The 144,179-nt window shown below is 37.5% G+C and overlaps 1 protein-coding gene across 1 annotated transcript; it reads left to right on the plus strand.

The window, feature by feature from the left end:
* Nucleotides 1-1,054: 1,054 nt before the first annotated feature.
* On the plus strand, nucleotides 1,055-97,717 carry FRK (fyn related Src family tyrosine kinase). Its single transcript, XM_036871676.1, is given in 9 exon segments — nucleotides 1,055-1,469; nucleotides 58,903-59,024; nucleotides 79,924-80,087; nucleotides 81,792-81,822; nucleotides 81,825-81,959; nucleotides 84,502-84,660; nucleotides 93,745-93,926; nucleotides 95,321-95,486; nucleotides 95,869-97,717. Coding segments are annotated over 9 exon segments (1,539 nt in total). The 5' UTR covers nucleotides 1,055-1,098; the 3' UTR covers nucleotides 96,078-97,717.
* The last annotated feature ends 46,462 nt before the right edge of the window (nucleotides 97,718-144,179 follow it).

A 144,179-nucleotide genomic window follows, 5' to 3' on the forward strand; every position in this document is an offset into this window, starting at 1 on the left:
TGTGTGTGTGTGTGTGTGTGTGTGTGTGTGTGTGTATGTGTTTCTGAAGGATGGGAAATTACATGTCTTTGTGGGAAAATGCAGTGTTTCGGTTTCTCACCATTTTAGTCAGCTGCTCTTGTATTTTTCCAGACTGTAAATGTATTTTGAGGCTATTAAAATCTATTCACAGTGATTAAAAAAAAAGGTAGGAACTCAGTGGCTCTTTCCCAATTGCCCTTTGTCCAGTAACAAATACCTAAACACTTTAATTTTCCATTTTATTTCCCTTAGTGGTGGCAAAACTATCCTACTCGTCCTTATGGAAGAAAAATATCTCTGCCTTTAATTTCTGTGCTGGTAGCATAGCAGGACAAAATGCTCCCTGGGCTAGCCCGTCTGTCCAGGAGCATGGATTTTGACAGCTGCTCTTAAGAGTTTGGCTCCCTGGTGAGGGCGCTAGTCTCTCTTGGGTGTGGGAGAAGGGAGAGGTAGAGAGGCCGGGAATCCCATTTAGATCACAGACACAAAAGAACCAGGAAGTAAGAAGAAATTATTACAGTCTGTTCCCAGCTCAGGATGTTAAAGGCAGTAGCCTGGGCCGGTTGGTTATTCATTGGCATAAAAGAAAGAGCCGTGGGGGTCAGGACTGGTCAAACCACAGAGACAGACCTGACGCGGGAGAGAGCTGCTGGCAAAGGTAAGAGGTGGAGATCTTACCTGGAGTTCACCTCTTTCGCTTGGTAACTTTTTCTTGGGACGAGAGGCAAGAGGACTCTTTTCTGCTCTCAGACGTTTGTCTAAGTAAAGCCCTCTCAAATTTATTTTTGTGGTGGGATTCCTAAGCAGACAAGAAGAAAAGCCACTCTCCCACCGAGCAGCTGCCCAGCTCCCACCCGGTTTTGCTCTGGGGCAGCAGCTACGGCCACAGAGAGCAAGCCGGTGAGTCTCTCCAAGCAGGTCCGCCGGACTGCTGGGAACCAGGGCTTGGTACACGCTCCCCAAACCTGGAGGACTGGTGCTGATTTCAAAGTTTCCAGGTGGAGGAAGAGAAAGTGGATCTGCAGAGAGTAAGGGGAGAGGGAGAAGCCCCTCTCCCCCACTGCCCACGGGGGCGCCATGGGTAACACCTGCCTGAGGCTCCGGACGTACCTGGAGCCCTGTCTCCCCTGCCTGTCTCGGGAGGCAGACAAGTCGGTGGTGATTCAGAACCCATGGACTGTCTGCCCCCCCGATCCTCCCCGGCCGCCGTGTCCGGAGCCCGAGAGAAGCCAGGGCCAGTACTTTGTGGCTCTGTTTGATTACCAGGCTCGGACCGCAGAGGACCTGAGCTTCCGCGCGGGCGACAAGCTCCAAGTCTTGGACACGTCCCACGAGGGTTGGTGGCTCGCCAGGCACTTGGAGAAAAGGGCAGACTGCTCCGGCCAGCAGCTGCAGGGCTATATTCCTAATAACTATGTGGCTGAGGACAGGAGCCTCCAGGCAGAGCCGTGAGTAGTACACACATTTTATTTCTCAGCTCTCTGAGGGCGGGTAATGAGGTTTCCTTCTTACCTATCTGCAAACCCACTAATTTTCAAAGAACTGCCTAGAAAGTATAAGGAAGTACTGGCAAGAATCTTCTAATTGAAACACACCTCCCCTGCTAGGTGAGAGTGAAACTGGAAGGTAACTGTTGAAATGACTTCTATTACAGTTTGTATACCCACAGGCCCTGGGTGCATTTTCATCAACAAAAATGAATGGTGCATTTAATGCTCTATCTTTTCTTTGGCTGTAAAATAAGTCATGCCTCACTTTAACACAGAACTGCATTTTATTTGCAGGTATATCATAGATCTTCCTTAAACTACACTTGCAAATCTAAAGTCCAGCTCTCTCTTTTTTTAAACTTTTGGAAGCATCAACTCCAGTTCTGATAGGCACACACAAGGGTAACTAATGTAGAAGGTCACATTTAGAAGATGCTACATTTTCCCAGTGAAATCATAACTGGATATTTTTCTTTGAGTCCCAGATATGGAGTTATGCTACCCAAATTATGATATCTTTTGGGTTTTATTATGATTAGAAACTAGCCAGCTACAGATGTTTAGGAAGTTTTAACAAGAAAAATAATGACATTATTTCTCCAGAGAAGGAGATTAAGACTTTACCCTGATATTTGAATAAATCCTATGAGTTATAGTGGAACCAAGGAAGAAAATTTTATGTACTTATGCACATATCCATCCGTCCATCCATCCATCCATGTAAGTGTCAGGTGGAGTAGTGGCATGGGGGGAGAAGGGGCAAGGTTATGCTAGTGGTAGTTGAATATAAAGTAGATAAAGCAAGGTCTTGACAATGGATACTTGGGGTCTGGTGTGTTGAGAAGCAGGCGCAGACTGCTACTTGCCCTAAACTTCTTCCTGCCTGGTTCCAGTGAAACCTAAGACTGGGAATGTCTCTCAGGACTCATTTTATAGAGTGGGTCCTTAGTAGAGGAACCTCTGGGAATTCACTCGTTTTCTCATGTATTTTTTCTTTTGATGTGAGCTGCAGCATCCCTTACTGGCCCAGGGAATAAAATTGTAGGAAGAGCCATGGTGCATTGTTGCTGCTTTCCAAACTCAAAGTCAAATACAAAAGGGAGTTGGGGGGCTTTTGAGATTCTTTCCAACGCCAAGGGCCTATAAATGTTAGGAAGCGTCTTATTTTACACCTAGATAGAAATGAACTGAAATCTAGAATTTTGACAAATGGAATCGTTCAATTCTCAAATGAGAAAATCACCTGTATGAACATTTATTTCTGTGATAATCTATACGAAATATCCTTACTTATTCATTGAATGCTTAATTATGTGCATTTATGATATGATTTTCACTACTACATGATTTCCATGTAAGGTATGGTATTATGTATGTTTTATATTCAGTGTAACATATACTATTAAATTAATGCTGTAATATTAATACTAGTGCCTTGAATTCATAATCTACTAGTCTTGGATATTTTCAATTCATTTAACTGCTTAGGGCCTCCGTTTCCTCATCTGTAAGGTCTCTGGGGTCTTCTAGCGCTCTAGATTCCTTGATTATCTGGGAACATGACTTCTTATGTTTCAAGTGTAGTGGTTCAACTACATTCATACCTGACAGAACAGCAAATGCTGAAGAGAGCAAGTAAATTAATACAAGACAAGCAATTCAAAAGAGATAATGTTTTGGGTAACAGGATCAAGCACAGCACCCTTACTTATTTAGATTCTTTTTGCCTACCAAAGACAAAATAAGACAACTAAAGTATTGTGGATATTTTTTCATTCTCAGGGGCTGTCTGTAGCCAAGAATACTCTTTTCCCTCTGTATATAACTCCTGACCTTTCCTCTTGGAATTTGTTCTCAGCAGTGTTCCCCTGTGTCACTACCATCTGGTGTCTCTGTGGTGGGCTTTTCTTGGGATCGTCGCTACCATCTGGTGTCTTCTGTGGTGGACTTTTCTTGGGATCTTCGCATCCACTGGGATAAAAACTTGTTGCCCAGGTGCTGCTGTTACGCCTCCTGGTCAGCATGAGCAACTTGTTTCCTTTTAAGTGTACACCATGGCTTTCACCCGTGAACCCAGATTGCTAATGAGGTTTCTTGCCACCAAATGGCAAAATTGCTTCAATACTTTTAGTGCAGGTGGCTGTAGCCTCTAGAATTTCACCCCATTTCAAGTAGAAGCAGTTTTAACTTAGTCTTCTAAGTGAGGGTGTCCAAATGACCCATAGTGCCTTAATACCCAGGGAATTATTAAAAAAAACTTCTTTTAATAACTTTCTTATATGAGTTTTCAAACTTGTACTTCATTTTTTTCCTTATGAATACTATGAAAGTTAACGTTTATTTTACAATGAGCTCAGTATACAGTATTAAGTAAAGATTATTGTTTATATTTACATGTGTGAGATGAGAGGCAATGGGAAACCAATGAAAGTTGAGTCATCTAGTTCCTTATTAGACTAGTTTAGTGAATGTATTTTAGTGTTCATCTGTTAATGTCTTTATTCTTGACTTACATTAATAAGAAGACAGTGCAAATACTTTTGGAATTATTAGTGGCAGGGCAAATCAGATAAGTTTCAGTGTTGGTTTGTTTCTTTTTTTTTTTTTTTAAAGTTAATTTTTAATAATCTCCCAAATAGTTTTTTTTTTTAAATTTATTTTATTATTTATTTATTTTTGGCTGTGCTGGGTCTTCGTTTCCGTGCGAGGGCTTTCTCCAGTTGCGGTGAGCGGGGGCCACTCTTCATCGCGGTGCGCGGGCCTCTCACTGTCGCGGCCCTCTCCTGTTGCAGGAGCACAGGCTCCAGACGCGCAAGCTCAGCAGTTGTGGCTCACGGGCCCAGTTGCTCCGCGGCATGTGGGATCCTCCCAGACCAGGGCTCGAACCCGTGTTCCCTGCATTAGCAGGCGGACTCTCAACCACTGCGCCACCAGGGAAACCCTGGTTTGTTTCTTCTTGTTTCTTTAACACTAGGAAGTAAAGATGTTTAAAACAAAAGAACTAGACTATTATTAAAAGATAAAGCAATTTTATATTGACTATTAAATTCCACCTAGAAATGCCTTTACCTTTTCTGAATATTTACATTAAGTGATATAATAACCCATTCTTAATGATTTATTTTGTTTTCTAGGAAGATAATTGTTTTATCTTCAAATTTGAACTCCTAGATCCTTTCATAGATGAGTGGTTTGTCCTTCCACATTTCAACATGGAATCCCTCAAAAATCTTACTCTTAGGCCTTCTGATCACTCAAACTCTCTGTACACTTTTTAAATTCCATAGTGTTTTAGAGATATAAAGTTTCACCCAAAAAATAATGGTATGGAAATTACATACGAATCATAGAGCCAAGAGCAATGGCTTTAAATTGCATTGTTTTTATATTAAAAAAATTCAATTAATGCAATATGGTTGATGAAAAGCAAATGATCAAGCAGTTGTATAATTTACACAAAGCATCATTCATCTACAAAGAGTTTAAAAGGTGTTTTGTCTAATTGTTTAAGTGTGCTTTATGCTTTAAATTGCTCTAGGCTCAGAATTACTTTGTGGAAAGATTTTCCTACTCCTCTTATTGCCATGTAAAGGTAGATTATTTTCCAATTCCTCTCCTATTCACCATTTTATGGCTGCCTTTGAAAAAGATCTCAAGAATAAATATTTGTAACTTGTAGTTTGTTGTTAGTTTATGCTTACAGGATAAAAGTGTTAGAATTTTATGAAGTTTGAAGGTAATGGAATTTCTCTCCATTTGTTTAGGGAATATTTTCCTAATCGTGGGCCTCTTTAATGTGTCAGACTAGAGTGCTGTCAAGATTTTATCTAATTTAAAGTCATTGCCATTGTCTGGCTTGAAGAGAGTAGCATGGAGAAATAAAGTAGTATATGCTCAGAAAGAGAATTCTTTTATACCACCATGTAAAAATACAATTGCAACTTTACTATTTGGTGATTTGAATACTGTTGAATTTAATAATTATCTAATACAAGTTGTACACAGTGTTCCTAGTCATCTTCAGCCTAGATGTCAGTGGATTTCTTTCTCTGCTGGGATATAAAGCCTGCTTTTGAATCTTAAAGATAGAGGAACAAGGTGGTTTAAAAATCAAAATTATTATTAATAAAGAAAGAAAGAAAGAAAAAGGCATCAGAACATTCACAAACCAGTCTAACATATCTACTTGGGTAGATATGAGTAGTTTAAATCACTAGAAAATAGTGAGTAGTTTAAATCACTAGAAATCACCTATCGGCAAGCAGTCCCCATAAATATTCTTTTTTTTTTTAAGATTTTTTTTGATGTAGGACCATTTTTAAAAGTCTTTATTGAATTTGTTACAATATTGTTTCTGTTTTATGTTTGGTTTTTTTGGCCACGAGGCATGTGGGATCTTAGCTCCCCAACCAGGGATCAAACCCACCCCCCTGCACTGGAAGACGAAGTCTTAACCACTGGACCCGGGAAGTCCCTCCTATAAATATTCTTAATCCAGATCATTTATTTCTTTTTCTTTGTGCTAGTTTTCAGGGAAGACTAATGCATATAGTGTAGAAATTGAAACAATACATTTTCAGTTTCTTTCCTCTAAGACAAAGTATACTTAGATCTATAGTTTAAGAAACTAAAAAAGACGTTTATGTATATAAGTTAAATGCATTATAAAAATATATATGGCTGTTTATCAAATTAAATGTTTTGGATAATCCCAAGATAAGAATTTTAAGGCAAATAATTTAAATCAACAAAAGCATATTTTATATACCGAGATGATTAGAAAACTCTATGTTATAATGACTGCAATTATAGAATATAGATGAATTATGAATTCATCTATAGAATTATGATGTAGTCTTCTTTCTTATCCTTTGATATAAAATAACAATATGACAAATAGGTTGCTAAAATAATTTGTAAAAAATTACATTTCAGGTATAATGTTATATGATTTTTTATATTAATATAACTGTACTACATTTATGTTTATATAACTGTTTATCTCATTTAATGCATTTTTATATACATTGTCACCATTTTTTAAGAAAAAATGATAATTAACTGCTAAATAAATACACTTTATAAGAACAATGGCAAATCACAGAAGTGAGGGAAAGAGGAACCAACTGAACTTCATTAAAAGTCACAGTTAAAGTATAAGTGTAATTAATAACAGTTTAATATAGTTGATTAATAGAAGTAAAACTTGATTACCTGCATTTCAAAATACCTTTGAGAAGCAATTAAGTGCCATAGTATGGAGTCATTAAATAATCAGTCAGGAGTCATTCTTAATCTTTCTAGGAAAATTGATAATACTCTGGAAATTCAACTACGATTGCATTCAGAACCACTCCTCTCTTAATAAAAACATTGATTATATTTTTCTTTTCAGGTTTTTAACAAATTACTAGTAGTGGAAAAAATTTTGTGAGTGAAATAAACTCACATAAACTACTTTGCTTCAGTCTTAAAGATTAGAACCTAAATTCCAACTTGATTGAATTCATTCTTTGAAAAAAAAAGATAGATTCTATTGGTTTGTTTTTTCAAATTGGTTTGTTTTCGTTCAAGTGAATTTATTGAAATGTTTGGTTTGTCTCTGTAGATATATCCTAGTGTTAACTTTTTCAAGCATTTCACCAAACTGACATCTAAGTAGACACAACCTTCTATATAGTAAAGTAGGACTGTTGTTAAGCAACTAGTATGTCCTGTGTACTAGGTCTTGAGGGTCCCCAAAGAAAAACAAACAAGACTTTGCCTCAGTTAACTGTCTGGTTTTCAGCTCAGAAAACTCCCTTTGTATTTTCCAACTGCCAATACCACAGTGAGAATCTATATGGTAAATAAAAATCAAATAAATTTTTGGGTTTTTCTGGTGGATATTTTAACTAGGTCCAAACGTTAGTGGTACAGAGTTTTGACTGAGGTATAATGCTGGTTGCCCTTTTTGATCTGCCCTGTGGTGTGCTTAAAAACACAGACTATGGGCCCCAAAGATCTGAATTTGAATCTGGCTCTGTCATAACTTAGCTGTGTGACCTTGAGCAATTTATATTAAATAGGAATAAAAATGACCCCTATCTCATAGGATCGATATGTGGCATAAATGTGATTATGTGATTAGAAAGCATGCACCATAGAGAACCTGACCATAGTAAGGGTTTGAGAAATGTTATCTGTTATTTAGCTGGGCAATTCTTCCTTCACCTCTGCCTAAATATGTAATATTTTGCGCACCTCCACTCCAGCCTCAGCTCACAATATTTTCTCCCTATAACAGCACTCACATGCCGAGCGTCTTTACATCTTTCTTCCATACTTTCCTTCACCTGCGGTCTTGGGCTTCTTATAGGAGTGGGCTCTTCTCCTGCTTGCCAACTCTCCCTCCTCTTCTTTTTCTGACCAACTCTCATTCATCCTTCAGGTCTCAGTGTCTATTCCTCTCTCCCTGAAGCCTTTCCTGACATTCTAGACTACATTAGGTCTTCCTGCTCAGAGCCTTTAGCATCATTTGTCATTATTCTCATTTATTTTCTGTAAGACTTGTAAGCTCTGGATGGGGAGGGGGGAAGAGGAGCTATTGCCATGGGCTCTGGAGCTTAGTGTGGTGCCTGTGCCTAATAAACACTCACAAATGTTGGTTGAGTAAATGAATAATTAAATGATGATTGCTTATCTACCAATCTCAGGTCTTTTAAAAAGCAGCTGTCAGAGCCACCTCTTTTCTTCAACTTTTCCTCTCTGAGTTGCTTTTTTACCTACCAGGAAAATCTACTGAGTTTCCTTGTTAAAGGCATTAGGCCATTTTGCATTCTTTTCTCAGTGAATTGTTCATGCCTCAATTTCTGGTTGGACTCATAGTCATAATAGTATAATTTACAGGCTCCTAGAAATTAGTGGCTTTAATCTGTCTCTGGGGGAGAAATACTAAGGGTGTCACAGACTGATTTGTATATTCTTTGTAGTGTGGAATGAATATCAAGCCAGGAACTGATTGTGAATCTCACTGAAGTGATATCTAAAAATGACATATATACACGGTAAACTATACTGTGGTTAATTTAAAGTAAAGGAATCATTGGCCTGAGCTTTTAATGGACAGAAAACCAAAACCCAGTTTGCAAAATTATTGTTGTGGGGCCAGAGTTGTAATTTCAGTTTTTATGGTGAACAGACATAATTTCAAACTATTATGTATATGAAATATTTTTCAGTTCATGCATGCTGAAAGTTTGACTCTTTTACTGAATATTAGTAGATTTTCACTGTTACATTCTAAAACATTACCAAACAGAATAATTACATGTTCTTTTCACTAGTTTTCTTACTGATTAGCTGCTAATTTCTCTGCAGCATTCTCTGACTCCCATTTTTAATGGGAGTTCTTAGCACTGGAAAGATTGGGCCAGTTTTTCTGGGGAAGGTAGTTATGCAGATTAATAGCAGTTTGAATAACATTTCAGACCTCCTGATGGCTATTTTCTTGGGACTGCAACTTTAGCGGTTAGTTTATGTGAATGTTTCTTTGAAGATTAACATAACAGAAGAATTTTGCTAAAATGCATAGATGCAAACATAGAATGTGTGATCTGTATTACCCAACTTCTTGCTTGTTTGGCTAATTTCAGGTACTACACTAGACTATCCCTTCTGTAATATCATTTTTTTCTACAAAGGTTTTCAGTTAGATTTTTTTTTTCCTATTTAAAAATTGAATTGATTTTAGTGTTAGCTTCTTTAATTGTTTTATTCATGCTTTCTTTTTTATTGATAGGACATCTTTTATACTGCCTTTAAATCCAGACTAAATTTCTAAATTAGAGGTTTTTTTCCATTAATTTTGTGCCTTCTTAAGGGTAAAATGAGAATGTAATTCAAGAAATAGTATTACTGAGAACTTTTTTGAACATTTTACTAGGTTGCTAATTTGAAAGGCATTTAGAATCTTATTTCAAAATAAATATTGCCACGAACACAAATGTTGCATAGCACGTTGGCAGCATGATTTGGATGATTCAGAAGAATCCTATATAGTTCCAACGAAAGGCCAGTAATTCAATAGATTTAAGTCACTCTAATGCTGTTCCAATATCACATACACTTTTAGCCATTTCTGAAAATCAGTTATGACATACCAAGATTCCCATTACAGGAAGGACATTATTGCAATCCCCAGAATTGTGCTGCTTGCAAAGTCACTGCCAGGAAGTCATCTCAGGAGGGTGCCTGTGTAATTTCTGTGAAGTAGGACTCAGGACACTTTCTCCAAAATCTTTTCAGCATTTCTAGTCATTGAAGAAGATACAGTCTATGGGATTCATGTATCCATTCAATAAACTTTTTGTCTATATTTACTATGTTAAAGGCACTGTTTTTGAGCAATAGGAGACCCCAAATGAATAAGACAATTCTTTTCCTCCAGAGAATTTTATAATTTCCGGAGGTAAGACTATTAAACCAAGAATGTATGTCAATGCCTATTAGACAAAGACTACCAGGAAGACACCTGTAGTAGTTTATTGTTCATTTCAGGAGAGGAGAACACACACCACGGACAACAGTGGAGCATCTCAGTAAGAGTGTGTTAGGACACATTACAGGATTTGGGGTTGTGACTCTGGGGAGAGTTGAAGGAAGCAAGACTTTGCTCTGGATTGACTGCTGTCAGGAAGTGAGGGTAACTGTATGATTGTGTATTTTAATTAATCTTATAGAGAAAGAGGGAAGACTAGATCAAGATTAAAGCTATAATTGGGAAAGAAACAGCAGTCACTTATATTAGTTAAGATAGGGGGATGCTTGGTTATTTTTGCTGTTGGACAATGTCCAGTCTTTTGTGAGTGTTCAGATATGATTAAGAGTGATCGATCTTGATCGACCTTCAAGATGGCGGAGGAGTAAGACGTGGAGATCACCTTCCTCCCCACAAATACATCAAAAATACATCTACATGTGGAACAACTCCTACTGAACGCTGGCAGAAGACCTCAGACCTCCCAAAAGGCAAGAAACTCCCCACGTACCTGGGTAGGGCAAAAGAAAAAAGGAAAAACAGAGACAAAAGAATAGGGATGGGACATGCACCTCTAGGAGGGAGCTGTGAAGGAGGAAAGGTTTTCACACAGTAGGAAGCCCCTTCGCGGGTGGAGACTGGGTGGGTGGAGGGGGGGAGCTTCAGAGCCACGGAGGAGAGTGCAGACATGGGTGTGGAGGGCAAAGCGGAGAGATTCCCGCACAGAGGGTCGGTGCCGACCAGCACTCACCAGCCTGAGAGGCTTGTCTGTTCACCCGCCGGGACGGGCGGGGGCTGGGAGCTGAGGCTTGGGCTTCGGGTGGATCCCAGGGAGAGGACTGGGGTTGGCGGCATGAACACAGCCTGAAGGGGGCTAGTGCACCGCGGCTAGCTGGGAGAGAGTCCGGGAAAAAGTCTGGATCTGCCTAAGAGGCAAGAGACCATTGTTTCAGGGTGCGCGAGGAGAGGAGATTCAGAACACCGCCTAAACGAGCTTCAGAAATGAGCGCAAGCCGCGGCTATCAGTGCGGACACCAGAGACGGGCATGAAACACTAAGGCTGCTGCTGGAGCCACCAAGAAGCCTGTGTGCAAGCACAGGTCACTCTCCACACCTCCCCTCCTGGGAGCCTGTGCAGCCCGCCACTGCCAGATTCCCATGATCCAGGGACAACTTCCCTGGGAGAACACACGGCGTGCCTCAGGCTGCTGCAACTTCTCACCGGACTCTGCCACCTCAGGCTCACCCCGCATTCCATACCCCTCCCTCCCCCCAGCCTGAGTGAGGCAGAGCCCCCTAATCAGCCGCTCCTTTAACTGCCTCCTGTCTGGGCAAAGAACAGATGACAGAGGGTGACCTACACGCAGAGGCGGGGCCAAATCCAAAGCTGAACCCCAGGAGCTGTGCGAACAAAGAAGAGAAAGGGAAGTCTCTCCCAGCAGCCTCAGGACCAGCGGATTAAATCTCCACAGTCAACTTGATGTACCCTGCATCTGTGGAATACCTGTCTATGAATAGACAACGAATCATCCCAAAATTGAGGCGGTGGACTTTGGGAGCAACTGTAGACTTGGGGTTGCTGTATGCGACTGACTAGTTTCTGGTTTTTATGTTTATCTTAGTATAGTTTTTAGGACTTGTTATCATTGGTGGATTTGTTTATTGGTTTGATTGCTCTCGCTCTTTTTTTTTTTACTTTAAAAATTTTTTTTATTTTAATAATTAAAAAAATTTTATTTTAATAACTTTATTTATTTTATTTATTCTATTATTTTTCTTTCTTTCTTTTTTTCTCACTTTTCTTCTGAGCCATGTGGCTGACAGGGTCTTGGTGCTCCAGTCAGTTGTCAGGCCTGAGCCTCTGAGGTGGGAGAGCTGAGTTCAGGACATTGGACCACCAGAGACCTCCCAGCCCCATGTAATATCAGTTGGCAAGAGCTCTCCCAGAGATCTCCATCTCAATGCTAAGACCCAGCTCCACTCAACGACCAGCAAGCTCTGGTGCTGGATGCCTCATGCCAAACAACTAGCAAGATAGTAACACAACACAACCCATTAGCAGAGAGGCTGCCTAAAATCATACTAAGTTCACAGACACCCCAAAACACACCACCGGATGCAGCCCTGCCTGCAAGAAAGACAAGATCCAGCCCCACCCACCAGAACACAGGCACCAGTCCCCTCCACCAGGAAGCCTACACAGCCCACTGAACCAACCTTACACACTGGGGGCAGACACCAAAAACAGTGGGAACTACAAGCCTGCAGCCTGCAAAAAGGAGACCCCAAACATAGTAAGTTAAGCAAAATGAGAAGAGAGAGAAATACACAGCATATGAAGGAGCAAAGTAAAAACCCATAGACCAAACAAATGAAGAGGAAATAGGCAGTCTTGCCTGAAAAGAATTTCAGAATAATGATAGTAAAGATGATCCAAAATCTTGGAACAGAAGGGAGAAAATACAAGAAATGTTTAATAAGGACCTAGAAGAACTAAAACAGCAAGCAAACAATGATGAACAACATAATAATGAATAAAAAATTCTCTAGAAGGAATCAATAGCAGAATAACAGAGGCAGAAGACAGATAAATGACCTGGAAGACAAAATAGTTGGAATAACTACTGCAGAGCAGAATAAGAAAAAAGAATGAAAACATTGAGACAGTCTCAGAGACTTTGGGATAACATTAAACACACCAACATTCTAATTATAGGGGTCCCAGAAGAAGAAGAGATAAAGAAGGTGACTGAGAAAATTTTTGAGGAGATTATAGTTGAAAACTTCCCTAATATGGGAAAGAAATAGTCAATCAAGTCCAGGAAAACCAGAGAGTCCCATACAGGATAAATCCAAGAGAGAAACACACCAAGACACATATTAATCAAACTATCAAAAGTTAAATACAAAGAAAAACTATTAAAAGCAGCAAGGAAAAGCAACAAATAACATACAATGGAATCCAATAAGGTTAACAGCTGGATCTTTCAGCAGAAACTCTGCAAGCCAGAAGGGAGTGGCAGGACATGTTTAAAGTGATGAAAGGGAAAAACCTACAGCCACATTACAGCTAACATACTCTACCCAGCAGGATCGCATTCAGATTTGACAGAGAAATTTAAACCTTTACAGACAAGCAAAAGCTAAGAGAATTCAGTACCACCAAACCAGCTTTACAACAAATGCTAAAGGAACTCTAGGCAGGAAACACAAGAGAAGGAAAAGACCTACAAAAGCAAACCCAAAACAATTAAGAAAACGGTAATAAGAACATACATATCAATAACTACCTTAAATGTAAATGGATTAAATGCTCCAACCAAAAGACATAGACTGGCTGAATGGATACAAAAACAAGACCCATACGTATGCTGTCTACAAGAGACCCACTTCAGACCCAGGGACACATACAGACTGAAAGTGAGGGGATGGAAAAAGATATTCCATGCAAATGGAAATCAAAAGAAAGCTGGAGTAGCAAATCTCATATCAGACAAAATACACTTTAAAATAAAGACTATTACAAGAGACAAAGAGAGACACAACATAATGATCAAGGGATCAATCCAAGAAGAAGATACAACAATTGTAAATACTTATGCACCCAACCTAGGAGTACCTGAATACATAAGGCAAATGCTAACAGCCATAAAAGGGAAAATCAACAGTAACATAATAATAGTAGGGGACTTTCACACCCCACTTTCACCAATGGACAGATCATCCAAACTGAAAATAAATAAGGAAACACAAGCTTTAAATGACACATTAAACAAGATGGACTTAATTGATATTTATAGGACATTCCATCCAAAAACAACAGAATACACTTTCTTCCTAAGTGATCATGGAACATTCTCCAGAATAGATCATATCTTGGGTCACAAATCAAGCCTTGGCAAATTTGAGAAAATTGAAATTGTATCAAGTATCTTTTTGACCACAACGCTATGAGACTAGATATCAATTACAGGAAAAAAAAACTGTAAAAAATACAAACACATGGGGGCTAAACAATATGCTACTAAATAACGAAGAGATCACTGAGGAAATCAAAAAATACCTAGAAACAAATGACAATGAAAACACAACGACCCAAAACCTATGGGATGCAGCAAAAGCAGTTCTAAGAGGGAAGTTTATAGCAATACAATCCTACCTCAAGAAACAAGAAAAATCTGAAATAAACAACCTAACTTCACACCCAAAGCAATGAGAGGAAGAAGAACAATAAAAAAAATTGAAAGTTACCAGAAGGAAAGAAATCATAAAGATCAGATCAGAAATAAATGAAATAGAAATGAAGAAAATGATAGCAAAGATCAATAAAACTAAAAGCTGGTTCTTTGAGAAGATAAACAAAATTAATAAACAATTAGCCAGACTAATCAAGAAAAGAAGGGAGAAGACTCAAATCAACAGAATTAGAAATGAAAAAGGAGAAGTAAAAACTGACACTGCAGAAATACAAAGGATCATGAGGCATTACTACAAGCAACTATATGCCAATAAGATGGACCACCTGGAAGAAATGGACAAATTCTTAGAAAAGCACAAACTTCTGAGACTGAAACAGGAAGAAATAGAAAATATAAACAGACCAATAACAAGCACTGAAATTGAAACTGTGATTAAAAATCTTCCAAAAAACAAAAGCTCAGGACCAGATGGCTTCACAGGCGAATTCTATCAAACATTAAGAGAAGAGCTAACACCTATCCTTCTCAAACTCTTCCAAAATATTGCAGAGGGAGGAACACACCCAAACTCATTCTACAAGGCCACCATCACCCTGATACCAAAACCAGACAAAGGCGTCACAAAAAAAACTACAGGCCAATATCACTGATGAACATAGATGCAAAAATCCTCAACAAAATACTAGCAAACAGAATCCAACAGCTCATTAAAAGGATCATACACCATGATCAACTGGGCTTTATCCCAGGAATGCAAGGATTCTTCTATATACGCAAATCAATCAATGTGATACACCATATTAACAAATTGAAGGATAAAAACCATATGATAATCTCAATAGATGCAGAAAAAGCTTTCAACAAAATTCAACACCCGTTTATGATAAAAACCCTCCTGAAAGTAGGCATAGAGGGAATTTACCTCAACATAATAAAGGCCATATATGAGAAACCTATAAGCAACATCATTCTCAATGGTGAAAAACTGAAACCATTTCCACTAAGATCAGGAACAAGACAAGGTTGCCCACTCTCACTGCTATTATTCAACATAGTTTTGGAAGTTTTAGGCACAGCAATCAGAGAAGAAAAAGAAATAAAAGGAATCCAAATCAGAAAAGAAGAAGTAAAACTGTCACTGTTTGCAGATGACATTATGCTATACATAGACAATCCTGAAGATGCTACCAGAAAACTACTAGAGCAAATCAATGAATTTAGTAAAGTAGCAGGATACAAAATTAATGCACAGAAATCTCTTGCATTCCTATACACTAACAATGAAAAATCTGAAAGAGAAATTAAGGAAACACTCCCATTTACCATTGCAAAAAGAATAAAATACCTAGGAATAAACCTACCCAAGGAGACAAAAGACCTGTATGCAGAAAACGATAAGACACTGATGAAAGAAATTTAAGATGATACAAACAGATGGAGAGATATACCATGTTCTTGGATTGGAAGAATGAACATTGTGAAAATGACTGTACTACCCAAAGCAATCTACAGATTCAATGCAATCCCTATCAAACTACCACTGGCATTTTTCACAGAAGTAGAACAAAAAATTTCACAATTTGTATGGAAACACAAAAGACCCCGAATAGCCAAAGCAATCTTGAGAAAATAAAATGGAGCTGGAGGAATCAGGCTCCCTGACTTCAGACTATACTACAAAGCTACAGTAATCAAGACAGTATGGTACTGGCCCAAAAACAGAAATATAGATCAATGGAACAGGATAGACAGCCCAGAGATAAACCCACGCACATATGGTCATCTTATCTTTGATAAAGGAGGCAAGGATATACAATGGAGAAAAGACAGACTCTTCAATAAGTGGTGCTGCAAAAACTGGACAGCTACATGTAAAAGAATGAAATTAGAACACTCCCTAACACCATACACAGAAATAAACTCAAAATGGATTAAAGACCTAAATGTAAGGCCAGACACTATAAAACTCTTTGAGGAAAACATAGGCAGAAAACTCTATGACGTAAATCACAGCAAGATCCTTTTTGACCCACCTCCTAGAGGAATGGAAATAAAATCAAAAATAAACAAATGGGACCTAATGAAACTTAAAAGCTTTTCCACAGCAAAGGAAAACATAAACAAGACGAAAAGATAACCCTCAGAATGGGAGAAAATATTTGCAAATGAAGAAACTGACAGAGGATTGACCTTCAAAATTTACAAGCAGCTCATGCAACTCAATATCAAAATAACAAACAACCCAATCCAAAAATGGGCAGAAGACCTAAATAGACATTTCTCCTAAGAAGATATACAGATTGCCAACAAACACATGAAAGGATGCTCAACAGCACTAACCATTAGAGAAATGCAAATCAAAAGTACAGTGAGATATCACCTCACGCCAGTCAGAATGGCCATCATCAAAAAAATCTGCAAACAATAATTGCTCGAGAGAGTGTGGAGAAAAGGGAACCCTCTTGCAGTGTTGGTGGGAATGTAAATTGATACAGCCACTATGGAGAACAGTATGGAGTTTCCTTAAAAAACTAAAAGTAGAACTACCATATGACCCAGCAATCCCACTAGTGGGCCTATATCCTGAGAAAACCATAATTCAAAAAGAGTCATGTACCACAATGTTCACTGCAGCACTATTTACAATAGCCAGGACATGGAAGCAATCTAAGTGTCAATCGACAGATGAATGGATAAAGAAGATGTGGCACATATGTACAATGGAATATTAGTCAGCCATAAAAAGAAATGAAATTGAGTTATTTGTAGTGAGGTGGATGGACCTAGAGTCTGTCATACAGAGTGAAATAAGTCAGAAAGAGTAAAACAAATAACATATCCTAACACATATATATGGAATCTAAAAAAAAAAAGGCTCTGAAGAACCTAGTGGCAGGACAGGAATAAAGAGGCAGATGTAGAGAGTGGACTTGAGGACACGGGGAGGGGGAAGGGTAAGCTGGGATGAAGTGAGAGAGTGGCATTGACATATATACACTACCAAATGTAAAATAGATAGCTAGTGGGAAGCAGCCGCATAGCACAGGGAGATCAGCTCCGTGCTTTGTGACCACCTAGAGGGGTGGGATAGGGAGGATGGGAGGGAGACGCAAGAGGGAGGGGATATGGGGATACACGTATACGTATAGCTGATTCACTTTGTTATACAGCGGAAACTAACATAACATTGTAAAGCAATTATACTCCAGTAAAGATGTTAAAAAAAAAAAAAAGAATCTGATCTTGTTTTTGTCCTGATCCGTCATGGTCACAGAGTGGCCTTTTCTGATGTTGGTATTCTGTGATGTTGTTTGTGTTCAAGAGGAGAACACCCAGGCCTAGTCATAAGTGCCAGGCAAACTCCTGGATGCTAGGGTCTGCTTTCCTCTTTTTCAGCCAGCATAATACAGATGCTGAAAAATGCTGTAGAGTTACATGACTCTCTGTCATATAGCATGCACTTAAAAATAATATGTTAATGGATGAATGAGGAAACAAATACGTGGCTGAATGTATGCAGACGTAGAAGAGACAAGTCCTGGTTTGGGGAGAATCACACCTTTTTGACAAAAATAGAGATTGAAAAGGGCTTGCATGTTGGGGCTTGCTTTCTTTTTGCTCTTGGAGTTCTGCAACTACTACGAAAAAACTCAAGCAAACCTCCTGGAGGAGGGAAGACCATGTGAAGAGAAGCCCTATTTTGTCCCAGCTGACTTACCAGCTGAGTGGAGACTCATGATCAAGCCCAGCGAAGGTCAGTGGAGCCCATCCCAAATTGCTCACCTTTAGATTCCTGAGTTAACCAAACACAGTCAGCTCTTCATATCTATAGGTTTTGTATCTGTGTATTCAGCTAAATGTGATAAAAACTATTTGGACAAAAAAAATCCAGAAAGTTCCAAAAAGTGAAACTTGAATTCGCCACATGTTGGCAACAGTTTACCTAGCATTTATGTTGTATTAGGTATTATAAGTAATCCAGAGATGATTTAAAGTATCTTTAAGGGATGTGCGTAGGTTATATGCAAATAGTACACCATTTTATATAGGGGCCTTGAGCCTCCACAGATATCAGTATCCTGGAACCAATCCCCCTCAGATAAGCAGGGAATACTGTAGTTGTTATGAAGCAAAACCTAACTCATACAGGGAAGAAGAGCCCCTGAAGGAAACAATGAGCATCTTACTCAAAATAAGAAGATAAAATGTCAAGAAGGAGGTTTTGGGTCAGATGCTAAACAAAGGTCAGAGTAATGAGGAAGAGGTAGAGACCATTAGATTTGCTGGAAGATTACTGGTGACACTAAAAAGCTGTTTTATAATGTAAATACAGATGATGTCATTCAGTAAAGAGAATGAGCGAGTTATAACAAGGAACTTCGTACTCTGTCTGGGACTCTGCACTGGGAGGTTTAGGCTGGGTTGAGCCATAGAAAAAAGTATTGTATGATAAGGCTCTACACGTTGGACTTGGGTCCATCCTGAGAACCTGAGCCGAGGAAAAGCAAAATCAAAAGAAGCAGTGGAACTTAGCTGCCTTCGTCCTCTGAGCAGGAGTATGCAGGGTCCTAAGGACTATGTCTGTTTGGTTGGGATTTACCAAAAATTTCACCTTCTCTAGGGCATCAAAGTTGGTAGCTTTTAAACATCCTCTGATAAGTTTAGATACTTAGATTTAGAAGTTGGGGCAGAGTGAGGATAAGTCAAGGGTTTACCTTTAGTGCAGTTTGGCCTTCCCAAAATTGTTGGCAAAATTAAAGAATTTTTCTCTTGAGAGCTATACTCCCAAGTTTTGGGGTCATGTGGAAAGACTGAGCTTAGTTCAAGGTCTTAAAGTACAGGCAGCAAATATATGTAACTTTTAAAGAAGTTTGTCTGTGAAGGTAAGCCCTGTTGTCTTCTATGATATACCATAGTTGTAAGATATTCCTCAGTTTACTTCAGGCTATTATCATGCAGAGAATACAATGATGTTTCAGATAAAAACAATAGAAAAGTGACTCAATATCTTTTTTTTTTTTTTTTGGCTGCGTTGGGTCTTTGTTGCTGCACGCGGGCTTTCTCTAGTTGTGGCGAGCGGGGACTACTCTTCGTTGCGGTGTGCAGGCTTATTGCGGTGGCTTCTCTTGTTGCAGAGCACGGGCTCTAGACTCACGGGCTTCAGTAGTTGTGGCACGTGGGCTCAGTAGCTGTGGCCTGCAGGCTCCAGACGCGCAGGCTCAGTAGTTGTGGCTCACGGGCTTAGTTGCTCCGCGGCATGTGGGATCTTCCCAGACCAGGGCTCGAACCCGTGTCCCCTGCATTGGCAGGCGGATTCTTATCCACTGCGCCACCAGGGAAGTCCCAGTGACTCAATATCTTGTATCTGTGTTAGGCAGTAGTTTATAGGAATCAGGCACATATTGGTGTTGATGCTGAATCACTCTGAACTCTGTACTACCTCTTATTAAAAGCCTCACTTTAAAAAGCAGTAGTTTTTAAATGGAAAGTCGTGCTATTGATTTAGCAGGTCCTGGTAAAATGGTAGAAAGCAAAATAGTTACATAATAATTAATGGAGATCAAAGGATCCCAATAGATGATTTTTCTCTTATGATAATTTTGGTGCTTACTGAAACCCCTGATATCTTTTAAAGCATAATTGTACATTTTCTGAAATTTTTAATATTAGAAAATATTCTAGTTTACCAATGTTTTTTTTAAAAAAAACTTTATTTTTTAAAAAAACATGTTTGATAAATACAAAACAGTATGTGCAACTTTAAGGTAAGATTTAAAGCATGATGATTAATGAACATCCATTTAACCAGCTAGCCTATGACCTAGACTATTACTAACAATGAGCCTATGAGTTCTTCCCTTCCCCCATCTCTATAGTAAAACCTTTTCCTAGGAAATGTTGATAGCAATTCAATTTCTAATAGCGAAAGACTGGAATCAATCCAAACGTCCATTAGTAGGAGAGGGATAAATTGTGGTTTATTTATTCAATGAAATATTATACAATAGTGAAAACGATGAAGTGAGTGGCATGCAACAGCATGGGTATGTTTTTGAAATATGTTGAGTGGATAGTAAATTTCAAGAGATGGCATATAATATGATTCTAGTTTATGAAGTCTGCAAATAAAACCAAATAATATATTGTTGGGGCATGTTTATTAGTAAACTATAAAATAAAGTAGGAGAATGATAAACAGCTATTTGATTTACTTATCTGAGTATTGTAGATTCTGTGCTTCTGTTGAACATTGAAAGAAATGATTAAAAGAATGATTTTCATGATTCAGTCATGAAAAGTAAAGGTAACAAATATTCTGGCCAAAAGTTCAAATGTAGATATTGATTGATCAGATATTGTTTATGACTCTGCCCTCTTCACAATACTATTTTCACTGAATTATCCTTTAATATTATCCTCCTAATATGAGAAAGACATAAAAACTTATAGCTTTTGGGACTTCCCTGGTGGCACATTGGTTAAGAATCCACCTGCCAATGCAGGGCACACGAGTTCGAGCCCTGATCCGGGAAGATCCCACATGCCTCGGAGCAACTAAGCCCGTGAGCCACAACTACTGAGCCTGCGCTCTAGAGCCTGTGCTTTGCAACAAGAGAAGCCACTGCAATGAGAAGTCCCCGCACCTCAAAGAAGAGCAGCCCCCACTCGCCACAACTAGAAAAAGCCCACGCACAGCAACAAAGACCCAACGCAGCCAAAAATAAATAAATAAATAAATTTATTAAAAAAAAAAAACTTATAGCTTTTGCAATTACTGTTGTCATTATCCACTCTGACTTTTAAGATACTCCTTCCCCAAATTCCAGTGATAAGAATTCTTAACCTTAGACCATGAACTCCTAAAGGTTCCAGAGAGGGGCTTGAGACAGTCTATGAACCCTCTGAAATTGCATATAAAATTTGCGTGATGTATGTTTGTGCATTTTTTAGGATAAGGGGTTATAGGTTTTATGATATTCTAAAAGGAATGGTGTTTAAAAAGTGTAAGAACCTGTTGTAAAATTAGCACAGGCAAAGTTTGTTTGTTTCTCTTGAAAAATTGATTTACTTCTTTATAGCAGGTAATAAATTCTTAATTTATTATACATCACATTTTTATTCTTAGCTACGAGGAAGCTCAGAGTCCAGTTAAATGCTTGTTCACAATAAATGTATTTGACCTTAATTCTAGCTTATTTTCTTCCTTCTCTCTCTCTTTCTTTTTTTTTGAATTCTTTTTTACTTGTACTTTCTAGAACATAATATTGAGTTTTGTAGGGGTCTGTTGTTATAACCTACTTTAATACATAAATAATGATGATCAGTCTAGACGTGTCTTATGTTTTAGGATCTTAAATTATAAATAAAAATAATTTTATATCTTTATATACTAATTAAAGAGTACTTTAAACAATTGTCTTTCTGAGCTTTGTTGAGCGACTAGTTCTAAGCCAAACTGACAGGTTGTTTGATAGAATACAATTAAAAACTGTTGGCCAAAAACCTACCTCGCTACTCCCTTACTTGGCTCCCACTTTGCTTTTCTGGCTCTAACACTGTTTGGTGCTGTCTCCCCTGCCTCTTACTTGTTTGTTTCATTTCTTTTCAATTTCAACCAAGGGCACACATCTTTGTCTGCTGGAGAATTTGATACAACCTCCGTGCCATTTCTCCTTGTTTCTGGGATTGCAGTCAGCTTGTGTTTGTGCACATGTGTAGGATTCATTCTGGTTATCTCTTGATCTGCAGAGTGAGGCAGAAAAGTGCCCTCACTAGAGGCTTCAGCCCTGTGTAAGACCCACATGCATTAGAGGAGAAACACACAAGGAGCCAAGAAAAAAAAAATAGAGACAAAGGGAAGGAAGGGACATAGTAGTTTAAAATGTTGGTAAAAAAGGCAGATGAATTTTTAATAAACATCAGAAAAGGAGATGTAAGGAACAAACCGAAGATCGCATAAGCTAAAATAAAATAAAATAAAATAAAGCTAATGTTTAAGGAATACAAAGTGAGAGTATGTGAGAAATTAGAGAGGATAGGAAAGGGGATTGAGGAGCAGACAGACAATATGGCTTGGTTTGTAGTTGAGGGAAGCCTAGGTAAGGATACCTAGCATTTCCATGCTAAGAATGGAAGTATGTCAGACACATGTGTTCTGTAAGGAAGTTCATGATTCTAGGCTTATAGTATTTAACTGCATTAAAATATCCCTGGAGCTTTTGCATTTGTGTTACATAAGCATTTATACTAAGGAGACTATAGCCAATGTAACTTTTCAAAGGCAGGCTTTCTGTTGGGTCCATAGTGAAGAAAATAAAATGCTAATCATTGTCACTGAAAGTGAGTTAAACCCTTTTCTTCCCTCATTCTATACCCTCTTTCTACCACCCAAATGGTATGTTACATTTTAGGGTTCATCATCTTTCACAATGTAAAAAGAAAAGAACCCACAAAAATATGCATATTCATCATACAGAGAATGAAACCAAGTGACTTCAGGGACCTAGCAATGGATTGGCCTCCTGCCTGGACTGTGGGCAATTTGGATTAAAGCAACTTGATCGTGATATAAGAAGTCTTTTACATTCACTAATGGAAAATTGGCTGTATAGGCAAAGTGGTACAACAGAAGACTTCTGTAGGGAATGAGAGGAAGTTAACAGCCTTGCTTGCTCCCACTGGTTGAGAAGGTCTCACAAAGAAAGTACTCCATTAGGGCAAACAAGAAGGATTTATTATTTGCTGATTTAATTGTCAAAGAAATACTATGTTCATAATAGTAAAACCAACTTTTGTTCTGCTGACATGTTCACATGTAGACTATGAAATCTCTTATGAAGAAATAAAAGAATAGATAGCTGAACATTTATCAGGGAAGGTTTACATGAGCTTCTGCACAGTTCCAATGATGACTTTTCCTAGGACAGAGGTCCCTTACTTTGCTTACCTTATCTATACATTTACATTTGCAATTAAGAAGACTAATATTTATCTTGTAAAGCTATTTCATTTATTTAATGCACAAAATACTATTTTTTTCCTTTCCAAAGGAACATTTTCAGTTTGACTTTGAAATTAACTTAATAGAAGCTAATCTTCTTCAAATACAAAGAAAGAACATCTCCCAGGAATCTTTGCTTAACAGTTCTAGGAAGATAAAATATTTCAAAAAGCATTTCGTTTTAACATTCTAACTGCATTGTTGCAGCTGACAGAGATCACTGAACATGCTGAGTGGTTTAGTTTTGTACAGGGGTTGTTGTGAGAAAAATGATCCCAACTTGTTTTTCAAACCTATGTTCTTATCCATTTGACATATTTTAGTAACTTTTGGTTATTATAATTTTGTGCCATTGTAAAGAAATAGGAGTATAAATAACATACAGTTTAGTTTGATCCAGGAGAAAGTAAGTATATTTGCTAAGGGTAACCCAAGTAATTGGCAAGGTTACTGCATTCCTGGAGCTTAACCTATCTGATGGATCTCAGTCCCTGCTGAAAGAGGGGAGCAAACTATCCTTATCACTGGAGGATTTATCATGGAGAGAGGCTTTGTCCAAGCAAAGAAGGTAACTTTGTCATTTCTTCTTAAATTGCTTTTCTATTTTTAGAAACCAAGTATTTGGTCAGACAAACTTATTAAAAAAGAGCAGACAGATCTCCTACTGCATGTCCTTTTTCTGTCCAGACACTTTTCCTAGAATGGAAAATTGAAATGAAATCATGTTTAATGGAACTTAGAGGTAATGGTCATTGAGAAAGAGCCAGATGAAGAGAAAGAAAATAGATGGAACGAAGACAAGACAGAGGAGAGGAAGGAGAGGGTAAGGAAGGAGAAGGCAATTTCTATTACAAAGGAAAGTAACAAGTGTCAAACAATCACTGAGCATGTTCTTCTCTACTGTAAATAGAAACCACAGAAAGAGACATTCACCCTGCTCACTATTTATTTGTGAGAATTTGTTGCAACACAAAAATTCATTACCTGTTAGCTTAGCCACTAATATTGAAAAAAGAAAATCAGTACAGTGGAGTATTAAGGAAAACCTTTAATAATAGCTCGATTAAGAGGTCAATGAGTTGGAAAGCTTGATTTTAACGAGTGGCTACACAATTTATATGACAATTTCTCTTGCTTCTACCTTTTTTTGATTCAGTCATTTTGTTACATTTAGTTCAAATGTATTGACTATCATGCACAATACTTTACTAATCAAATACGTTAGCAGATTATAACTTTGAAACAGAATTTTTCAATCAATGTTATTAGGTGAAAAGTTTCTGGTAGTATGTTTTTGGTGGGTGCATAGGAGTGAATAACGGCTGAGGGGGCATATTGAAAAAGAATTAGCAAGTTTAGAATGTGCCTGAATCTTAAGCATTCTGTAGGTTCAACTGAAATTGAATCTATGGATATTCATTTCTTATAAAAATTCTTGACCTCTCTTAAGTTCACCACTATAATTTAAATTCCAGTTAGTAAAGAATTAAATTATTTTTCAGAACTAATTTCCTCTTGGAAAGCCATGCAGCAATAAGCAAATGAAATCAACATTCTTAACTCTTAAAAACAACCCTTAACTCCTCTCCCCCTCTGGCTATTGCACATAATCTCTTCTCTACAGCAAACCTTTGAAAAAGTTGCCTTTACTTGGGGTCTTTTTCCTTTTTTTTTCCCTCTCTCTCTCTCTCAACCACACTCCTTCTTTAAATGTTTTTACTATATAAATTTTCCAACATTTACAAAACTGTAGAAAACACTACCCCTTGTCTCATCACTCAACTTCAACAAATATCCTTATACTCCTTTTTCCCACCTCTACTCCCACCCCACCATGGGTTATTTTGAAGCAAATCCTAGACATCATATAATTCTATCTGTAAATTCATTTGTAAGTATCTCTAAAATACATGAAATACTCTTAAACAAACAAACAAACATAATTAGAGTATAATGATCACTCCTAAAAATATAAAATAACCCTAATATCATCAAATATCTGGTCAGTGTGAAACTTCCCATAATTTTATAAACGTTTTCTTAATATTTGGTTTGAATCTAAATTTTTGTGGATTTATTTTGTGATTTGTTTGTGAATCTAAATAAAGCCCATACATTACAATTGGTTTATTTGTACCTTTTAATCTCTCTTAACTTGGATTCCTCTTCTATGTCATTCTTTTTTTTTTCTAATTTGATAAGTGTTTTTTTTTTAATTTATTTATTTTATTTATTTATTTTTGGCTGTGTTGGGTCTTCGTTTCTGTGCAAGGGCTTTCTCTAGTTGTGGTGAGTGGGGGCCACTCTTCATCGCGGTGCGCGGGCCTCTCACTGTCGCTGCCTCTCTTGTTGCGGAACACAAGCTCCAGATGCGCAGGCTCAGTAGTTGTGGCTCACGGGCCTAGTTGCTCCGCGGCATGTGGGATCTTCCCAGACCAGGGCTCGAACCCGTGTCCCCTGCATTGGCAGGCAGATTCTCAACCACTGCGCCACCAGGGAAGCCCTATGTTCATTCTTGATACATTCCTTGAAATGTATTTCCTTTGCTTCCCAAGCTGGATTTTGCTGACTGATTCTCTCTTGAATTGACTGCAATTAGACTTTGTCACTCCAGGAAGCTGCTCTTATTAAAGGTCACCAAGAAACTCCACATTGCAAAATCCATTGGTCAGTTCTTAGTCCTCATCTTAGTTATCTTACCAATACTATAATATTTAACACACTTGATAACTCCACCATCCTTAATACACTTCTTTTAATTGATCTCCAGGATACCCAGTCACCTGGTTTTCTCCTGCATAACTGACTGAGACATTTGGGCTGGCACCCTCTCTTCTCCCTGACCATTAAATATCGGAGTGCACAGTCCTCTGACCTTGATCCTCTTCTCTATCTGGCCTCATTTTCTTGGTCATCTCATTCAACTTGAGACATGTATACTTGACATCACTATATCCTAATGGAAGTTTCCAAATTCCAGGCATTTCCAACACTTCCAAAACTGAGCTCCTACATTCCTCCTATGAACCTGTCCCACTGTCTTCCCCAGCTCTGTCAATAGCAACTATGCCTCCATTTGCTCAGGCCAAATATCTTGGAATCACCAACTGCCATTTTCCTTTCAGACCTCACTTCTCATCAGTCAGAACATCATTTTGCCTCTATCCTCAATAAATATCCACAAATCAGTACCTTACCAGCCCCTGCCGTTGTCTGGTCCAACTCATCTTGATCTTTCAATATGGCTTAGTGTGATAGCATCCTAACTGCCCTCTCTGATTTGACTGTTGCCTTAAATATAATCTATGCCCAACCCAGCAGGCAGAATGACTCTGTTAAAATGCCAAAAAATTAAAATTACTTCTCTGCTTGAAACTCTCCAGCAGCTTCCTATCTCACTCAGAGCTAACTCCCAAGTCTCCTTGAAGTGACCACCGCCCCCCCCCCCATTTCTACCATTACCTCTCTGACTTCACTCCTCATTTCTTTCCCTTTGGCTTCTCCCTCTGCCACCTGACTTTTCTGGGGGGAGGGGGAGTGCAGATCTAGCTGAAAATGATTTTGTAAAATTTTGTTTAGAGTCTGGAATTTGAATTATTATTGCTCATTAAAGTTGTAAGACATAGGGAGAAATAAAGAACTTTGTAGGTGTTCTCATAGATGCAATAACTTGCTCTACCCTGAACCGTTGATATACAAGGTATGGCCAAATTACTCCTAAATCATTAATTTTGATATTAAGGGAGAGGAAGTCTTTCTTGGTCCATGAATATGTATATTTATCCTAAGAATATTGGAGAACATAACCAGTTTCAGGTCTATTGATCAGGTACGAAAGACTATTATTTTCACTTAGATTTTGGAATTGAAGAGTGGCCTTTTAATTAGCTTGTGCTGATGTTTCATCTGTGTTTGGCATTTCAAACTGATTCTCTTTAATAAGGGACAGCCTATGTGCCATTGTATAGTTTTGAGAACACAGCCCTTCTTGCTCATTGATGCTGAGGGCAAAAGGGGAAAATCTGGGAGTTGAACAAATTGGTCTCTTGTACTAACATCAGCAAAAGGCTGTGTTATTACTAAACAGGTATTTAGATTTCAGTCCCAGGCATTTTAAGATCCTTGACATTGCATTTGCTTTTCTCTTATTTATGTCTTTATAGGAGAATTTTTCTTAATGAATTCAATGCAATGTATGCACATCTAAAAATAGCTCTAAACACACAAAAATAATGAGTAATTCTGTGTTGTCATCATGTAAAATTACCTTCTGCATCTCAAATATGTTTCTCCTTCCCCTAAGAAATTAAACACAAACATGAAAATATAAATAAATATGTTCTTGCTGTAATGCTACTTGACATTTTAGCTGTAATTAAAAGGACTTCGAATATTAACCAACATTAATTAACAATGTAAAGTGCCTTAAGCATGAAGTGTAATAACAATGCTGAGTAGATTAGGCACATTCATCAATACACTTCATGCTTATTAAAGATTTGTTTTTGAATGCTGCATTATTAAACAGGTTTATTCTGCCTACTATATGAATCTTGAGTTTCTGCTATATTTGTTCTGTAGATATTACTCCTTCCTGAGGCTGTTGTGGTGTTGAAGACAGGCTCCATTGTCTGAGTATGCAGAGTGAGAGGCTGATTGGAGGTGTGGTTCTGGGAGAAGCAAAGCCGCCTTCTGTTTTTGATTTTGGTTATGCTAGTATTTTATTTTTCTTAAGTCCCAAAGTGCACGGGGGAGTTGAGGGGGGAAGCAGAAAGGAGGGAGAATAATACCTCAGGAGTCCCGCAAAATGCTATTTCTTTTGGTGTGGTATGCCTGGCACTTTATGATATTGCTAACTTACTTCTAATGAATCCAAGAACTCAGCAAAAAAGCATTCCCCAGGTGGTGCTATTTGTGGATACTGTTCACTTATAATGTCTACGCCGGTAGTTTTCATTCAAGTAGCTTGTGGCTAGAATGGCTTTGTGCCTTAGCCGCCCATCCTCTCATGACATTATGTTGCACAGTCCCTGCCTTGGACACTTTTTATGAATATTATAATGATTTTCAGTTTCCCTTTCTTGTAGATACTGGCTGGCTTCTCCCTCAACCCCTGATCCTCCCTCTGAATAGTTCTTTTTGACCAGTGTCTCTAACTATCCTGACTCACTCCTGTACATTAGCATTCAACAAACAAACAAACAAAACCCTCAAAAGTTCTTGTTTCTCTTTGAAGTTTTCTTCTAATTTTTTTAAATCTTAACCTTTTTAATCATATTTTTTCTTCTTTAAGCCATTAACATTTTTTTGCTTACTGAATCTTTTGTAGACCTATAATACTGGATTAAAAATCTTCTGTTTTCCCTTTTAATTTCAACTACTTCTTGCTTTATGTTATTTTGATTTATACTACTTTATACATATTAACATATTTTAATTTTTAATTATGATTATCAATTACAATGACCTTTTTATTCTGATGCTTTCAAAAACCTCCAAACTCTACTTCTTCTAAATTGATATTGTTTTTTCAAGATTAAAAAAGTTAAGTGGATAACCATCTATCTAACATTTTACTTTTATTATTTCTGTATCTTTTTACCTTTGGTGCCCCAAATAGTAAAACATGCAGTTATATTTGGTCTTTTAAACCAGTCTTAAATTCTATGGCTTGATGGACCATTTAGGCTGCTTATATGCATTATTCATTATATAATATTCATTTGCTTACATAATATTTATTGTTATAAGTATTGTCATTTATCATCCTATTTGACACTTTAAAAATTATAGCTCCTTGTCTCTTTTCTATCGAGGGTCTTTATTTGGGACTGTTTTTATTTTGCTCTACTAATATGATGGATGGAAGTTATTTCATCTTAAAGAGTAGAAGTGTTTAAACACTACTAGATGATTTAAATATGTTTTCTCATTAGTCCTTTCATCATGTAAAGTAATTAGTAATTATTATCTTCGACACATCAGTCAGTTTAGGGTGGTCCATGGCCAACTCTTTAAGGCCTGATCCTAACCCTGTGGGAGCATATCACTCTGCATAAAGCAAACATGATGGCCGTGTCCAATACTTTTTGAGATTTGTTATGAACTCCTTATCATCTCTTCCCTACTCCATACACTTATTTCTTGCCCCATATTGACACCTTTCTCTGTTTCTTCAGGTCCCAAGTCATGGCATCCTTTACTTACAGGCTGCATTTCCCTTCTTCTGGTAAATCATTTGTGAGGATTATCTCTTTAATAACTCACTCACCTTTTGTGTTCTCAAGATCTTTCCTTTTCGATTATTCTTGTGGGAAGAGTAGCCAGTTTTCTCTAACTTGAATCCCTAAGAACTTGGCTCCTTGAAGTACCCATTATTCACATACCTGACACGTTTTCATCAGTGAAAACAAATCTTTATCTATCTATCTATCTATCTATCATCTATTATTTTCTTATGGTAACTGGTGTTTGATCTACTCTGGCCCCTTTATTGTCCGTATTATGCTTTGGCCATGAATGTGGGAACTACTTAAATGACAACAACAACAACATCAAATTTCTGGGCACTATTACTCAAGAATTACTCTAGGTGCATCTCTTCTTCAGTCACTTAGAATTTCCTTACTAACCAGTATGTCTTGTTTGTCATCTCACTGACTTCAAACATTTTACTGGAAAACTGGGGCACAGGGATTGGTGCCCTGTGGCTTTTTCTCTGTCATCTTTCTAGAAGTGGATGTTTATCTCCTCCTTGTTCTTTTTCTTTACATTTTTTTTTTAACTTTATCAATATATGTTATTTTTGCTTGCTGTTCAAATTTGGTTCCTTGAAAAGAGTAGCAACTCAATTTCAACTAATAATTTGGATACCTTTAAATATATCACACAGTTGATGTTTTGACATCTTGTGCCACAGTAATTTATAATTGCTACAACCATTAATGCCTGCAGCATAGATAAAATAAACCTCAGTTTCTTCTTTGTAGGTCTTTTATTTATTAAACAAGAAAGCATATTAAATTATAAACAAGTGGGATAACTGATTCCACTCTGAGTTTTAAGAGACTGGGCAATTTGTAAACATCAGTTTTATTTTAATTGAAGTAGAGTTGATTTACAATGCTGTGCCAGTCTCTGCTGTACAGCAAAGGGACTCAGTTATACACATAGAGACATTTTTTAAAAATATTCTTTTCCATTATGGTTTCTCCCAGAAGATTGTATATAGTTCCCTGCGCTGTATAGTAGGACCTTGTTGTTTATCCATTCTAAATGGAATAGCTGTAAACATCAGTTTTTTAAGTTAAACATTTTATTTTGAGATAATGGTAGGTTCACATGGAGTTGATAGAAATAATACAGAGAGATTCAGTATATCTTTCCCCCTCTTTTCCCTAATGGTAACATCCTTCAAAAGTATACTGCAATATCAGAACCATAATATTGATATCGATGTAGTCAAGATTCAGGCAGTTCCATCACCACAGGAATCCCTCTTCTTACTCTTTTGTAGTCAGCCACTGCCCTGCTTCTCACCACCCTACTCCTGGTCCCTCCAGCCCCTGGCCCCATCCCCTGAAAACTATTAATCTCCATTTCTTAGTTGTATTTCAAGAATGTTACATAAATGGAATTATACATTTTGAGATTGGATTTTTTTCCCACCCAGTGTAGTGCTCTGGCAATTCATGTAGGTTGTTGTGGGTATCAGTAGTTTGTTCCTTTTCATTGCTGAATAGTATTCCATGATGTGGATGCACACAGTTTGTTTAACCATTCACCCACTGAAGGGCATTTGAGTTATTTACATGTTTTGGGTATTATAAGTAAAGCTTCTATAAACATTCTTACTCAGGTTTTTGTGTGAACATAAGTTTTCATTCCTCTAGAATGAATGCCCAAGAGTACAATTGCTAAGTATATGATAGTTGCATTTCAGTTTTATAAAAATTAGCCAAACTGTTATCCAGAGTGGCCGCAGCATTTTATATTCCCGCCAGCGATGCATGAGTGATCCAGCTGCTCTGCGTCCTTACCAACATTTAGTATTGTCGTTTTTTATTTTAGCCACTCTGAGAAGTGGTAATGATATCTTTTGATTTTAATTTGCATTTCCCTAGTGGCTAATGATGTTGAAGATCTTTTTATGTGTTTATTTGCCCTTTGTATATCCTCTTCCATGAAGTGTCTCTTTATGTCTTTTGCTCATTTTCTTAAAGGATTTTTTTTTTCTACTGTTGAGTTTTAAGAATTCTTTATTTATTCTAGACACTAACCCTTTGTCATATATGTGGTTTGCATATAATATACATATTTTCTTTCAGTCTTTAGGTTGTCTTTTTATCTCCTGAATGGGATCTTTCACAGAGCAAAAGTTTTTAATTTTGCTGAGGTTCATTTTATCATGTTTCCCTATTATGTATCATACTTCTGGTGAAAAGTTTAAGATCTCTTTGCATAACCCTAGATTCTGAAGATTTTAATTTTTATTTTACATTAGTGCATTTTTATTGGAGACTTACTTGCTGCACTCTTCTGAAGTGAAATCAGTAGTCTTGATTCCAAAGTCAAAAACTATGTAAATGAATAAATGTATGAATTAGCCATAGTCTATATTGCTGGAGTCTTTAAAAAATATTTTTGATGGTTTTAGCATTATGAAGAAACACAAAGTGCCTCTACTGTAGGTACTGTCATGAAGGAAGAAGAGCATGGAATGATAGGACTCCTGCTCTCTGTGCCTTATAGAGTTATTGGTAGATTACCAGAATAAGAGGCATCCAATAGAAATGTCGAGAAGGAAGCTGAGGTCAGAGGTCATGCAGCATGTAAAACATATTCATTTCCAGAGAGTAAATGGCAGACTTTGGACTCAAGCATAAACCGAGAACTTTTAGCTTGTTCTCCTAGGTGTGTTTACTGTCCTGTATTACAGAATCAATGTAACATGACTCATAACAACAAAAGATTATAACCCATGAAAGGTTAGTAATAGGTAAGAACATTGCTGAAAAATAGACTATCAGAGAAAGATATAATCACATACCTTGGGTGTTTGGGCCTTCTAATAAGCCTGGTCTTTTAAAAAGGTCAAAATTATAAGGGTGTGGCTTCAAGCTTTATTATTTCTGAAAAGGGCTTGATTACTTTGAAAATATGTTCAGGGTTCAGGCATAAATTCACAATGCCTTCATCAGTAGTGGTAGTTTCCTTTTAGAACTGAAAATTAAAATAATTTTTTACAGTTAAATAAGCATAGAGTCCATGTATAGATTTTAAGATGAAGTTTATAGTCATTTTTCAAATAAAAGTGAAAGCAAACAATGTATTTTTGTTTACTTCTTGGTCTTAATATTTCCTTTCTAAAAAAAACTAGCTAACCAGAAGCATAGCTTTGTATGACATATTGAAGATTAGATATTTACTTTCTTGACTTCAGGCTTTGAGCACCAGTTAGTCCCCTGAAAATGTGAGTATGTCTATATTGTCATAATCAAAGAAGCAGTGGCAGCCTATGTGGTATCATTTGACAGATGTTATGAGGCTGCACTAATCCCAGCTTCTCCTTTTCATGGAGCCTGGAATTTTTGCTGTCCTTTGAGTTAAAGCCTTCTATGCAGAAGATCTTTTTTAAAAAGGTAAATATCTTACCAGGGAAGTAGATATTAATATCCTCAAGAGACTAACATTTCCATACCCATCCCTTACCTGAGAATAGAATCCTAAAGAAGCAGAAGCCAGGACAGTTATATTCATATGGGGCATCTAAAAAGGGAGGGTGGACATTTGTAGGTGCCCAAGGCAGCACAGACACATTTTATTAAAGGGAGATTTCTGAGGAGGTCAAACTTTCCAAGTGAATCTTTTTTGCAAATGCCAACCTACTTATTTTCAAGTATAACTAAGGAAATATTGGCATTATAAAAACTACATAGTGTGGTTTTTTTAAAAAGTAAGTTTATGAAGTACAGATTACACACAGCAAAATGCATGGATCCTAAACTTACATTAAGAAGAAGTTTGATAAATGTATACATACGCCCATATAAACAACACAATTAAGATGTAGAACATTCCCATTACCTCAGAAAGTTCCCTCATAGTCCTTTTCCAGACACTCCCTCTTCCCTTGCCCCTGGACCAACACTGTTGTGATTTCTTAGTTTTGCCTCTTCTGGCACTTCACATAAGTGCAGTCCTACATTTATTTTTGTGTGTCTTGCTTCTTTTGCTCAGCATAATGGTTTTGGGACTCAACCATGTTGTTGTATTACCATTAGTTTGATTTTTAGTGTTAAGTCCTAGTTCATTGTATGCTGTACCACAATTTGCCTTTTCATTTTCTCTTTGATGGATATTTGGGCTGTTTCCCATTTTTGCCATCATGAGTAAAGCTGCTATCAGTACTTTTGTGCAAGTCTATTTGTGGACATGATTTCATTTTCTTAAGTCAATACCCAAGAGTGGAATGGCTGTGTCATAGGGTCAATGTATGTTTAACTTTATAAGATATTGCCAAATAGTTTTTCAAAGTGCTGTACTATTTTACACTCTTACAACAACATATGAAGGATGCTTTGTATCTTGCTAGTGTTTGATATTCTTGGTCTTTTTCATATTAGCCCTTCTACTGGGTATAAATATCTCACTGTGGTTTAAATTTGCACTTCCTTAATGACTAATGATGTTGAGCACCATTTCCTGTGGATGTTGGCCAGTCTTATACCTCCTTTTGTGAAGTGTCTGTTCAAGTCTTTTGCCCATTTTTAAACCCAATATCTGGGCCTATTTGGAGTTAATTTCTATTGACTGCATTTTTTTCTTGAGTGTGGATCACACTTTCCTGTTTCTTTGCAATACTGCTAATTTTTGGTTGAATACAGGACATTCTTGCAGCTACTCTAGACTCTGTCACATTCTTCTGAGAATTAGTGGCATTCTATTTTAGTAGTTAGTTAAACTTACTGGGCTTTAGCTGCACACTTTGCCTCTTACAAGGTATATAACTACTTGTATCTCTATCCTGTTCTTATTTCACCATTGACTGTGATGTTAGGTTAGGTTATGTAGTTATTATTTTTAGTCCATTAACATGGTCAGTTACATTGAATTTTAAATATAAATCAACTTTCTTTATCCCCAAGTGGGGATAAGCCCCACTTGACTTGTGAGATATATATATATATATATATATATATATATATATATATATATTTGGATCTAATTTACTAATATATTTTAAAAGTTTTGCATCTGGGCTAATGAGAGATATTTATCTGTTTTCTTTTCTTGAAATGTCTGATTTTAATATCAGAGTAATTCTGGCCTTATAAAATTAATTGGAAAATATCCTTTCTTCTTGTATTTTCTGAAAGGGTTTGTGTGTAAGATTGATATTATTTCTTCCTTAAATTTTGGTAGAATTCACCTGTAAAGCCTTGGGGACATGGAGTTTCCTTTGTAGGAAGGTTTTAAATTATGAATACAATTTCTTTAATGAATGTAAGGTTATTAAGAGTTTATATTTCTCCTTGTGTTAGTTGGGTAAGATGTATTTATCAAGGGACATGTCTATTTCATCCAAGTTGTCAAATTTATTGATATATAGTTGTTAACAATATTCCTTTATTCTTATTTTAATGTCTGTGGGAATCTGTGATGGTCCGTTCTTTAACTGCAGATATTGATCATTTGATTTTGATTTTTTTCTTGAACAATATTGTTAGAGGTTTATACCTTTTATTAATCTTTGAAAAAAATCAATTTTTGTCTTGTGGATTTTTTCTGTTTTTTGTTTTTTCCACTGTTGTTTTTATTATTTCTTTCTGTCTGTCTCTTAGGTTCAATTTGTTCTTCTTTTTCTATTATTTTTAAAGGGGCTCTCTGGTACGGTTTTGAAAAAGCACTAGGAAGATATGTATACGTTTGCTTAGAAAATTTATGTTAAACAGTTTTGCAGTCTTATTTTTGTTATCAGGGATTTCTTTTAAAGTGACATGATTACTGCTGTAATTTAATTTCAGTTAATTACATACAATGGACATGAAGATTGTAGGCAGCATAGAGAAATTATAAGGCAGAAGAATCCTTATTTTTTATTTGTCAAATCAAACTCCTAAAAATAGCACTTTAATTTGAAAGTAGGAGTATAGTTATATATTTCAGGCAATATACAGCATTAGTCTTTTTTTTTTTCATAGTCTCTGCCTTATCAGCCACTATATGTGAAATTTTTTCTGCACCATTGACATATTGATCATACATGTCAATTATGAAACACTTCACAATACATTTCTTTTAAAATGTATTTCTCCAATTATCTGACATCAAAATGATATATGATATGGTTAGGTAGTGTAAATGTTTTGACCTTTTTTTCTTTTTATACTGATCTACATGTATGTTTTTCCAATTATAATTTAAATTTGTAAAAGCAAGCATAGTCTCAGAGTAGGCCTCAGTAAATGTTTATTTATTTTAACGTTTTTCCTTCTAGATATTTCTCAGCATTTAAAACATTTTAAAATTTATTTTTTTAGTTTCTAAAGAATATGAAGAATCTGATTTTAAAAGTTAGTTGATCATAAAATGTCATTTTTAAAAACTAACATAAAACCATTGAAATTTTTGTAGTTCTTTTTATTTTACTCCAATTTTCCCACCAAATATTGGAAACCCTGTGTTGAGTAAGTCTATTGGTGCCATTTTTGTATTCAGATCAATTAGATATATACAGGCATACCTTGTTTTATTTTGCTTTGCTGTATTGCACTTCTCAGATATTGCATTTTTCACAAATTGTAGGTTTGTGGAAACCCTGTGTTGAGTAAGTCTATTGGTGCCATTTTTCCAATAGCATTTGCTCACTTCATGTCTCTGTGTCACATTTTTGTAATTCATGCTGCATTTCAAACTTTATTGTTATTAATACATTTATTACAGTGATCTGTGATCAGTGATCTTTGATGTTACTATTGTAATTGTTGGGGGCTCCACGTACCACATATAAAACAGAGAACTTGATAAACTTTGTGTGTGTTCTGACTGCTCCACCAACCGGCTGTTCCCTCATTTCTCCCCTCTCCTCCAGCAGGCATCCCTATTCCTTGAGACACAGCTATATTGAAGTTAGGCCAGTTAATAACCTCTACGTGTTCAAGTGAAAGGAATAGTTGCATGTCTCTTGCTTTAAATAAAAAGCTAGAAATGATTAAGCTCAGTGAGGAAGGCATGTTGAAAGCCAAGATGGTCTGAAAGCTGGGCGTCTTGTGCCAAACAGTTAGCCAAATTGTGAACAGAGAGAAAAAGTTCTTGAAGGGAATTAAAAGTACTGCTTCAGTGAACACACAAATGATAAGAAAGCGAAACAGCCTTACTGTTCATATGGAGAAAGTTTTAGTGGTCTAGACAGAGATCAAACCAGCCACAACATTTCCTTAAACCAAAGCCTAATCCAGAGCAAAGTTCTGACTCTCTTCAGTTCTACGAAGACTGAAAGAGGTGAGGAAACTGCAGAAGAAAACTTTGAAGCTAGCACAGGTTGATTCATGAGGCTTAAAGAAAGAAGCCATCTCCATAACCTAAAAATGCAAAGTGAAGCAGCAAGTGCTGATGTAGAAGCTGTAGCAAGTTGTCCAGAAGATGTAGCGAAGATAATTAATGACGGTGGCTGCACTAAACAAGAAATTTTCAATGAAGATGAAGTAGCCTTAGGTAGGAAGAAGATGCCATCTAGGACTTTCATAGCTAGATAGGAGAATTGGTTTTAAAGGATGGGCTGACTGTCTTGTTAGGTAGGGGCTAATGTAGCTGGTGACTTTAAGTTGAAGCCAGCGCTCATTTCCCATTCCAAATATCCTAGGGCCCTTAAGAATTATGCTAAATCTACTCTGCCTGTGCTTTATAAGTGGAACAACAAAGCCTGGACGACAGCACATCTGTTTACAACATGGCCTACAGAATATTTAAAGCTCACTTTAGAGACCTGCTGCTCAGAAAAAAAGATTGTTTTCAAAATATTACTGCTCATTGACAATGCACCTGGTCACCCAAGAGCTCTGATGGAGATGTACAATGAGATTCATTTTGTTTTCATGTCTGCTAACACAACATCAATCCTGCAGCCCATGGATCAAGGAGTAATTTCTACTTTCAAGTCTTATTATTTAAGAACTACATTTCATAAGGCACTAGCTGCCATAGATAGTGGTTCCTCTGATGAATCTGGGCATAGTAAACTGAAAACCTTCTGGAAAGGATTCACCATTTTAGATGCCATCAAGAACATTTGTGATTCATGAGAAGAGATCAAGAAATCAACATTAAAGGAGTTGGAAAGAAGTTGATTCCAACCCTCATAGATGACTTTGAGGGGTTCAAGGCTTCAGTGGAGGAAGGAACTGCAGATGTGGTAGAAATAACAAGAGAACCAGAATTAGAAGTGGGGCCTGAAGATGTGATTTAATTGCTGCAATCTCATGATAAAACATTAACGGATGAGGGGTTGCTTCCTAAGGATGAGCAAAGAAAGTGGAATCTACTTCTGGTGAAGATGCTATGAAGATTGTTGAAATGACAACAAAAGATTTAGAGTATTACATAAACCTAGTTGATAAAGCAGCAGCAGAGTTTGAGAGGGTTGACTCCAAATTTGAAAGCAATTCTGTGGGTAAAATGCTATCAAACAACATTGCATGCTACAGAGAAATCGTTCTTGAAAGGAAGAATCCATCGATGCGGCAAACTTCACTGTTGTCTTATTCTAAGAAATTGCTACAACTGCCCCAACCTTCAGTAACCACCACCTGCTGTCAGCAGCAATTAACATGGGGGCAAGACTCTCCCCCAGCAAAAAGATTACAACTCACTGAAGGCTCAGATGATGGTTAGCATTTTAAAGCAATAAAGTATTTTCTAATTAAGGTATTACATTGTTTTTGTACACATAATGCTATCGCATACTTAATAGGCTACAATATGTGTAAATATAACTTTTATATGTACTGGGAAACCAAAAAATTCATGTGACTCGCTTTATTATTGTGATATTCACTTTATTTCAGTGGTCTGGAACCAAACCCTCAATATCTCCAAGGTATGCCTGTGCTACAAGAAATAAGATTTTTAAAATGTTGATAATTATTAAAGTTGACTATTGGGTAAAAATGGGTCATTAAACTATTCTCTCCACTTCGGACTGTGTTTGAAAATTACTATAATGCAAAGTTTAAAAATGTTATGAGTATGTACATGGAAACTAAAGGAGGTGGGAAACTTGTGTCTTGTCATTGAGATTTTCTGTCTAAGAAAACATTTCTGAACATGGGTGGATCTAGGTTTCATGGGCCTATAGCTTATATAGTCTGGAGGGGGAGGTTCTCTTTAAAAAAAGAATTCAAAATTATGTAGACAAAATTTGGTAAGAAGGGGAATATTTATCAAGAACAGAAGGTGAAATCACTACAAATTATTTAAAGAAGCTGACACATAATAAACATTATAACTATAGTAAGATATTAATGAACTACATTCTCTATAAATTTTTCCCCTGCTTTTTTTGACTTCATTTTCTTTGATTGGCTCTTCATGTGAAAATGATTTTGTAATATCATTTTCTATAGAAAGAATAAGTGATAATTTGGTTTTATTTTTGAGATGCTTAATCAATTTTTTGGTTGATAGTATAGAAAAGCTGCTTTAAGCTTCATAATTCATTATTTGCAATATCATCTATAATTTTAGGATTGTTTTACTTATTTAAATATGTATTTGAATCTTATTTTGCTTTCCATTTTCAAATTTTGATCCTTATGCAACCGAGCCTACCTCTGAACAACAAACAGGAATTAGTGTTTAACTTTAAAAAAGTATACTCTGTTATTCTGTGGGAACATTTTTTTAAAAGATTTTTTTGATGTGGACCATTTTTAAAGTCTTTCATTGAATTTGTTACAATATTTTTTCTGTTTTCTGTTTTGGTTTTTTGGCCGCGAGGCATGTGGGATCTTAGTTCCCTGACCAGGGATCGAACCTGCACACCCTGCATTGGAAGGCAAAGTCTCAACCCCTAGACCACCAGGGAAGTCCCTGTGGGAACATTTTTAATAAGTTGGCTCTTAGTAAGTCAAAACTATTGAAAGTGAACAATACTTTGTGTTGCATATAATATTTTTTTAGGCAGAATGTCAAAGAAAATAAAGGGTAAGTATCCTCATGTGATTTTCTTTTTTTTTTTTTTTTGGTGGGAAATCAGTGAAGTTGAAGAGAAATTTAAAAAATGAAAAATGAAAGTATATGATTTGTTACAATAGTCCAAAGCAATGGTTCGCTCTGTTTAGCATTCTCTCTGGGAGATAGCTAAAAGAACTTATCTATTCACAATGAAAGGGATGTGTCCCCAGACATCCTGTTTTTTACTAAGACCACATTGTGGGGCAGTTTTCTAAGAATTTAGGTAAAATTTTTAAAATGTCTTTTTATAATAGTTTCAACCTGATGCTCCTCTTTATGCAATTGTTTCTTTATATTTCTGACCCACTCTGTAGAGTAAAATTTTGATTTGAGGACAAGTCCACATTTCCTACACACATTTCCTGCACAGTTTTAGAGAGGTCGTACCTAACTGCTTCGGACATCTACCAACACACTGGCACTGGTTGCTCTCTGCATGACTTGATCAGGTTATGCAATTTCTTCCGGCTCTAGTTTCCCCCTCCACAAAATGGGGATATTGAAGCGCCTGCTCTGACTACCCCAAGATTTGCCATGAGAATGAGTGCCATGATATAGGTGATGACGCTGTGAATTGTAAAGTGAAATCCAAATGTTATCCTTATGGTGATTGTTGTTACTGTCACCCTTTTTATAGGACTGTGATCATCTGATTGGCTACGAGGATATTCATGACTGATAAAATCTGACTTATTCTTTTGCTCTCTGTTCCAAACCTTCAGACAATTCTCTCTATAATAATGATCTGTTTTTTGAAGTTATTTGGTCAGCTTTAACTTTGTAAGACTCACTTTAACTTGGTAAGACTCATATCCCCAAATAATAATTTGTTCATTCATTCATGGTATTTATTGAGATTATATTTAATACCAGGTGTTGTGCTAGGCTCTGAGCATTGCAGTGATGAGCAGAAAGATAGGGTTTTGCTCTCTTGGCACCTGCAAGTATTGTGCGGAGACAAGGATTTCCTAGCCCAAGAGGCTTGAGCTGCAATCCAAAGGAGGAGTAGGAGTTGAATGGGAAGGAGGTGTCTTATATAATAAATCTACCATCACTCAGCCTTGCAAAACCTGCCCCTCGTTCTTATTGAGGGTCCCAATCCTGAAGCTCTAGGGTACTCCTGTCCTGTGCTCTCATTCCAACAGCAAGTCTTTTCAAATGTGTAAGATTTAAAAATCTCTTTGCTGGGACACAACTGACAGGTCAGAGTTTAGTGTACTCTGTATTTCACTGAGTTCTTCAATTAATCCCAGGCCAAGAAGTTAGCACACTGTTATAGTAGCTGGAAAAGTCTTTGTATCACCAAAATTATGAAATGAAACCTTATTGAATTGCAATTGGCTAATTAGTAAGGTGGCCATCCACGCAGGGCATATTTCAGCTTCTTAGAACACATACTTGTGTACAAATAGTTATGTGCTATTTATAAGTAATATTTACATTGTGTATCATTAGAGTTTATCCCCTAATGAAGACACTCTGAGAGAACAAATATTTTAACCTAATTCAAGAAATTCATTATTTTAATAAAGTTGCATTATTTAAAGCATAAATTGTAACTGGACGAAACTTTGCCCCTTCACCCTTATGCTTGGGTGTGTCCTTGTCCTTGTCAGCGAGAGAATGCATATCAGAGGGCGGCATAACTGCATCGACGCCCTCTGATATGGACTATGGTGCGAGAGATGCTCTGCCTAAGGATTTGATGTGCTGAAAAAAATTCTATTTTCAAAACTCTGACTGTTGGTGCTGATGAGACTCAAGACCTGGAGTGGATGGGCCTTTATTGGACAGAATAATTTAATGTCTATTGGAGTATCCAGAAGGAGGCCCAGAACCAAACTGCCTTGCATACAAAAGCAGAGGGTATTTTGTTGTAAAAGCAGGTGGCCCTGGACCTGAGGGAAAAGAGGTGATGGGAAATTTTCTCCTCAGGGGAGACGATATAAATTTCTAAGAACAGAGACTTCTGATACATGTTTGAACTTGTTTTCTATTCTAGATTGTACTTAAATCTTTGCTCTTCACAGATTTTGCATGAAGTTTGGACTGAATTTATATCTTGTTGGATGGGTTGAAAATGAGAGAGTGAAGTCCAGTGTGGGGCAGAGTAGACCCGAGAGAACAAAGGTTTGGGGTCGATGATAAAGACATAAGAGAAAGGCTTTCCACTCAGAAAACAGGGCTGTACTTCTCAGACCATGGTACCTGGTTCCAAGCCTCTGAATTGTGTGCTGCCCTTGGGAACCTGCAGCACCCGGAGCTCCACCTCAGGCCTGGGGGCATTTGCCTTGTACACATTCTTCCTGGCTTTCTTAGGCAAACTGGGGTTGGAAACTGAGGCCCTGGAGGAAGTTAAGTGGCCCTGGTGTGTGTGGGGCAGGTGAGGGACAGTTTTGCTTTTAGCAGACAACCTTTCCTCATAACAGTTCCCAGGAGTGAAGCTTTAATATACTTGTGCAACTGCCTTTTCCTCTAACTCTAAGCAAAAACAAGCAGAAAACCAATTTTCAGGTTCAGAAAAATCCTCCAGGGTTGGCAGAGCCTTCCTTTTGTTTCCTGACAAATAGCTTGTTGACACTGAAAACAAAAGGTGTATTTTCTGGCACTGCTTCTGGCTTTCGTTTTGACAAGAACCAGCTGCTTTGTGGACGCGTTCAGCTTCTACCATTTCAAAGTCCAGTGGGTGGCATTTACATAGGTTATAAACTTTGGTTATTTATGCTAACATTATTATTAGTAATTATTAATGATGTCATCTTTAGTGGGTAGCTGGGTGCACAGGGTCAAATTATTAAAAAAGAAAAAAACTGTTTTTTCTGACCTTTAGTGAACTCTTTGTCTCACTCTTTGTCTGCCTGGGAACACCTGCTTCATTTAAACCCCTAAAAAGGCGGTAAAATTAGTGCACATCTGTGATGGTAGCTGCAGGCATACACACACACACTTACACATCCACATCCACATATATATGTGTGTCTCTGTGCCACATATGGATAAAGATTAGACAGTAGAGATTTTGTTTTTCATTGTATGTTTGCCAAATGTGAAAGACAATTTCATTTAAACATTTTGATTTTTATATGGATTTAAGAGATATCTATGAACAAATCCTACATTATTTATTCTATTATAATCAAAAATATTATTTCTATTCTGTGTATAGTTATTTTTCATAAAATGGTGCTCTTTCCTTTAAACAGATTGCTCACTTTTCTTTGGCTAAGGAGCCATTGCTTCCAAGAAGACCCTTGGAGGAAACTCGTAGCTCCTGGTGTTTTGCATTTCCATAAACATCAGTGATAGAAATGAGTGGAGTTGATGGACACTGTTTATTCCTTAATTAGAAAAAAAAACCTGCTGTTAGATCTTGGCCAAACTGCAGTTGAAAAACCTGGATATTGGCTTCAATCCTAGAGTGGATTATGATCCTCACTCATTTACTTCTCTCAAAGATTCAATTCAGTTTTTCTCCACAGCTCTATTTATTCTGATTACTTTGACTTTAGGAACACACAGGAAAACCCTCTGGAATTACTGCCGCCTACTAAGAGTGATTTTAAAAATGCACTCTCCCTCTTCCTTCTTTTGCTTCTTTTTTCTTTCTCCTTTGCACTTATCACCTTCGAACACACTATATAGTTACTCATTTATTTTGTTTATTGCTGTCTTTCCCCACTAGTACGTGAGCTCCACAGAGGCGGGGCTTCTTGTTTCTTTCATTGACTGCTGTAATTCTACCAACTAGAACTGTGCCTGGCGCAGTGTAGGTGCTTGAATGAATTGTTGTAATTGTTGAATGAAAAATGAATGAGTGAATGAATTTTATGGTGGTAGACTCTGGTTATAGCTTTGTCACCAGCTCTTGTGTGAACCTGGAAAAAACACTTAGCCTTACTGAAGAAGATGAGTATTTTCTGTCACAGGCGTCACTGAGAATTTAATGAAATGATGGATTCTTTTCCCAGAAAAATGCATGTACTCTTTAAAACACATTTACAGTGAGTTTCAAAGATTTACCCGTGAGCCCAGATAAAAATTTCTTTCCAGCTCTAAACTTCTGACCAACTCTCCTGTGTTCCTCCCACAGAAGAATTCTTCCTTGTTCCCACCCTCCATACTGTCATCTCTTAAATTTATTGTTTAAATAATTTTTAAAGAACAAGTCAAAATTTTCTATCATTTTTGCTGGTGTGTCCCAAACTTAATATTCTCTACCATGCTAAATCTTAAATGCAATATCTTATCCTCCTAATGAACTTTTTGAATTTTGCTGAAGATCTACTTCTTCCATGGAGTTAGTAGTTTCCACATGGAATTACCTATAAACATCAAAGAAATGGTTTTCTTGTTTCTTCCTTTAATGGACCCTTCTCCCCCGGTGTTGCCCACCAAACCTATCTGCTCACAGACACCTTGTTGGTTCCTTACTTGTGCACATGCCCTTGCCCTTCGTTTCTTCGGATTTCTCATCTTTTCCAAATCCGTATTCACTTAAGAAAATACACTTGAAGCGTATTTTCTTTAAGAAGGCTTCCATCGTTGACTCACTGTTAGTTGTTCATATCTCTGGTGGTACACCCTTGGTGATTAAATGTTCTTTTTGTTTTATCACTTTCTTTTTTGAGTTATTACTCAGTCAAAAAGGTCTTTTATCCCTCCCTCGATACTCTAAGATTCTCAAAGGAAAGGAAATACACCCTTCTTTTCCTCTTTTGCTTTTTCACCTGTTCTCCATATAGTTATTATGAAGTAAATATTACTGATATATTTCAGCTTATAAAGCACATAGAAAATTATATCAATATTACCCTGTAGGGTAATAAGAAGGTTAAGATATTTTAAAGATGTTTACTATCTTTTATTTGGATAAAGGATTTAATGAAAGTAAGGGATGGCACAGTGTATCCTTTAGTGTTAAAATGATAAGTACCACGGCTGAAACGTGGAAGTGAGCCTCTGCTTTTGCTGGTGTCTGTCCTAATAGTGGGTACCTGTGCTGTATCAGTCATAAAATACTTTGAATATCACCTCCGATATTGGCAAAAAAGAAGACAGATACTCCTCATTTTTTCTTTTTGTATGAGAAACCTGTATCCAGTAAATGCAGACTGGGCTGCAAGTCCAAAGCATATCATTATTAACCCATCCAGAGCAGGTGCACACAGGGACTACCAGCTGATTAGAGTCAAATGTTTGGTCTTGTTTATTCCATGAAAGTAGTTCCCAAAGAACAAGTTATTTTGTAGCTTTTTAAAGGATACTCAGCGGCTTAAATAAAGTGGGATGAGATAATATCATTCATGACACCAGAAATTAAAATTCTTTAAAGTTAAGTGAATTTAAAAGTTCATTTTATTTTTGTCTTGGAGTGAGAAAGGAAATGATTCATGAAAGTAGATAACTATTTTTTTGGTAGGAAACTAAGTGAGGCTGTCACTCTGAAATTGGTGACCCATATAACTATTAAAAAGAAGCGCTACTACCCCAAAGCTTATTGATATAAGGAATCCGAATGAACATTTGTGGTGTTTTGTGAAGTAAAGCATTTCCCCAGGAATTATAAAATCAACTGCATATACTTTCTTTGGATGGGACAAAGATAGAAACTCTTTAATGGTTAATGCTTTCAACTCTAACCCATATTCCTCTAGTTTCTAGGACAAACATTATCACAAATGTACAAAAACAAAGCAGACAGATTTAAATTTACACTTTTATCTCAGGCTTGATGATTGGAAATACCATAATATATGTGCACATCTTGTTTTTTATTTTAAGAGACATCAGTATTAGCTTTTATTTCCTTTTACACAGTCGGGAATTGTTGTGAAGCAAAAACACTGCCTTGAGATTAAATGCCCATCTGAACTTTGCTGTATTCTTTGTAAACTTTTTGTGAGGAATTGCATACTTTTGATGACTAGACTCAGGGAAGTGGATTCAGGTTACAATCAGATTCTTTCATAAACACACGGTACACACCTTCCTCAGTGGGGAAAGTACCAATTAGTTCACCTTACTTCCTCCCTAAGAAAATTCCTTCAAAAGTCCCCTTTTGTGATGACTATAAAGGTGAATAATAGCAACAAAATAGCTTAATCGAATGACCCACGCAAGGAATTTCCTGGTTTCTCTGTGACTGCAAGTCGTACTTCAGATACTGGCTGTGACATTGTCATTCATTCATTCATTCATTCATTCATTTATTTATTTATTTATGGCTGTGTTGGGTCTTCGTTTCTGTGAGAGGGCTTTCTCTAGTTGCGGCAAGCGGGGGCCACTCTTCATCGCGGTGCGCGGGCCTCTCACTATCGCGGCCTCTCTTGTTGCGGAGCACAGGCTCCAGACGCGCAGGCTCAGTAGTTGTGGCTCACGGGCCCAGTTGCTCCGCGGCATGTGGGATCTTCCCAGACCAGGGCTCGAACCCGTGTGCCCTGCGTTGGCAGGCAGACTCTCAACCACTGCGCCACCAGGGAAGCCCGACATTGTCATTTTATCACGCACAGTTTCCATGTGTGCAGCCCTGACATGCTCGTGTTTTGGAGAACAGAAGAGTCAGCCTCATTTTTGGGCTCTACATTCATGTGGAAGTGTTTTTCCTCTTTGGGAGAAGAGAGTGGTCAGATTGGTATCCGTGGTTTGAGGCCAATTAACATTCGAATCTGTGCTGCAACTGGCCCAGAGCAGGTAAGGCTTCTCTCTTAAGTGCTTTACCCTCCACGCTCTGTGGCAAGCACAGATAAAAGATTACATGAAAACACAGGTGTTATCTAAAGTCCAACATTCAGTATAAACCAAAAGACTCTATAAGATGCCCACATTGAGGTACAATGTGTTAACTGTTCATCAACAAGTATCTATTTAACTGCTCCAAAAGGCATATGTGGTGTTATCAGACTCAGTCTCTGTGCCAGGGAAGTCTGCAGCCTCAAGTGAACACAGGGAATAATCTAAAAATAAAAAGTAAAACTGTGCAGCACTAGCTTTTGTGTGCTGCACTCCAAACCAGAGAGGTAGAGGCTGAGAACTGTGGGAATTGTGGGTAGGCAGGTTTAAGTAATGCTACCACCAACAGCGGTGAGAGGATGTGTTTAGCTGGAGCACAGTTGATGTAGGGAAGATAAGATTGAAGAAATGGCTGGCATCTAGATGGAGGTGGGCTTGGAATTCCAGGTTAATAAGGGTTTTCATCCATAAGCAAAGGGAACCCTTAAAACTTTTTTAATGTGTATGTACCAGTGAGATGTAGCAGGTCATATTTTCAGATGATCAATCTAGTGGTGGTGGTGTAAGCAAGGGGGAGAGAGACTGAGGTGATGCACATACAACTTGTAGCAACAGTGCCTGGCTCCTTGTGTGTGATCTGGAAGTGGAAGCTATTAAGATTAAAGGTAAGAGATAGTAAAATATTACCAAAGTCCAAATGGTGATGATGCATCGAACAAAGTTTGTGGTGGGGGAAACGGAAAGGAAGGAAAGAATAAGAAAATACACGGAGCAGTATTATTATTATTATTTTGTCCTTATCATGGTAGGGGAGCGGGGAAAAGTGACAGGGTTCATTTACTGCAAGCCAAGGGGGATGCTGAGCCTAAGGAGATTTTTATAGAGGGGAAGGGACATGATTACCTGGACCGTAAGGAACTTCAGTAGAGGCTTTCCTGGCAATGTTGCTGAAACACAGATCAATGCAGGCGAGCCATATAGAACTTCCATAGCTCAAGGGGTCATGGCTCCAAGCCTTACATTTAGGTACCATAAATGGCTAAATGTGATTATGAGTGTACCCTGCAAACTGTAGTTATTTTGCAGAAATGTTAGTGTCACTGATCCTCCCAAACCACACTGGTGAAGACAATAGGTGGGTTTATCCCTGATAACGTGTGTAACTGTGATGACAACAATAAAAACACCCCTAGCCTGCATTCCACCAGGGGAGGCACCCAGGGTACTTTCCCGGGGTTGGCTATGTGTCAAGTTGATCTACCCACTTTCCCTTTTGCCGTTTCTGGGAAGATCCATGTGTTTTTCTGGGACTGGTTTTAGGAGTTTATTTTTTTAAGGTCTGTCTACTGTGGTTTAAGGTCAGCTGTCTTGGATTTTAGGGAGACATTGGGGAAAGAAATTGTTTGTTAAATTTTGTAAACCTTAGCCAGCAGTTACTGAGGATGGGTTTTCCCTTTTAAAAAATGTAGGAGGAAATTACCTCCATCTGATTGGAATTATGAGTGTCCTACTTCATGCCAGTCAGTGAGGCAGCAGAGTGGATAGAATAAGACTTTAGTAAATGAAATGAGGAAACATTCATGGAGATACCACATCTATTAACAGGTTGATTTCCCTCAATTTTGATTGATATCTATATTATTTAAATGCTTTTTTTTTTCTTAAGGAAAAATGTAATACATACACACAATCAAAAAAAAAACTGTACAAAACAGTGTTGGGTAACATTCCACAAATATTTTATAAATATTCAAGAGTGTGTATAAACACATCCTGCTTTTCTTCTTTTAATTAATTAATTTTTTTATACAGCAGGTCCTTATTAGTTATCAGTTTTATGCACATCAGTGTATACATGTCAATCCCAATCTCCCAATTCATCCCACCACCGTCCCCACCCCCTGCCGCTTTCCCACCTTGGTGTCCATACGTTTGTTCTCTACATCTGTGTCTCAATTTCTGCCCTGCAAACCGGTTCATCTGTACCATTTTCTAGGTTCCACATATATGCGTTAATATACAATATTTGTTTTTCTCTTTCTGACTTACTTCACTCTGTATGACAGTCTCTAGATCCATCCACGTCTGTACAAATGACCCAATTTCGTTCCTTTTTATGGCTAAGTAATACTCCATTGTATATATGTATGACGTCTTCTTTATCCATTCGTCTGTCGATGGGCATTTAGGTTGCTTCCATGATCTGGCTATTGTAAATAGTGCTGCAGTGAACATTGGGGTGCATGTGTCTTTTTGAATTATGGTTTTCTCTGGGTATATGCCCAGTAGTGGGATTGCTGGGTCACAGGGTAATTCTATTTTTAGTTTTTTAAGGAAGCTCCATACTGTTCTCCATAGTGGCTGTATCAATTTACATTCCCACCAACAGTGCAAGAGGGTTCCCTTTTCTCCACACTCTCTCCAGCATTTGTTGTTTGTAGATTTTCTGATGATGCCCATTCTAACTAGTGTGAGGTGATACCTCATTGTAGTTTTGATTTGCATTTCTCTAATAATTAGTGATGTTGAGCAGCTATTCACGTGCTTCGTGGCCATCTGTATGTCTTCTTTGGAGCAATGTTTATTTAGGTCTTCTGCCCATTTTTGGATTCGGTTGTTTGTTTTTTTAATATTGAGCTGCATGAGCTATTTATATATTTTGGAGATTAATCCTTTGTCTGTTGATTCGTTTGCAAATATTTTGTCCCATTCTGAGGGTCGTCTTTTCGTCTTGCTTATGGTTTCCTTTGCTGTGCAAAAGCTTTGAAGTTTCATTAGGTCCCATTTGTTTATTTTTGTTTTTATTTCCATTATTCTAGGAGGTGGATCAAAAAAGATCTTGCTGTGATTTATGTCAAAGAGTGTTCTTCCTATGTTTTCCTCTAGGAGTTTTATAGTGTGCAGTCTTACATTTAGGTCTCTAATCCATTTTCAGTTTATTTTTGTGTTTGGTGTTAGGGAGTGTTCTAATTTCATTCTTTTATGTGTAGCTGTCCAGTTTTCCTAGCACCACTTATTGAAGAGACTGTCTTTTCTCCATTGTATATCCTTGCCTCCTTTGTCATACATTAGTTGACCATAGGTGCGTGGGTTTATCTCTGGGCTTTCTATCTTGTTCCATTGATCTATGTTTCTGTTTTTGTGCCAGTACCATATTGTCTTGATTATTATAGCTTTGTAGTATAGTCTGAAGTCAGGGAGTCTGATTCCTCTAGCTCCGTTTTTTTCCCTCAAGACTGCTTTGGCTATTCGGGGTCTTTTGTGTCTCCATACAAATTTTAAGATTTTTTGTTCTAGTTCTGTAAAAAATGCCATTGGTAATTTGATAGAGATTGCATTGAATCTGTAGATTGCTTTGGGTAGTAGAGTCATTTTCACAATATTGATTCTTCCAATCCAAGAACATGGTATATCTCTCCATCTGTTGGTATCATCTTTAATTTCTTTCATCAGTATCTTATAGTTTTCTGCATACAGGTCTTTTGTCTCCCTAGGTAGGTTTATTCCTAGGTATTTTATTCTTTTTGTTGCAATGGTAAATGGGAGTGTTTCCTTAATTTCTCTTTCAGATTTTTCATCATTAGTGTATAGGAATGCAAGAGATTTCTGTGCATTAATTTTGTATCCTGCAACTTTACCAAATTCATTGATTAGCTCTAGTAGTTTTCTGGTGGCATCTTTAGGATTCTCTATGTATAGTATCATGTCATCTGCAAACAGTGACAGTTTTACTTCTTCTTTTCCAATTTGGATTCCTTTTATTTCTTTTTCTTCTCTGATTGCCGTGGCTAGGACTTCCAAAACTATGTTGAATAATAGTGGTGAGGGTGGATATCCTTGTCTTGTTCCTGATCTTAGAAGAAATGCTTTCAGTTTTTCACCATTGAGAATGATGTTTGCTGTGGGTTTGTCATATACGGCCTTTATTATGTTGAGGTAGGTTCCCTCTATGCCCACTTTCTGGAGAGTTTTTATCATAAATGGGTGTTGAATTTTGTTAGAAGCTTTTTCTGCATCTATTGAGATGATCATATGGTTTTTATTCTTCAGTTTGTTAATATGGTGTATCACATTGATTTGCGTATATTGAAGAATCCTTGCATCCCTGGGGTAAATCCCACTTGATCATGGTGTATGATCCTTTTAATGTGTTGTTGGATTCTGTTTGCTAGTATTTTGTTAAGGATTTTTGCATCTATATTAATCAGTGATATTGGTCTATTATTTTCTTTTTTTGTAGTATCTTTCTCTGGTTTTGGTATCAGGGTGATGGTGGCCTCATAGAATGAGTCTGGGAGTGTTCCTTCCTCTGCAATTTTTTGGAAGAGTTTGAGAAGGATAGGTGTTAACTCTTCTCTAAATGTTTGATAGAATTCACCTGTGAAGCCATCTGGTCCTGGACTTTTGTTTGGTGGAAGATTTTTAATCACAGTTTCAATTTCATTACTTGTGATTGGTCTGTTCATATTTTCTATTTCTTCCTGGTTCAGCCTTGGAAGGTTATACCTCTCTAAGAATTTGTCCATTTCTTCCAGGTTGTCCATTTTATTGGCATAGAGTTGCTTGTAGTAGTCTCTTAGGAAGCTTTGTATTTCTGTGGTGTCTGTTGTAACTTCTCCTTTTTCATTTCTAATTTTATTGCTTTGAGTCCTTTCCCTCTTTTTCTTGATGAGTCTGGCTAATGGTTTAGCACTTTTGTTTATCTTCTCAAAGAACCAGCATTTAGTTTTATTGATCTTTGCTATTGTTTTCTTTGTTTCTATTTTATTTGTTTCTGCTCTGATCTTTATGATTTCTTTCCTTCTGCTCACTTTGGGTTTTGTTTGTTCTTCTTTCTCTAGTTCCTTTAGGTGTAAGGTTAGATCGTTTATTTGAGTTTTTCTTATTTCTTGAGATAGGTTTGTATAGCTATTAACTTCCCTCTTAGAACTGCTTTTGCTGCATCCCATAGGTTTTGGATCATTGTGTTTTCATTGTCATTTGTCTCTAGGTATTTCTTGATTTCCTCTCTGGTTTCTTCAGTGATCTCTTGGTTGTTTAGTAACGTATTGTTTGGCCTCCATGTGTTTGTATTTTTTATATTTTTTTCCCTGTAATTCATTTCTAATCTCATAGCGTTGTGGTCAGAAAAGATGCTTGGTAAGGTTTCAATTTTCTTAAATTTACTGAGGCTTGATTTGTGACCCAGGATGTGATCTATCCTAGAGAATGTTCCATGCACACTTGAGAAGAAAGTGTAATCTGCTGTTTTTGGATGGAATGTCCTATAAATATCAATTAAATCTATCTGGTCTGTTGTGTCATTTAAAGCTTGTGTTTCCTTATTAATCTTCTGTTTGGATGATCTGTCCATTGGTGTAAGTGAGGTGTTAAAGTCACCCACTATTATTGTGTTACTGTCGATTTCCTCTTTTATAGCTGTTAGCAGTTGCCTTATGTATTGAGGTGCTCCTATGTTGGGTGCATATATATTTATAATTGTTATATCTTCTTCTTGGATTGATCCCTTGATCATTATGTAGTGTCCTTCCTTGTCTCTTGTAACATTCTTTATTTTAAAGTCTATTTTATCTGATATGAGCATTGCTATTCCAGCTTTCTTTTGATTTCCATTTGCATGGAATATCTTTTTCCGTCCCCTCGCTTTCAGTCTGTATGTGTCCCTAGGTCTGAATTGTGTCTCTTGTAGACAGCATATATATGAGTCTTGTTTTTGTATCCATTCAGCAAGCCTGTCTCTTTTGGTTGGAGCATTTAATCCATTCACGTTTAAGGTAATTATCGATATGTATGTTCCTATTACCATTTTCTTACTTGTTTTGGGTTTGTTTTTGTAGGTCCTTCTCTTCTCTTGTGTTTCCCACTTAGAGAAGTTCCTTTAGCATTTGTTGTAGAGCTGGTTTGGTGGTGCTCAATTCTCTTAACTTTTGCTTGTCTCTAAAGCTTTTGATTTCTCCATCGAATCTGAATGAGATCCTTGCCAGGTAGAATAATCTTTGTTGTAGGTTCTTCCCTTTCATCACTTTAAGTATATCATGCCACTCCCTTCTGGCTTGTAGAGTTTCTGCTGAGAAATCAGCTGTTAACCTTATGGGAGTTCCCTTGTATGTTATTTATCGTTTTTCCCTTGCTGCTTTCAATAATTTTTCTTTGTCTTTAATTTTTGCCAATTTGATTACTATGTGTCTCGGCATGTTTCTCCTTGGGTTTATCCTGTATGGGACCCTCTGCGCTTCCTGGACTTGGGTGGCTATTTCCTTTCCCATGTTAGGGAAGTTTTCAACTATAATCTCTTCAAATATTTTCTCGGGTCCTTTCTCTCTCTCTTCTCCTTCTGGAACCCCTATAATGCAAATGTTATTGCGTTTAATGTTGTCCCAGAGGTCTCTTAGGCTGTCTTTATTTCTTTTCATACTTTTTTCTTTATTCTGTTCTGCAGCAGTGAATTACACCATTCTGTCTTCCAGGTCACTTCCTTTCTTCTGCCTCAGTTATTCTGCTATTGATTCCTTCTAGTGTATTTTTCATTTCAGTTATTGTATTGTTCATCTCTATTTGTTCTTTAATTCTTCTAGATCTTTGTTAAACATTTCTCGCATCTTCTCGATCTTTGCCTCCATTCTTTTTCCGAGGTCCTGGATCATCTTCACTATCATTATTCTGAATTCTTTTTCTGGAAAGTTGCCTATGTCCACCTCATTTACTTGTTTTTTGGGGTTTTATCTTGTTCCTTCATCTGGTACAAAGCCCTCTGCCTTTTCATCTTGTCTATCTTTCTGTGAATGTGGTTTTTGTTCCACAGGCTGCAGGATTGTAGTTCTTCTTGCTTCTGCTCTTTGCCCTCTGGTGGATCTATATTATTTAAATGTTGATGTTCAGTAACACTGCATAAATTTCGATTTTTTGTTTTTGAAAGACGCATTGTGCCTATTTTTGTAAAATAAAGTCCAGTTAATCACCATATAGCTTTCATTAGCCTTTTTGGTTTAGTAAAATGGTCTACTGCCACCTGGTGGCAGCATGACCTAGTCAAGACTGGGCAGGCAGAACGACAAAGTTAGTACAAATACAGTTAGAGAAGTGAGATCATGTTCACATATTCACTCATATTCTATCTTTACCTCAAATCCATCATGTCTAAAACCAAATATATAATTTCTCCCTTAAATCAGTTATCTTAAAATAGGTGCTATTTATTAAGCGTGAATGTGGCCTGGCATCAAGCACTTTACACACATTATTTTTCTTCATCTCAAAACAAGCCTACAGGGTAATGATTATTAGTCCCACTTACAAATGAGGAGATCCAGGCATAACTTTCCCAGGGAGTTGCTGTAGCTCTTACTTGTTATTACACTCTGCCTTCTGATGCGCTGCTGAGTACATTGTCCTCCAGTCATGCAGATTTGAAACCCTGGTGTCATGTTTGATCTTCCATCTGTTTCACTGCTCATCTATAATCACCCATCCCATATTCCTTTGAGATTTTTCTTGTAACTATCAATTCTAACTGCCAAAATCTCTAGTCCAGATCTTTATGACATGTAGGTTTTTGTAGCATATACCTGATTGACTTCTTTCATTTTTTTGTGTATAAATAAATTGTGAAATGATATAACTACATCTTATCGTAAACATCCAATTATAGAGAAGAATGCAGAGTAAAAAGTGAAAGTCTTTTGTCATCTATTTTGTCATCTCTCCCTAATCTCCAGAGAAGTAAGCACATATAATTTTTGGTTTGTTGGTTTTTAAAATATAAATAAAACTATAATATTCCTAGTACTCTGCAATTTACCCTTTTTCATTCAGCAGTATGTCTTGCAGATCTTTCTATGTCCATGCTACAGAATTTACACACAATAGACACTCAAATGTTTGCAGAATGAATCTTAGATTTCAATTACATACTCCTATCATCTAAAACAGGCAGTGTACTTTTTGCTCCATTTTCATCTAACTGAAGCATTTTTCTCCAAGATTATAGGTTATTATGGATCTCCTCTCCTTTTTGGTTATTCTTAAGCAAGATCTCTTTCATGGTAGTATGGCATAGTAATAAAGATTATTTTCATTAAATATCAATAAAATGTGTATGTGTGGGTGTGTGTAGTATCATTTTATTGGATAATTTTTACACGTAAGTGCCAAATCTAACTTATTTTCAGATGTCTTGTGTAAATTTCCAACTTCTTTACTATTTCTGTACCTCAGTAGTTCTCAATCTTTAGTGTGCATAGGATTTACTGGGGGACTAATTATTAAAACCCAGATTTCCGGGCCCCAGCTTCAGAGTTTCTGATTCAGTAGGTCTGACGTGAAGCCTGCAGATTTCCAACAAGCTTCCGTGTGATGCTGATGCTGATCCACATTTCGAGGTTCACGATCTGTAAGACTCTCCCCTGATGCTTTCTACCACCTAGGATATCCTGATCTCTTCTCAGCACTCAGTGTTTACTGCACATAAGAACTACAGCTTAAAGAGAGCGTTGAAAATGGCTGTGGTGGACAGCGAGGCCTGGGGTGTATGTGCCCTTCCAGAGTGGGACCAGCAGGGGCTCTAAAGGCAGAACTGAGGAGAATGACAGTTCTGCCCACGGCTCAGACCACAAAGTAAGGAACAATTTTCACCTGTGCAGAGGGTAGAACGAACTATCGGTTGCTCATTAGTCTGTACAGCAGCACCTGCTCTAGCGATCACAATCTATAGCAGACGCATCATCTTTGAGTATGAGAGATGGCATTATAATGCCACTACATCCAGAAAACAATTATTTATTTTCTTCACTTCTTGATGGTAGCTCAGCCAAGTAGAATTCCAGGTTTTAAGTGAGCTGATGCATCCAGTCAAATAGTTACATGTATTTCGTTGTTATTTTCAATTCATTACTGGTGTGATGTGCCTTGTAAAGTGATTGTACAAGAATCCAGAATTCGGGGGGGTGGGTGTGGTGGTGTGATGAATTGGGCGATTGGGATTGACATGTATACACTGATGTGTATAAAATGGATGACTAATAAGAACCTGCTATATAAAAAAATAAATTAAATTAAATTAAAAAATTAAAAAAAAAAAGAGAATCCAGAATTGGTGAGACAGAAAAGAATTAAAAAAAAATTCACCACACAGTTCCTCTCTACAAATGTAGTAAAATTACTATATCTTTAATCATTTGATTTACAAAACCTGCTTGCTTATACATATATTAAGCAGAGAAAAGACATCATTTTATAAACTTGATTATCCAAAATACAAATGTAATGTATGTATGTAAAGCTTATGTAATGGAGTATTTATTCTTTAGAATAATGAGATATAGGAGATATAATTGTACTTCTAAGAATTTAATCTGTTAGATAAATTGTAATTCTTGTAAAGGTTTACATATTTATATTTGGACCAAACATTTTAATGTTGCTGCATAATTAATGCACTAGAAATCAGGAAAATGCATGGGGTTGATAAGTATATTTGATCCATGTTGCTTCTTTGCTTGAAATATTTGTGTGAAGAAATTTTGCCATTGCTGGAAATGGAGTCTAAAAAAAATTGCCTGAGTACTTTAACTATTAGCTTTCACTAAGCATGCTATCCATAAAAATATCTAATGTTTTTAATGTGTTTGTTTAAACTTTATATAAATAGTATTATAAAGGTATGTATCATTCTTCAACTTCCTTTTGTCCCTCAACAATTTATTTGCTTTAACTGCCATATAGTATTCCATTTTATATCCATAATTAAGTTTATTTATTCCCCTACGGTGGGCATTTAGGTTGTTTCCAATTTTCCATGCTAGAATTCTTCAGTGAATGTGCTTGTGGTATATTTCCTTGAGCACACAGAGTATACAATCTAGAAGTGAAATTAAGTAGCATACAAATATTCAGCTTTACTCGATATTGCCAAATGTTCTCTGAATTAGTTGTACCAAATTACGTTGCCACTAGTATTATATAAATGTTCTTGTTTCACGTTTTTCCCAGTGCCTGAATGTGAGAGTTTTAAATTTTGTCCAGCCTGAAAAGTGTGAAAGTGCATTTCATTTTTTTATATTTAATATTCTTAATATTCCTAATTACTGGCAATAGACAGAGGCTATACTTCTTTCCTTATTTTTATTAGTTATTGGGTTTTTCTTTTCTGTGATCTATCCAGTTAAATACTGTGTCAGTTTTTCTACTGTGTTGTCTTTTGTTTTTAGTGATTATAGGTCTCTATATAACCTGAATACTAATCTTTTTTTTTTTAAACTTTTTGGGTTTATTTATTTTATTTTTATTTATAGCTGTGTTGGGTCTTCGTTTCTGTGCAAGGGCTTTCTCTAGTTGCGGCATGTGGGGGCCGCTCTTCATCGCGGCCTCTCTTGCTGCGGAGCACAAGCTCCAGATGCACAGGCTCAGGGATTGTGGCTCACGGGCCTAGTCGCTCCGCGGCATGTGGGATCCTCCCAGACCAGGGCTCGAACCCATGTGCCCTGCATTGGCAGGCAGATTCTCAACCACTGTGCCACCAGGGAAGCCCCCTGAATACTAATCTTATTCTTGTTTATATGCTCTGCAAATAACTCTGCAAAGACTCCTCCAGGTCTGTGGCTTATAGTTTAATTTTATTTCATGGTAATCTTGGTGTTGCAAGTTTTTAATTGTGGTATAATAAATATTATTAATCTTTTCCCTTAAGGCTTGTATGTCTTCTTTTTCTTTTTGTCTTGTGGAAGAAAACTTCCTTAGTCCAATAGTCTCAGAAAGTTTTAGAATGTGCCTTTTACATTAGGTTTTTAATCTATGTAAAATTGTTGTGTATGCTATAGGTAGCAGCAATTAATTTTTTTATATGGATTATGAATGGTACCAGCATCATTTATTGACTAATCCATCCTTTCATCACTAATTTGTATGTTTGGGTCTGTTTGAGTTTTTTATTATGTTCCATTATTCTATTGATATTTACTTATTTCTGCAATAGTGGAAAACATACGTTTCTATTTTTCTGTGAATTCATTCCATGGCCACCTTGGAATGTTTCCAAGCCTTTTAAAATTTCACTTGGACAAACAATAGCCTATGGACATTAATTTGGTTCCTGATATTGAATCAATATGGTAGTCATTAGTGTAGTCTACCAAATGTTTCCAGTTTTCTGCCTTCAGGGAAATAGTAGGATTGCATTTTCTACTCTCTTTGAATTTAGTATGAACATACAACTTATTTCTCAGTGGGCTCATTCTTGAGCAGAAGGTTTAAATAGAAGCTCCAGGAACCAGCCTGTGATTTGCCACGTTTTCCAATCCAGCCTGCCTAGTCAATTGTGGAAGCATGGAGATGGAAATTCTTTGGTGGACATAGGGATGGACATAGCACAGATGACCTTCAGTGGACGTGCAGTTGAGTGAAAAACAAATCTTTGTTGTCTTAAACCACTGAGATTTTTGGAGTTGTTCATTGTTCCAACATAATCTGGCATTTCCTGGCTAATATAGTTAATATTGTGTAATTTGCAATTTGATGATTGGGAAAATGGTAAACAAACATCTTACTTTTGTTAGAAGGTAATTATATTTTAGTGTCTCTTTTTTTTCAATTTCTTCCCCTCTTCCTTTCAATTGTGTCGCCCTTAGGGCACTCATATTCCGCAATACCCATGACCTGTCAAACCAATTGGAACCAATTTTTGAGGGCCTCTCCCAGCCTGCAATTTCTCACCTGACCTGTATTTCTTCCCTCAAGCCTACATTTCTTCTCTTTGAGTGTTTACATTTTTAAAGATGATGCCTAGAAAGATAAATGTTTTACCTGAAGTCTTTAATGATAAAGATCGACATTTTGACCCTATAGTGAAAGGTCATTAACGCAAAGCTGACTGTCTCAGTTTCCTCTTATTATCACATTAGTGTCTGCTGACTTGATATATGTTTTAAACTGGTTCTGATATTAAAATCCGTAATTCTTTGTTGGGGTTGATTACATTCACATTTACTGACTCTTGTAGTTCTGGAATGTTAAGGATAAGAGTGTAAAGATGAGAAGTGGAGGGGACACTAAGAAGATACATCCCAGGCAGAAGTATCTTTTTCACATAATCTCTCCACTGATGAAAATTTCCTTTTAAACATGCAAAATCATCTTATATTATGGGGGGCGGGGGGGTTGGGCAGTGATGGAGGGGAGAAAGATGGGAATTAAAACCCAGAGAACTACATTTTTACTGTTTACACTTTGATGTGAAATATATGAATCCCTGGATTGGAATGTTTGCCTCCTAACACCTAGAAGGTGTTAGGAGAGGCAGTGGGACAGTCTGATGGTGATGTGAATAGTTTTAGAGCGTGGAACACGGCAAACTTACCGTGTGGTGGGCCCGCCCTAGAAGCTTTGGATTTGACAGGAGAACACAGGGTTTCTCAGACAGAATGCAGGTGTGAGAAGACATGTGGTAGCAGAGGCATCAGCCAAATTCCTATTTTGTAATATATTAAAGACTCCTGGTGAGTGTTGCAGACATCCAGAAAAATCATGTCAAGTATCAAAAACTACCGTTTATACCTGTTACAGTTTCACTAAAGAGTATAAGCCCTTCTGATATTGGAACTTTCTTGCCAAACTTCTTGCTCCTTAAAAAAAATGAATGTTGACTGGTTAATTAAAGTTTATATCTGTCTCTTTTTTAATTTTTTAATTTTTTTAATTTTTTTTTATCTCTCTTTTTAGGTGGTTCTTTGGAGCAATCAAGAGGGCAGATGCTGAAAAACAACTATTATATTCAGAAAATCAGACAGGTGCTTTTCTAATCAGAGAAAGTGAAAGTCAGAAAGGCGACTTCTCCCTTTCAGGTATGGGCATTGTTCTGTGTGATTTAAATGTAGATTTGAGAGTCTGTAGTCATGAACCTTCTGTGTGAACATGGACATGTTAATTTTAAATTTGCCTTATCTGTTATCTTCACAATAGTACCAAAATTAAATCTATTGAACTACTCAAGAGTAATATAAAAATTAGCAAAACAATTTCTGTCTGTGGCTAGATGTGACTATAAATGTTTCAAATACACACGCTCTACGTATGAGATGAAAAATATATGGATATGCCTGTGTTTTCTCACTTTTGCATTATCTAGGAGCCTATCCGTTTAGGGAAATGATAAACAAGAAGCAAAATCTAAACTGCTGTCAAAATTGATCTTGCCATAATACCCTTTTTTTTTTTCTTTTTGCATTTCATTTGTCTTTGCCTGGTAAATAGAAAATGAATTGAAATGCTGAATGCGAATGTGCTTAATTAACCAATGACATGTAACATTTGGTCAAATGTAGTTTTCCAACTGAAAGTCAAGTGCATGTTTACTTTACAATACTCTAGGAAAGAAAAAGCACAGGAGACCTGAGAATTTTCTTTAAGTGTTACAGGTGCTTATATATTAGGTAGTCATTAGTTAGCCAAAAGCTAGATTAAATGTTTTAGATTCTAGCATTAAAAATATAGAAGAAGAATATTTCCATGAGGAAAACAAAGAAAAAGTAGAATTAACTGAGTCATATCTTTGAATAGGCTACAGTGACTATTCTGAACACTTTCTTAGTAGAATATTAGGCAGCAAAACAGCTTTACAGGCTTAGAACAAAGTTACAAGGATAGTGGCTGTTATGTGCTGAGAATACTGTAATGCTTGCTTATGGATTTAGGAAGCTTTGTAGGCCCTACTTGGAGACCAGCATAACATTACAGATTCCTTTTCAATGAAGTCAAACCATTTAGAGTCTTTCAAACAAATTATCTGATTGCTGTGTATTCACTAGGGGGCAAAGTAAATGCAGACCATTATGTTCTACTGAAAGGATAATTTTCTTATTAGCCAGAAGGAGGACTATACAGGAGAAAAATGGAAAGAAAAGGGTCTTCGATATAATATACATTAAAACGAACAAACAAGTGAACAACCCAATTGCTGACTGTTGATTACCACTAAGGATCTTCAGGTATACCAGTCATGGATTTATTTCTCAGGGCAGTTGTCTCCTACTCAGTCTGAATTGATGGTCTTCAATTTTGCTGACAGTTATGCTGCTAAAGGAAGGCAAATAATATCCCTTTTCTATCTCTGTCTTTCCCACGTGAGTTTTCCTTAGAAGTATTGTCTTTATTCCTCAGGCGACAGTGGCTCGCAGCTGTCAGAGAAGCGCTTCACGACGGGGCATGATTTATTGATGCTGGGGCAGGCTGCCGAGAAACAGCAACCCAGGGTTGGGGTGGGTGCTAATTGGCTTGTTGTGATCCTTGCATGGCTGTCAGCTCCTGTGAGGTCTGAGTAGAGAGCTGAGGAGAGAGTTAGGGCTATGACACCTCTCATAACGGCAAGACACTAATTAGCTGTGAATTACAGCAGTGCTTTTGGATATTACGTATTATACGTGGTAGCCAGAGAATCCGTCTTCATTAGATGCATGACAGGTAGTTTTAGGGGCCTTACTGTTATTTGTCATTGGTAGAGAATTGTTTTTCTGATGAAAAATATGAAATTCTGACTGCATGTCAACTGGTTTGGCTATTTCTTGACTTCAGTCAATTACTTTAAAGGAAAGTATTATTGTTATTGCCATTAATATAAATTTGATGTTTGACATTCCATAAGCATTTGTATTATCGCTTAAAGTACACTTTCGGAAAAATACACCTTGAGGGATAAAACTGAATTTCAGGCGAGTTTTTTCAGAAAGGATTTTGCATTGCACATTGTAATTTTACTTTAGGCAGCTCAGCATAGGAAAATCTCTAGGGTAGTAGAGGGAATTCCAGATTCTTCCTCAGCGAAAGCTTTTTAAGAGCGAATGATAATAGATTGAAGATAGTTGAAAAATGACAGAGGACATGAGGCAAAAAAGCTCATCAGCAGTGTTCAGGGTGATGCATCTAGTAGCTGATATCATTTATTTATACACTGTCTATTTCTTGAACAAATATTTGAGTGCCTAGTCTGTGCCAGGCTTTTGCTAGGTCTAGGGCAGCAGGGAGAGTGAGGCACAGCCCCTGGCCCCAGTCTCCAGGAGGGTGATAACACAGCTGTCTGGTGAGACGAGAGGGGGCAGGGGCCCAGTCTCAGAGAGGAGTTAGGAAGGTTTCACAGAGGAGGCAGCACTTGTGTTCAGTTTGTGTCACAAGGTAGCCGCGTGGGAATGATCATTCCTGGCAAGGCAAATGCACAGAGTGGAGGGTAGGGAGTGGGGAGGTCAGTGCAGGTGTGTGTGTGTGTGTGTGTGTGTGTGTTTGCGCGCGCGTGTGTGGATGGGGAGCAGAGGTGGAGGAGAGGAGGAATGGCCAAAAGTGAGCCTGGAAAGGAAAGTTGGAACTAGACTGTTCAGGGCCTTGAATACCATGCTGAGGAATTTGGAGCTTTTCCTACAGGTCCAAATACAGAGGGAAGCTTTAGGCAGAAAGTGACTTGGTCTGACCTTTGATGACAGAGTGGAGAACAGAACGGATGAAAGATTTATAGATAATAGTCTGGGGAGGAGTGACGGGGCAAACACAGAGGCATCACTTGCTGCTGTCTGAAATCACAGGTGTGAGGCAGCAGAGGCAGTCAGCATTCCGCAGAGTAGGGCCAGGGAACCTACACTCAGCTGGCTGCACTAATGCTCCTCTGTCCCCAGAAGCCTCACGGCCCCTCTGTTGCCCTCCTTTTTTTTATGGGGCAAGTGTGGGAATGGCCTTAGGACTCTTGATAGCAGTCTTTGCTTTGGTGCTAAGAAGTGAGTTTGGACATCAACTATTTGCAGGGTAATTTGAAAAGCCCAGTACCTCTGGACTTTGGCACCATGCAAAATTGCTGCTTCTCTTTTGTAGAAAAGGAAACCGTAGGGCCTGTTGGAAGTTGAATTCAGCTGCAGTCCTTCTTGCTGGCCATAGGGGGTGATGGTGGGACAGGCCCAGTGGACCCATTACCATGCCATCTAGAAAGAGCTCCTGGGGCTCTTTGCTAGAGAGTCTTGTTTATCTCCACAGGTGATGGCTTGAACCAGGGCAGTTTTGGCAAATAGAGGGTAGGGCATGGAGGTGAGAAATATTTAGAAGATAGAGCCTACAGGAATTGGTAGTTGATCAGAAATGGGGTAAAATAAGGGAGAATGCAGAATCCAGGACGACTTGCAGATCTCTGACTTGAGTGATTGGGGGATAGTGGTCAATTGAGCCAAGATGAGGTCCATGGGAGGAGATACTTACAGGAAGAGAGAAGAGGGGACCAAAGGAATTAAGTTCAGAGGTGTTTGAAGTAATTGCAGGAGGACATACAAGGGGCCATTATCTCTTTTTTGACTTGTGTCTGCTGATTTTGAGCTGAGAACTCACTGTGATACATCTCCATTACAGTGAACATGTAGGTCCCATGGAACGTGCAGGACTTTTATAATAGTACTTTGTGATTGCTATGAAGTCTGTTCTTGAGAATATAGGTAGGTCTCTGTAGCAACATAATTTAATTTTAAAATAAATATACTAGAATTTTTAGAACCAAATAAATGTTTTATCCTTCAAAGGAATAGACTGCTGTTGTTCAAAGTATTGCACAAATGGTAGAACTCCCTTTACAGAAAGGATATCACTTTATGTTAAAGGCCTTAGCTGGGCAATTATATGTTCATTAAGTGCAGCTTTGATACTTGGAAGTGGCCAGAATTATCTGAAGCCACTTTCTGAATAACATGGATGATTAATCCGAGCGAAACCATGGACTTGTAACTTTGTAAATATTGCTGCATGCCTTATAAATTAATTCTGAAGGCAATTCAAAAAGTAATGAGAATAACAGCAGCTTCATTAGGGAAGATGTGTATCTGTTCATGTTGACCTTGTGTGTATCCTTCATGTTGAACTTACATATTCAAAGAGTCTTTTATATTTATGAGTAACTCTTTCACTGTAGGTAAAAATGTGCTTCTCAAACTAGTTTATACAGTCCTTGAGCCGAAGCAACATATTTTTGTTGCTTCTGTTTCATGCTTCTTCTCTATCTCCATAGTTTCTAGTACAGTTTGTAAAGACAATAGATGCTCAAACACTCACCTCTTTACCCCGTCATCTACCAAGAGCAAAGATAAGCAAGGCCATTGTCATATTCTTAAACCTCTGAAGTCTGGACCATGTAAGATCACAAATAATCCTCTTCTTTGCTGTGTTTCAGACTTATTTTAAAAAGACAGTTTCTCACCTTGTTTCCAGGTAACAAGACTTCTGTAGAGGAGACAAAATTGGAAAAGGATGTCACTTGCATTGTGGCCCTGTCTCTCTCCACCCGGCACAGGGTTCAGACCCAAACTCACTTTCCACCAGCCACTGAGATACCATTATTGCTCCCAAACTTTTTTAAGACCTGCTGATTCATTCTAATCTGATGCTGACCAATGGCAAAAGGCTGTGTGTTTCATTATCAGTCCTCTGAGCCTCCATTTATTCTTCATTTAAAATTAATGTGGACATAGTGGCCACAAGAGTGTGTCAGGAATTCTATTACTATTAACCATGGATGTAAATACAATTGTATATCCCAAGGAGGGGCAAGTATTAAATGGTTGGAAAAAATTGCTCCTTGAATTTATTATGCAATGAAATGTCTATGGATTCTGGGAGCATTTTGATATCGGTTAGAGATGATGTTTTGCTTTTTAAAAAATACACAAGCTGCAGAAAGAAATTTTTGTTCATAACTCCAGTATCTCATATAAAATGTATTGAATTTTAAACATGTTGGTGCCATCTTAGAAAATGCCTTTTAATTAAAGTCATAATTTAGTTGTGTTCAACTTAATTGCAAATATCATTGCCTATAATAGCAAGTGGCTTTTTGGGTCAGTTATCGTATATGCTGCCCTTTCTTAATGTTACTACTGATAAATTATATTTCAGATGTTTTAAATACTCTATAAAGTTAAATTAACATTTTATTATGTAGTACATATATCTGTGTTTGTGTGTGTACGCAAACATACACACACAGATGCACAGGCAAAGAACTTTTTTCTCTAGGGCACTGCTCATGGAGAAATCTTCTATTTTATTGAAAATCCATGGCTAGCATTCCTAGAAGTTGCAGTATTCTTTAGGGTGCTTGCATTTTTTTTTTCTTTTGCTTCTCTATGAACACCACATGTTGACTCATCTAAATTTTTTCTTCTCTTCTGCTTACCTTATTTTGTTTATTAAAAATATCTTTTCTGTATGAGTAGTTTGAGCTATTTGGAGGCAAGCACAACAAAGAACTGATGCATATTATTGCCCTTTGAATGTAACTTTATAGTAATCAATTCCAGATATTAAATAAATGAGAAGTTGATAAGTCATGTGGAGGTTGGTGAAATTCCTACCTTTTCATACTTCATGACATATTCCATTCTCTTATTTTTTTTCATTTTATTGGCTGCCAAATTAAATTGATCCTTTATTTACATTTTGTCCAATGTTGTACTTCAAATGAAGATAGCGGCTAGCTAACAATCATTTAAGTTAGCATCCCCTACATTCTATTCAAGAATATACATGAGAGATACAGAATCAGAGTAGCCCTGTAAACTGAGTCTATCAATCAATGATTTGTTAGACTCTAGGTAAATATTCTCCCAACTTCAGTGTGAATACAGGTGAACTGACATATAGGAGCAGACTTTGACTTTTGCATCGGTCAGGGCTAGTCATAAAGAAGGTGCGAGGATGCTTTGACCCCTGCTCAGTGTGTGCCCCTATCTTGGAGAGGCAGGGCATGCAGATACCAGGAAACCAGGCAGCCACTGTTTTGGAACCAACTTAGTGATTTGGGTCTTCCCTGGGCATTTGTGCATAGCCCCCTGCCTTTTCTACATCCAAGTGGAACAGCAGCTTCCAGCACAGGAAATGTTATAAGGGAGGAAGATGACAGGTGATGACTGTGTGTTGCAAATTAGGTGAAGTTAACCTTAAAGAAAGAAGGAAATAAGAACTCTGCTCTCCTGTGATTGTGTTTTTCATACATTCTTCTGGTTAAACAAACAACTCAGCATTGCTGCCTTAGTTTGGGCTGCTATAACAAAATACCACAGCCTGGGTGGCTTAAACAACAAATATTTATTTCTCACAGTTCTAGAGTCTGCAAGTCCAAGATCAAGGTGCCAGCAGATTTGATATCGGTGAGGGCTCTCTTCCTGATCTGCCTTCTTGTTGTATCCTCACATGGCAGAGAGAAAGAGCACTCTGGTCTCTTTCTCTTCTTATAAGGGCACTAATCCCATGATGAGGATTTCACCCTCATGACCTCATCTTAATTACCTCCCAAAGACCCACCTCTTAATGCCATCACATTGGGGATTAGGGCTTCAACCTATGAATTTGAAGGGAAAACAAACATTCAGTCCATAGCAATTACAAAGGACTGGATTCTATTTCTTAGGGCAGGCATGCCAAGTGAGTAGAAGAATATCCACCCTTCCTCCAGCAAAGTCACAGGAGCTGAACATTTGCTAGACATCAGAAGTATGTTTAGAGGCTTGGTGTGTTAGCTGCCCTGCTGTGCGTGTGCTAAGAGAAGGAAATGTACACTCATCTAAGTGGATGGAAAGGAGGACAGGTTGCATATGTTTTTTTCCTGAGCATCAAATTTCTTTGCATTCAAGGATGAGTATAATAAAAACAAAAGTCATGAGATTCTGGATGCTCAATAACAAAATTTTCCAACTTATGTTCTAGAACAGGAATTCTTTGGTAAGTCAAAAGCGTTCCATAGGACAGAGGGTTCAGGAGTTAAATACATTTGAAGAACACCTCATATTATATCCTCTGACTCAACAAAAGCACATTAAAGTCTCAGAAGTCCTACAGCCAAGAAAGTTAGCTTTTCAACCCAGAGTTTTCCAAATTACTTGATCATAGATCCATTTCTTTTTCTCTCAAACATGATTTGGGAAAAAATAATTGTATAATAGATGATAAACAATAACCTGAAGATGTAGAGAAAACTCATTTTTTGAAACATATTCACTAAAAGGAACAGAAGAAAAAAATTGAAAGCATTTGATTTGAAACTATAAAATACAAGAAAACACAAACTCTATGAAATTAGGCATCAAAAGGAGCATGAAAAGGCAATAGATGGGAGATAGGAAGCAGAAAAATTGTCACTTTAGGGATGTAAAGGGCAGACTTGAGTGCTCTCTGGAGAGAGAAGAGAAATCAATGAAAATATGTAAGGGTAGATCATGCACAAACAGAAGACATTTCTTTGACATTTAGTAGAATAATTAAATGGAAGCAACAGTTAAATATGTAGTAGAAGAAAACTTTCCTGAGCTAAAAAATATCTGTGCTTGTAGATTAAAAGTACTCCTAGTTGTTCTAAGTAGCATAAATGAAAAGATACATACCTAGGGTATCTTTTCAAAATACTTTAATATCAGGCATAAAGGAAAAATTCTCTGAGCATCCAGGAAAAAAAATAATTGCAAAACAACTCCACACCATTAAATACCAAAACTCCATATAAACATATAGAGTCTTTGTTTCTCCCTAACTTTATTTTTAAAGTTGAAAAGATAACTATGTCCTTTCACCTAAATTCATCAATTGTTAACACATGGTGACATTTACTTTCCATCATTCACATATCTATATATGTCTCATATATGTAACATATATGTAAGTTGCAGGTATTATGTCACTTCACCTTTAAAAGCTTTAGTATTAGTATGTATGTCCCAGGAATAAGGACCCTCTCTTACATTATTACAACCCTATTATTAACCCCCCAAATTTTCACACTAAAGCAATAATATTATCTAGCATAGAGTACATACTCAAATGTCTCCAAATGTCCTTGCTAACCCTTTGTTTATTTATTTGCTTTTTGATACAATAAAGGATTATGCATTGCATTTGGTTCTGTATATAAAAAATCAATTTTCAAAAATATTGGCAAGAATATTTTGAATTATTTTTTAACCATTCATGTATTCATTGATTCATTCATTCACCCATTCATCATAGAACTTTCATTTGTGTTTGCTATATGGCATAATTGTGTAAACAACTAAGCAGTTCACACTATAACATGCACTTGATTATTATGCATATAAAACACTAATATGCAAAGTGCTTTAAGAATCCAGAAAAGAGAACAGTTATTTTCTGAAAGGGATTAAAAAAGGAGGGCATTACAGGGAAATGAGACAACAGTCAACACTATACCAAATAGTGAGTAAGAGTAAATGGAAAATAGCATGCATAAAACTTATTTTTCTCTTTAGATAATGTTCATTCTTAAGAATCTTTCTTCCTTTGAAAAATCAGGTGATGCTCCTTAGATTAAAAATAAATCATTTTCTGTGATGCACTTTTGAACCCTTTAAAAAATAAAATGGAGATCTGTAAATTGTTCATCCATTGCCACCAGTATGCTTTAATAACTAACAAGGTGCTAGATTGTATGTATTATAAATGAGATCATGATAAATTCAATATGGGTTATATTTTTGGATAGCAAGACATTGCCAGACCTGAGGTGCCCGACCAGTTCTCTCTGGATCTTGGGCTTTGATAATATATAAATTTAATGATCTCAAACTGGGAAAAGGGGGAAGGATTAAAAGCAGAGTTGAGCAGTGGAATACAAAAGGAGGCACAGATAAGGAAGAACATTTGAGGCATGGTGCTGAATTTTGGATTGAAGAGAAAACTAAGACATCTCTGCTCTGGAAATGAAAGTCAGAGACCAGCAGACCTTCCAATTCCTCCTCCTTACCGCCAGGCTTGAGCAATTTAGTCCATTTTATACTTCAGGGAAATAATAGCTAAATAAACGTTTACATTTCAAGGTTACCTGATTCTTAAAGTATCTAAGCAATTTCTTTTTGTTACTCTGAGTGGCAAATACGTGTTACTGAAAAAAAATTGTAAAATTAAGCTTAACCAGAATATTTCACATGGTGTTTATACAAACAGGGACATTGTCTGCAATGCTGAATGCTATATGTGTACCTTTATTTTAAAACCAAAACACCATGCTGGCTTCTGCTTTCTGCTCCCCACTCTTTACAACTAGAGCTACTGAGGGCTTTCAGTCAAACATGTGCCCCCTCTTGTGGCATGTCAAGAAATAGCATGCCATCATGGAAACAATACAGTCGTTTAGATTGTCTGTTTTCATGACCCATTAATTTATAGGAAGGGGAAGAATATCTGATTTTAGTTGAAAAGAAGTTTATAATTTTAAGATACCTCTAGCAACTTGTACTATAAATATTAAAAACACCCGACTAGCAGTAATCTTACTTTATTAATGTCAAAAAATTGACCAGGGTTTACATTTTTCTTAATGATTCAGGTATCTAGTTTCTTTGTAGTGAAAGTTACATAAGATGTGTTCATGATGTAAAAAGTGAATGAAATAAATACAGTCCAATTTAATAAAAGAGTAGCTCTAATTTTAAACTGTGTATTTAAAATGATATATGTATATTAGCTACTTTCCATTTGTCAGCATTGCATCTATCATGAAGTCATTTCTACTGCATTTTAGAAACGTGCTTTGCATTAAGCTATTAGGCGCTTTGGCACAGGGATTACAGTTTAAGGAAGTATTCTGTTGTCTTAAAAGCCTATGCATGGCAGAGACTAAATTTATTTCCTTATTTGTTTCAGCAGGGCAGGGACTTTCCTTAAATCCTCTCTCACAGCTATCTCCCTTTCACCTGCAGATGCTTTTAAAAATGTTTTGCTAGAAATAAAATATGCAGGAAGCAAAAACATAAAAGGAAAGAAGCAAAAATTATTTTCCTATTTTCATATAATTTTAGTAAGCATCGTTTTCTGTATATCTCTTATGTGTATAATCCTGAACAAAATGATGATCCAGGCCTTAAAGAACTTGGGATTCATTCATTCATTCATCAAATACTTATTTAATGCATACTATGTGCAGTTGGTATTCAGAAGGCTGGGCTACAATGGTAAACAAGACAGTCCCTGCCCTCGTGAAGTGTATATTCTAGTTGGCAGTGGAAGGGAGATGCCAACTAAATAGAAAAGACACACTCGTATAGGAAAGATATCTACTTATTTGTTGTGTTACTCTGGTTTTTACAAGACTAAGCAAATAGTTGAAATCAAGGAAAGCATTTTGATTTTCTTTCTTTTTAAAAAATTTTTATTTATTTTTTGGCTGCATTGGGTCTTTGTTGCTGCACACGGGCTTTCTCTACTTGCGACGAGTGGGGGCTACTCTTCGTTGTGGTGCGCAGGCTTCTCATTGTGGTGGCTTCTCTTGTTGCAGAGCATGGGCTTCAGTAGTTGTGGCGCTCGGGCTCAGTAGTTGTGGCTCGCGGGCTCTAGAGTACAGGCTCAGTAGTTGTGGCGCACGGGCTTAGTTGCTCCGTGACATGTGGGATCTTCCTGGACCAGGGATCGAACCTGTGTCCCCTACATTGGCAGGCAGATTCTTACCCACTGCGCCACCAGAGAAGTCCCACACTTTAATTTTCTATACAGACTCATGATGGGTTGGAGTAGAAATGAGGATTGCTTTCTTACATTGGAAATTTGAGAGAAATCTGGAAGCAGAATATTATGCTAGGATTATCTCGTTTGGGAAGATGAGGTCATCAGAGTGTCAGTTGGATTCTCCCATTAAACTGTAATAAACTCTGCAGCCTGGGTATGGCACTCTCCTTGGAAGGGCAAGGGGGGAAGGGGAGGACATCCTGTTCAGACTCTTTAAAGCTTCTGCTAGGATGTCCCATATATTGTGTTTGCCCCCACTCCAAAGCAAGTACAAAGCTGCATCCTAAGTTTATGGGATGGGGAATGATGCGCCACCTATTGCAAGCCATTGCAAAGGCCAAGAGAGAATGATTCACTGATCTCATGTCTCATATAAGTAAGTGCAATCAAAGGGCTCAAAATCCAGTAGGAGAGGTACAGTATAAATTACAGGAGCAATACTGTGGAATGACTTCATAGCAGAAGTCAATGTGCAGTGGGATATGAAGGGCCAAGTGAGCTGCTCTGCTTGCTTGAGTCTAGGGGCTTCATCGAGGAGGAGACGCCTGAAATGGGCCTTGAAAAATGAACTTGTCTATAGCACGTAAATAGAGTGGCACTGTAGTTGGAGTAAATAGTCTGTGCAAATGCACAGAAACAGAAAACACCATGGTGCATTCAGGAAACTACAGATAAGTGTTTAAACCTTGAGGGTAGGGTGCAGGAGAGAATTCCGTTAAGGCGTGTGAACTTTAGGCAATGGGGTGCACTTGAAGAGCTTTAGAAAGGAGAATAACAAATTCAGATTTGTGTTTTAGAAGATGACTCTGGTGACTGTGGAAGCTGGACAGTGACGCAGGACACAGGGAAAACAGTGTATGAGCTTACTGCAGTGGTCCAGAAGAGAGGCTTTAAGGGGCGCGCCACAAGGTGATGGCAGTGGGGAGTACGGACTGACAGGACATAATGCTGGGTCAGAGATGAGAAGTCAGGGAGAGGGAGGAATTTGGCATGACCCCCAAATCTCTAGCTTTACTGTCTGGATTTCAGGATGGCAGTGCCCTTCACTGAGAGAATATTGAAGCTGGGGAGGAAACTTGGGGAATAAGATAATGTGAATGAAAATTTTGACTTGGTACATTTGAGGTGCTGGCAGGGAAGTTGAGTGAGCAGCTTAGCAGAGAGAGACTGGGGAGTCATTGCACATTCAGTACAGTCATCAGAAGCCAAATGTCTGCAATATTACTAAGAATGGTTGTGAGAGCTGATATGGTGGCCCAGGTGAGAACCAATATAGAAGGAGAAGATGGAGGCAGAGAAGCCTGAGAACCAGTAAGAATAAGAAAAGTAGAATCACTGTGTTAGATGGAGGAATGTTCAACCTGTGTTTCCCTTTAAAAGTGTCAGTTGCAGAAATAGACCTTCTCTGCAGCATTATCCTCATCTCAAGATTAAATAGTACCAATAAGCCTACTTGCTCCCGGAGCTGTGAGCAGTGTCTTGTGAGAGTTGCCTAAAAATACTTGCTGTTTGGCAATAGAAGGAGACAGCTAGTGGAGGGATTAAGAGTGTGGCATGGGATTCAGAGTCTCGTTCCCTGGTTTTGACTCACAGAGTGAATATTTTACCTGCTTTGTATCCAGGGGAAAAGTATTTAAATCTCCCTCGACTTTAGTTTCTCCTCTGTAAAATGATGAAAATAATATCCATATCCCTTAGGGTTGGTATGAGAATTAAATAAAATACTTCACAAAAAAGCACTTAGCACAGTGCTTGCTGAAGGCAGGTGCTCAATAAAAATCCAATTGCTTTTATGTTTATGCGTCAAGAATATTACCTTTTGCACAGAAAGATGGAGGTGTTGGCCCACCTTGCATTGGAACATGTACTTTGAACTGTTTTTCTGGGGTAGTGATGAATCATCCTGAGTACCCACGGTTGTTTACCTGGTTCACCCCTGAACTAGTGAGAGTCATTAGGAAGATGGTTGGCCAGCCTTCAAAGTGTAGCCTGTGACTAGGAGATGGTTTGTCTTTATATGAAGTGTTACCTTAACGTGACCTGAACTGTGCTGGCCGGAAGTTATGACAAATGAAACCAAATCTAAACAGACTTGTGTAAACTTTGCCTAATACTTGTCTGAAATAAATAGCAGGAATATATCTTATATCAAGGGTCCTCATTTAATATGAAGAAATTTCCAAGAATGAGAGCTCTCTGCTTTTGGAAACGCGAAGGAATAATGAGCAAATTACCAAAAGCTGTCTTGCATATGTAAAAACAATGAAAAAAAGGAAGGAGACGGTATTCTGCTGTGAAAATCAATTAGCTAATACACGAGAAGGTCCTCTGTATTTTCACAAGAAGATAAAAATTGATTTCAAGGTATTTCAATTATCATCCATTACATATCTCCAGGACTTTCATGTTCACTCTGTTTAACATGTCTCCTCATTACCGAAATGGGGTGCAGAGAAGAAGAGAGATTAAGGGACTGAGTTCTCCTTCATCATAGAGAAGGCTTCCCGAGGGTTTGGGGAGAGTTTGATAGGGTAGGGAAAGATGGCATTGTAAAAGTCCTAAAACATTCTCCTGAGAAGTTAGTAAATTATTACTTGAAAAAAAAAACAACAACTAAACAAAATAGGAAACAGGAAATAAACAGTTAAAGGTTTCTACTATTTCTACTGTCATTCACAGGACACCCTAGATGACTAGACTTGGATTCCAACCCTGCGAACAAATAGTAGTTTATTTTGAAACTCTAGGCTCATCAGTAAAAGAGGCATTTAGACTAAATCATCTTTAAAATTTCTTGTCATTCAGATATCATATTCTCCTTTCGTTGATAGAATAGTAGGATTTGCAAAAACTGTCTAGTCTCATATTGCTCTTTCTGAGATCTCTTATAATTTGAAACTTCTAAGGGGAGCATCAAACCTCCCATGAACAGAAACCCCAGAGAACCAGCCTATTCTGGTGTTGGGCAGTTCATTTCATTAGAAATTCTTTCTTATGTTTAGTAGATGTGACATTTGATTTGATTATTTATCACTTCATTTGTGAATGTGTTTATTTACTTCTACGAAAGTATTTAAGTTGTCTTACATTGCTGAAACACATTGCAAGATACAGCTAAACATAAAAAAGGCAAATCAATGAAAAAGAACAAAGAAATAGATCTTGCTGAGCCTCAAATGGGAGATAAGTATCACAGTTTAGAAATCAGTTTAGCTGGGAGTTCTCTGGCAGTTAAGGCAGAAAGGGAACCATATTGCGCTTCTCACTGGGTTACGGAAGAAGAGATGCATTATATTTTAAGTGTTAAGTTCAAAGAGAAATGAGTTCATGGGGGGGTCTTTATATAAAGAATATCAAGTATCATTATAGTCAGTGTCTTGAGCAGTATATGTGGACATTGTCTTAGGTAGTTAATTCTTACGTTGCCTCTCTAAGAAAGCGGGAAGCATTATGTATATATTTTTATTTTAAATTCACTATACCTTCATTACAGTTGGTTTGGAGAAACAGAGTGAGTAAAATACTCACAAATCTGCTAGTCTAACTCAGCTGTTACCATGTTGGCAAATTGAATCATCTTGGCCCTCATGCAGTTTTGGTTTTCACAAGGAACCTCAGCTGGGTTCCTTCAGCTGGAAAAGGCTCCAGGATGTGTGAGCAGCCAGATGTATCCTCATGTTTAAAATAATACTATTCTCTTAATTTTGTATCCCAGTTATTTCACTTAACACATTATCTATTTTTTTCTTGTTACTACATAATTTTTATGATTATAGTTTTAACTCTTAATTTTCAGATTTGCTACAATTTTCCAGTCATTTAATGCTGTGAAAATGCTGCAGTGAACATTCTTATACATATTGCTTTCCCTGTTTTGGCTGATGAACAGTAGTTAGTTTCCTATACAAATGTTGTCATTGAATTTCATGTTGGAAATTGGCCCACATTAGTGGACATTATAAGAACCAGCCCTTTGCAATGTGTTAGTGTATTTACTATTAAAAATCTTGACGATGATATTGCCCATTACATTTTCTCTGTGTGTGTGTGTGTGTGTGTGTGTGTGTGTGTGTGTTTTATGAAGACCTATGTGAGAAATTTCTCTCTCATTTCAGTACCAGCAATAGTGTTTTGGTTTTTTTTTTTTTGAGTAACAGTTTATTAATATTTTATTCAGGGAATCAGGTAACTGAATGAGTTTCTCTCATGGTTTTGAGCTGTCAAAAATGCGGAGAGCCAAATCTTTGGCCCACATCTAGCAAACATGGATGGAAATCTAAAGAATACCTTACATAAAGCATACCAGCCTTGTTCCTGGAGTCATCGTCCTTTCCTTTCCTTTTTGTCCACTTATCTTAAATTTCATTTTATTTTGATAATGTATGCAAGCCTTTGGATCTTTCTGGAACAAAGCAGATATATAACTAAATGAATGCATGTAAATACTTGGATTATTTCCTTAGGGTAAGTTTTGAAAAGTAGAAGCACTGGCTTTCATGTCACATTAAATCTTAGTCCAGTGAAAGACTTTCTGTAGGAAACTGAGATAATATAATCCATGGATGTAAATTCCTGATGATTTATTACAGATATAATACTGAATGAGAAGTTAAGAGTCCCGAGAGGAATAAAGAGTCAAGTTGTTTCCCAGAGACTTTCTGTGCAATATCAGATGCTGCAAATGCTATTTTCATGTAAAACTGTGGTAGATGCTTTTTAATTAAATTATATGACAAAATATTGAATGTTATATTATGTATTAATTAAAGTGATGCTCATCTTCATAAGATATCATATGTATAAACAACAAAACTGACATTTTGTTCTGAAAATTTAAGAGCCAGCTTTGATTGGGGATTGGCCTGTTTTAATAAGGAGTTAGACCATAGGGGTCTTGAGGATAAGACCAACAGTTTTCTCAAAAATATCCTAAGTATTTGGACATATATGTGTTTCAGGCTCATGGATTTCCATTCTATATAATATGGAAGAGATAGTTGATTTTTGCACGTAAGGGTAGTTGATTATGTTGTCTTTGACTATAAAAGTACCTCAGCTGGTCTACTGGACCGGTAACAATGCTGGAAGACCTCAGGACATGAGAGCTATCAGATGTATCTTCAAATAGATTTTTAAAGTTTTTTGAGTCACCTAATGTAGACATTCTCTTAATGAGTCTTCACTTAACCTAGCAGTTTAGTAGTCAAACTTACTGACTGATGTCCACAGCACACTGAATATGCCTGGCTGGGAGACAGGTGACCTTGGGGACCCAGTAGTTGAGTTTTATGCATGAAGAGAGTCAAATCTGTTTGTTCCTTTTGGTTTAGTGGATTTTTTCTTCATCAGAAAAGAACGTCTTCTACATGATACCACTTTAATATTTTGAGACAGGTGTAATTTCTTCTTTCAAAACTACTCATACAGGAATTCTATTCTGTCTGCTGTAGAACAAAACACAGTGTAAAATGGGTGTGTGTGTTAGATTCTGTTTTAATGGGGGAGACAGTGTAATAACTCAATTTAATGTTATTTACTTACTGGTGTAGAACTATCTTAGCATGATTTCTAAAGCAATGGTATAGGAGGTGTTATCATGATTATCTTTATAATAGTTTTGAAAAGTACAAACCACCCTTCCAAAGAGAAATCAAATAAACAGGAGTTTACATGTGTAGGAGTTCTCTCACACAGAATTAATGGCAGTTTCTTCACTTAATATGTTTGGTAGCCACTATGTTATGTAGCCTTTATTGTGCAAAGAGTGGAAACTTTTACTTTGGAAGTGGCTCTCTTGTTGACAAAGCTATTTGATAATACTGATATTCTAGTATAGTACTCACACATTGCACATTTAGAAATGTCTATCATCCTTTGTGAATAATGACACTCAAACTATCCCTGTGAGAGTATATAGATAAGATCATTATTTTCATTTTCTAGATAAGGAAACTGAAATGAAATTCCTCGCCGAAGGTCAAAGAACAAATCACTGGGAGAATTAGATTAGGGCAGTGAGTTCTTGATTTTCAATCCTTTGCTCAATCATCTAGGTCATATTGTTTTACCCAGTATGGGAACAGATTATTTCAGTCAGTAAGAATAAGGCTGTGCCCAGATGATGCCAAGAAGACCAGCTGAAAAATGAAACTCTGCTCAGTCATTTGTTATCTGTAAAATGCCAAACACTTGTTTATACGTGATATGTTGCACTAAGCCTAATAGGTTGTCTCCATGTCTTGCAAGACATAGCCTCTAACTTAAATGTTTATATTGTAACTAAATTAACTTTAATTTCTGGAGGTTCTGTCTTTTAAAAAACTTAATTTTGGAATATCATAATTATTTAATATGTTCTGAATAATATGTTAGTCATGTGGTAAACTGAGGAAAAAAACTCTTTGAAAGTGTTTTTTGATGAAATCTCACTCCTTTGTGCAGTGGTAGACAAACTCTTTTCTATCATCAGAGACTATACGATAAGATCTCACCGTTAGGAGAAAGCTGGGCTTCTACGTCTGCCACCAACTCTTTCTAAATTCATTTGGGCCTGGCATTTAGGACTGAAATCATAAGACTCCATCTGTATCACATGCATTCTCACAGAATCAGTTACCCTGGATGTGAAGGTGGCCAAATAATCAGGTGACCAGTGCCATGGTCCTTATAGAAGGTCATGGGCAGAAATAGCTGAATCCTTTCAATGTTCAACAAACCTTTATTGTACTCCTCATACATACTTACCTTCATCTCTACAATATATTCTAATTCTTGGACATGTTCTGGTAGATTAAGCAGTTGACAGGTGAAACATTTTCCCCTAGGTCAAACAGCATAAATGAGAGTCAAGATGTAAACTCAGAATGCCTGGCTTTTAGTAGCTCAATTCATTCAATTGTGATGCTACTGAGTTTGTTGATGGATGATTCCATTATATTTTATATAATGTTTACATGTTTTGCAGTTAAACTACTAAAATGCTTAACTAATCTGAACTCATACTAATTCACAATAAGAATGGCACAAGCATTATCATTCACTTATAGCCTGTAGAATTTGGAATAGGTTTGTTTCAATAATAAAGATCAAAGCAAACCAGAAAAGGAATAGAAAATTCATTTCTCCTTAGTTCTGAGACCTTCTGAATTCAATCTTTATTAGGAATGACAGTTTTCAAATGTGTGGACTCACTACTAACAAATTAAAATCACTTAAAAAAAACACTTATTTTGGATTTGATTACTCAGGAATACAATATTAAAAGTGCCTTCATCCTGACTATGGTGTATTGAATTTCCCTGATGTAGCTTCTGTGATCTAATTTAAAAATTTTATACATATATATATATATATATATATATATATGTATATATATATATATATATATGTATTTCAGTCTTGGCTAGACTGAAAACTTAAATGAACTGCATATAAGTAATCTATGATGCTGGTCAGAGATGGAATACTTATTCCTGTGTTATGTTGCAAAGCTCAAGAAATTAGATATAAACATGAATGACTGTCCTCTAATAGTATTTATATGCTGGGGCTAAGTTTTTTTCCTCTATTTAAAAATAAATTCCAGGGAAGTCTTGACTTAAAGTATTTGTATATTACCTGTTTAATTTTTGCAGCAGACATTTCAGAAGCTTACATTTCTCTTCAAATCCAAGAGTTAGTGATATCATTCATTCATCTAGCAGATGTTTATGTTAGTTGTTACTCTGTGTCAGGCTCTGAGTAGGTATTAGTTCAAGACACAGAGTCCCTGCCCTTCACAGAGCCGCCTCCACTGAGATAAATCCACCGTCACAATTAAACTGGGTAATGTGATAGAAAGGAGCTGGGAGGAGCACATGCAACAGGGTGATGGGCGAAGGCTGGTTCTGAGGATTTAAATTGAGACCTGAAGAGGGGCTGGCTACTGAGAAAAATTCATAGAAAAGCATTCAAGTGGTGTTCAAGGCTCCAAGGTGAGAATTACTTTTTTTTTGGTAATGTGTAGTTTTCACAATTTGTAGTTTTCTGAAAGCACTACAGAAAGAAATGAGAATTCAGAGAGAGAAAGCAACAGCCATTAGAAATGTTGGAACATTAGAGTGGAAACATTTGGAAATTTGGAGTTTTCTTAAAGCCTGCTCTTTTAATGATGAGGAAATGGAGGCCCAGTGACATTGCCATGTTTTGGTCACATACTAGTTAAATTGTAACCTGGGTCTCCCATCTTCCTGTCTATAGCTTTTTTCTATTAAACAAAATTACCTTTATTGTGCTTGACACTCTAGATGTATTGAAAGTATTGGTTTTTACAGTTGAGAGTTTAAACCTTTATCTACAAATAGTTGGCAAACATTTATTTAGGCTTCCTTTATGATCATTGGCAATTGCCAAAGCCATATCAATCATTGGGATTTGCATCCCTTATTAAGAAAATCACAAAGAGTATTTTAACCTTTCAGTCGTCTATTGACTTTAGTTTCTAGCTTAGAAATCATTGTCTTTTGTGATGCATTAAAAGGGAATTCCTAAGTTTAATTTCCATGTAGTCCACTTCAGTTTGGAACCAGATATGGTCCATCTTGATTAAAAAAGGGGAATTTTTTTATTGCTTCCCATCATTTCCAATTATAGATCTGTTGGCTTGCTAGACATCTCAGTCATACTTTATGCACTTTTCTTTTTGATAAATGGCAAATGAATTTTCAGGCCAACAATTTATATAAATTGCAGGTATAATTTATACTTAGCTACCTTTCTACTTCTAATATTTTTATTACTTTGTGGAGAAATGAATTGGGGCTAAAATTGTTTACATCTCTCTTTGATTTTTTTGTTAGCCTTTTAATCCATAAACGGGAATCTGTAATGAGCTTAGCTCTGTATCCTAATAAAACCCCTCTGTTTGGTGATGATTATATAAGGCAATTAACATTGCCCCAAGAGTTATAGTCAGTGGGAATGATAATTTGACAGATCAGAGAGTACAAGGATGTGTTCCAGACACTTAAAAAATTGTAATTTAAGAACCTTATATTACTTTTGGAGGAGCTAAATGTTTGCCTGCTCTCTGCATTTTATTATAAAGAACCGAAAATAAAATATTCTCCTGTATGCAGATGAAATGATTTTTTTCAGTTTTACTGAGGTATAATTGACAAATAAAATAAAAAGGTATTTAAAATGTACAACATGATGATTTGAAATATATATACATTGTGAAAGGATTCCCCCTCCCCACATCGAGTTAATTAACATATCTATCACCTCACATATTTCTCTCCGTTTTTGGTGAGACCATGTAAGTTTTACTCTCTTAGCAAATTTCAACTGTATAATACAGTGTTATCAACTTTAGTCACCATGTTATATACTAGATGCTTAGAACTTACTCATCTATAGCTGAATTTTATGCCTTTTTACCAACTTCTCCCTACTCCTGCTTCCCCCCAACCCCATTCCCAGGCAACAATTTTTCTACTCTTTTTCTATGAGTTTAATGTTTTTTTTTAAAGATTCCACATATAAGTGATCTATCGCAGTATTTGTCTTCCTCCGTCTTATCCTCACTTAGGCACAAATAGCCTCAAGGTTCATCCACGTTGCTACAAATGACAGGATGTCCTTCTTTTTTTAGGCTCATATATTTCTCTCTCCCTTCCTCCTCTCTCTCTCCCTCTCTCCATCTCTATCTGTATTATATCTATATCTACTACACTAGATTTTGCTTTCTGAGAACACTATTTTATTTTAGTGTCCATGTATAGAATTTCATGGGAGGAAATTCTCCTTTGTCTCTGTACCAGAAAGAACTGTTTCTAAACATCTTTTGTGATTCTATCTTATGAACACTGTGGTTTCTGAAACTCTTTCCTTCTTTACATTGCTAGAATGATAGAGTCCATTTTATAGCTTGTTTTAAACAAGTATACTAGGCCTCAAATCAAAGTTTTGTTTTTAGTGCTAACTGTACTCTTTTATTTTTATATTTCCTTTAAAATATGATTCCACATTCTTTTTTCCTTTTTAGTCTGCTGTATGTCCTTTGTAAGCTTCCTGAAGTCTTTTCTGAAACAAAGTTGAGAAATAAATAGAATTTGTTAAAATTTTATTCCATGCATTGAAACTATCACCACAAAATAAGCAAATCTAAAAAAAAAAAAATAAGCAAATCTCCTTTGCTTTGGCAAGAAGTTTATTAAAAGGACTTATTTTGGGTTCCAGTTTTAGACGAAGGGGTTGTGAAACACTACAGAATCAGAAGACTGGATGCAGGGGACTTTTTCCTCACCCGGAGAAGAACCTTTTCAACACTGAATGAATTCGTGAGTCACTACACCAAGACAAGCGATGGCCTGTGTGTCAAGCTGGGAAAACCATGCTTAAAGGTGAAATGCTTTCAAGCTGTGTTCCTTTATTTTTGAAGTTAATTTTTTTCCTTCAGGTGTTGGAGTTATTTGTCATGTGATATGTCAGCTCAGAAAAAAAGGTCCTTGAATACCCAAGGCACAGATAAGCAATCTGTGGCCCCTGAGCCAATACGGCCCCACACTTATTTTTACAAATAAGCTTTATTGGAACATACATGCTCATTCATTTACAGATTGTCGTTGCTTTTTTGCTATAATAGCAGAGTTTAATAGCTGAAACAGAGACTATATGGCTCACAAAGCCTAACATATTCACCGTCTCATTCTTTTCAGAAGTTTGCCAAGTCCCAACCTCAAGCAACCACTGAACACAGAAAATATTCATTCTTTGCACTAAGAAACTAATCTGGTATCTTTGTTATTGCAGCATTTAATGATATGGCTGGAGGGGGAAAGAAGTTCTGGAATACAATTCTTACTTAGATGATCTGTATTCAAGATTATTAACATGAAATGACCAGGTTCATTATCTGGTTGTCTGCATATAGATATCATTTAACTGTTCTAAACACTTTGATTGTTTGGCCTGGCTGTTTAGTGGGAGGAGGTAACATTTTATAGAATATTTATCTACATCTGCTCATTAAATTCTGTTGTGTTGCATATTTTACCTAAAGTTGTTTAAAGTTAAGTAGTGGTCATAGCACCTCAGTGGGGGCAAGCCCTCATTTCGCATCAGAGTTCAGGTCTCAGGTACTGTCAGTGGTATAACCAACCCTGTGGTTTATACCTGGATGACCGGTGAAAGCCTCCTTGTGATGCCTTGATTAGACTCTACAGACAATTAGAAGCTGAAGAATTCCTGTCCCATATGCAGGGAATTTATGAGTTAAATCCTGAGACGTGAATAGGCAATTTTGTGTATAAGTATGTACATCTCAGATGGTACAGGAATGACCTCACAAGAGTATCTGAGCTTATGCTAGAGAAATAGGTCGCCTGATACAAGAATATGACTTAAAAATTCTTAGTTAACCAATATTGTTGAATTCTGGTAGGGAAAGAGGGTTTACAAAGCGTAGGTGATCTTCTGTGCACTCAAGATGCTGATGACTTAGTGAGGAGATAAGATAAATTTCTAAAGGCAAATGACAAACTAGACTATGCACTCTAGGAGAGCAGAGACCTTACCTATTTTATTTACAGAATGGAACCTAGTTGGTGGCTTGAAAAAAATTATTTATTAAATAAATGAGTAAATGATTGAACAAATAAGTAAATGAATTTGAAAAAAGATGGAAATTAATTATGAGAAATTTTGTGATACAGATGGTAAATTGCTATAGGCCAAAGAGTTGGGGAGATAATTGTGGATGAGATGGAACTTCAGTTTAGCCTGGAAAACTTGATTTATGTAGGCAAGGAGGGCAAAGGGAACTCCCACCACATAGGGTGGGAGGGAGGTATTTGTGGGCGTCATGTGGGACAGGATGGACAGCAAGGTGCCCGACTTAGCAGGAGTTGGGGAATCAGCTGGAAGAGGCAAAGATACAGATTCCTACCACAGTTGCTTCCATTTAAAAGTAATTCGAATAAAATTTACAATATTTTGTTTTAAAAAATGATGTCTCTTTCAAAAGTACCTAGACTGTTATTTTCACACCAAAAAAGTTTTGAATGTAACTTTTTCTTACAGTATTCTAATTATCTCTGTGAAGGCAGATACAAGTCCCAGCTCCCTTTGATTTGTCATATAAACTGTGGACCAGTGGGAGATCGACCGCAGCTCCATACAACTTCTGAAGAGATTAGGATCTGGTCAGTTCGGCGAAGTGTGGGAGGGCCTATGGAACAATACCACTCCGGTAGCATAAAGACATTAAAAACCAGGTACGAGAACGAGAATGGCAAAGGTTAAATGGCATATGTTGATACTTATAAGCTCAACTTGCCAGTGTAAATGTCCAAGAGGTCATGGGACAGCCAGTGTGGGCACCAAGCAAGTGTTATAATCACTTTCTGTAGTGACCACAATGATCTATCCCAGCACCTGAGATTTTCAGAATTACTGCAGATATGATTATGATTTTGAATCCTAATCTTATTAACAACTGAGACTAAACTTTATTGTCCAATCTGATCATTTTTTTCCAAAAAAGAAGCAGCTAGCTATCCATCCTAACACTGCTCTCTAAGGAAGGCCCTTTGGAGGTCAAAAGAGAACAAAAAAATCAGATTTCTTGTATTAAAAAATAGCGCCATGATAGTTTTCTCTCCAAGAGGAATAATTAATATTGATTTACAGTGCAATAGCAGCAAACAGCTTTGGTGATTGCTTAAATGTCTTCACTTCACTGGGGCCATTAATCAATCTTCTCAGCTATTTATTGCTTAGCAGACTACCACGCAATAAAGACGAGCCTGAAATCAACTCCCACAGTAGCTTTGACAGGCAAAAATTAATATTTAATGTTGCATTACTAGCTGAGTTGAGATTGGGTCTCTTTTGCTGTGCAGCTGGTCAGCTGTAACCAGCGTAGCCAAGGAGAGCTCTGAGCAGGCTTCCCCTGCAGAGGCTCCTGACGTACCATGGTTTCAGCTCTAGCGGATGGTGTGATTTGGCAGTGATTTAAGTGTCCTGCATTCCATGAATCTGACGGCCACCCAAAGCGTCAACATAGAAACATATTGTAGATAAATCGTCTGAATGGAGATCATAATTGCTGCTATCACCGGAAACTTCATCAATCAGATTATTTGGGGGTGGGGGAATGATCCTACTATATCCGTAACTAACCATAGGCCAAACTAATTATAATAACCAAAAACGGTCCTTTATTATGGTTTGGATGCCTCTTTTATTCTTAGCTCCATTTTGCCACGATGATTCAAGACTTCAATCCTATTTGATTATGTGGAGCAGAATAGTGGTAGAGATGGAAGTGAGGGAGCTCAGCAAAAATTGATGGAGAACAGAATAGGCCATTTCCCCCTATTCTCCCTCTGTAAGTCCTTGCCTCTTCCCCTCAGCCTGTGAAGAAATGCTTACAGTTGATCTGTCTGGTTTTCCTAAGAATATGCATATTATTAATAATAATACAAATATAGTCAACACTCATTGAACACATATGTACCAGACAATGCTATTATCCTGACAATGATTTTATGTCAGTAGGATTATTAGCCATGTTTTACAGATGAAGAAACTAAAGTTCAGAGACGTTTGGTAACTTGTTCAGGATCACACAGTGAGCTAGGATTTGATCGAGCCTGGGTAGTGAACTTCTAGACTCTCAAAAGGCATACCAAAGGATAGATTGCCTAAATGCTTTATGTGAAATGATCTGCAGGTCACATGTAACTCTTTCTAACTGCATATTAATAAACAGAGTGTTAGCTTGGAATGTCAAAGCTTATCCATGCCTGGGGTTCAAATATTAGCTGTGAAGTCTTCTGTATGAGAGAATGAGGAACGAAACAGACTCTTTAAGCATCAGTGAAAATGATATTTGCACTATCCATAGTGAATACTGAGATGTGAAGCGACAGTATTCCTTCAGTTACAACAATGGCTCTGAAACATCATATCCTAAAAGAAATAAAAGATTTTTAAATGACTAAAGAAAGGTAACTCCAGGTATTCTTTCTCTTAGGTTTTATTTGATGTTAACTGTTGATACTTGGCACTTTGCATGGTGAGTCAGAGTTGAGCCATTTAAGTGCAATTTAATTGTAGATGAGTCTTCAAAATAGGCTCCAGTATCTCCCTTATCATTTGGTCAAGCTATTAAAACCAACTGTGGAGATATCAATACAGGAGAAAATGTTGAATATCAGCTTCAATAGGAGGAAAAAATCACTAAGTTTTGGGAGTGGGCCTTGAATGTTTTCTACTTGGCCTACACTATGGATATATGTCCTTGCAGAATTAAAGACATAAATATGGCAGAATGTCATTGCTTTTTAGGAAAGTTATCCAGCTCTTCCCACAGTGGGTACCAAGGACAGGGCAACTATTAGTCTTCTCTGCATCCTGGACAGAAAAACTCGCTGCAGTAATTAAACATTCAGTGTCTTCCAGTGTTCATATTAATAGAATGTCTTCTCTTTGTGTTCCTAAGATGCCTGCCTTGTTTTATCAATTAGACTGTCAGTGTTTCCTTTTTCCTTCATTTTTCACATGGACCTGAATCAACCTCTCTTCACCTACAGGTCATAATACATAAGCTGCACAGCCCTGATGCACCAACACATCAGTTATTAGGTTGCCCTGGTTGAACTGATTCTCTTCCTTGATAAATCTGAAGATTTGTGACACTGATGCTCTTACTTTACTGAGAGGCAGGAAGCAATCTTGGTGATTCCCACCAGGCTGCTGTGAGGATAGGAATGCCTCAGTAACATAAAGTGATTTCCCCTCTTCTTGTTTCAGGTTCAATGGATCCAAATGACTTCCTGAGGGAGGCACAGATAATGAAGAACCTAAGACATCCAAAGCTTATCCAGCTTTATGCTGTTTGCACTTTAGAAGATCCTATTTATATTATTACAGAGTTGATGAGACATGGAAGTCTGCAAGAATATCTCCAAAGTAAGCTAAATACTTAATAAAAGGAAAAAAGAGGAATTTAGTTTAGCTAGTCCTATAAATGTCAATTTAGCAAGGCTTCTATAACCCAAAGGATATCTACTATGGTATATCTGTGACAATGAATGTCTTACCATTGAATTGCTCAACTACTCTTTAATAGGATATATACTGTGTACTCAAAGGGAGGAAAAATATTTATGTAGTGGAAGAACAAATTGTTCACCATAGACATATCAGAGTACTTAAATGTCATGTGGAAAATTGAAGAATAGATGTTTTTCGTGATGCTTTGTTTCCTACAATAACTAATTGAACATTATCAGTCATGGACCAGTATTTTCTATGGCCCAGAATTAGGGGACATGGAATGCTTTCGGGGGAAGGGAGGGACAGGTACCCTCATTTTTCTCTTTGCCAGTTTTGGACAACATTGTGCTTGTTGGAATTTAAAATACTTCCAACCGCTAGGTAACATTAGAATATTCAGACTAAGAAGCAGAAATATACTATTACTTTATTTTTACATCTGCTTCCTAAAGTCTGAGAAGACTTAAGAGCACTGTAGAATTTTGACGTTTATTACAAATGAATAATTTAATAAGCAACAATATTATAAGCATTAAAATGAGATGTTCAAAGAAGTGGAGATCAAGTACTGAGAGAATAATCCATGCTTTAAAAAGAGGCGTTTTCTATACTTTCTTGGAATGTCAGAGTAGGACTGATAGAATGTATAGAGGTAAAGGGAGGTGAGAATAATGGAACAAAGATATCGGAAAGATAGGGGTATTCTCTCATTTCAGAGTGACCTGTGAAGCTGGTGATATTAAATTGCAAGACTAGATAGGAACAAAGGACATAAGACTTGCTAAGTGCTGTTAAAAACAAAAATATACCTAGCTCCCTTGCATAAAGATATCAAATTTAACAGTATTAGATTGTGTTACCCACCATAGAGAGACTAACCTCAGCCATTGACTCCTTTTGCCTTATTCCCAGGGACAAAAGCACAGGAACCATTTCAGGTCATCTCTAACGAAAATGCTTTGTCAAATTATAAACATTCGCGCTGTTAAATCTCACAGTCAATTCTCAATCCTCAGATCTATCAGCAGTATTCAATTCAATGGACACTGTCTCCTTCTGGTAACACTACCTTCTGGAAGCACTACCTTCATTTGGCTTCTGGGACACTTCATCCAATGTCCTTTTCTCTTCCTTTCTTGCCAGTTCTTCTCAATCTATGTGATTTCTCTCATCTCCCACACCTCTCAATATCTTGGAGTTTTCCAAGACTCTTTTGCAACATCACCAGATTCCTTGCTAATCTCAACCAGTCTTATTGTTTAATAACATTTATGTATTACCAATTGCCTAAATTATATCCCTCCATTACTTCAGAATCATATATCCAACTGCCTTCTTAACTTCTCCACGTGAACACTGTATCAGTCTGGATAATATGGGTATGATGCAGTAACAAACCCCTCCAAATCTCAGAGTCTTAACACAGGTGTTTATTCTTGCTCATGCAACATGTGAGATATAGATTGGCTGGTGACTCAGGTCTTTTGATCACCTTGGCAGCAGCAGGGGATATGACTAATCTCATTCTGGCTCTTAAAGCTTCTGACCAGGAGTGATAGAGGTAATTTCTGTGCCCTTTTCATTTGGTTAAATCAACTCAAAGGGAGTGGAGGAGTATAGCCCTCTAAAGTGCTTAAAAGCAGGAAAAAACAGAAGTTTGCAAACAGCCCTCATTTCTACTACATATGTCTATTAGACGTCTCAAAATAATTTGTCCAAAAACCGATCTCTGATATTATCCTCAGTAATCTGCACCTCTTGTGGTCTTTCCTTCTCTGACAATGTCAACACACAGGCCTAACATCTTGGAATCACCTCTACTTCTCACATCCTATATCTGACCAACCAGCAAATCCCACTGGCTTGCTTTCCAAATATATCCAGGATTTTACCACTTCTCCTACTCCAGTCCGAGTCATCATCAACTCTCTCCTGGATTCTGCAGTAGCCTTCCAATTTGTCTCCCTCTTTTGGTTCTTGACCCCTTCAGTCTCTTCTCAACACAGTAGCTGGAGAGATCCTGTTAAAATGTAAATCAGGTCACGTCCCTCCTCAGCCCCAAACCTTCAGTGACTCCTTGGTTCTCTCTGTGTAACCCATAAAGTCCTGCCTGACCTGGCTCTCCATTACCTCTCCGACCCCATCTCCCACAGCTTTGCCCTGGTTCACTCTGTCAACTACACTGCCCTTCTTTGCTGCTCTTTGTATCTTCCAGATGTGCTCTGCTTCAGGCCCTGCGCACTTGCCGTTTCCTCTACCTGAAAAATTTTCCCGTTACTTATCTGCACAGCTCATTTTCTCACTTCCTAAAGTCTTTACTTAGGTATTCCCATTACAGCGAGTCCTTCCTGGGTCACCCTCTAAATTCTAAAATTTAATCTCCCTTTGCTGACTCACTGTATTCCTCTTTCCTGCTTTTTGTTTTCTCTTCCTAGCTGTTAGTCGTCATATTAATGCATGACATATTTATGTAGCTTATTTTTAGTGTCTTCTAAAATACAACTTGGAGATGACAGAGATTTTTCTTTGTTTTAGTGCTAGAACGGTGTCAGGCACACAGAAGGTGTGCACTAATTGTGTGTTGGCTAAGTGAATGAATAAATTAATGGATAGATTAAGTCAGGGCTACCCTGAACCTAATACAGTTGGGACTTGTTTTGTTGTGCTTGGTATCAGCTTGCAAAGATACGCTTAGTATATTGCAAACTCCTTTGACATTGAGGATTTCTGTGGCTTGTTGATGTGTTTTACTCAGGGTTGAGCACGAACTCTGTCATCTTCTGGGTTGAACTATCAGGGTCAAGTTTACAAAGGCCTTCCTTTGCCCGGATACTTAGCAGCCAGGGGGAGTAATGAAGGCATGCTCATTACAGACAATCCCTTCCCAATCAAGAGGATTTGATTTCAGCAAAGTGATCTTAAAATGTATCTGCCGCTCTTAAACATCCCATAATGATAAATATTATTAAGCTGAAATGCTCTTGAGTAATGGAACATAATTGAAAATATTTCCTTGCTGCAGATGTAAATTGTCACAGGTCTATGAACGTTTATATCAGTTTTGACATCTGGCTGCTGTATTAGAAGTGTGCTCTGAGGTTGTATGCAGTTCCTAGGCCACTGTACTTTTCAGGGCAGGAAATATGTTACTACTCAGTTTCCTTCACTATTGTGCCTGTCAGTGAAAACATTTTTATATCCACTGTAATAAGATTAGATGTTGTATTTGATAGCTGAAATAACACACATTTTTCTATAGAACCATCTTTGTAGTCCCTAAGCTTGGCTGAATCTCTTTTTGTAATAAATTTCTCCAAAATGGAAAAGGCTTGTCAAAAAACTTTAGCACTAAGGGTAATTGATGCCTGGTATTTCTTACTGAAGTTTAAAGAGGATAAATATCTGCATTTTTTAGTTTAGCTGGGCTTGTTTTCTTTCCAATAAATACTTATAGAGCATCTAATATATGTCAGTATATTTTCTTTGTTTTACAAATCAAGTCCTAGCATGTTGTTCATCACTCTCACAGACAGTTCAGTTAAGTGGATTGAAGCAGACAGGAATGTTTTCACTGAGATACCCTTTAACTGAACACAACTCCATAACTATTTGCTGTCTGCATGAATGGAAGTCTCTTCATAGCCCCTGACTTTGGGTGCTCAGGAGTGTAAGGTGGATTTTAGGGAGGCAGTAGAGAATAAATTTATGACGCATGACATTTCAGCCTCCAACATATCCTGGATTTGAATCTCTACTCTATAAATTATTACCTGTTCCTCTGAGTGGTAGGAACCCCTATCAAACAGGGTAAAATACTTCCTATAGTTGTTCTGAGTATTAAATGAGGTGATTTACTGGAAAATCAACCATATGGGATAGTGGTAGGAGAGGAGCATATATATTTTAATTTTTTTTTCCTCTAAAAAACACTATATAGCACTTACTGTGTGTCAGGAATTTTTCTAAGTCCTATACAAGTATTAATTTAGTTCATTCTTCTAACAACCTCATGAACTAAGTATTATTATTATCATCCCCATTTTGCAGTTGAAGAAGCTGAGGTATGGAGAGATTAAGTAACTTATTCAAAGTGGTTGAATGAGAATTCAAACCCAGGAAATCTGGCTCCATAGTCCATGCTTTTAACCATATACGTAGCACTGATATTATTCTCCTAATATCCACCTATTATTTATTGCTGCACGACAAATTACCCCAAAACTTAGTGGCTTAAAGCAGCAAACATTTATTATCTCACAGTTTCTGTGGTCAGGAATCCAGGTGCAGCTGAGCCGGGTCTTCTGGGTCAGGGTTTCTCACAAGGCTGCAGTCACGGTATCAGCCGGGGTTCCAATCATCTTTATCCATTCATTTGTTGATGGACGTTTAGGTTGCTTCCATATCATGGTTATTGTAAATAATGCTGCTATGAACTTTGAGGTGCATATATCTTTCGAATTAGTGTTTTTATTTTCTTCAGGTAAATACTCAGGAGTAGAACTGGTGGATCATGTGGCAGTTTTATTTTTAATATTTTGAGGAATCTTTATACTGTTTTCCATAGTGGCTGCACTAATTTAAATTCCCACCAACAAAGCACTAGGGTTCCCTTTTCTCCACATCCTCACCAACACTGGTTATTTCTTGTCTTTTTTTTTTTTTTTAAATTTGTTTTTGGCTGTGTTGGGTCTTTGTTGCTGTGCGCGGGCTTTCTCTAGTTGCGGCGAGTGGGGGCTATTCTTTGTTGTGATGAGCGGGCTTCTCATTGCAGTGGCTTCTCTTGTTGAGGAGCACGGGCTCCAGGTGCCAGGCTTCAGGAGTTATGGCTCGCGGTCTCAGTGGTTGTGGCTTGCGGGCTCTGGAGCGCAGGCTCAGTAGTTGTGGCGCACGGGCTTAGTTGCAATGCGGCCTGTGGGATCTTCCCAGACAAGGGCTCGAACCCGTGTCCCCTGCATTGGCAGGCGGATTCCCAACCACTGCGCCACCAGGGAAGCCCCATTTCTTGTCTTTTTGATGATAGCCATTCTTACAGGTGTGAGGTAATATCTCATGGTTTTGATTTGCATTTCTCTGATGATTAGTGATTTGAGCATCTTTTCATGTGCCTGTTGGCCATCTGTATGTCCTCTTTGGAAAAATGCCTATTCACGTCCTCTGCCCAATTTTTGATCAGATTGTTTATCTGTTTTTGATGTTGAGTTGTATGAGTTCTTTATGTATTTTGGATATTAACCCCCTATTGGATATATCATTTGCAAATATCTTCTCCCATTCAGTAGACGGTCTTTCCATTTTATTGATGGTTTCCTTCATTGTGCAAAAGCCTTTTAGTTTGATTTCATCCCATTTGTTTATTTTTGCTTTTGTTGCCCTTTCCTGAGGAGACAGATCCACAAAATATTGCTAAGACCAGTGTCAGAGAGATTACTGCCTATGTTTTCTTCTAGGAGTTTTGTGGTTTCAGGTCTTACATTTAAGTCTCTAACCCATTTTGAATTTATTTTTGTATATGAGAAAATGGTCCTAGTTTCATTTCTTTTACATGTAGTTGTCCAGTTTTCCAATGCTAACTTATTGAAGAGACTTTCTTTTCCCCATTATATATTCTTGCCTCCTTTGTTGTAGATAATTGACCAGGTGAGCATGAGTTTATTTATGGACTCTTTATTCTGTTCCATTGAGCTATGGTGTCTGTTTTGTGCCAGTACCATACTGCTTTGATCACTATAGCTTTGTCTGAAGTCAGGGAGTGTGATACCTCCAGTTTTATTTTTCTTTCTCAAGATTGCTTTGGCTATTCAGGGTCCATTGTGGTTCCATACAAATTTTAGGATTATTTGTTCTAGCTCTGTCAGTATTTTGTGAGTATTTTGATAGGGATTGCATTGAATGTGTAGATTGCTTTGGGTAGTTAAAATGGACATTTTAACAATATTAGTTCTTCCAGTCCATGAACACATAACATCTTTCCATTCATTTGTATTCATTTGTATCATCTTCAATTTTTTTCATCAATGTCTTACAATTTTCAGAGTACAGGTCCTTTACCTCCTCGGTTAAATTTATTTCTAGGTATTTTATTCTTTTTATTTGCTTGTATATGGGATTGTTTTATTGTTTTGTCTTTCTGATAGTTCATTATTAGTGTATAGAAATACAACAGATTTCTGTATATTAATTTTGTATCCTAAAATTTTACTGAATTCATTTATTAGTTCTAATAATAAATGAATCTTACTTATTATTGGGATTTTCTGTATATGGTATCATGTCATCTGCCAACAGTAAAAGTTTGACTTCTTCTCTTCCAATCTGAATGCCTTTTATTTCTTTCTCTTGTTGATTGCTCTGGCTAGGACTTCCAATACTACGTTAAATAAAGTGGTGAGAGTGGGCAATCCTTGCCTTATTCTGGAATCTTAGAGGAAAAGCTTTCAGCTTTTCACTATTGAGTATGATGTTACCCTGCAAGTTGTCATAAATGGCCTTATTACTCAGAGCCTATTTAAATATGCTGCTTGCATTAAAAAAACACACACACTCACACACAAACTGTCGTTAGGGGTCTTTCCCAGTTGAAAACTTCCCTTGACTTCCATTTATTTTATTTTTTTAATTGTAAAGATGACATACATGTAGAAAGGACACATGCATGATTTACGTCCTTTCTACATATATATTTATCATGTAATTATAAAGTGAGCAAGTAAACAACTGTGTAGCCGCTATGCAAATCAAGAATGACTACATAACCAGCAGCCCAGAAACTCCTCTACTACCTTATCAATGACAATCCCTCACTATCAGGAACTTCATGATAATTGCTTTCCCTTCCTTGACTTACATTTTTCTCTGCTAGCTTCTTCTTGTCTTCCCTTCTTGACTAGGTTTTTGGAAATTGACATCTCCTCTTGCTATCTCCACGTCCTCAGCTCCCCTTCAGCCCTTAACCCTTTATACTCCATCTCCAGCAAGACTCTCTTCCTGCAACCAATGTTTCCAGTGACTTCTTAATTATTATATTTTAGAAATGCTTTTTAGTTCTTATCTTGCTGGACTTATTTGACAATGGTGGTGATTTTCTCTTCTCAAACCTTTGACTGTTATGATGTTCTCTTCTGGTTCTTCTCTCATTCTTTAGGCTGATTCCTCTCAGTTTTCTTGCAGGTTTATTTTATTTATTTATTTATTTTTTTAAAGAGTGGTTTTTAATTTTATTTATTTATTTATTTATTTATGGCTGTGTTGGGTCTTCGTTTCTGTGTGAGGGCTTCCTCTAGCTGTGGCAAGTGGGGGCCCACTCTTCATCGCAGTGCGCAGGCCTCTCACTATCGCGGCCTCTCTTGTTATGGAGCACAGGCTCTAGACGCGCAGGCTCAGCAATTGTGGCTCACGGACCTAGTCGCTCTGCGGCATGTGGGATCTTCCCAGACCAGGGCTCAAACCCGTGTCCCTGCATTGGCAGGCAGATTCTCAACCACTGCGCCACCAGGGAAGCCCCCTGCAGGTTATTTTTATATGCCCACTGTAAATGTTTGGCATTCTCATGATTCTATCACCTTTCTAGCAATCTTACCCACTTTTAATGTTTAACTCTTGCTCCTAAACAATGACTGTTAAATCCATATTTCTAGCTGCATGCTTTCCTCTGAGCTTCAGAACCCATATGCTTGTCTTCTTTTAGACATTTCCCTCTTGGGTAATCCTTATGCATCTCTAGCTTAACAAATCTTAAACTGTTTAATTCTGATCAGGCAGAAGGCAATGATAGATAATAAGAACAGGTAGGCTTTACTTAAGTTCTTCCTAGGTGCCAGGTACTGTTTTAAGTGCTTTACATGTACTAAGTCATTTTAATTCTCATTTTAACAAATAAAACCACAAGGTTATGATGATTATTGTTGTATATATGGAGAAACTAAGACACAGGAGTGTTAAGCAGCTTGCCCAAAGTCAGGAAGAAACATAAGGCAGAGCCCTGATTCAAATTCTGGCACTCTAGCTTCAAACCAATCTTCCTCACTCCTGTACTGTAGTTGCTCAAGTCAGGAATTGCATCTGGGACTCTTGACCATAAATTCAATGCATTTTTGGTAATATTTGGCTTATTCAGATAGGGATAATGATAATTTGGATTATATGAGACCTCTTCAGTTCTCCAGAATTTGAAGACATCTACTAACATTATGGCAGCTAAACACTTATCCAGGGATGGCTGACCCCATTTCACAAAGTCACCACAAATAACACTAATCGCTCTAGTAATGATCAAAACTGACTCTACTACATAAATTTCCTATACTTAGTTATAGAATCAGCAGGAGGAGAAACTATGTCTACGAAAGGTATATCATGCCTATACCTTCATATCTCTCTTCATAGAGAGATGAGCAACCTATTCTAAGAATAACAGGCTAAGAAAGGAAAATTTAATATGCATGCATCAAGCTTAATGGAGTACAAATGTAATATACACAGTTTATAACTGCATATATAGAACCTTCATTATCTTGTGAGGCTAGTTTTAAGAACATATGATGGAAGAATGAGAACTTTTCATTGGTTCAGCCATGCAATTGGTATTATTTTTAGGTTTAAAGACTAAAACAACTATGAAATGTTTCAAAGAATCCAGAGGCAACCAAGTAACAATTTCCATGAAGAGATGAGTCAGTGACGTGTGGTATAAAATGGCAATACCTGGACTCTTTCAGATATTTATAGCTGTGTTTGGATCATGTGGTACTGTTGCTCCTTTCTCCCAATAATGCTCATTTAGGGAAGGGAGGGCCTCAGCTTTGAAATGTGTTTGAGCTCTGAAAATTGTTGCCTCATTAACCCTTCACAGGAAATGGAACGGTTTGTACTTGTTATATTTATTTCTCTCAGTGCTATGGCACTTAATCCCACTGATAGCTCATTCATCAAAATTCTTAGAATTTGCTTCAATAGTTCAAAATGTCTCCAAAGTGAATCTCTTATTTCTCTTTTACCTAGATGAGCTGGATCAAAAAATCCATCTGACGCAACAGGTAGACATGGCAGCCCAGGTTGCTTCTGGAATGGCCTATCTGGAGTCCCAGAACTACATCCATAGAGATCTGGCTGCCAGAAATGTCCTTGTTGGTGAACATAGTATCTACAAAGTGGCAGATTTTGACTTGCAAGAGTTTATTAAGGTAGATTGGCTTTGTTTTAATTAGTTAGTAATGGGTCAAAAGGCTAGACCAGTATACTAATAGATTTACTGTTTTTTTTTCGACATATTTCTCCAAGTTCTATTGGTCCATAGACCATTTCAGGATCCCAGGGCTCTACAGACAAACTTACTTCTTATTGTCTATTTCTTCACCAAAGAGAAAGAAACAGAAAAAACGATGATCAACCAGATGGGAAAGTATGTAATTAAGTTTGCAGTTGAATAAATGATCAGTTTTTCAGTACCAGTAGCCTCTGTTTGTCTGCCTCTGTTTCCCTTAAAAAAGGCAGCACACTTTGTACAGAGTTACCCTACCCATTGTTGCTCACTTTATGCCAGACTAATATGCATGCTGCCAGGCATGCTGCCAAAATTCTTCAGCAAACATTGCCTTTTAAATCCTGCCACCCCCCGCTCCCATTTTATGACATTAGGCCAAAGACACTAATAGAGAGATATAATGTTAGGTGTTTTTATCTGAATTTAATTTTTTATTTCTACATTGTATCGTAAAAATATGAGTGTGGGGCATGAAACACAAGTAAATGATTCTCTTTTGATCTTTATGAATTTATCATCTTTTCTCTTTGTAAATTAATTAGATCCCCAGTGAGTTGACATATTAATTTAAATCATTTGGATCCTACTTTTCAGTATTAGAAAATGGTTACATGGTAATTATCAATGTCAGTGGCTCTTCAATACCAGCAGTAAATCAGAAAACAGGCTTTGCTTTCACTTTCTATATTTGCTAAAGACCAGGTGTAAAGCCAGTGTCATCACAGATGAATTTCCCGTATGTATTACAGTGCTCCTTGCAGTGCTACTTTTAGCACATAGTAGGCTCTCAAGTAATATTTCATTAATGAATTCCCGCAGATTATTCAGTCTTGTGTGTCAGATTTGGAATTTGCTACTGTAATTATCATTTGAACTAAACTCATTTTTTTTTTAAATTATTTTATTTATTTATTTATTTATTTATTTATTGGCTGTGTTGGGTCTTCGTTTCTGTGCGAGGGCTTTCTCTAGTTGCGGCGAGCGGGGGCCACTCTTCATCGCGGTGTGCGGGCCTCTCACTATCGCGGCCTCTCTTGTTACGGAGCACAGGCTCCAGACGCGCAGGCTCCGTAGTTGTGGCTCACGGGCTTAGCTGCTCTGCGGCATGTGGGATCTTCCCAGACCAGGGCTCGAACCCGTGTCCCCTGCATTGGCAGGCAGACTCTCAACCACTGCGCCACCAGGGAAGCCCTGGACTAAACTCATTTTGAATCTTGTCCCTCTAAATTTTAATGCAAAGCAAGTTACAGATGAATGAGGGTGACCAAAAAAAACCCCACTTTAACTTAGCTTGATTCCTTAATGCATTAACAGGTAGATAATGAAGACATCTATGAATCTAAACACGAAATAAAGCTGCCGGTGAAGTGGACTGCGCCTGAAGCCATTCGTACTAATAAATTCAGCATTAAGTCTGATGTGTGGTCATTTGGAATCCTTCTTCATGAAATCATTACTTATGGCAAAATGCCTTATAGTGGTGAGTAATTAATTCTGAAGTGGGCCTTTCTGCTGCAGGTCACTTACTTAGGTGTGACTTTAACTGCTTTGCCCAGACTTAGAGGGCAGAGTTATGAGGCTGACCACACCATGTGCCTGTGGGAGCATAACAGATAAAATTTGATGATGATGATTTGCATTAATGAGGTGGTTTATTGCCTCCTTCTCCTTTGCTCTTGAACTGCAGTCTTATAGACATTACTTGCTGCAGGATTTAGTTTAGTCTCTGCAGCCTGGGAAGGTAGGCTTCATAGTTTCTCTGGGGAAGTCAATTTGCTTTGTCCTCTAGAGTGTCAGTATCTATGAATTTAAGACTCTGATTTCCAACTTGTTTTTTGTTGGTTCCATTTTATATTTTTTAGGTATGACAGGTGCTCAGGTAATCCAGATGTTGGGTCAAAACTATAGACTCCCTCAACCATCTAACTGTCCATTGCAATTCTACAACATCATGTTGGAGTGCTGGAATGCAGAGCCTAAGGACCGGCCAACATTTGAGACACTGCATTGGAAATTTGAAGATTATTTTGAAACAGGGTCTTCACATTCAGATACAAATAACTTCGCATGATGAACACTGAAGAACATCAAATAATGAAGTAGCAATAGAGTTCAATAATCAGTTCAGAAATACAATCATATTAACCAACTGTAAAAATAAATTTATCTTGACGTATTCAAGTGATAAGGTAAATTTGGCCATATAATACAAAAAGATTATATGCGCATTTTATCAACTGGGCAATACTGCAGGACAGTCTAAGATGAAATATCATCTCCCCACTGCCTGGCAAAATCAAATGCACTACACAAAGTTATTTTTCTTCTTAAAAGAGACACATTTCTATTTATTGTTTGAAATGCTGTTCAAGAGGATCAACAGATGATAGCGAATTTTTACTCAGTGACTGTTGTAGCATTTTCCTGTTTACTGATTAAGGTGGTTATTCATTATTCCTCGGATTGCTGAATCCCATCAGGCTGTTATTATGAAGGAATTTGATTGCTTTGCTGCACAGCAGGACCTGTGCTTTGAGACTTTTTTTTCTCTTTTAAAATATCCTGGAACTACAATGATCGCAAAGACATGTTAAATGACTTGATTGTACTTGGAGTAATTGCACATATTTTTTTCCTATGCATAAAAAAATGAAGCAGCTGTTGAGAAATAGAATTAAAATCTGTCTCATTTTGTAGAAGGAAATGATGGAATTTTTCTCTACCTCGGTATGTGTCATCTGAGATTCATCTACATTAGTTTTAATCCCTTAATGCTAAGAATCAGCTTGCAAAGCTGATGAGTTATTATCTTGGAAATATGCAAGAAACATCTAATAGCCTGCCAGATCTGAGAAATAAGTATCAAAATAGTTTAGGAAAATGAGAGGAGAGCAGTAGGATTGCTAAGGCCTGGGATTTCTGAATAATTTAAAAAATGTACCTTTGGTATATAGGCTACAAAACAGGCCAAACTCTGTTTCAGATCTAGAGAGTAGGAATAAGGAATAATAAGGTTTCATAACGTTGGTTATGAAACTGTATTTTTTGTCTGATAAGACAAGAGGGTTTTTACTCATCTTAAGTTTTCATTAACCTTTGTAAGAATGTTATTTCTTCTTAAGCAATGGGTGTATCAAGTTCTGTGCCTCATTAGATGATTAGGGAGAGCTCTCAAAGGGGGTTTCAAAATCAAATATATATTCAAAGATCTTCTAATGTAAAGCAATATGAATGAAAAAATTCATAAGAAAATTTTGAGTATATTGAGAATATTTTGAGTATCTTCTTCATCTTTCTTTAAAGGGGAAGAAGAGCATTTCTAAGCGGTTACAGAAACCTCAACACAAAGTAGATTAAGCACTAAGTAAATCTGTATACTCTGTAACTGGAAGACAGAAGTTGTTAAAAAGGAGACAACAAGCCCCAAATGGAGTCATCTGTGCTAAGCCCCATATCAGCAAACCAAGACTTAATACTTAAACTAATTGCAGTTTCAGCATTTCCCAGAAATGTAATCTTTAACCAGTCAACCTGGAATTACCTGGCCAGCATGATAGACCCCTTCCATCCCACTTAGGAGGGCAGGAGGGCGACCTTGTCAGAAACAATGCATTATTTGCTAATGACGTTCTTTTCCCACCCCCTTTCTGCTTTTAAAAACCCTTGCTTTTCTACAGCATGGCCAAGCTCCTTTCTGTTTGTTAAATGGGATGCTGCCCAATTCACGAATCACTGAATAAAGCCAATTTGATCTTTAAATTTACTCAGTTGAATTTTTGTTATTTAACAAGATAGAGAGGACTCCATGCACAATACCATTAACAATTCAATGATCCAAAGTCCTTTCCCAACCTTCCCTCCAGCCATCAGCATTGTCCTCATTCCTCATTCCTATGGTCACAGATGGCTCTCAGAACAAACTGGGGTTCCCTCTTCTCTTCACCCAGCAGGAGAAAATGGAAAGCCTCTCTCTTTGCATTTTCAGCTTACATAAAAATCATTCTTTTTCTTTTTTTTTTTTTTAATTTAATTTAATTTTATTTTTTTTTAAAGATTTTTAAAATTTTATTTCTTTAATTGAAGTGTAGCTGATTTACAATGTTGTGTTAGTTTCAGGTGTACAGCAAAGTGATTCAGTTATACAATATACATGTATATATATTCTTTTGTTTGTTTGTTCTTTTAGTTCTAAAATTTTTTTTTTTCACACACACACACTGTATTTTATTTTTACAAGAGATAAATAGACTGACACCAAGCATTGTATATGGATGACCACAACAAAAGCAACAATGATTGCAATTACCAAACATGAAACACACTCATACTATGTCATAATATTGACATTCATTCCAGTAATCCTCCACTGCAACAGCTCCTTTACTTTGCAGTGAATATTGATTTGTATATTCTTTGCCTCTGAGTGCTTGTGGGATTTTTTTTTTTTTAATTCAGACAGAAAGTCACAAAAATTATACTCATCCTCATCAGTTCACTCAGTCCCATGTAATTAATTTTTTTTTTCATCTTGATCTTTTGTTAGCACTTTTATGAGTTCATCAGTTTTTCATTAGAGTTCTGAAAATGCTTATTCATTCAGTTCAGCAGTACAGTCAGTTACCAGAAACCTGTACTTGTCAGAGTCTTTTCCATGAATTTCTTGAAGATGAAAGCCTTTTATAGGAACATATTTGCAAAATCATCAGAGTACACCCAGAACTGTCTGTAAATGACAAAAGACTTAAAAATGACCACGGTTAAAGATTTGATGAAAGTTCATAATAATGCAGTTGACAAGAAAATTAGTTATTTCTGAGATATACATTTTAAAGTAATAACTAGGATTATTACTTATAACATTATACCAGAACATATAAGATTTTTAGAAATTTCATGTAATGTCTGAAACATTTATATTAACATATTTCCATACATATTTCCATACAAATACAAATATAAGATTTTTAGAAATTTCATGTAATGTCTGAAACATTTATATTAACATATTTCCATACAAATAACCCAATGAAAGTTTAGTATTAGTTGTTTTGTTTGTTTTTTTATACTGCAGATTCTTATTAGGCATCAATTTTATACACATCAGTGTATACATGTCAATCCCAATCGCCCAATTCAGCACACCACCATCCCCACCCCACCGCAGTTTTCCCCCCTTGGTGTCCATATGTCCATTCTCTACATCTGTGTCTCAACTTCTGCCCTGCAAACTGGCTCATCTGTACCATTTTTCTAGGTTCCACATACATGCATTAATATACGATATTTGTTTTTCTCTTTCTGACTTACTTCACTCTGTATGACAGTCTCTAGATCCATCCACGTCTCAACAAATGACTCAATTTCGTTCCTTTTTATGGCTGAGTAATATTCCATTGTATATATGTACCACAACTTCTTTATCCATTCGTCTGTCGATGGGCATTTAGGTTGCTTCCATGACCTGGCTATTGTAAATAGTGCTGCAATGAACATTCAGGTGCATGTGTCTTTTTGAATTACGGTTTTCTCTGGGTATATGCCCAGTAGTGGGATTGCTGGGTCATATGGTAATTCTATTTTTAGTTTTTTAAGGAACCTCCATATTGTTCTCCATAGTGGCTGTATCAATTTACATTCCCACCAACAGTGCAAGAGGGTTCCCTTTTCTCCACACCCTCTCCAGCATTTGTTGTTTGTAGATTTTCTGATGATGCCCATTCTAACAGGAGTGAGGTGATACCTCATTGTAGTTTTGATTTGCATTTCTCTAATAATTAGTGATGTTGAGCATCTTTTCATGTGCTTCGTGGCCGTCTGTATGTCTTCTTTGGAGAAATGTCTATTTAGGTCTTCTGCCCATTTTGGATTGGGGTGTTTGTTTCTTTAATATTGAGCTGAATGAGCTGTTTATATATTTTGGAGATTAATCCTTTGTCCGTTGATTCATTTGCAAATATTTTCTCCCATTCTGAGGGTTGTCTTTTCGTCTTGTTTATGGTTTCCTTTGCTGTGCAAAAGCTTTGAAGTTTCATTAGGTCCCACTTGTTTATTTTTGTTTTTATTTCCATTACTCTAGGAGGTGGATCAAAAAAGATCTTGCTGTGATTTATGTCAAAGAGTGTTCTTCCTATGTTTTCCTCTAAGAGTTTTATAGTGTCCAGTCTTATATTTAGGTCTCTAATCCATTTTGAGTTTATTTTTATGTATGGTGTTAGGGAGTATTCTAATTTCATTCTTTTACATGTAGCTGTCCAGTTTTCCCAGCACCACTTATTGAAGAGACTGTCTTTTCTCCATTGTATATCTTTGCCTCCTTTGTCATAGATTAGTTGACCATAGGTGCGTGGGTTAATCTCTGGGCTTTCTATCTTGTTCCATTGATCTATGTTTCTGTTTTTGTGCCAGTACCATATTGTCTTGATTACTGTAGCTTTGTAGTATAGTCTGAAGTAAGGGAGTCTGATTCCTCCAGCTCCATTTTTTTCCCTCAAGACTGCTTTGGCTATTCGGGGTCTTTTGTGTCTCCATACAAATTTTAAGATGATTTGTTCTAACTCCGTAAAAAATGCCATTGGTAATTTGATAGGGATTGCATTGAATCTGTAGATTGCTTTGGGTAGTATACTCATTTTCACAATGTTGGTTCTTCCAATCCAAGAACATGGTATATCTCTCCGTCTGTTGGTATCATCTTTAATTTCTTTCATCAGTGTCTTATAGTTTTCTGCATACAGGTCTTTTGTCTCCCTAGGTAGGTTTATTCCTAGGTATTTTATTCTTTTTGTTGCAATGGTAAATGGGAGTGTTTCCATAATTTCTCTTTCAGATTTTTCATCATTAGTGTATAGGAATGCAAGAGATTTCTGTGCATTAATTTTGTATCCTGCAACTTTACCATATTCATTAATTAGCTCTAGCAGTTTTCTGGTGGCAGTTTTAGGATTCTCTATGTATAGTATCATGTCATCCGCAAACAGTGACAGTTTTACTTCTTCTTTTCCAATTTGTATTCCTTTTATTTCTTTTTCTCTGATTGCCGTGGCTAGGACTTCCAGAACTATGTTGAATAATAGTGGTGAGAGTGGACATCCTTGTCTCGTTCCTGATCTTAGAGGAAAAAGCTTTCAGTTTTTCACCATTGAGAATGATGTTTGCTGTGGGTTTGTCATATATGGCCTTTATTATGTTGAGGAAAGTTCCCTCTATGCCCACTTTCTGGAGAGTTTTTATCAGAAATGGGTGTTGAATTTTGTCAAAAGCTTTTTCTGCATCTATGAGATGATCATATGGTTTTTATTCTTCAATTTGTTAATATGGTGTATCACATTGATTGATTTGCGTATATTGAAGAATCCTTGCATCCCTGGGATAAATCCCACTTGATCGTGGTGTATGATCCTTTTAATGTGTTGTTGGATTCTGTTTGCTAGTATTTTGTTGAGGATTTTTGCATGTATATTCATCAGTGATATTGGTCTGTAATTTTCTTTTTTTGTCGTGTCTTTGTCTGGTTTTGGTATCAGGGTGATGGTGGCCTCATAGAATGAGTTTGGGAGTGTTCCTTCCTCTGCAATTTTTTGGAAGAGTTTGAGAAGGATGGGTGTTAGCTCTTCTCTAAATGTTTGATAGAATTCACCTGTGAAGCCATCTGGTCCTGGACTTTTGTTTGTTGGAAGATTTTTAATCACAGTTTCCATTTCATTACTTGTGATTGGTCTGTTCATATTTTCTGTTTCTTCCTGGTTCAGTCTTGGAAGGTTATACCTTTCTAAGAATTTGTCCATTTCTTCCAGGTTGTCCATTTTATTGGCATAAAGTTGCTTGTAGTAGTCTCTTAGGATGCTTTGTATTTCTGCGGTGTCTGTTGTAACGTCTCCTTTTTCATTTCTGATTTTATTGCTTTGAGTCCTCTCCCTCTTTTTCTTGATGAGTCTGGCTAATGGCTTATCAATTTTGTTTATCTTCTCAAAGAACCAACTTTTAGTTTTATTGATCTTTGCTATTGTTTTCTTTGTTTCTATTTCATTTATTTCTGCTCTGATCTTTATGATTTCTTTCCTTCTGCTCACTTTGGGTTTTGTTTGTTCTTCTTTCTCTAGTTTCTTTAGGTGTAAGGTTAGATTGTTTACTTGAGATTTTTCTTGTTTCTTTAGGTAGGCTTGTATAGCTATAAACTTCCCTCCTAGAACTGCTTTTGCTGCATCCCATAGGTTTTGGGTCGTCGTGTTTTCATTGTCATTTGTCTCTAGGTATTTTTTTATTTCCTCTTTGATTTCTTCAGTGATCTCTTGGTTATTTAGTAACGTATTGTTTAGCCTCCATGTGTTTGTCTTTTTTACATTTTTTTCCCTGTAATTGATTTCTAATCTCATAGCGTTGTGGTCAGAAAAGATGCTGGATATGATTTCAATTTTCTTAAATTTACTGAGGCTTGATTTGTGACCCAAGATGTGATCTATCCTGGAGAATGTTCCGTGCGCACTTGAGAAGAACGTGTAATCTGCTGTTTTTGGATGGAATGTCCTATATATATCAATTAAATCTATCTGGTCTATTGTGTCATTTAAAGCTTCTGTTTCCTTATTTATTTTCATTTTGGATGATCTGTCCATTGGTGTAAGTGAGGTGTTAAAGTCCCCCACTATTATTGTGTTACTGTCGATTTCCTCTTTTATAGCTGTTAGCAGTTGCCTTATGTATTGAGGTGCTCCTATGTTGGGTGCATATATATTTATAATTGTTATATCTTCTTCTTGGATTGATCCCTGGATCATTATGTAGTATCCTTCCTTGTCTCTTGTAACATTCTTTATTTTAAAGTCTATTTTATCTGATATGAGTATAGCTACTCCAGCTTTCTTTTGATTTCCATTTGCATGGAATATCTTTTTCCATCCCCTCACTTTCAGTCTGTATGTGTCCCTAGGTCTAAAGTGGGTCTCTTGTAGACAGCATATATATGGGTCTTGTTTTTGTATCCATTCAGCCAGTCTGTGTCTTTTGGTTGGGGCATTTAATCCATTCACGTTTAAGGTAATTATCGATATGTATGTTCCTATGACCATTTTCTTAATTGTTTTGGGTTTGTTTTTGTAGGTCCTTTTCTTCTCTTGTGTTTCCCACTTAGAGAAGTTCCTTTAGCATTTGTTGTAGAGCTGGTTTGGTGGTGCTGAATTCTCGTAGCTTTTGCTTGTCTGTAAAGCTTTTGATTTCTCCATCAAATCTAAATGAGATCCTTGCCGGGTAGAGTAATCTTGGTTGTAGGTTCTTCCCTTTCATCACTTTAAGTATATCATGCCACTCCCTTCTGGCTTTCAGAGTTTCTGCTGAGAAATCAGCTGTTAACCTTATGGGAGTTCCCTTGTATGTTATTTGTCGTTTTTCCCTTGCTGCTTTCAATAATTTTTCTTTGTCTTTAATTTTTGCCACTTTGATTACTATGTGTCTCGGCGTGTTTCTCCTTGGGTTTATTCTGTATGGGACTCTCTGCGCTTCCTGGACTTGGGTGGCTATTTCCTTTCCCATGTTAGGGAAGTTTTCGACTATAATCTCTTCAAATATTTTCTCTGGTCCTTTCTCTCTCTCTTCTCCTTCTGGGACCCCTATAATGCGAATGTTGTTGCATTTAATGTTGTCCCAGAGGTCTCTTAGGCTGTCTTCATTTCTTTTCATTCTTTTTTCTTTAGTCTGTTCCGCAGCAGTGAATTCCACCATTCTGTCTTCCAGGTCACTTATCCGTTCTTCTGCCTCAGTTATTCTGCTATTGATTCCTTCTAGTGTAGTTTTCATTTCAGTTATTGTATTGGTCATCTCTGTTTGTTTGTTCTTTAATTCTTCTAGGTCTTTGTTAATCATTTCTTGCATCTTCTCAATCTTTGCCTCCATTCTTATTCCGAGGTCCTGGATCATCTTCACTATCATTATTCTGAATTCTTTTTCTGGAAGGTTGCCTATCTCCACTTCATTTAGTTGTTTTTCTGGGTTTTTTTTCTTGTTCCTTCATCTGGTACATAGCCCTCTGCCTTTTCATCTTCTCTATCTTTCTGTAACTGTGGTTTTTGGTCCACAGGCTGTAGGATTGTAGTTTTTCTTGCTTCTGCTGTCTGCCCTCTGGTGGTTGAGGCTATCTAAGAGGCTCAATGGGAGGCTCTGGTGGTGGGTAGACCTGACTGTTGCTGTGGCGGTCAGAGCTCAGTAAAACCTTAATCCACTTGACTCTTGATGGGTGGGGCTGGGTTCCCTCCCTGTTGGTTGTTTTGCCTGAGGCAACCCAACACTGGAGCCTACCCGTGCTCTTTGGTGGGGTTAATGGCAGACTCTGGGAGGGCTCATGCCAAGGAGAACTTCCCAGAACCTCTGCTGCCAGTGTCCTTATCCCCACGGTGAAACAGAGCCACCCCCCGCCTCTGCAGGAGACCCCCCAACACCAGCAGGTAGGTCTGGTTCAGTCTCCCCCAGGGTCACTGCTCCTTCCCCTGGGTCCCGATGCACACATTACTTTGTGTGTGTCCTCCAAGAGTGGGGTCTCTGTTTCCCCCAGTCCTGTCAAAGTCCTGCAATCAATTCCCACTAGGCTTCAAAGTCTGATTCTCTAGGAATTCCTCCTCCCGTTGCCAGACCCCCAGGTTGGGAAGCCTGAGGTGGGGCTCAGAACCTTCACTCCAGTGGGTGGACTTCTGTGGTATAAGTGTTCGCCAGTCTGTGAGTCACCCACCCAGCAGTTATGGGATTTGATTTTACTCTGATTGCGCCCCTCCTACCGTCTCACTGTGGCTTCTCCTCTGTCCTTGGACGTGGGATATCCTCCTTGGTGAAGTCCAGGGTCATCCTGTCAATGATTGTTCAGCAGCCAGTTGTGATTCTGGTGCTCTCGCAAGAGGGAGTGAGAGCACGTCCTTCTACTCCGCCATCTTGGTTAATCCTCTCATCATTCTTTTTCTGTTCAGGCAAACTGGGGTCATGTGCCTAACCCTAGACCAATAATAGACTCCTATGTGCTGACTGAGAATAAATTCTGCCACACTGAAGCTGGGAATATGGTTACCTTTTCTGGAGACAGGTTGGGAGATTGGCTTATCTGAATAAAATTAGAGAAGATTGGATCCTGGGTAGGTGTCTATTAAGGAGAAAGTCCCCTGAGATGAAGTATCTATACTATACATATAAAATAGGTGTATGTATGTGTATATACACTTAAACTTTTTTGAAACTAAAATGGATCATATGGAGCTAACAATTATAGAGCCCCTTGATTCCTTTATGAACAGCAAATGTTTGTAAGGGAAGGTCAACACTAATCTTTCTAATTAGTTGACTATGTATAGGACGAATTCAATTATTTATTTAAAGTCATAGAATCTAATGCAAAGAGCAAATTATAAATAACCAGTTATTAAAAATTAAAAGAAAATAGCTCATTTTCTTTGAGTTTATTTCTTGGAGTTCAGTCCTGCTTGAACATATACAGAAATGAATTAAAATATTCCCATTTCATTGTGAAAATTCAACTACTATATAATTTACTTTTTTTGTAGCAGCTAATAACAATAAATTTTTTAGTAAGATCTGATTTTGAAATGTAAAAAGAAGGTTATCCTTTCTTGTTTTTATACTACCTGAAACCCGTTTGACTTACCACATTTGATTATTGGAGATATTTATGTTCAAGTTGCTGTCAAAGCAATCTATTATTCTTGTTTTTACCTGATGGATCATAGAGAAAAATAATGGATTCAGTTACGAGAAGCAGGAATAGATTTTTTTTTTAACTGACATAAATTTCTTTCCCTGTATAGAATAAAAGGATTAGGAAAAGGTAAGTTGAATTTTCCTACAACGAGCCAGGTCTTGTTAAATTTACGTCCCCTAAATTGTAGCAAAGCACTTTCTATGTAATGTTTTATTTATGTAATTCAGTTATTTGGAGGTGGTGGTGAGGGATGTGAGTACATCATTTTCTGTGGTATTTCAAATCTCTTTTGACAAAAACCTAAGAATTTTTACAATAGAAAAAAATTCAAAATTCCATTAAGGCTCTTTTAAGAAGGTTATGAAGGAAGTAGCTTTACATTGTCTAAGGTCAAAAGAGACACAGAGTACAACTTCTAATAGTTTTGAAAACTGAATATTGTGTCATCAAAAGCAAAGATAAAGTCTAAGTGACCAGCAATCTGCAAAATGGGCTGTGGCAATGGGTTGTCTTAAAGGACACCGAAGAACAAGACATTGGGAAATATCAGGCTGGGCACATTCACTCACACATTTTGCTCACAATGTGTGTCTGCATGGATGACTGAACTATAGGGGGCCCAAACTCTTTCCATTCTTTGATGGCCCGATGGGAACCATTGCCCCTGGAAGGATGCCGACTGTCACCCAGCTGGTGTTTCCTGGAGGAAGCAGGGCTCAGCTGGTGATCCAAGGCTTTGCCAAGCATCTGCCCTATCTGAAATACTGTTTTTCATGGTGTACTTGAGCATATGGTTTCTGGTCCAAATGGCCTGGTTGGTAGTGTGTTTTGTGCTGACTTTTCAGGACTCTTTGCAAAGATATATTATGTGAATTACAATGGTGATACTTTGGATACTTATTCAGATTGTGTGAAAGGCCACTTTAAAAAAAGTAAATGAGGCTTTTATACATGGGTATTGGAATTGCCAGTGGGTTCATCTGGAAATGTTCAGTTCTTGTATTTCCTGGCATCATTACAGAGAAGTTTTGATCTATAATCTTCAACATGATCCCAAAATTCCATGGAGTAGGCTAAAAAAAAAGAAAAAAAAAAGCTGGAAAGTTTGATGGAGAATACTTACAAATCTTTTAAATCCATGACCCTTGAAATATTTTAATTTTCACAGTGTCATCTTTTCACTGCCTACATTGCCCCATTAAACTCCTTCAGATTTTCCTTTTTTATATTAAGGAACTGATAGTAAAACTCTTAAATTATTTATTATATTTAGAAATGAACTGGAGAATAAAAATAGTGTACAACCCTGAATCTCAGAGCCTTTAACAAGTTTAGCTTCAATCTGCACTCAGATGACACTATCTACATAGGAGTTATAAGATTAAGTTATAAGGAAAGAGACACCCAATTATTTCCATTTACACTTCTTGCTTGGGTGGTTAATCTATTAGTCATCTAAAGCAACTGACTGCAATGTAACATCTTTTTCATCCTCATAGAAAATAATCAGCTCTTCCAGAAAAGGGTAGCAAATCTCGAACATGCCTTGAGTATCTAGTTAAATGTATTGCTATACAGGAGATTCACATCATATAATATAATAACCATGGACTCGTATGTTAGGGGAAAATGGTTAAAAGCAACTAAAAGCGCTTGGTTTGGAAGAAGCTAAATATTGTCTAGTAATAATTTTTTGAAATTTTAGAATAGAGGCTTTAATTGTACTATTTGTGACGGATAAAATTGCTTGATATTAGCCAAATTATGTTTAATTTTTATGGCCTACACAATTTCAGGATAAAAGATATGATAGCTTTTAATCATTTTTCAAAATCTACATTTAATTATAGATTCAGAAAGTGGGAAACAAAGCAGATTAGCCAGATTAATATATTTTAAAGGTACCTCAGTGAGATTTTTGTCTCTAAAAAATGTGTATTTCTATATTGTACTCTTTAATAATATTTATTAGGTACAATTACATATGAATGTATTACACGCGCTTAATTTATATGTGTAACAAAAAGGATAAAAAAGACCTCTTTTAATTGTACCACTTGTTATACTGCTATTACTTACTTTGGTTCAAATGCAAGTATTTAATTTTTAAAAAATTTTTATTTCTGTGTTCTTTAAAATACTAAGGTAAAGGCTTTTCTTGAAAATATATTTTACCTTAAGTGTTCTCTTTTCATTCACACTGGGTTTGTTTATTATGCTAGTTATTTCAAACTGATTATTTTTAACTTGACTTTTAAAAGTTGACTTTATTGTTTCAGAGGTCAAGTTAGTTGTGAATCCACTACATAAATTTAATGTATTTCATAGCAAGTAAAATGTTTCCTCAGTTGACTATATTAAAAGAATTTACATTTGTATGATGGGGAAAGTCTGTGAATCCTGGGAATATGGTCTTGCTTATGTCACATATTCACTAAAGGTTGGCTACTTTATATCACCTTTCTCAGAAACCCAAGCAAATGGAGAAACTACCAGCTCTTAAGTTGTTGGTTGCTCTGGCAGTGGGAATGAGAGTGCTGGTGGGTCTCATGTTGGCGATTAAATCCTTCGGCTTACAACTCATTGGCCACAATCACAGGGCTTCACCCAGACACAAGGAGTGCTGGATGTGCAATCCTACCATGTACCCAGATATAGGGCACCAGAGATACTCAGTAAATAGCACTAACACTATCATACTGCATTAACACGTCAAGTAAGTTTTAAGAGATATTGTGTGGTGGAAGGCCATGTATACTCATTTATCCATTTCTTTTCCTTAATTATTTTATTCATTTATTCAGCAAACATATATTGATTACCTATAAGTAGCAGACATTGGGCTAGATGCTTAGATAAAATTGTGAACACGAGAGAAATAGACCCTGCTTTCCTAAGTTTACAATCTATCAAGAGAGGCAGATTGGGGTATGTGAATCTCAACTCATAAACCTATAAGCACAATTTTACTTTCTCATTTTCTTCCTAAGAATTAACATTGTCTGCAAGCTGCTACCCAGTATTCATTCTCTCCTTGCTCCTTAATAGCAGAACCTGTTTTCTTGGATCCCAGCTAAAAGATCACATTTCTTAGCCTCTTTTGCAGCTAGGGGTGCCTAGGAGATATAAGAGAAAGTTGTTTGGCAAGACTTCTAGGAGTGTGTGAAGTGAGGGAGAAAGACGCAAATTAGGGCTAACCAGGCAGGTATGGGGGAGGCTGTGTAGTCCTGGTTAGTAATCTTAATCTTCCTGGACAGACATTGATAGCCTTTAAATCGGTAGCATAATCAAATTTGAACTTTTAAAATATTATTTTCATAATGTATGGAGAATGGATATGGGGAGACAATCTAGGAAGACTGATTGGGGGAGCGATGATAGTGGGTCAGGTGAGTGGATGGCAGGAGATAGAGAAAACAATGAACACACGTGAGACACCGGAGGTAGAACCAGCAGCATTTGATAACTGTTTGGTTATGTGGATGGGGAATAGTTAGGTATCAAGGATGACCTCACATGTCCTCTAGGGGAAACTAGATACGACATAACAGAAAAGAAGCAGGTAAGGGAGACGATGATCATTGGAGCTAATTAGCTGATCAGTTGTCATGACATCCAACTTGAGATGTTAAGGAGTTGAGTCTTTGTACCTGGAGCCTAGAAGTGAAGTACGAAGCCAACTGTAAATTTGGGAGGAGTTGGCATAAGAAAATCACGTAAGGGAAGGGGACCACTGAAGGAGAGAATAGAGAATGAGGAACATGAAGGGTTCAGCATTAGTCCCTGAGGAGATGGGACATTTAAATTTGGGTGGAGAAGAAGAAGCCAGAGAAGTGGATGAAAAATCAGGAGTGTTTTCACAGAAGCTAAGAATTAAGGAACAGACAATTGTATTGCATGTTAAGGACAGGTCAAAGACCTTGGAAAGTGAAGGTTTTCCACTAGCTTTTAGCAACTTGGCGGTCCTGAGGAAGTGCATTTTCACTGGAGAAATGGGATCAAAAGTGAGACTGTAGTGGGCTGAGGCAGAAGCGAGAGATGAGTGGGGGACAACGCCTATGGCCCTGGCAGTCTTTCCCCATGTGTGGTCGTGAATGTAAGAGAGAGGCAGCAGCTCACCGTGAATATGGGATTCGGGAGGCGGGAGGGTGTGTTTCTAAGAATCAGGGAGACGACATCTTGTTTGCATGCCGTTAGGATGGTTGTTGGAATTTATTTTAGCAGGAGTAGAGCACATAGTGTAGGAACAAATAAATCTGAAAGAACAACTGCTGTCTTGCTCACTGAATTTGTATGAATTTTATAATATGAATATTTCGTTGTTAAACGAAATATCTTTGCCTTAGGGGAACTAAGGCCTGGAACCTACAAAAACATGTTTTGAACTAATACGTCTCTGTTCCAGGACCATTTAGTTTTAATGAAAATTTCATGGGGAAATTTTCTTACCTGTTTGTTCAAGATTGATCTAGTTTCCTAATATTCTGTGAGTAGATAGGTGGCTTTTCTTTGGAAACGTAAGTTTTATCTGGATTAGAGAAACAGGGCAAAAAAAAAAAAAAAAAGAATTCAAGTAATTCCAACTAAAGTATCTATTCATTTTCCTTCAATATGGATGTCAGGTCTAATTGTTCAAAATGAAACAATATGGCTTATTGCAGATGAATTATGAAATCCATTTAAGAGCATGTTAAAATAGTGTCAACGAGGTGATAAGAAAGCTGGAGTTTTAATATTTCAGGGAGAAGACATATGAACCACCCCAAAGAATATAATTATAAGAAAGAATAAAAGGGAAAAAGAAAGGAAAATAAAGCAAAGAAAGGCAAAGCTATTTTAAGAAAACATATCATCAAAGTCTTAGGAGAAATTGTTCTTCCTTTATTTGGTTAATCGGCTTATGAATAATGCAGAAACGTTCTTATTTGGCTTTAAAATATCCTTAGTTCAAACTCTAAGTTTTAGGACCTGAGTCAGACAGAAGTGATTTTGTAGTAAAATCTTTCCTGGGCATTATCAGCATCAATCTATTTTCATAGAACTGCAGAATGTTAGAGCTGGTAGAAACCTTGGAGATCATTTGTCAGTCTCTCAGGAGTTCTTCTCCTTCTTTTGGAATAAAAACTCAGAAGCAAAAATAATAAAGAGAGGTATTTAGTCATTTGAGAGAGATTTTCCTTCAAATAAAACTGCTTCATAGACTCCTTAAATCCTTGCAGAATTATTTGCAAATCTTCAGGAAAAGACTTGGCATAAATAAAATTGTTTCAAGTTAATTGTCTCTTCCCTGTATTTTGGAGAAACTTATGGCACTTAATTTAGAGAACAGCAAAGATAAACTTGAAGAGTTGATTTTGTGGCTGCACATTAAAAATATTTTAAAGCATGCAAGTTGTGCTATGTTGTGCAAATGGGAATGGGTGCCAATCTTAAGTAACAGCCAAAAGTCAAAGCAGCAGGATAAATTAATTCCATAAATTCTCAAGCTGACCAGCAGGTGGGGGCCCAGATTGCTGCCAAAGAGCTTTTGATTGGAAGAAAAAAAGAAAAGGGACCTTAAAATAATCTAAAATTCTCATGTAATATTCAGTCCATGTGAAAAAAATTACTGGAAGTAAGCTCTCTTGATCGTAGGTAACTATGCTCAGACCTGCAATGAAGACATTGATTACAGATTACAACACAGGGCTCCCAGTTTTAGGGAAATGCAAAATTACATAGTTCACTTCTCACCAAACTCTAATTATCAAAGTAACTGAGTGCTCCTCACCAAAGTAGAGTTACTGGTACGTAGCCCACATGAATGTTTCTTTTTCTATATATAGGTTCTAATATTTCAGCTCTCATTTTTATACATATTTTTATGATGCACTCAATATCTTCCCACATGCCCAATTATATTTCAAAAGCACTGAAATTTTTTTATATATCTTTGCTTGCTTTCTTTGCTTATTCACTCTTTTAACAAAGAAGTATGAATAGACTCCTGTAAAATTAATTTTAAAAAATTACCAGCATTTGGATTTTGTTATTAATACAAAAAGTAAAACATTTTCAGTACCAACTTGCAAAACTGACAGCTAATCATAGTTCATTTTTTCAACCATAGGAGAGTTAAATTATTATTATACCAGTGAAAAATTGTGCAATTTTTCCTACTGTGGTTTAGAACTTTTAGTTCACAAAACAGTGAAAATGATATATTGTTTGTGGCATTAACTCTACTTAATTTGGAACCTTAGAATAATTTTATTTTCTTCCATTAAATCTTTAATGCATTTTCAGCATAAAATTTAAATGTATCAATATGTCAAATATTGATTCTGTGTTAACCTTTTAAGGCTATCTAAATTACATAGATACTTTTTGGTGGGTCCGAAAACCAGTTGATCTGTACTTTATTATCTACTCAATATTATGATTTTAAGTTAATTTGTTGACTAAAGAAGAATTACATCCTTCAGGTTCATTCTATTATGATAATAAAATTTTTAATACTGTGTAAAAGACTTAGGAAGATTCACGTACTTTTTCTGAATAACTGATACAATTGTATTTTCTTTCTCATTTTTGACATTACATGGTTAAATTCTGGCAGTCTCTTCCATGGTGAGAAGGTTTTAAGAAAGGGAGGCACTGCTTGATTAATGCTGGAAAAATGCCAATGGAAGGTTGACTTTACATCTTGTTGGTCTTATTGTTTCTGGGGTAAGACGGATGAGAAAACTAGAATGTTAGAACCCCAGTCTGGTTCTGACAGAATGCTGTGCTAAGAGAAAATTTGCCTTTGGGCCCATTTAAGAGAACATTTGATTTACCTATGGAACAAGCTTTCAGTAATACCTTTATAACTACTAAGTGGTTTCAGGAAAAGGCAAAGCTTCCTGAAAGGGAAAGGGTAGATGCTTTCTGAGGAATTCAGGGATTTTTTTCTTTATGGATCCCACAGGGGTTGTCCTATTTTCCCTACAACATACTTCCTGTGTTTGGCAAAGGGTAGGAATGAGATAAGAGGGAAAAGGAGAAAAAGGGAACTAGGAAGAAGAAAAAATGTAGTTAGCAGCAAGATGGTGAGCTGGTGGGAGAAAACTGGTTCTTCCCTCTTGAGACTTAGTAGTCAGATTTATAGTATCTATTTCAGTCTCAGCCAGAGATTTACTGACAGATCTCTGCCAAATCAAGTCACTTAATTCTATAAGCCTTTTTTTTTTTGCTCTTGGTAAAATATTATTGTTAGTATTTATGAATTGCAATGAGGATTTCATAAATATAAAGCCATGAATATTTCATGACGATCTTGAGATATTTGGATCTAAGTATGTGTTATCAAATACAGCCAACTCTCAAATATCACTTAGTGGGTAATGCGTGGAGAACTTAGTTCTGGACTGATATCCCCTTGCCACATATATATTTCTGAGCTGTCGCCCTTCACAAGTTAGTCAGTGTGTAGTTAAGGAAAGCAATCTAATTTAATTTTAGTCTGGGCAGTAAATCTCCTGCAATGAAGGTTGAGATATAAGGAGGTGGGGGAGTGGTGGAGGAGGAGCTGATCTGGGCTTTCATTCAATCATCAGTCCAACATGTAATGAGCATCTGCTCCACGCGAGGGACTCGGTTAGTGTTTGGGAGTAAAAGTATGAACAATAGAGGAAGGCTGGTGTGGTTATGCGCTAAGGCTTTGGAGCTAGATTTATAGAATTCTAGATTTGGGTTACTAGTCCTTAGCCTTGAACATGGTACTGAATCTCTTTTACCTGTTATCTGTAAAATGAGGATAGTACCTAGGTCAGAGAGTTGTTTTGAAAATTAAGTGAGGAAAGCACTTGGAGTGAGTGGTATCTGGCACATGGCTATGCACTCAATACATGTTAGCTGTCAAGATCAGGTCTCTGTCCTCCAAGATAGTCATCTATGGGGAATTTGGGTAAGTAACTGATGACTATAACATAGTGTGCTAAGTGGTGTCACCCAGACATGCATGGGCTATTAGGAAGGCTCAGGAGACACACTGAAATCAGACTAGAGGGTTAATACAAGTTGGAAGAGGATGTCAACATCAGGTTTTGAAGGGAATTCCATGCTAAGCTAAGGACCTATATTCTAGTCTGAAAAAATATTGGTATAAAATTTACAAGCTTCTAGTACGAGTTTCAAGCTTGGGTGATATTTGAAAACTGACTAGGTTTTCAACCTGTGACCTCGCTCTTAAGACATGAAAGAACTTAGTTTTACATCTTTGGCTTTTGACCCTTTTAGTCCATCAAATATTTCATTTAATTTTTAGGGATCCCTTTATCTGATCAAAATTTTAAAAATTAGTTTTATGTTTGACCTATTTTTATCTACCTTTATTAGCCATATTTCTCAATTTATTCTTTACATTTTATTCCTATTTAAAAACTGTAATCTCTTTCTTTAGAGGATTTTGGAATTTCTTGGCCCTCATAAAATATGTTTATTTGCCTCACAAATAAATTAATATGTTTATTTGTTTATTTTCCTTCCAGTCTGGAATATATCGTGGAAGAGGAAACACTGATTTAGGACAGGTGGCTCCAGGGTAGCAATGCAGCATGTAATGAGGTTTGGTAGAGAGAACTCAGTATGTGGAGGAGAAGGCCTGTTCCCTAACTCTGTGACCTTGAGCTGACTAATTAATCACTCTCAGTCCCATTTTTAAAACTCTTAAAAAATATGTGTATCACATGGAATAATGAATATGAAAATGGCCAGCCCACCAAAGATACTGAACAATCTAAGTTGCATCTAGTTCGTGTTCATGAATAGAACCCCACCTTGCAGTTTACAATTATTTTCTTGTCCTAGAGGAAGCTGGCCTCACACTACAAATGACCAAATCTTAGCATAGCACTGGCACACAGTAGGCAACCGATATATAATATTTGCATGAATAAATTAAAAAGTGAGACAGCCAAAATCTCCACAACTAAAGCACAGCTTCTGTCTTCTCAGCAGGTTGCAGGTATACCCCAAGAACATATTGGAGATGGTGTAGTTTGCTTACACCTAGATCATCTGGTGCCTGGTGGTCAAGTGGTGAAACTTTCTGCTTCCAGTTAAGATATCATGCAGTTGGTACCATAGAGTAAATGTGAATAATGGAGCCTAAAAGCTCCATGTCAAAAGACATTTTCCAGTATTCGCCTACTCACAATTCTGGTTCTACAAAAAAATCAGGTGATAATAAATCTTTTCTTCAAATGTTTCTACAGAGAGTCACAGGATAGGGTTCCTGATACATTCATTAGAATACCTGCTTCCAGGATAAATAGAAACAAATGGATTAAATTCATCTTTGTTCCGGGCTAAATTTTACAAGGATTCTTTATCTCCATTCCCTTCTCTCAAACAAGTTACCTGTGGTTGGGATCAATGGAATCCAAATTTAGTATAAAGATGGATCATCTCAGTTACATAAATTAGGTAAAAGAAGTACTTTTGTTGTTTCTATTTTCATCCATGCTAAGAACGAAAACTAAGTACACATGGAACCTGCTGTGGGTGATATCTGTTTGTCAGGTTTGTGACTTAATAATTTGAAGCGACTTGAAAGTCAGGATACGAAATGATCTATCAAATCGTAGACTGAGAAGTTTCCACACTATGCTCTGGTTCTTAAAAAGAGCCTCCTGAATCATAAAGGAAAATTTCAGGTGAAACAAATTTATCATTATAATCTAATTCAGGTACCCTCAGGCTAAGTCTTTACTCAGGTTCCCAGGATGATTCACTATTAGTGCTTTTCTCCGTTCTGAAGATACATGTTTTAGATCAGGTTAAAGTGATCATTCTTTCATTCATTTTCATCCAGCAACTATTTATTGAGTGCTTATTATGTGCCAGGTATTTTCTAGGGATAATGGGGCAAAGAAAACAGAGCAAGTCTCTGCCCCATAGTCTAAGGATGATTTCATGCTTAACCTTACTATGACCCAGTATTCCTGCCTGAATCCTGCAGTTTACATAATCAGAAGGACAATATTATGGGTATATAAGGGTGAAATGGAGCTAAAATGCTTCTGATTATGTAGCTAATCTTCAAAGTTCTAAAAGACTCTAATTATCTACTCACACTGCCATAGATGTTTGAGTTTTCCCCCAAACCAAATTCCAAGGGCTTGATGATTGAAATTGGTCTCAACTGCCCTATGCTTGGAAAACAGAATTGACAATCCCATCTCCTGGTTAAATAAAGATTACCAGATTTTTTTTTTTTATCCTATAAAATTTCTAGAAATGTTTCTGGTAGAACTCATATGAAATGATTTAAGTGCCTACATTAAAAATTTTTTTTTTTGCAAAAAATGTAACATTTCAAGCTTAGATTATCATAGTTTACATTAGGGGAGCTACAGCAGGGCACTGTTGGCAATTATAGGTCTTTTAAAAGAGAAACTGAAAATACAAATATTACTGATACAAATACAAGCATTTCACTCAGTTCTGCTATGAGGGTCCATCTGAGTTTTGTCAGTTGCAGTGTTTCTGTAGCTGTAACAAAAACAACAATATCTCTGTGTTCTTTTAATCATCTGATCAGTAGACGAAAGTTGAAAAGGGCCTTATATCATTTTTCATGAATTTTTGCTCCCCTGCTATTCAGACTTCTCTGATAAAGCAGGACATTTTGATATCTACTTACTTCACCTTTTCCAAGTTTGCTTTTAAAGTTAGTGAGAGTAATTTGCTTAGTGACATGGTGATTGCAATCAATTGATTTTCTCCCTCTTTTTACTGTATTTATCATTTTTCCTCACCAGTGGACTCAAAGGCAGAACTCTACGTTCTAATAAAGTCAAACACCACAAGCTTCATGATGGATGGGAAATTTGTCTCAGTTGAAATATGGGATGTGACAGTTTGTTACTGAAAATATTCACAGGTAAAATTATAGAATCAGCATATGAAAAAATGGGTGACCAGAAGCAAATATCATGCATGTTCCTTCCTTTAAATGCCCTTTCTTTTCTTGGTCCCTAAATATGGGCATTTCTTAAGATTTGCTCCTGGATTTTCTTTTCATTTCTAAATATACTTCTGCTAGAATTCCAGTCTACACTTTCGGCTTTTAACTGTTCATCTCTACGTAGATTGAGCAACTACTAGGTCTCACTGGACACTGTGCTGGTTATTCTCTGCTTGCCCTTGAGTTCTTCTCTGCCCTGCTTTGTGCCATGAGAGGCTGATTTCCATAGACTGCATTACCCTAGCTCCTTGCCCTGCACTCTGGTTGTATTTAGGCAATGGAAGGATGGGAGGAAAGTGAATTAGGGTTATTATTTATCTTCCCTCCTCACTGCTGAACCTCGATTCTGGCTTCAGCTCTTTTTGGCCGGTCCCTTCTCTACCACCAGCTCTCAGTGGGCTCAGGGTAACATCATTTCCTCCGCTTGCTCCTTTGTACCTGGAGTTAAGGGCAGTTTCCTTCCGTTGCTAGTTTATGTGACTATCTCTTTTGAGTCCCTTAATCCTGCCACACTTTGTATCCTGACAGAGGCAGCTTCTCACTGGGTACCTGGAATCATGGTAAGTGGTTAACAAAACAGGTACTGTTTTTGTCTTTGTGGAATTTAACATCCTAGTCTGTGGGCATAGTTGATAAACTAGCAAACTAAAAGTAAAAACAACAACCACCGTTTATAGTAAAATTTATGGTAAGAACAAGGTGGTGTAAACAACAGACAGATGTGGGGATTTGGAGGGTGAGCTAATTTAGACATGGAAATATGTTCCCGTGGGGCTAACACATGAGGTAAGACATCAGTGATTAGAGGTAAGCTAGCCATTTGAAGGGCGGGAGAAACAAAATCAGCAAATACAAGAGCCTGAGGCAGAGAAAGAGGTTAGTGATACTTTAATCAATATCTAAGTAGAGGACCTCATATTTAAATCTCTTCTTACATCTTAAGCTGTTTATAGATGTATATTTATATAGTAAACAAAGACTTAGGTTGTACTTGCCAAGTGCCAGACACTGTTCTAAGTGCTTTGTATTACCTCATTTAATCTTCATTAATATCTTAAAAACAGATGCTATTTCCTCCACTTTATAGAGGTGGAAACTGTAGCACAGAGAAGATATGTCCTATTGTCTTCTCAGATTTGGCAATCCAGGACCTATTTTCTTTTCTTTTTTTATTTTATTTTATTTTATTTTTTTAACATCTTTATTGGAGTATAATTGCTTTACAATGGTGTGTTAGTTTCTGCTTTATAACAAAGTGAATCAATTATACATATACATATGTTCTCATATCTCTCCCCTCTTGCGTCTCCCTCCCTCCCACCCTCCCTATCCCACCCCTCTAGGTGGTCACAAACCACCGAGCTGATCTCCCCGTGCTATGCAGCTGCTTCCCACTAGCTATCTATTTTACGTTTGGTAGTGTATACATAGGACCAATTTTATTATTTCTCACTTTATCAGACTTATTTATATCAATGGAATTCTCACTATTTCAATCCCACGGAGTACAAACTTTGATATTGGACTTTTTTTTTTTTTTCCTTTCTTCTCATTCCCTTTATCAGGCATGAGCCCTTGTCAATTATTCCTTCAACACATCTCTTATATGTGTCACTGTCTTTCCATTATCACCAGCAATGCCCTAATGCAAGGCCACTTCCCCCCTAGATCACTGGATTACAGTAGCATCCTCTGATTGTCCCCCTGCCTCAGAAGGGGAGGGTCTGAAGAAGCTACCAGATCATTTCTTCCTAGAAAAATCAATTCATCACGTTAGTCCCCTTTTGGAAAAAACCCGCTAAAATCCTCCCAATTCCAAGCAAAAGGACCCATCATTAGAGTGTTGGCAATCTAACTTGGTTCTCTTATCCTTAATCCACTGTTCTTCATGTGGGTCTTCTGTACATGCTTTCTGATTTCTCTACTCTTTTCCTGATACATGAAGGAAACAGAAATTCCATGTGTACTGTGTCTTCAAGCATAAATTACGTGAACTGTTAGTTGTAGGGAAACGTGTTAATCTAGCAATCTATTAATATTTGGAAGATTCATTAATATATATTACAAAAAAGATTACACACATATGACTGAGAAACACATTTATAAATATGAGAAATGACTCCCTCTTCCTGCATCCCACCATGCTGATAAATAACAGGTAGTGGTTTCAATTGTTTTTGCGTGTGTGCATGTGATTATCACAATTTCATTTTCTTTAGTCAGCAGTGCTTTTGCTAACTTGAATGTTGTATTTAGCTATGAGGGATGTATTTAAGGAAATTAAATCCATTCATTTAATATAGTATATTTACTGAGCCATTATTATGTGAAAATTCTGTTTTAGGAGCCATAGGGAATAGGAGAATAGGATATGCTTTTCCCCCCTAAAGGACCTTAGAGACCACCAGAGTTCAAAATGAAGCTTATAAAAGTTCACCTGGAGGGTTACTGGCGAATAGTGGAAGGAGCTGTTAGAGGAACCCAGGCTCCAGGTAGGTAGAAACCACTCATTAATTGATGCGGTACTTGGATTCACCACTTTGTAATGGAGTTTGAATTTCTTTCCCTTTAGCCCCAAAGCTGCTCTCTGGTTCAGGTGCTATCTCTCACTTATTACCTTTTAGCATTAAGAAACTGGCAATATTTGTCGGAAATTAAGAACTGAGAAATCAATGTTTTTAAAAAGTCCATAATAACCAATCTCCTAGGGTATTTACTCACTTTCAGAATCACTTCTATTTCAATCAATGCAAAAGCTCTGGATTTATTATCCTGCCTCAAGAGCTAGTCCCTTTTCCCCAACATGATATGATCTTGTGTCTGCATAACTCGGTCTAGAATAACGCCTCAGGAGTTCCAGTCTGTGGTGGCTTTTGTCGTTCTCTGTACCTCAGGGTAGTTAGGGGACAGGAGAAGGAGTCTCAGTATTTCAAATCCTTTAGAACTCTTTGGGGTGGCCATGTGCACCCCGATTTCAGTTCTCCTTTGAAATCTCCCCATTAATATAAGTTGTATATATGCCTCTTAGTTTTCTCATTGTCTAAAACAGTAACTATAGGAACATACACACATTGTCACTCCCAAAGACAAACATTAGCTCTCACAGACAATACAGCTTAAACTAGGGGGTCCTAAATTCAACTGTGTGCTGAGGCCAGCTAGGAAAACCAGGTGGGAATGGGGACACAGTGTCACAGGGAGAGATGGGCACTGTGACAACCTCTGCTTGCGCCCATCTTTGTGTTACTACACGGGAATGAGAGTCTTCAGTGTTGCCATACAATTTGAATTATGTCAAGAGGAGCTAGAAATCCATATTTTTAAATTAAAAAGACATAAATTTTTAAGTATTGTGATGATAAATTTTATGTGTCCACCTGACTGGGTGCCCAGGGATTTAGTCAAACATTATTCTGGATGTGTTTGTGAGGGTGTTTATGGATGAGATGAACATTTAAGTAAGTAGTCTGAGTAACGCAGATTGCCCTCCCTAATATGGGTAGGCCTCATCCCATCAATTAAAGACCTGAAGAGAACAAAAATACTGAGTAAGAAGGAATTCTTCCTGCCTGACGGGTTGAGCTGGGGCACTGATGTCTTCTAGCCTTTGGATTCAAACTGAAAAATTGGCTCTTCTTGGGCCTCAAACCTGCTGGATTTAAAATTGGAACTCACACCATCACCATCAGCATTCCTGGTTGTCAGGCCTTTAAACTTAGATTGGAACTACACCACTGGCTCTTCTGGGTCTTCAGCTTGTCTCCATAATTGTGTAAGCAGCCAATTCCAACCTCTCTCCCCCCGCCATATCTCTCTCTCTCTCTTTGTCTCTCTCCATATATATATATATATATGTGTGTGTGTGTACACTCATACATACATACATATAGTGCCTATTGGTTTTGTTTCAAATAAAATCAAACAAAACAATGGCATGAAGTCCTTCATGACATGCCTGAAAGCCAGTGCCATCATTTCAGACTTTATATTTTATTTATTTTATTTATGGCTGTGTTGGGTCTTCGTTTCTGTGCGAGGGCTTTCTCTAGTTGCGGCAAGCGGGGGCCACTCTTCATCGCGGTGCGCGGGCCTCTCACTATCGCGGCCTCCCTTGTCGCGGAGCACAGGCTCCAGACGCGCAGGCTCAGCAATTGTGGCTCACGGGCCCAGTTGCTCCGCGGCATGTGGGATCTTCCCAGACCAGGGCTCGAACCCGTGTCCCCTGCATTGGCAGGAAGATTCTCAACCACTGCGCCACCAGGGAAGCCCCAGACTTTATATTAAATCTGTAAGAGAACAGGTAAACATTTCTTAGCTGCTCCACACTTTTCAAAGTTCATTGCATCTCACAATGAAGATATGGTTTCAAGTTAGTATGTCGAACAGTGCTAGTGATTTTATTAATCTTCCTTTTCGCTTTTAATGATCTTTTTTTAGATCTTTGTAAGGCCTTCTAGGAATAAGAACCACCCCGTTTATGGGCCACACACTTGTCAGTGACTGTTCTCTTAGTGACACAAAACCCATGCCAAAGCTTACTGGGACTAGTAAATTCTTAGACCAGAGGCCTCTTCCTCCTTAGTCCCCATTAGAGGAGGTATTAGAGAAGCAGGAGATGGAGTTTCATTATTCCAGTTAGGTAAGTAAAGAGACTTCACTTTTAAGCAAACCAAACCATATACATCAAAAGGGTTGTTGATCTTTAAGGTAGTCTCCTTAAAAATTATACTTTTTAAATAAAGATTCTGCCATTTATTCAAATAATATTTTTATTCCTCTTTCAGAATTGCCTTTTAAAACAATTTCACAAGGATATTTTCTACATTAAATTAGTTACTCTTTGTGTTTGACTAAAAACATGAACAGCCAAATTAAAAAATTCACCTTTTCAAATAACTTTTGGTTAAAAGGTGAATTTAAATATACCCTCAAGAAAAAAAAAAAGAAAGATTTGCTACCCCTAAGACTACATAAAAGAATGCACCATAGACAGGTGGCTAAAATATTTTAAGCAATGGCCATATCACTGGAATAAATGCATATTATGCAAAGATGGCTGCTCTGAAGGGGTCCCATGGAAGGGCTTTGGTGCATTTTATTAGAACTCAGTCTTGTTACTCAAAGCAAGGGTTGCAAGCTCATTGAGTGACTTGGGTTGGGAATAAGACAGCAGGAAATGTGGTGAGTTTAGGAACGAGGCTCTGGCAAGAGCAGGCAGCTGCTCTTCAGTAACACCAGGTGTTGTCAGGGAGGCTTTGAGCCATGTGTTCTCAAACTGCTGGTATTTCAACATCTGTGGAGAATGCAGAGGAGTCTGGTGACATGGGGCTGACTGGTACCATTGGTGGGCATGTTTCAGTCATGTGGTGGCCAGAACAAGAGTGGGGGGAAGTAGAAACCCTGAGTGCAGATTGTGCATTTGCATTTACCTGTGAAAGGAAGAAAATAAATTAGGATATTAGCAAGGTCCAGTGGATTTTCTTTACGGTGGATGTAAGTGGGAAGGAAGGATTCTGAGCGTAGGATATGAGTAATGTGAGTGGAAAGGGAAGAGTGAAAATGTTGTGGAGGGCAGGACTGAGGAACATGGAACCAGGGAACTTGAAAAGGATTAAGCCAAGGGTCCAGGATGAAGGGAAGGTTATGGGAATGAGGAAGGAGATCTCATCCGCTGAAAAAGAGATTTATTGTGGTAGAGTGAGATGATCAATTACTTGGATAAAAATAGAAAACACACTTATCAAATCTGTGCATTCTACCAATCTGTGAGGAATAGCTAATGTGATTGATAATAGAGTTAAGATTCAAGAAGTCATGTTGGAATGTGGGAATGATGAATTGAAACAAAATTAAGTTTAGTGATGATAAATGCAAAATTTTCCCTTTATACTGAAATAAATCATTTAAAGTACAGAAAGGAGAATAAATGACTTTATACCATTTCACGTGGAAAAGATTAGCATTTTACTTGATAAAAAGCTTACGTATTAGTAATAGCAGAAGGGTAACATAATTTCTTCAAAGCTAATGCAAACGTAAGTTTAATGAATTGGGAGAGTATAGGGTCCACCTCAGGAGAGTCTATAATTATGATATGTGAAATGTCTAAAATTGGGGCAGAAGGAGCAGTCCATAACTGGGGCACTAATTAAACAAACTATGATATATCCTTATAATGGAATACTCTGTAGTTATGAAAAAGAATAAGGAGGCTCTCTGTGTACTAATTAGGAACGATTTTCAGAATATATTGTTAAGCAAAAGATGAGGGTGCATGATAGTACATATAGCTGCTACTTCTTGTCTATGAAATGGAGAAAATAAGAATATGTAATGATATTTTTAAAGTTTACATAACAAAATTCCAAAATAATAAAAAAGGAATTAAAAAATGTGGTTACACATAGCAGGCTGAGTGGGAATACAGTAGACGATGACAGGGTAGGAACCATCACTGTCCAAATTGGGTAGGGACCCTATCCAAAATTATATTCTTCCTAATGATGGGGTCTGCACTACATTTATCTGTTCTTCTTCTGTAGTGTCTTTGATAATATTTGTCAGGTAGAAGGCTATCAACTAAATATTTGCCAGTCAAATGAACAAATGAATGAGTACATGAATGATATGACATGAGATGACAACTCTCCTCAAATGTACAAATGACTTGTGTCAAATAAGAATTAGCCCTGTTTTTAGTTCTGTGTGATCAAACTAGAACGAATGAATGAGAGTTATGGGAAGAGAAAAAAACCAGTTTGTTCTTTCAATAACCATTTTTGAGAGACTATTTTGTAGTGGGTACTAGAATTATCAAGCAGAATAAGATATGGCTTAAGCTTTCAAGAGGGTCGCAGTTTAGAATCAGGGTGTCAGGCTCAGAGATAAGTACATTATAACAAAACAGACACAATGCTAGAAGCAGGCATAGAAAGTGTGGAGAGTGCTGAATAAACCTGGGATGAAGGGGTATGTGTGAGTTTGGGGTGGTCATAATTAGCTTCCTGGAGAATGGCATGGCTAAGCTCCATCTTAAAATAAAGAAGGGGAGGGAAAGGAAAGGGGAAAGAAGGGATAATCCAGGGAGAGGGAAGGCAAGGGCAGAGACTCAGGGCAGAGGAGAGCGGAGTGTGCTGTGAGGAATATCAACCAGTTCATCTTGGTGGGAGCATAGAGACCAGAGCAGCGATGGCAGGAGATGTGACAAGAAAGGGACGCCAACAACCCTGAACTCAGTATATTAAAGAGATTTCTAGCAGGCTGCGTCATCTAAAGCAGGAAATGATCCTCAGTGGAGGTTTTCATGTTCAAGCCCAGGCAGGCTACACGACCTCTTGCTAGTGCTGTAGAAAATAAAAGAGCATGGGCTCAGAATTTAAAGTAGACTTTTGTCTTTTAAAAGAACTGCCTTGCAGGAAGAAAGGAGGGTGGGGGTGATTACATTTGAGTTCCCTGACACATCAGAATTGCAGGTTTTCTTTTACACAAGTGCTACTTGAGATCACACCTACCATTGCCTGCTGGGTAGCAGGAGAGAAGGGTGTCATGACACTCAGGGAAAGGAGAGGAGACCTCATGATACTAAGCAGTGGGGAGAAGGTGGATCTTGTAGTGAGTAAACTTGAAAAAGGTTGTTTGCAAAGGGTGTTGATAACATGCATTTGAAAAAACCTTGTAAGCAGTAAAGCATTAAGCAGCTATCATTTTGTTGAGGCTTAACTTTCTCTAAGGACTCTCATATAGAGTGGTCTTATGATGGAGAAGCTGATTTTTTTTCTTCAGAAAAGACAGTAAAGAGAAGAAATCTAAGCATAGTGTAAGGGGTTGCACGAGATGGTCATTAATGATACTTTACAGTCTTGAGTTCAGAATGTGAAAGATCGCTGTTAAAACCTGCCTTAGCACAGTCTGGCCTCATATCATTCGGAGAAAAAATCTTTTTGAGAGGAAGGAAGGTTTTTTGTTTGCCTTTGCTTCCCACAACTTACTACAGAAGCTTGCTACCTAGTAGGGACATTAAATAAGTTCTTTTTATGAATGGATGTGGTATAGGAGCACCAGTAGTTCTCCGATGTCTTCTATCTTTATACTAATGGCTAACAGTTCTATGTGCTAAGTAGCTTCTATAAATCTTTTAATACACACACAAACACACATGCATATCTTTTTCAGATGCAAAAGCTGAGGAGCAGCAATGTTAGGTAATCTGCCTGAGATCACACAACTAGTCAATGATGGAACACACAAGGTTTTCTAACTAACTCCCAAGCTCATGGTCAGAGACTACTGTACTGGCAGATTTATTTGGCTTCTTCTATTATTCATTCTTTTTCTATGTATTTTAGATTTTATTTTTTTAATTTTTTAAAAATTTTACTTATTTATTTTATACAGCACGTTCTTATTAGTTATCTATTTTATACATATTAGTGTATACATGTCAATCCCAGTCTCCCGGTTCATCCCACCACCACCCCCCCACCACCCTGCTTTCCCCCCTTGGTGTCCATACTTTTGTTCTCTACATCTGTGTCTCTATTTCTGCCTTGCAAACCGGTTCATCTGTACCATTTTTCTAGATTCCACATATATGCATTAATATATGATATTTGTTTTTCTCTTTCTGACTCACTTCACTCTGTATGACAGTCTCTAGGTCCATCCATGTCTCTACAAATGACCCAATTTCATTCCTCTTTATGGCTGAGTAATATTCCATTGTATATATGTACGACATCTTTATCCATTCATCTGTTGATGGGCATTTAGGTTGCTTCCATGATCTGGCTATTGTAAATAGTGCTGCAATGAATATTGGGGTGCGTGTGTCTTTTTTAATTATGGTTTTCGCTGGGTATATGCCCAGTAGTGGGATTGCTGGGTCATACGGTAATTCTATTTTTAGTTTTTTAAGGAACCTCCATACTGTTCTCCATAGTGGCTGTATCAATTTACATTCCCACCAACAGTGCAAGAGGGTTCCCTTTTCTCCACACCCTCTCCAGCATTTGTTGTTTGTAGATTTTCTGATGATGCCCATTCTGACTAGTGTGAGGTGATACCTCATTGTAGTTTTGATTTGCACTTCTCTAATAATTAGTGATGTTGACCAGCTTTTCATGTGCCTCTTGCCCATCTGTATGTCTTCTTTGCAGAAATGTCTATTTAGGTCTTCTGCCCACTTTTGGATTGGGTTGTTTGTTTTTTTAATATTGAGCTGCATGAGCTGTTTATATATTTTGGAGATTAATCCTTTGTCTGTTGATTCGTTTGCAAATATTTTGTCCCATTCTGAGGGTTGTCTTTTCGTCTTGTTTACAGTTTCCTTAGATTTTAAATAATTTTCAAAAGCTACACAAAGGAAACAGGGTGGGATTCTTTCCTCTTAAATTACACCACAAGGTCCTCGTGCTTGTTAAGAAGGAATCCCAGGGTAGCAGCCTGCATTCCACGGGGAGCCCGTGTCTGCTTTAGAGATTTGTCTTGTAATTTGGAGAATGGTCGAAGCTGACAGTGTAGTGAAAAGGGTACAGTCAGCTTCCTGACATGGGAAGAAAGCCTGCTAAGAGGTAGTCTCCCTGGAGCCCCTGGGTGCCAAGTGTGGGACAGAGCTAACAACTTCCAGAGGGATTTGGGGCCAGCCCTTCCTCTCCAGATGGCTCATTGCAGGATGGAGGGTCCCACAGTGGGGGGCTGTGGAAGGGGCTGTCCTGGAGGCAGGAGCAAGCGATAACAATGAGGAACCCTTCCGATACCAACTGGGGCACGCTGTCCCTGAAAAAGAAGAATCTGAACTACTGTCGCCTCACAGCAGGAAGCTGCCTCACACTGCTCAGCTGGACTCACCCAGGCACTCCTTTTGATGTGAATAATTATAAAAGCACTAGATACAATCTTGCATATGTTTCATTCTTTGGCAAAAGTGTTTATACTAATTACTAGCATTTTGAGGGTGTGTCATTGTAGCCAGACACCTGAGGTGAATGCTTTTTTTTTCAACCTCATAAGAGAAGCTACAACACCCTACACGTGTGGTCCTGTATTAATGAATTACCGAGAATACAATTTAACTAATTTTGGCTGTTTTCCTCTTCTGTATGTTATTTCCTTCCTACTTCCCTGAGCGATTGGGCTTGCAAAGTCTGCAGCAAATGGAACCCTGTAGCCATCATTTCTCTAACAAACAAGAAGAAAAATCAAATATAAAACCCACAAAGTTGGTTTCCCTTCACATAGCTATGATTTTCTGTTTTCTACCTTCCTCCTACAAATAAAATCCAAGAGAAACATAATACTTTCCAAGAACTTTTTTAAGTTTTTCTAAGACTGTAATTATGATAACATTCAGTTTTACCTTCTGTTGTACGTCTAACCTCAAAGACCTTGTACACTTGCTAAGACATTAAATTTAACACACCTGGAAACCATTGTTTGACTCCTCGTTTCACTGTTGCTCGTTTGTCAAACTGCTGTTAACACTTTACACTTTTTTTGCTACTGGGCGGGGCCAGCCCGGCCCCCGCCCACCCCTCCTCCACCCTCCAGGTGGCGGACCTCGCCTCCCAGGCCTAAAGGCCCCCGCGGGCCAGCGGGCCGCCTGGAGACGCGGGGCGAGCGCGGCCGTGTGGGCCGCCCTCCTGCCACAGACACGGTGACCCTCGTCCAGGTTCCCGACTCTAAGCCCTAACGCCACCACACAGACGGCGCCCGCCGGGCCTGCGCCCACCTTGCTCCTTACGCCTCAAGACCCGCGGAGGAAGAAACTACCCTGCCTTTTTGCAGGTGGGAACCCGGGGACCAGACAGGTCCCGTGACTAGCCAAGGTCACACTGAACGGGGACAAGGGCAGCGGGGACGGGCCGGGCTGGCCGCCTCCGAAGCCAGGCGGTTCGTCGAGGCCCCCGCGGCAGCCCGCCTCCCAGCAGAGGCCGCAGGGCGCGCCTTGGGGCCGCGCTGGGCCGCACGCGGGCGAGAGCTCCCTGCTGCCGACCTCGGAGTTGCAGGGTGACGACTCAACGCCAAGGCCACCCGAGAGCAGGCGACGGAGGCAGGTAGGCGAATCCGAACGAGGGACTCGGAAGCGACACCTCTCACCTCCACAGCAATGTCCTTCCAGACTGGGGGAGAAACGGACCGATAGTGTATACTTTTAAAGAGCTTTTCAGACATACGTTATGTGTTCATTAAAATAATTAGTCCTATTTTGTAGGAAGTTGAGTGACTTGCAGGTTGGCAGATGGTAGGTGGTCTGTGATTTGTAATTTAGGGCTTCGATCATTGGCGTTTTCTTGCTTTTCTGAGAGAAAATTTATCTCAGCTGCTGGGAACCCTTCGGCCATTTTCCTCTCAGTTTATGGTTGCTTCATGTACGGCTACTTAAAACAGGGGGAAGAAGCGGCGGGTGGAATTAGACGAGTATCTCTGGAAGGGTTGGTCCTTGACTGATTTCTTCTGCCTCCCAGGAATATTGCTCTGGTCACTGTTGTTCAGTTGGAAGCACCATTTCTCTCAGAGTTGGTTTTTTGGGGTTACTCCAGAAGAAATAAAAAGGATCAGGAGAAACTGAAAGATCAAACAACCCACCTCCTAAAAGAAGTGGGGAATGTGACAAGAAGACATCACTCAACCCTCCAGAATTTCCTGGGTCTCTTCTGCCATCTTCTCTTCTACATCTTCTCTCATCTCTTTCTTAATTCTCTTTCCCCTTTCCTTCGGTGTTGATATCCATTTCTCACCTTCATCGGTTCTGTGAATCTCTTGCCCTTTCCCTTTCCTTTTCAGTCTTTCTGTGGTATCTGGAGAGGGTATGACATTGGCTGTAGGTAGAACAAAGGATCTCGGTCTGTTTAACAAATAGTTAAGGAGTCAAGAGCTTAGTGGCCACGATGTCACGTCATGCTTGTCTGTGTCAAACTCTAATGAACAGTAGTACTTCTTCCTTTTACCAACAGCTCGTTTAGCTAGAGTGGGCAGTGTAGTTAGGATATAGCTCTCTATCTCCATCTCCATCTCTGTTTGCATCTGCTTCTCCACCTCTCCTCTATTTCTGCATCTTCATCTATGTATCTGTGTATCCATGGCTCTCTCTCTTTCACTCACTCCCTTGCTCTCTCTCTCCTTCCTCCAAAATGAAAAGGAGAAAGCTATCAGTTATATTTTGGTTTTACACATCTAAGTAAAAATTTATTTTCTTATTTGTCCCAAGGATTTGTAAAATAAGAGTAATGTAATGATACCTATAACCAATACGTTGATATAAAAAAGTAACATTTAATAAGAAAATTAGAAAGTGTTACAGTTGGGCTGGGGATGCTGAGAGATGTCTGATTCCTGCTAGACAAAATTCATCTGAGGAGATTCTTAATTATAAAGGTCCAGATATCTGGGAGTCACTGAACTTGAGACTTTGCCCCCTTTTAACAAATTTAATGCTGAAATTTATGGAAAATTTCCATACTACATAGTGATATTTGTTGTTAAAAGTCAGTTATCAATTTAGTAGACAGTAATATGACAGCTTTTCCTATGTTTTTTATTAAAGGAAAATATCAAACATTTGTGGTAGTCAAGCAATTAGGAAAGACTGGGAGAAAAATGCTGAGAGTGGAGAAGACTTCAACAAGAAGTAAACTGGCTATATGAGTGGGAAAAATGACTATGTTCTTTGTGTGAAAGTTTAAGGCAATAACTGGAGGGAAAAACCCTAAGTACTTAATACTAAAATTGATACTATTAGTTTAAGACTCTCAGAGAGACAGGAGGTCTAAGATTAATTACAACTTTATATTAAAACTATTGTGGCAGGAATTGTTAGTTGCCTACCCAATATCCACTTGCCCTTTTCTTAATTCATTAAAAGAAATGTTATATCAATGGGTGGCTATCTACCCAGCTAAAAAACACTTCTCAGCCTCCCTTTAGATATAGGTGTTAATGAGCTATAAGCAGGAATCTTTACCAAGGGGACTTACTCAGTGACAAGTGCCTTTTTTGTGCCTCTTTATCTTTACTTTTACCTGGTGTGTAGACATGATAGATGGAGAACAGTGGCTATCTTGTGACCACAAGGTGACCTTCAGAATTGGGGCCATGGGCCTGGCAGGCTGATAGAAGAGCCTAGGGTATCAGTTATACCTTGGAGCTTCCATACTAGCTTTAGTCTGCAGTACATCAGAAAAATTATCCCATTTATACATATGTGTGTATAGTTTGTGTATTTCATGTATGTATATACACACACATATATCATAATCAATCTGGTTGATTCCCTCAGTGTTTCTTCTCCAACTTTCAGCAGTCTCAGTCACATTACACTGTTCTACCTTTTCTTTTTTTCTGTGCGCTTATCACTTTTTCACTGCTCTACAGTTTCTTTTGTATTATGCTTATTGTTTGTCTCTCTTTGATAAAATATCAGCTCTACTAAGGCAGGGATCACTGTCTGTTTTGCCCACTGAAGTATCCAGAGTGCTGAGAACAAGGTCTGGCACATGGTAGGTGCTTAGGAAATATTTGCTGGATGAATGGATGTGCTGCTAAGTACAAATAATGTCAATGAAATACTTGGCAACATCGAAGAATAAATTGTGAATAATAGAGAACATAATCTTCCATGCATATATGGGATATTTGTCCCTGGATTTTGTGTGTAATGTTGGTTATTAAAACTTGAGAAAGCATAAGGAGATTGGGGAAGGACTACAAAAGGACAGCTAGAGAGGGCTGGATATGAAGGTGGACTTTAAAAGATTAAGATTGCTTAGTTTGGTCAGCCAAGCTGAAAGGAAAGTTAACCAAAGTTCAAAAATTCTGTATGGAAGTTTCTTCCACTGTGAAGTCCCTTGTTCATCCCTACCCTGCCCTCTCCCTCCACCTCCACCAGTCAGAGTTAGAGGCCCCTCCTCTGTCCTTCTCCTCTCTACTTTCATGAGATCTCCTGCCTTATAGAACTTCTGAATGCTTCACTTTCTAAGGCGTACCCTGCGAAGCTGGTGTATTAATAGGTGTTATGCAAAGAAAAATCATGTAAATAACTTTACATAAAGTCTAAGTAAATAATTTTGGATTCTTAGTAAGTAATTTAAAAGAGTTGAGGCTACTTGGAGTATATAGATGACTTTTTGGAAGTTAATATCTACAGAATAATCCCACCTCCCATGAACCTATTTTGGGGTCATTCTCAGAAAAGTGTACTAAAATGGAGAAACTATGAACCTAATTGAGTTTATCAATTTATGTTTTTAATTAATGAGTTAAACTACAAAAGGGAAAATAAAAAATTTCCCTATAGAATGTTGGTTTTTAATATCATAACCATTACTAACCCACTTATTTGTAATCTTTCTCCTTTGGCTTACTTTTCATATTTGTGTAAGGAGAAAATTTGAAAAATCACATTGCCCTGTGCCCATTTGTTTAATGCCAGTATGGCAAGACATTTATCTGTAAAATTATTTCACCACATCTTGAAGTTTGTTTCTATAAATGCCCTGATTTTGTATTTTTATAGGCAGTATTCTAAAGGAAGATATTGTGGCATTAATTAACCTTTTTTTGAGAAAGTATAACATGGTTGGGTTTGTATATATGTGCAAAGATTATTTATATAGAAATGGACTTAGGGAATAATGAATTCATACTCGGAGCATTGTGGTATGTTTATCACAACAAATATGCTATTATTAAAGATGGGGACTTTTTGGATCCTCATTGGCTACAACCAAGGAATGATTCTGGTTTCTAGGGGTGATTCTGGTTTCGACAGGTGGTTCTTTGCCAGTATTCTTCATGATGGCCTTCACGCAAGGAAGTTGGGCCCTACCTATAAGCCAGTACTCTGAAAAATCATTATTAGAAAAATGAATGGCCCTTTTGCCAGCTAAGGAAACTAATACTTTTTATCCTTTATTCCCCTCTGGTCACGATGGATAAACACATTAATTCACTGTGTACAAAGGGCATGCAGCTCAATTATTTACTAGAGGCATAAATTAAATGCTGAGCATAGTTCAGGAGGCAGAGCATCTTTCTTTCCTGAAGAAGTAAAAGGAGAGAGAAAAGCTTTAGATGCTTCTAATCTTGCCTGTTCATATTATAGTGAACAAATCAGGTTTAATCCATTTCACTGTTGGGCTTTAAATTTTCATGTTTTCTCTCTGTTTTTCAGTAGAAGCTGGCGTGCAGACCAGCCATGGTGCTTGTTTGTTTTTATCAGAACAAATGTCTCTCCATTCCCACCAAAGGGCTTGTGTATTCTTTACCCTTTCTCTTCCAAATGACCTGTCAAAACTCAGAAATGTCATGTTAATGTTTTATGGACAGACTATCCCAGCTGCTTCAGGAAATGGCAGCATCCCTTCAATAATTTACATGGTGTTTCTGCTCTACTTCTTCTTGTGTCTGTGAAGTTTCAGCAGTGAAAAAGCAGACAGCAGTAGGGCTTCTAGGTAGCGTATCTATCTCTAGAGCTGTGTCCACTTCGAGTCCAACTTTTTCCTTCTTAAATAAAAAAGTCAAACAATTTCCATTTTCCAGGCTAGTAGGAACCATCAGTCCATTCTCACACAGGGGCTGTGTTTCAAGTTCATTTTGTGGTTCAAGTTTCACACTTGTTTTTACCTGTTGGATTTATTAACTGTACTTTGTAATTAGCAACTTATTTTACATTAACTTGTTCATTAAGGGTTCCATCCATAAATATCTTGGTTCCTTACCTTGAAGAAAATGTCCTGGCTAAGAAGAGAGTGCATGCTTCTTTTGTGCCAATTTGATTTATTCATCTAAACTCTGGCACATTAGACTCAAGTATTTTTCAAGTGTAAAAAATATTATCATGACCAAAATTTGCCTTTGGTTTACATATGGTGTGGTGGAAAGAACAAAGGCTTTGCAGCCAGGAGGCCTCGAATCAAGTTCTAGTTTTGCCCCTAACCTAACCTTTTTGGAATCATAGTCAAGGATCTCTGTTTCTTCATCTGTGAGGTGGGAATTCTAATACTTGCCTGACATCTCACAGGACCTGTGTGAGGACAAAATGAGATGCTGTATTTATAATGTTTCATAAATAGAGGATCTTTAATCAGATCCTTTCACTCTGTGAGTCTGGAGCTCTCACACATATTGCCCTTTGTATCAACCTTTCCAGGCCTTGGTGCTCTGAGTCAACACAAGTCCAAGTGGGCAGGGCTTATTAGAAGCAACACAACCTCCTGGCTTCTGGAAGTGCGAAAACGCCTCCCAAGCAAGAAAGCTGTAGCATGGCGAGTGCAGTTTGGTGCAGTCTTGTGTCAGAGAGTGTGAAATGTGTTAGATAAGAGAAAACCATTTCTGCTAACTTCCTTCCAATAAAAGGATGCCCTACACCAAGGCCTGGTCATCTTTTTCTAAACTCTCATTCTGAGGCATTAAAAGGCATATACTTTTCTGAAGAACCTTAAACTTACAGGTCTTTGGTAGATATTTTTAAAATAAAAGAGCATGCGCTTTTGTTTAGGGATTAATTTCCAGGGCAGGTTAGCTTCTATGCATAATCTAAAGTCTTGGTTTATAAAACAAAAATCTAGCATCCACCAAGAGGTACATACTTTCCACCTTGAAAATGTGTATTTGGAATTTTACTTTACATGTAGATTATTTTTATACATAGCACTAAGTATCTATCATGGCAACTGTATGTAAATTTGAATGCATTATCTTATGTTCTGGTATGTTTAATTGCCCTGCATCTAAATGTTTTGTACATAGTTTCAGAGATTTCCCAACTTTATTTCTTATATTATAATATCTCCCTTACCAAAATGGGTTATTGCCTTGAGGTGGGGATAGTAAGTAGAGAGGCTTAACTTACATACACAGCATTTATAGTCTGCCTTATAGTTACTTCTGAGCTTATCTTTTCTTTCTTTTTTTTTTTTTGGCTGTGCGTGCACCATGTGGGATCTTAGTTCCCTGAACAGAGATCGAACCCCGCACTGCATTGTAAGTGCGGAGTCTTAGCCACTGGACCGCCAGGGAAGTCCCTTCTGAGCTTATCTTATCTTTTCTTTGGTGCAGGGTATTCAATCATGTTTTCATAAGTCACATAATTACTTGAATATATTAGTTGCTGAATAGATACTTGTAGAAGGAATTACTGTACTTTGTACTGTCTTGACAGAATGATTTCCTAAATGATTTTCATAGTCTTTTCCTTTCAGCACTTTACTATGGCAGACTTAAACCATCTAAACTCTTGGGCCTGTTCAGTGTGAATTCATGAGGCAGGTGATTTCATGTCTCCAGGTATCAGTTTCCTCACCTGTAGAGTGAAGATGCTGACATATGCAATTCCCAAGTTACCAGAAGCTGATTCCATTGTTTTTCTTATCACTCAACTCAATGCCAGCTCCCTGATTTAGATGCTGTTACTCCTACCTGGAATTTCTCGTGTGCATTAGTGCACACACGTAACCATATGGAATTAATGACTTTATCATTCTATCTGTGTCATATTTCCTTAGAACTTCCTTGCACATTTGAAGTAGAAATTAGGTGGAAGCAGGAGTGTAAGTGAGTGTATGTGTACAGAAATTGGAAAATGTTTGCAAAAATAGGTATTTGTTGTCTGTAGGTGGACTGAGTTTTCTTAACTAATTGAAGAAAAGGAAATCAGTTTGTTGAACCAGCAAAGGATGATTTGCAGCTCTTGAGAATTCTCCAACTATCTGCAAATTAGGACACAGACATGGGAGATCCCCAACATCTTGGAGAAGATAGTTGCAGAGAATAGGGAAACTGTGTACAATTTGGTGGGGGGGGAGGGTATCCTTCTTAAAAATATGTGATGCAGGGACTTCCCTGGTGGTCCAGTGGCTAAGACTCTGCGCTCGCAATGCAAGAGGCCTGGGTTCGATCCCTGGTCAGGGAACTAGATCCCACATGCCACAACTAAAGATTCTGCATGCCACAACTAAAAGATCCCACGTGCTGCAACTAAGACCCTGCACAGCCAATAAATAAATAAATAAATAAATAAATAAATATTAAAAAAGAAAAGGAGAGGTCACAGGGGAGCATGTTGCTGTAGAGCTCTAGTATCTGTAAGTCCCTCCAGAGCACTCTGGACCTCTTCCTTAAAAAAAAAAAAAAAAAAAAAAATGTGATGCAAATAACATTATTTATTCCAAGGAAATTACATTTACCAGTTAACCTAAATATGTTGCTAAGTGATGCAAGTGCCATAACTTAAGTTTAACACTTTTATAATGGAATATATGCTTATAAATACAGTTTATTATTTCTCACTCGTTGTTGTTTTTCACTCAAATAGCCCATGGTGGTGTCTTACTGCAGCACCCTCCTGCTCACCATTACGGTGGAGAGGAAGGCATCCCTGGCGGTCATCATAAGGATGTTTATCCTGCATTGTGTGGGTGCGAAGGCTCTTGTGTTGCAGAGTTCCAACTGTTAACTCTCAATTTTGATCTTGGCTTAAAGAAGGACCACCCCCCATCTGCTACTTGCAGAAAAAAATAAACCACTTTCCATTGCTGCATGTCACCAGTCAGCGGATGTTACCACTGTCTTTAACTGAGCATGATCCATAAAAATTATTTAATGTACCAACTAACATTGTAAAATAACCTATTATTTGATTTTTTGTATTATGATTTATTAAAGAAACAATCAAACAAGAGACTTTGCCTTTCCAGAGGGAAGTAAAGTGCATACAGCTACCAATTTAGGTATCTGTTGAAATAATGAAATAATAATGAAAAAAGTTAAACCTAGATGAAGAATATTACTGGTCACAGTTACAGAAAGTGAGGCATAAATATTAGGTATTAAGGACTTGAATGCTAAAACACGTAGTTGTGACATCTCCCTCTTGAAGGAAGCTGGGCACTAAGAAATGTGCTATGCTTTTGGCAGAAAGTTGCTGGCTCAGTTACTGAGTGGTTTGGTCCCAGCTGTGGGCTGATTGATGGCACTGCATCGGAGAGCGCTCTTAGGGGAGCTGTTTACCTCCATCTTCCATCTGGAGCTGCTGGGATATAGTTCACTGTGATGATGGCTACTGAATGAGCTACACTGGCAGGACCTCGGCAACAAGGAAGGATGGTGGCTGGGGAGCGGGCCCAGAATCAAAGGATGTCAGGGTAATGAATGGGGCTAAGCACAGAGCAGCCAACGCTTCTCAAACATGACGGGGTGGCAATTCAAAAAGAAGGATGGTGCACAGCTTTTAAAACTACAAATCGGGGAAATACCACGTTCCTTTGTTCTGTCACTTAGAGACGTTACTTTCTAGAGATTTATTTCAAATCAAGGAAACATTGTACTTATGACTGAAATACAGTGACTTTGTTGACAACTACCTATTGTTTAAAACTCATTTGACCACATTAGATTATAAACTTCTTTTAAGGAAGGTATTTAATATTTATCTGGGCACACTGACAACCAGTAGAAGAGGTGCGTTCTTCCACAGGTTCTCTAGGAATCTGTAATTATTATGTATTAGGAAAATGACAAGAAGTAAATGTCATATATATATATATATATTCTTTATTTAATGGGAGATGGTACAGAAAAGTCCATAAAAATAGTACAGAAGTGATAGAACAGAAAAGCATTTGCAAGAGGCGGACGCACGCAAGCATACACTCCACCAACCACAGGTGTAGGTGGAGTGAGTGCTAAGTATTACAGGGATTTGAGAGGCTGTTGTAGAGGTGAGGGCATGTCTGAGAATGAAGCCAGCAGGAGAGTGTCTAGAAAACCTCTGTGGAAGGGAGTTGTAAGGAGAGATTGCAAGGAAGGAGAGATGTGAGTGTCTGGGTTTTTTTTTTTGCGGGGGGGGGTAGTTTACTCTTCTGCTTGTGGCTATGTGTTATCACTCTGGCACTCTATAGTTTTGCACAGTGTTACTAATATCCTTTCCTTTTTATAATAAAATCCATTTCCTAAACTATGCTGAGAGTTACTGAGCATGGCATGTAAAATATCCCAGAGATGAAAAATGTAAGACTTTTAAGAAGAATGAATACTTAGGCTAGATCCTGAGTCGGGTTTGAATTGGGGCAGTTTGGTTGGTGGAATAAAATTTGTGAGCATTGCTTGTTATTTGATAAGAGATTATTGCAGTGATGAGATCAAAATGGTAGTTGAGGGAGGTAGAGTTAGCTGCGTTGAGTTCCCTAGGATTATTTTCTGGAAGGAAGTTTGAAGGAAGGAAAGATGGAGTAATGAGAACATAGCTGAAGTATCTACACTTCTTGGTTCTAACGCAAACAAGGAAGGTCCAATCTGAGAGAGTTATATCTGTTTGTCAGCACTTTCTTTTATGAAAGTTTTGTTCATTTTGCTATTTGGAGTTCATGGATTGATTCTGTGATTCTCACTATCCTGGCTATGCCATGTATTACCACTTTGCTTCCCATTTTTGCACAAAGTTAATATAATACTTCTATTTTTTTGTGATAAAATCCATTTCTTAAACTATGCTGATTAGGTAAAAGAATGTGCTTTTTGGAAGCAAAATTGCATTGTGTATTTTTTGCTTTGTAGGCAATATTTTTTTAAGGCCTGCACTCATAGACACTAAGATTCTCATTAACTGAGGCAAGTACAAACAGGTGCAAAATAATTAACACTTGAAAATCAGTAAAATTACCAACTAAGCACCTAATTTGTGTCCACTGCTTTGTATTTGACTGCTTTTTAATCTCTCCACAACAATACCATGATGTAGGCATTAAAATCGATTGAGTAATTTGCCTGGGGTTATATGGTTAATGAAAGGACCTGGGGTTATGTGGTTAATGAAAGGATGAGCAGAGATTTGCACTCAGCTCTCTGAGTGGAAGCCCACCTTTTACCCATTACTCAATTTTGCTTGGATTTTTCTATGCTTGATTATCTAGATGTTGAGTTTCTCAAATTTTTGACATCCTACAAGCTGCTTCTTAGCTAGCTGCCCCAGGGAAAATGAAAAAAGGTAGAATATAAAATTCATCAATCTTGTTACTTAGTATAGCTCATAAAAAGTTTTGCTGAAGAAGTCGAAACAAATGCCTCAAATTAGAAGTGTATAATTGTGTAACTTTAATTTAAATTTTTAACTTCTCTCTCTGATGTAGAAAATTGTGACTCGAAAACAGGAGTTTACAATGTAAAACCTTTGCATCTAAAGTCACCATTTTAAGGGAATGAAAGTTTCCCATTCTTCCTTATGTTCCCATAAAGTGTGATTGACACTTTTATTAGATATAAGTATTGCTAGATATACTAAACATTATTCTAAAGCATTTAGCTCAAGTTACAATGCTTTTTTTAAAAAGAGATTTTCTTTTTTAAATGTGCTTGCTGTTTCTGTTTACTGTTAACTTCTGAAAAATTTATGGAAAATTATTTTCTGAAAAGAATTATGAAAAAGTTTAAATTTGGATCTGTTTAGTGTATTTGAGTCAGACATTTGTTGTGGGCTGGATTGTATCATCCTAAAATATATGTTCAGATCCTAACCTTCGAATGTGATTTTATTTGGAAATAGGGTTATTGCGCATGAAATCAAATTAAGATGAGGTCATACTGGATTACAATGGACCTTAATACAGTGACTGTGTGTTTATAAAGAAAAGAAAATTTGGACACAGATGCAGAAAGACACATAGGGGAGAATGCCATGTGAAGATAGAGGCAGAGATTAGAGTGATGTGTCTGTAAGCTAAGAGACACCAAGGATTGCCAGCAACTACCACAGTCTAGGAGAGAAACATGGAACAGATTCTCCCTTAGAGCCTCCAGCAGAAATCAACATTGCTGACACCTTGATTTTGGAATTCCAGCCTCAGAACTATAAAAGAATAAATTTCTGTTGTTTTATGCCACCCGGTTTGTGGTACTTTGTTCCGGAAGCCCTTGGAAACAAATACAGATACAAAAAAATCAACAACAAGGTGCATTTTTCTCCTCTAGCGGGTATTTTCTTTTTCCAGTTTTACACTTTTTCCGTAATGATATCAATAAACTCCTAATAGGGAACAACCAAGAAGTATACATATATTCCTTAAAAAATTTTTCTTGAAGGCAAAACATTTCCTAGTATAAAGGCATTTCTAACTTCATAGTTCTGAGTGCATCTGGACTACATTTTGTTTTTAATATAGCTACAGTGTTTTTTTGGGAGGAAGACTTTTAAGACTCTCAGCAATTTTCAGATATGCAATACAGTATTATTAACTATTTTCACCATGCTGTGCGTTACGTTTTTATTTAGGAATGGCAAAGGAAGACTTCCTGGTTCAAGATAAAAGGATTCAAACCATTTATGTGAATTCTTAGGCATCAAATAACATCTACACAATAAGATGTAGCAGATGTGCTACTGTTAGGAATCAATGTGTGATCCTATCTCTGAGAAAAGAGGAATGTGTTGGGCAGAAGGATGGTGGGCACATGCCCGCAAGGAGACACTCAGTTTGAAAAGTTTGAGTCCCTGCACTTGACCAACCTCGCTTATATTTTGTCATTTATAACTGGGAAAAATATCCTTCACTTTAACATCTGTTTGTTGAATAAAAAATGACTAAAAATAAAACTCAAGATAACTATAACTATTATAAAGGATAAAGTCATAAAAATGATTTAGAAAACCAAACACTAATTGGGTACTGTATACTTTGTGCTTTTGCATATGTGGTCTTGTTAATCCTTCGGTAAACCCCATGATATACAAATATTATGGACAATTTCCCCTGTTTTTTCAGTCAAGGAAACAGCATCAGGGATGTTTAATGACTCAGCTGTGGCTGCAAAGCTTGTTATTTGCAGGGTCAGGGTCCAAACTCATAATCCAAATCTTCTGACTCATGTAGTCACCAGTTGCCTCTTTTATGCTAAACTGCATTGAGATGATCTTCTGTCTACTAATCTAGAATATAGAATGTTTATGAAACATCCTGGCTGAAAGAAGGCTCCAGTGAAAGAGATGCAGAAATGATTTCTTACCTGGGGACCAGAGGCTTTATCTGAAGGATCAGATCAGGTCTATGTAATTTAAACATTTATATGAACTTGAGCATTTTACAAAAGGATCTTTTTTTGAGTGCCTTCATCTGCACTAACTAAGGAGAAGTAGAAATAATCAGCAGACATAAAATGAACAACATGCAGTGGGTTATGATATCAGTTTTCAGTTTTTATTCATGAAGGGGTTGCTGAAAATGCGTCACCCGCGGCTGAGATTTGTCTGCAGCTGGTCCTGTGGGATCCTCCACAGCGTACCTCAGGGAATTCCACTCCTGGCAGGGTAGTTTGCAAGGCTTCAGGCATTTTACTAAGCCTCAGTATTGACATTTGCAGTGGACCCAACTGCAGAGAATTGAGTACTGGGTCTTGACCAATTGACACCCACAATGGTGGCATAATGGCAAAATGCACTTATTATCCATCATGCCCTAAATAGTGTAGGCTCATGTTCACAAATGCCCTTTTAACCCTCTACCCAAGATAGAATGATTTACAGACCCTTTTCTGTCCTCAGCTTGTCTGTATATTCTCTTATTTCCTAACCAAAGAAAGCTCACCTGAGATTTTTGCCCCAGCAAAGATGTATTGACATACAAAAATACCTTCCTTTTTTCTCTTCTTTCTCTTTCTCACATAGCCTCTTTTTGGCTTTGTTGTGCTTATAATAGACTTTTCCTTACTTTTGCTTTGAATATGTCTCTGCAGGAAAGATGTTTCTGGTCATTGCAGTCAGACTGAATTGACAAAACCATCTTCTGGGGGATCTTAGTGGGTCATTACAGCTGAGTAAGAGGTTCCTTTTGCCATTCTGAAGTCAGTTTGCTTTTTTATATATTTTATATGATTCTAAGTCCATCTTAGACACCATATTTCTGTTTTTTAGTTCAATTTTCCATAAGAACATATTCACCATTAAAGAACTTCTTTTCTTACAAAACGTGCAAATTTTCAAAATGCCATACATTAAAATAGAAGATGAAGCAGAAACTAGGACATACTTTTTTCCCCTCTCCTCAAAATTGTAGCATGGAGAGTCCCCACTAGAGGGTGTCATTGAGCTGTTATGGTGTATATGACCTGCTCCCACACAGGGTTTATTGCCTGGCAGTCTTGCCTCTTGAATGGATAACGTGGATAGTCTGGCATGCAAGGGAGGAAGCAGTGATGCTTCATGGTCCTAAGATTCTACGTGTCCAAATGGAAGAAAAGAGAGGTTTTGTATATATTTTTAAATTTGATGAGCAAACTCACGAGATAACCATTCTTCACAAACAGCACACATTTGTACACACATTCACACATAAAACAAAACTTCACAAAAGCCTAAAGATACTTGGCTTCAGTAGAAATATTGTTTTCTCTAGAGTTCAATGAATCTAAGACCTGAGGTCATGCAGATGGATGCATTTTTTACCAGGAAGATTAACAGAAACATTTCCTGAAGCTTTACTGTGTGTTACTTCCCGTTACCCCTAATTATTAGGTTTGACTGTAAAAATTCCCATCTAGATGCTTCTTCTTCATTTCCTATCTCAGATGCCTTCATTCTCCATGCCACTCACATCAGAAACCTAGGGGTCAGTCCCAATTTTTACTTACCTCTAACGTCTTTGGACTAATTAGTCACTAAGCCCTATCTCTCAAATATACTTCCTGTCCAACCTTATCAAGATTGAGTTAGTTCAAGCCTTCAAGAACTCAGACAAGCCTATAACTAGTACCCTCTTTCCCTCAAGTCTCTCTTGTCTATTCACCCTCTACTTGCCTTCTAGAGTTAACTTTAAAAAAAACAAATCTAGATAGTGCAAAGTGACCTTGGTTTTCTGTGTTAGAGTGTTTTCATTATAAAACATTGTAAATAATTTTTAAATAAAAATACTGCGTTTGGCTGTAAAGAAAGATGGACCACATAGCCTGGCATACAGCAAGCTCTTGATAAATGTTTATTTCTTTATTTTTTATCAGTTCTCCCCCCCAAAGCCTTTGCCATTTTATTGTAAGTGTTAGGTGATATGTTAACTTATTCTTCATTTTATTCCCAGGGCATAGCATAATGTCTGAAACATAGCTGATGCTTAATAATTATTGATTGAATGAAGAAAAGTGTAATTTCAGTTACTTACAAATATAGACTTTCTTAGTTTTATTGCCTTTCACATTTTCAGTGTCTTAATTTTTGAAGATGCTATTAATTATCAGTTAAAAATATACTATAATAGTTTAACAAATATTACCTAACTATATGAAAGAATTAACCCGTGAACATATTGCCCTCAAGTTGGCAAAATCCCTAGCACATTTTAAAAACACATTTCTTTTGAAGTCCTAAAGGAGCAAAAGTCTTAATCTGCCTGTAGTTGGGCATGGTGAGGGGTGCGCAGAGCCCCTGAAACTCCTGAAATTGCTCCTAATACTTAGCGCATGTGGCCTATGCATTGTTTTTGGCGGTAGGAGTAAGGAGGAGAGGTCCATTGCTTTTGTCAGATTCTCAAAAGAGATCTGTGACCCAGACACGTAATAACCACTGTCAGAGAAGATGGCAAGCAACAAAGTACCGGGGGTTGAGAGGTTCCATGACAGACTAGTGGGATGTATTCTTCAGCAGCGAACAATTTTGGAACATGTCAAGTCACACAATGAAGGCAACTGTCACATACTTAGGACTGAACTTTGAAAATAAATTATCTGAAGTCCATGACCTTGAACTCAAAGTACCTGAACCCTAAGCAAGAGCCAACAAATAAAACCGTTAACTCACAAGTCTTAATTTTGTTCATGCTTATTCAGAGTGCCTCTTGGGTTTATTGCCAACACTGCTGGGGTTCACACAGAGCCTGTCATGTTCATAACCTTGGGTTTTGTTTCTTTGGTGTAAGTCTCCTGACTTTTTCTTTCATTTACGTGTTTTCAGCGTGATGCCTATCATTTTTTAATTTTTAGAATAGAAATCAGAATAGATCTACAAATAGAACCGTGTAGCTTCCCTGTTTTAAAAAGCCTGAGCAGAGAAAAAAATGAGCTGCTATTTGACCTTATAATAGCTTTTGAAAAAACATATTTGTTACATGTTTTATCATGCTCCTTTTGAACTTTGAACTTACTATGTAGATAGTCTAACTAAAACTCAGTAAAATATTGGAAGATTCAACTTGGATGAAATATAGATTCTAAATGTAAGATCATAAGCAATGGGACAGGAATGGGTAAAGAACCTAGAAACAGTGAAGAGAATGCCAAAACTACCCAGAGCAGAAGTTTTAACTAGCACCTTTGATCTGAAATTCCATACGCATGGTTTGTAAGTACCAGGCTAGATTAGAATCTAGGATCCAGTCCCTGCTCCATAGGGCATATGTTTCCATTAGCCCGAGACAATCCTAGTTTATACCCATTGCCCTAGAATCTTATTGGTTCCTTTTTCACTCTCAAAAGTATCTCAGTTTGGACAGCAAATTCTATGGACTTGCTCTCTGCCACAGTGTTAAAAGTCTAGTGATGCCTCTATAATTACGTACGTATGCAGTCCTGATTAAAACCGAAAGGGAAAGTGAGATACTGGGATGGTCAGGCATTATGCTCCTTTTGCAGAGGCATTAGCTCATAGCCTAGGGAAAAGGCCATAGATTGTGTTGCCTTAAAGTTTCAGCATTATGATGGAGACATGAAGCATGACTGTGTAGAATAACCTGACCTCATCATTCAGCGTGATCTTGGTGGACAGCCCGTGGCTCAGTGGTCTGTGCAAAGGGATTATGATCAAGATCTTGTCCACAGAAAATGGAGAAATGCCTCAGTGGCTACCACGGTCAGCCTTTTTTCTTGTGATGTATTTCATTTCTGCATGTGTGCACGTTTGCTGAATTAACTTAGAAGAATCGAATCTGTGATGAGGTTGTGGGACCATAGGTGACCTCTGGTGCTCCAGGTGGTCTGATTGATACAGAATGTGTTTTAATCCAAATCCCTGATTATCCACTTTTTCCCCATTTGTGGCTTTTGTAAATAAAAAGTAGAACCCTTGGTTAAAATGTATCAAAATGAATGTGTTGCTAAACACTTTAAAAATAACGCCCTCCTTGAAATAGGTTAATGAGAACAGCAGCTTTTGGATAGTTGGTGCCTTTCTTTCTGACTCTTTACTGTTCACATTCCTGGTCCTCTCCTTTTTCATTTCTGACTTCAAAGAGAGACATTTGGGGCTTTTGTATTTGTCGATTGCTCAGTTATTAGACTCTGCTGAAGTATCTGTGGCCCAGGTTTGTGAACGTCCTTGGTTCCACTTCTGGCTGTGATCACGCTTGTCCCTCAGCCACTCCTGCAGGCACACGAGGCAGACACGTGAGTGAGTAGGATGTGAGTCCTCCTTTGTTGGAAACTTTCTTAGACCCAGTTTATTTATTTATTCTTTCCTGTGAAACTAGAAACAAATTGTATACTGCATATCGTTGGAATCCTACTTACCTCAGAATTTTCACTGCAAGTTT

This window comes from Balaenoptera musculus, chromosome 12 (assembly GCF_009873245.2).
Source record: "Balaenoptera musculus isolate JJ_BM4_2016_0621 chromosome 12, mBalMus1.pri.v3, whole genome shotgun sequence".
In the NCBI taxonomy this organism is placed as follows: Eukaryota; Metazoa; Chordata; class Mammalia; order Artiodactyla; family Balaenopteridae; genus Balaenoptera; species Balaenoptera musculus.